This window comes from Manacus candei, unplaced genomic scaffold, assembly GCF_025592945.1.
Source record: "Manacus candei isolate 608988 ecotype Guabito, Panama unplaced genomic scaffold, ASM2559294v1 h1tg000057l, whole genome shotgun sequence".
Taxonomy (NCBI): domain Eukaryota; kingdom Metazoa; phylum Chordata; class Aves; order Passeriformes; family Pipridae; genus Manacus; species Manacus candei.
In genome coordinates, this window is record NW_026138105.1 from 8,807,501 (window position 1) to 8,949,703 (window position 142,203).

General features: G+C 41.3%; 8 protein-coding genes and 1 long non-coding RNA gene across 14 annotated transcripts; 5 read left to right on the plus strand and 4 right to left on the minus strand.

Moving 5' to 3' along the window:
- Nucleotides 1–6,533: 6,533 nt before the first annotated feature.
- NELFCD (negative elongation factor complex member C/D) lies at nt 6,534–15,469 on the plus strand. The gene is made up of 15 exons (XM_051803091.1): nt 6,534–6,654; nt 7,275–7,390; nt 7,574–7,683; nt 8,707–8,816; nt 9,094–9,201; nt 9,607–9,759; nt 10,554–10,684; nt 11,127–11,292; nt 11,907–12,041; nt 12,251–12,390; nt 12,739–12,853; nt 13,172–13,267; nt 13,478–13,618; nt 13,983–14,112; nt 14,505–15,469. Exons 1-15 carry the CDS (start codon nt 6,589–6,591, stop codon nt 14,537–14,539), a joined length of 1,752 nt encoding a protein of 583 aa, XP_051659051.1. The 5' UTR covers nt 6,534–6,588; the 3' UTR covers nt 14,540–15,469.
- A 267-nt stretch (nt 15,470–15,736) lies between these two features.
- Nucleotides 15,737–20,899, minus strand: CTSZ (cathepsin Z). 2 transcript variants are annotated; one of them, XM_051803109.1, is made up of 7 exons: nt 20,709–20,899; nt 20,055–20,218; nt 18,199–18,378; nt 17,466–17,616; nt 17,072–17,234; nt 16,484–16,606; nt 15,737–15,890 (listed from the first exon to the last, which is right to left on the minus strand). In XM_051803109.1, the coding sequence occupies exons 1-6, from the start codon at nt 20,849–20,851 to the stop codon at nt 16,493–16,495; spliced, it is 915 nt and encodes a 304-aa protein (XP_051659069.1). In that variant the 5' UTR covers nt 20,852–20,899; the 3' UTR covers nt 15,737–15,890; nt 16,484–16,492. The 2 variants fall into 2 exon arrangements, with proteins under 2 accessions (XP_051659069.1, XP_051659068.1); XM_051803108.1 differs by having other exon boundaries at nt 15,737–16,606; nt 20,709–20,898.
- Nucleotides 20,900–21,214: 315 nt separating this feature from the next.
- TUBB1 (tubulin beta 1 class VI) lies at nt 21,215–29,065 on the plus strand. The gene is made up of 5 exons (XM_051803099.1): nt 21,215–21,230; nt 24,701–24,979; nt 26,524–26,632; nt 26,797–26,907; nt 27,041–29,065. The coding sequence occupies exons 2-5, from the start codon at nt 24,923–24,925 to the stop codon at nt 28,111–28,113; spliced, it is 1,350 nt and encodes a 449-aa protein (XP_051659059.1). The 5' UTR covers nt 21,215–21,230; nt 24,701–24,922; the 3' UTR covers nt 28,114–29,065.
- Nucleotides 29,066–29,760: 695 nt separating this feature from the next.
- ATP5F1E (ATP synthase F1 subunit epsilon) lies at nt 29,761–30,974 on the minus strand. Its single transcript, XM_051803118.1, has 3 exons — nt 30,844–30,974; nt 30,527–30,653; nt 29,761–29,902 (listed from the first exon to the last, which is right to left on the minus strand). The coding sequence occupies exons 1-2, from the start codon at nt 30,873–30,875 to the stop codon at nt 30,530–30,532; spliced, it is 156 nt and encodes a 51-aa protein (XP_051659078.1). The 5' UTR covers nt 30,876–30,974; the 3' UTR covers nt 29,761–29,902; nt 30,527–30,529.
- A 1,936-nt stretch (nt 30,975–32,910) lies between these two features.
- LOC127478160 (uncharacterized) lies at nt 32,911–35,222 on the minus strand. Its single transcript, XM_051803421.1, has 3 exons — nt 35,156–35,222; nt 34,394–34,442; nt 32,911–34,179 (listed from the first exon to the last, which is right to left on the minus strand). The coding sequence occupies exons 1-3, from the start codon at nt 35,220–35,222 to the stop codon at nt 33,330–33,332; spliced, it is 966 nt and encodes a 321-aa protein (XP_051659381.1). The 3' UTR covers nt 32,911–33,329.
- Nucleotides 35,223–36,223: 1,001 nt separating this feature from the next.
- Nucleotides 36,224–43,079, plus strand: LOC127478003 (uncharacterized). Its single transcript, XR_007907096.1, has 3 exons — nt 36,224–36,454; nt 37,181–37,356; nt 42,984–43,079. It is a non-coding gene; the product is annotated as an uncharacterized LOC127478003 (long non-coding RNA).
- On the minus strand, nt 38,435–44,157 carry PRELID3B (PRELI domain containing 3B). Its single transcript, XM_051803117.1, has 6 exons — nt 43,994–44,157; nt 43,018–43,186; nt 42,571–42,660; nt 42,093–42,163; nt 41,201–41,303; nt 38,435–40,523 (listed from the first exon to the last, which is right to left on the minus strand). Exons 1-6 carry the CDS (start codon nt 44,023–44,025, stop codon nt 40,404–40,406), a joined length of 585 nt encoding a protein of 194 aa, XP_051659077.1. The 5' UTR covers nt 44,026–44,157; the 3' UTR covers nt 38,435–40,403.
- A 13,190-nt stretch (nt 44,158–57,347) lies between these two features.
- ZNF831 (zinc finger protein 831) lies at nt 57,348–74,105 on the plus strand. 2 transcript variants are annotated; one of them, XM_051803087.1, is made up of 6 exons: nt 57,348–57,427; nt 65,153–69,431; nt 69,885–70,027; nt 71,609–71,778; nt 71,907–72,046; nt 72,334–74,105. In XM_051803087.1, the coding sequence occupies exons 2-6, from the start codon at nt 65,184–65,186 to the stop codon at nt 73,186–73,188; spliced, it is 5,556 nt and encodes a 1,851-aa protein (XP_051659047.1). In that variant the 5' UTR covers nt 57,348–57,427; nt 65,153–65,183; the 3' UTR covers nt 73,189–74,105. The 2 variants fall into 2 exon arrangements, with proteins under 2 accessions (XP_051659047.1, XP_051659048.1); XM_051803088.1 differs by lacking the exon at nt 57,348–57,427 and adding an exon at nt 61,580–61,682.
- Nucleotides 74,106–93,454: 19,349 nt separating this feature from the next.
- Nucleotides 93,455–110,152, plus strand: EDN3 (endothelin 3). 4 transcript variants are annotated; one of them, XM_051803113.1, is made up of 6 exons: nt 93,455–93,845; nt 95,420–95,864; nt 96,033–96,252; nt 107,894–108,058; nt 108,563–108,667; nt 109,400–110,152. In XM_051803113.1, exons 2-5 carry the CDS (start codon nt 95,624–95,626, stop codon nt 108,633–108,635), a joined length of 699 nt encoding a protein of 232 aa, XP_051659073.1. In that variant the 5' UTR covers nt 93,455–93,845; nt 95,420–95,623; the 3' UTR covers nt 108,636–108,667; nt 109,400–110,152. The 4 variants fall into 4 exon arrangements, with proteins under 4 accessions (XP_051659073.1, XP_051659076.1, XP_051659074.1 ...); XM_051803116.1 differs by having other exon boundaries at nt 95,420–95,675; XM_051803114.1 differs by having other exon boundaries at nt 95,427–95,864.
- Nucleotides 110,153–142,203: the final 32,051 nt, after the last annotated feature.

Consider the following 142,203-nt stretch of genomic DNA (forward strand, 5'->3'; position numbering starts at 1 on the left):
GGTTATTGGTGCTATACAAATGTCTAAAAGAGTGATAAAGTTGTTATAAGTTATAAAATTCCAAAAATTACTCAGGAAGAGAGTAAGTTCTCTTCTTTCCCCAACTGTATGTAATATGCTGTGTGTGTTCCTGACAATGCTGGCACTCATGAGACCTCTTCCATGGAAGTAGATGATAAAATTCCTACTAACTGTGATAAGGATCAGGGCCATAGATTACCATCAATGGAAATCTCACACAGTAGCAGGTCCTCATCCCTAAAATACATGTTGAGTTTCTGTAACAGGAAAAATATTTACAAGCAAACATCTGTTTGCAGTCCAAACCCAAGAGTGTACCCTTCTTCCTCAGCTTGGTATCTCTGAAAACTCATCCATTGGGAAAAAATCTTGTTGTTCTCTGACAAACTTCAAAGCTTCTTTGTAAACAAAATAAGCTACAAAGGGGATTTCTGAAGCTCTGCTGATGAAAACCTTACACTGAAATATCTCTCTCCTGACTGACAAGACAAAATTCCAAGAGAGAACCAGTTTTAATCTTGGCCATAACCAGTTGGTTTCAATCCTGGGAGTGGATGGTATCAGTTATGGGTAAATTGCTTCAGAGTATTTTACTATAGTGCAGAGATTGCTAAAATTTCAGCCATGAGCACTGGCTTTGCAATTAATTGTTTTCAACCCTGATTCTCGTCTTATTAAAAGTTCAAACTGCTTTTTTTCCTGTCTGCTTTCAGTGTACTGAGCTGAGCAAAATGGGTGCAGTTTAAAGCACAAGTGTTACCTGGGAGGAGGTGGGGAGGCAAACTAATCCCTCACTGCATAAAACAAAAAGATAATAAGGTGGGGTTTTTTTTCTGACTTCTGTATCCTATAACCTTAGCCTGGTTGTGTGGAAAAAATAGGGAGTTCCTTAGGGTAACAATAGCAAATGCTCATTGATACCTCTGCAACAAGGAGAACTGACCAAATGTGTAATATGTAATTTTTTTAAAAAAACAACAAAACAAAACTAGAATTTACAGATTTTCCTGGTTTTTTCACTTAGGAAGTCTGCCTCAAAAATCTTTATTGACAGGACAAAATAAAACCTTTAAATATTGTCCCAAACAGAGAGAATGATAAGTTTTTGAGGGAGAAGAGTATGACATTAGGGGATTTTATGTAACAACATGCTTTCTAAGGCTGGGCTACTGGTAGACAAATGTAAGCAAATTCAAAATTAAAATATGAATGTATCTCTTCAATTTACCCAGTTGTTTTATTAAATGAGTTGGCTAATTTATTCTTTTAATATACTACTGCTCAAGTTTGGAGAAAGACAAGCTTAGGACAGAGTAAATTTGGGAATTCTCTCAATTCTGTTGTTCTGTTATGCAAACTAATGTTTTTTAGGCTGTGAATTTTATGTGAATTATTAATAGTGAAGTGTAGTGTTTCTATCTGTAGTTTCTTGGTATTTGATATGACTTTGGAATTGTATCATTCTTGCAACTAAAATGGCAGAGATCAGGCAGAGGAAGGAGCTGCTGTGTAAGGGGTAGGAATTGCCACATCAGGCTTTGGAGGGGTGCCCATTCCAGTTCTTTTTTGCTACATTATCAGTTTTCTGTTGGCAGGATCAGAAGAGCTTCCATAAGAAGACAAATTAAGGGTTGGGTGATAGAACCAACATGTCTGTGTGAGACCCCAAAGTATTAATGGAAGGTATTTCAAACTTGCTTTAGGGTAGAGCCCCCGGGCAGTGTCTGTCCTGAGGGGGGAGTGGGATGGGTGATATGGATGGAGCTCAGGATTTTTAATCTGTGTTCTCTTATGATTTGAAGGCACGACATCCAAAATGAAGTAGCATATTTCATGCCAGTTTTGGTGCTAACCTTGAGTTCTGTTTCTCACAGGGCAAAACTCTGCTGGGCTACAGAGGCTCGTCTGTGTAAGACAGTCTGGAAGCCCAGAGCTGCCACAAGCAACAGCTCTTGGGAACCTGTTTGGGATTTAAAACTGGGGAGTTTACAGCCAGTTGTTCTGTCCTACAGCATGGCCCAAAACCTGCTGCCTTTGAATTCAGCTGCTTTCTCCTGTCCTCACCCCCCTTCCTCTTACAGTGATGTGGTTAAGAAGAGAATAGAGCAGTTATGAAAGAAAGTTCTGAAACAACCTCAGCCAAAGTTTAAAGGAGATGGGGAAGGCTAAACAGTCCTCCTAAATCCATCCCATTGGACACTGAAAAATAGATTTAAGGGGGAAATCCTTCATTCCCCAGGTGAGTGATCCAGTTTGGGATCCTTACACAAATTTTGCAGGTCAGAGAATGTATCTCTCCGAAAGGCCAGGATATCTCCAATTAAGGAACTGCAAAAAAAGCACTTGGTGCATCCATTGTAGAGCTGGGACAGTTCACTGAAGGGTGAGTTTAATGATCAGTTTTCAAATCAGCTGGAACTTGCTTTGAGGCAAGAAAATGTTCCCGCTATAGGCTCATCTTGGAAAGTACTTGGGGTGTTGTGAGGCTCTGCTTTTTAAGCAATTCTCAGTTTATAAATATAATTCCAACTTTTAAGTTGATGTTTGAAGGAGACCAGAATTGACATCAAGTCAGCAACCTCAGACCCACCTTGTTTTGTCTCACAGTGCTGCTGTTACCTGGCCAAGTGTCACGTGTTCAATGTCTGGAACAACACTGTTCTCTAACTGTGAATCTCCAGGTACAAACAAAAATGCTTCATCTTGAGGTTCTGCTTGAGAAGGAAGAAGTCTTTAGCCAAAACTCATTAGCCTAATGATGCTGCTGTAATTTCCTACCCCATTTGAAAGTTATAACCTCACCTCTAGTTGAATGTATTGGCTGCTTTGTAAAGGGCTAATGATTACAAAATACAAATTTATGCTAAAAGAATTTGTAGAGGGCAAGGAGCAGAGGGAATGACAGAGAATGCCAGGGTGGATATTTTTAAAAAAAAAAACATGAATAAAAGGCATACAGTTTTTGTTGGAAATCGGCTCTTCTGTTTGGGATTTTTCTTTTATTCCAGGAAGGAACCAAATGAAGTTGGATGATCAGCTGTATTACATTCAGCCCTTTAGGTAGCAAATCTTGAGGTATAGTTGTTAAATAATCTGCTCAAAAATCAAGCAACAAATTTTGATGGTTGGGTGGAATTGAAACTTGAGCATTTGATACTTGGTTTATTCTTCTGGATTTTGTTGGGCGGGGTTGGGGTGTTTTGTTTGTTTGTTTGGGGAGGTTGTTTTTGTTTTGGGCTGGGTTTTGGTTGGTTGGTTGGTTGGTTTTTTGTGTTGTTTTTTTTTAAAGGTAAAAGAAAAAAAAAAGAAAAAATAAGGTAGTTTTCCATATTCCTCTAGATCTGGTTCTTCACACACATCCACTTTCCAGAATGCCTTTACTGCTTCCTCAAAGCATGCAGAGACACCAAGAGTGCCCTTCATGGGGTGTTTTTTGGACTCAAAATTTCATCTCTGTCTCAAAATTTATCTCAAGATTTGCTCTCTGCCTCATCACTGCTTAATCAAAGTCTCATTGGATGGGAATTGGGACTCAAGAATATTTTACACACAAAATCTACTCAAATAATGCATTTAGGGAAAAATTTGTTCCATTGATTTGCAGAATAATAAAATCTTGCAGGGACATTCAGGTAAATGTAAGTGCTTTTATTTATGAACATCTCACTGAAACTTTGTAAAACACAAATCCATATGGGAGAACACACTTAAACCCAAGAAGACAACCTTGTTTCCATTCAAAGTTGTAAAAGTTTAGTTTGCAAAATCAACTTCTGGTACATTTAATGTTTCATCACAGTGTAAGTGATACCTTGAAACTGTTGGGTTTGATCTGATTTTACCTCTTGTTTATGGACGTGAAGTGGGGCAAGCTTGGATATTGCAATGCTGCAAAGGGCTATTCAGCAAATGTCTGGCTGTTACAGATCCCTAGTTTTCTCCTCGAGGAAAGTTGAAAGTAAATGCTTTGAGTATTGTTTGTTCTTTATATATTAAAAAAAAAAATATCTTTTTCTGTTACTGCAATCAAAATAAAGAGAGATAAATATATAAAGACAAAAAACTTCCGGTTTTAAGATTCAGGGACTGAAATTACTGGTATAAATAACGTGTAATACCAGTGTGTCTCTTACAGGCAGTTGGTTCCCAACTAAGTGGGAAGTTTTGTAGCATTTTACCATCAAAGTCTTACAAGTCCAATTGTTGTCACTACACAAAAATTTTACCTGCTCTGACAATGCTTTTTCCTGAGGTTCAGACATACAATTTTAGGCCATGAGCTCTGGGCACAATGAAATTCCTCAGACTGCAGATCCAAATATCCTACCCAGGAGATGCACAGCAAATTCCAGTCATGGGAAGGAAGCCTCTCCTACCTGTAGAAAAATATCTGTCATAGAAACTGTATTTAGTTGAGCCTTCTGTAAAGAATTAACATCTCCTCCTAAGCCTCAGGAAGTATCAGCCTTGTGGTTTTCCCATCCATTTTCACTGGAATGTTAGTTAAGTTCTAGCCTTGCTTTTTCTCCAGTTTTAAGTTTTCTGAACCTTCTGTTAAGATACTATAACAATTACTCTGAAATCACCTTCAGAGAACGTCCTACACCTAATTACACATTTTATAACATCATTACCAGCCAAAAAAAAAAAAAAAAAAAGCTGATGAAGCCCAAGAGGTATATAGATGTTTCTTATGAGACTCCCAGAAAATAATTTTTCTTTCTTGTTTTAGGATAGATTAAACTGGGATTTTTCTTAGGAGCTCTGACTGGTTAATCACACTGTCTGTTCCGAGTCCGCTGTTATTTCCTCATGTCTACGGGATGGAAATTGCCCACTAACCAAATGGAGATGAGCCAACAACTTTTTCTCAAGGATATTTCCATTGGCTTTCTGCCTCAGCCTGTCACCTCACTCCCAGTTTGTTCCTCATAAAAAATGCCCAGTGATTCCACAGGCGTTGAAATGTCCCTCACTGTCTCCCTGACTGCAGTGTCTGGCACAGGTAGGGAATGTGTCTGTTGTGCCTCTGCTTCAATCCGTGCTTTTTATTCTGGAAAAGTCTCTTTTCCTTTCTGTTGGCAGAGCAAAAAGAACATTATCCCGGGCTCACACCAGTGTTGAAGCAGTGTTTCAGGAAGGGCTGGTTCACCACTGTAGGGCAGCACACGACAGCACAACTCGCTCTGTGCTGCAGTTCGGATGCTGCTGCACATTTTCTACACTGAAATTTGAAGGGCAGTAAATCCTTTGATCAGCACAGACACTTGAACAAGGACCATGGCTGGTGAAGATCCTACAACAACTTATTTCTGAGCAAGGTTTTTTTTGGCCTTTCCTACCGAGCAATCTCATGGACTGCATGGAAGACAGTGTAATTCCTTTTTACTAGTTTTCAGTTAGAAACTGAATGAGAATAAAGGACCATTTAAATGATTAATCAGCAATGCTCTTGGCTGCCCTCCAAATCCCAGAACACACCCTCACCCTCCCCTTTCTCCCAGTTAAGCTCTTATACAACTGAAGAACAGGAGTGGATCTGAAGAGAGACAAAGGGACTCTGTTTCTCTCACATGGTCTCAGTAATGCCCATCTCCTGCCTGAGGCCACATTCTGTGATCAGTCTTCATTTTAGACTTAGTCCATCTTCATCTGTCTGTAATTCCTAGTCCTAGTTTATTAACTCTTTTTTTTTCTTTTTTTTTTCTTTTTTTTTTTTTTTAGATCAAAGACTTCAGGATTTTGTCTCAGACTGAAAGTAATGCCCAAACACTTCAAATGCAATGAGAAAAGGCAGAAATGTTACTTAGTGTTATTCTCTGGCAAGTTTTGGATAATCAGAGCTACACCCATGCTGGGTCTCAAATTTTATCATTAAAACCTGGTCCTAAAGATCTTACCACTTTTGTTCCTCAAAGTTATCCTTCCTTTCCCCCCCCCCCCCACCTTACTTGTCAGTTTTACAATTCTACCATAAATTGCATTATTTCTATCAACTTGCTGTTGTTCACCATCCTTTTCAAAGTGTGAGGGAGGGAACTGCTGTTACCCAGCTGCAGCCAGGACAGCACATCCCATGGACAACACATCCCATGGAACAGCACATCCCGTGGAGAACACATCCCATGGAGCTGCACATCCCATGGTACTGCACATCCCATGGAGCTGCACATCCCGTGGTACTGCACATCCTATGGAGCTGCACATCCCACGGACAACACATCTCATGGAACAGCACATCCCATGGAGCTGCACATCCCATTTTTCCCTCTTCCCTTGCAATTTCCGTCCGACTGTCGCTGCGCTGGGAGGCTCTGGCAGGTCTGGCAGGGCAGGGCAGGGCAGGGCTCCTTTTCCCCCCCTGACGTTGCTCCCCCCCGACTGTACCATGTCCCGCCCGTCTCCCAGCAGGCCGTGCCCGGGACGAGCCCCTGTCCCGAGGGTGTCCGGGCTCCCCGCACCGCCCATCCCGGGCTCCCTCCGCCCATGGCGGCCGCCCCGTCCCCGCCCCGCCGCCATTCGGCGCCGCCCCGCCCGTTCCGGCTGCGGTAGGAGCCGGGAGGAGCCATGGAGGACGCCGATTACTTCGAGGGCAGCGCGGCCGAGTGGGGCGGCGAGGCGGACGGGGGCGCGGTGAGGGCCCGGGGGAGCCCCGGAGCGGGGCCGAGGGGCGGCCCCGGGCGGGTCCCAGAGCGGCCCCGAGCTGAGGCGAGGAGCGCCCGGTGCCGGTGCGGGCGGTGTGGCCTGGGGCTGGATGGGGCTACAGGGAGGGATCCAGCTGCGAAACCTGAAACTCGGTCACCTTATCCCTCTCTGCAGCCACCTGGAAGGAGGCTGTAGCCGGGCGGGGGTCGGGCTCTGCTCCCAGGCAACCAGCGACAGGACGAGAGGACACAGGCTTAAGCTGTGCCAGGGGAGGGTTAGGTTGGACATCAGGAAGAATTTCTTCGCGGAAGGGGGGATCAGACATTGGAGTGGGATGCCCAGGGAGGTTTGGAGTCTCCATCCCCGCAGGTGTCCAAGGAACAACTGGACGTGGCACTCAGTGCTCAGGGCTGGGTGACAAAGTGGGCATCGGGCACAGGGTGGTCTCAGAGGTCTTCTCCAACCTCAGTGATTCTGTGATTCTCCATTAAGAAGCTCTATTCGTGCGGGGAGCAGGTGGATGTGTTTCTGTGGGGAAAAGTGACCTAAATAGTATGGGGGGAGACAGGACAGGAGAGGGGGTGTGACTCGACTGTGCTTGTGAACAGCAAGATGATGAGGATGGGGAAGGAGAAGATGATGCTGAAGTCCAGCAAGAGTGCCTGAAGAAATTTTCAACCCCTGACTATATAATGGAGCCGTCTATCTTTAACACTTTGAAGAGGTGAGTGTGACATGAAGTGTGTTATGGAGCACATTATGTTTGTTAGAGGTGTGATGTTGTCACTTTGTGTGGAAGTGCGTGTGAAAATGTACAAATGGTGCTATTGTTTTCCCTTTATTTAGAGTTCAGTTGAGTTTTGTTTTTAATATGACTCAAATAGTTCTTTTGTAATCCTTTCATCAGATATTTCCAGGCAGGAGGTTCTCCAGAGAATGTAATCCAGCTCCTCTCTGAAAACTACACTGCAGTGGCACAGACTGTAAATTTGCTGGCAGAGTGGCTCATTCAAACAGGTACAATAAGTGATACAGTATAGTTTGGGTCTATAGTCTTTCTTTTGTCAGAAATATCTGAATCAATGGCAAATTTGATCATATATAGGAAATGGATTGTTATAAAGTTGTCATCTACCATGTGGCTAAACCCTTTATAATAATATGTTTATTCTGCTCAGAGAATAATGAAGTAAACTGTTGACAAACAGTTTGAAATGCTAACAGACTGTGTTATGAAGGGGTTTTATAGTTGAAACAACTGCATAAGATAGTTTCTTTTTGTTTTCACCCAAAGGGCAAGGGGGCTATTACACAGATAGTGTTAGAAATATTTGATGTTTTGTAATAGAATTAAATAATTTAAGTTTAAAAAGCAATTACCTTGTTGCTAGTTACTATTCCTTCTTAGTGCATCAATGGTTACACTAAGGGTTCTCATATGGAGAAGCTGTATTCTCTGAGACAAGAATTACATATTAAGCCTCTTGCAAGACATATTCAGCATTATCTTGTGGTATCTCTGTCCCTCATTTAGTGTAAACTTTTGTTTACAAATACCAGAATTACTATTCTCTGAGTTCAGAAACATAGAACTACTTGCTACTATTTGTATATTGTTTTATAGAAGACTATCAAAGCTACTGATGGCCAGTATATTAAAAGGATGAACTTTAGTCTGTAGTGGGGTGGGTTTGTTCCCCAGCCCTGCTGATCCCTTTTGTGGTTAAGGTACACTTGCATTTTGGTATCATGCCCAGTACTTTGGGATGGCTGACATTGCTGTTTGTGTGTCTGATGAGGAGGGTGAGAGAAAGGGACTAGTGTGACCTGCCTGTCATCCTAAACATTTAGGAAAAAAGGTGGAGAATCTGTAAATCTGTCTGTATCAGTATGGCTCAACAGTAGAACTGATGTCTCTCCTCTGATCCTCTCGGTGTTGGTAAATTTGGGAGTAGTTTCTGTTCTCACTGGAAAATGTAAGGTGTTGCTGCCATGTTTGATTGGATTGCATCTGCCAAGTTTTCTGTTCCTTCTCTACAGGTGTTGAGCCAATGCAAGTTCAGGAGACTGTAGAAAACCATTTAAAGAGCTTACTTATCAAGCATTTTGACCCTCGGAAAGCAGATTCCATCTTTACGGAGGAAGGAGAGGTGTGCATGGAATCCATGTTGCTGTCTCTGCTCGAGTGGGTCCTCCCTAAATGCCTTCATCTGATGGAGTAGCAGATGGTGGGGGAAGGGAAATGGTATCTTCAAAACTCTTTGGTAGTCCTCAGATGTTTAGAGAACTTGGAAACTTGATGTGCATCCTTTGTAATAAATTTTTGTAGAACAACTCACAGGACTCCTGAGAGATGAAAGCCTTACTTTTAATGATCTTGGGAACTATATATTGTTAAGTTTCTCTCTGTTGCTCTAATCTTTTCAGACTCCAGCCTGGCTTGAGCAAATGATAGCACATACAACGTGGAGAGATCTCTTTTACAAATTGGCTGAAGCCCATCCTGACTGTTTAATGCTTAATTTTACTGTGAAGGTACTACACTCAAGTCTAATAAATATGAATATTCATAAAGGGCTAGTTGTTTTGGCTTCAAATATTAGCTGTGGAATTGTGGAATTTTTTTGTTGGTTTGTTTGGGTTTTTCCCTTTGATCTGTATTTGAAAATCCTGGGTTTCTGGTGCAGTGGAACATTTCAATCACTTTTATATGTTTCTGGGACAAAAAGTGTTGTATCTTGCTGTACTCTGAAGTAGTTTATATTATTATGGTTTACTTTATTTTTGCTACATCTTTATTGGTTTCCTTTTCTGTAAACTATGATATGAACGTAATTCCAATAAATGTATGCAAGGTGAATCTTGCATTTTGTATGTTCTTCTAGACTTGTTAGGATATCTGAAATATAAATAACAAGTTCTTTTATGATGTTTTTGTAGCTAATATCTGATGCTGGATATCAAGGGGAAATAACCAGTGTTTCAACAGCATGTCAGCAACTAGAAGTATTTTCCAGAGTCCTGCGTACATCTCTGGCAACAATTTTGGATGGAGGAGAAGAAAACCTTGAAAAAAACCTCCCTGAGTTTGCTGTAAGTTGTTTTGGGGGGTTTTGTTTGTTTGTTTGTTTTTGTTGGGTTGGTTTTTTTTTTTAAGTTTTGGGTTTTTTCCTTTTTATGTGGAAAAAGAAGTGTTTTCCTTTCTGGTTAGGAGATACAGATCAGTGTGAGATCGTAGACAATCTTGATTTCCTTCAAAATCTTGAGAAGGTGTATCTGAGTTAAAACCCAGAAATATATGCTTTTTGGTTGTTCTGTGACCAGGAATTCCTTGGGTTGACTCTATGACGCTTCTTATATTTATTAAATGGATTGTAAAAAGGTGAAGGTAGAAATGTCGTCTTTCACGTTTAATGTGAAATGCTCAGTCTTGTCAGACCCTTGGCAAATTACAATAATTATTTTATCATCCACATCAATGTGAAAGCTGCCACCTGAATCAACCCAGCATATATTCATATGTTGTGAAATAACCTCATGATTTTTGAGTGACTTTGTACTTCTCATACTGTTTAAATACTGCAGAGAAAGTACCGAGTGTAAGTAAAAGAGATTTCCCTCTCAATTTTGGCATTTAAGAAATGAAGTTCTCAATTTAGCCATTTCTTCGTGCTTGGTATCAATGCTTTATTCTATCAGTACCTTCTTCTTGGCTGTTGGGTTTTTGGTTTTGTTGCTTAGTTTTTTGTGTGTGTGTGTTTTTGTGTTTTTTTCCTTTGCAATTTTGCCGCTTGTTTTTGCCCTTCGCTCTCACGACAATGTAACCACAGCAGCACGCTGGGAAGTTCCTTGTTGACTGGTAAGCTTTGTGCTGTGTGCTTTCACAGAAGATGGTGTGCCATGGGGAACACACTTACCTTTTTGCCCAGTCCATGATGTCCATCCTGGCTCAGGAGGAGCAGGGAGGGTCGGCTGTCAGGAGGATCGCTCAGGAGGTGCAGCGATACGCCCATGAGAAGTAAGTGGGAAGTACACTATTAGTTAAAATATAAGTCAACAGAATCTGCAAACTGCTGTCTTTTGCTCATCTTAGTTACCTTTTACTGGCAAAAGGAGAATCCTTAGCTGCAACACAGCAGCTCTTGTAGCAGGCTTTCATCTGTAGAACAGCAGAGGAGTTCAGTGCCCTGTACCCAGGCGACCTGAAATTGGAAAAGCAAAGAAGTGAAGTTTCTGTCTACTAAGAAATATGTATTTTTACTATTCTATGAACATCTTAAAAACAAACATACAGGCCTATTTCTGTACTTACCCAGAACAAGGGGTTCAGCCCTAAGGCATTGCATTCCAAAGGATGTGGCCTGTTGACACAGTGAGGCTTAAACTAAAATGTCTGAATTAAGAGAATAAGTCACTGAATTAAGAAAATAAGTCACTGTGTGTGTCTGCTCTTCATGCAGAGGCCATGATGCCAGTCAGATCACTCTAGCACTGGGTACTGCAGCCTCCTATCCCCGAGCATGTCAGGCTCTTGGTGCAATGCTGTCCAAAGGAGCTCTGAATCCAGCAGATATCACTGTCCTGTTCAAAATGTTTACAAGCATGGACCCACCTCCAGTAGAACTGGTTAGTAGTTACCTGTTTATAACCTCTGATACTTACTTCTATTGCAGTAGCACTCAGAAACGTGATGTCTTGTTGTGCTAAGTGTTGTATGGACACAAAAATTAAATTATCACTCGTCCCTCTATAATTGTAAGTAATGTCTAAATGTGAAACTGCTACTTGTGTTCTGTTTTGCATTACCTTCTTGGTATTTTTTGTTGGTTTTTTTAATTATTCCAAGCTGTCCTTTTACATATAGTTAAATTAAAGAAATTTGCAAGAGGAGATAAAGATGGCAAGGAATTAAATCTTTTGATCAAAAACCTGCCCACTTCTGCAGTTTCTTATAAGCAGACCTAAATGACACATTTTATATTTCTCACTGCCTCATTCTAACATGGATTCTGGTAACAAATATGATGGCATTTAGATTCTTCAGCAATATAGTCTGTAATTCTGTTTTCCTTTTTTTTAACTTTTATTTTTTTTCCGTAAAACTTTGAGTCTCTTCAGAAAACTGTCTAACCTACTCTCAAGGGGAAGTGTGTGTTATCTCTATGTTAGATATATCATATGTATTTTTAATCACCTCTCCTAATTCTCAGGCTCTGACAGACAATTCATTTTCTTCACAGATTCGAGTACCTGCCTTTCTGGACCTCTTCATGCAGTCCTTGTTTAAGCCAGGTGCTAAGATCAACCAGGACCACAAACATAAATATATTCACATACTGGCTTATGCAGCCAGTGTGGTAGAGATGTGGAAAAAGGTAATGCTCAGCTCTGTGAATAACATTATTTTTACCTACAGCAGCCTGACTGTGCTGCAGGAAACGTGTGGTCATGAAGTTACTTATTTGAATATAAACTGTTTCTGGCTTCAACTGCCATGACTAAAGAATGTAGAACCTGATGATCAAATACTACCATACAAGTACATTCACAACTCTTGCATTCAAACTTTGCAATAATTTTTCAGAACAAGAGAGTCAGCATAAACAAGGACGAACTCAAGTCCACTTCAAAAGCCATCGAAACTGTTCACAATCTGTGTTGCAATGAGAACAAAGGAGCATCAGAGTTGGTTGCAGAGCTGAGCACCCTCTATCAGTGCATCAGGTGAGCAGAGAGGCTGGTCCCAAGCTTCAGTTGTTGGAAGAAAAGTATTATTTAGGAGAGGCAGTGCTGCTAAAGGGAGATGTCTTTATGAGCTACTCTGTGAGGGCATCCTCGCTGTAGAATATGTGAAGATGGGGTCTGAAAGCAGCTTTCAGAATTGTCCATCTGACTCTTTGGAATCTCTCATGAAGACATAAATCCTGCCTTTCACACACAACTTGTCATCTTTGGGTCGTAGAACATGCTTTTCTGTGCCACTGGGAAAAGGTGACAGATTACTTTGTCTTCCTAGTAAAGCTTTCATTTATTTTTCATGCTCCTGTGCTGAAGTGATCTCTCTTTCTGTAGGTTCCCAGTGGTGGCTATGGGTGTGCTGAAGTGGGTGGATTGGACAGTGTCAGAACCACGATACTTCCAGCTGCAGACTGATCACACTCCAGTTCACCTGGCACTATTAGATGAGGTAAGAGTGTATCTAAAGCTTTTCTGGAGAGCAAGAACAATTTTGATGCTTGTAACAACCAGTCCACTGAATGCCTGTTGTTTGCAGTAAGACACTAAAGACAGAGATGAATCTATTCAGAGTTAATTATTTGGTTTTTTCAGCCCAGTATTATTTATACTAGGAAAACTTGGGCAGCAAAGAAAGAAATGGTAGAATAGTTCTCTAAATGAATTTCCATTTGGCATTGAACATCAGTGTAAACTTGTCTAATTAAGACTACTGCATTGGTTTTTAAATTGCAGTTCTGAGCATCTGACTTTGTTGCCTTGTTTGCAGATCAGTACATGCCATCAGCTGCTTCATCCCCAAGTCCTACAACTTCTTGTCAAGCTCTTTGAAACAGAACATTCCCAGCTGGATGTGATGGAGCAGGTGACTCTCAAAAGATGAAGTATTTGTGTTCCTTCATATTAGTTACACTTATTGAAGTTAATTGCTTTTGCTCTCAGAGCAGTTTAGAGAGCTTAGTTTAGGACTGTGATCATGGTTAAAATGTAACATATCAGCCACTGAAGCAATAAAAATCAAAGGCTTCTGAGAGGAAGTTCTGATCTGATGGTTCTTCCCTCCCTGCACCCCCAGCTGGAATTGAAGAAGACCCTCTTGGACAGGATGGTGCACTTGCTGAGCCGAGGGTACGTCCTGCCTGTTGTCAGCTACATCCGCAAATGCCTGGAGAAGCTGGACACGGACATCTCGCTCATCAGATACTTTGTGACAGAGGTCAGCAGCCAAAACTGCACTTACTGACATCTGGAGATAAAGTTTAATATTGGTTGTATGTGTTTGGATATTAAATCAGCTTGCCTTGGATTCAGAAATGTTTCAGGTTCTGAGATCAAATTCTGAGCAATGTGTGTGTATCAGTATTCACAAGGATGTGATATAGTCCTACTAATTCCTGACTTCTGGAATTAATAAGGTACTGGACAGAGTACTTCAAGAATACATAGCTAATTATTTGTATGGAGAACAAGAGGTCCTAAGTACAACTACCTGTATGCTTTCAAGACTAGTATGTGAATTAAATATTGTCCCTGCTACCCCTGTAAGGGGAAGAGTAATCTGGTTTTGTCTGCTGTTTCAGGTGCTTGATGTGATTGCTCCTCCATATACCTCAGACTTCGTACAGCTTTTTCTTCCAATCTTGGAGAACGAAAGTATTGCAGGTACTATAAAAACAGAAGGTGAACATGATCCTGTCACTGAGTTCATAGGTAAGTCCATTTATTCCTTGCACACCTGCTTCCATTTGTGTGTGTTACAACTGCAAATAATGTTCAGGTGGAGGATTGCTTAAAATTACTGCCAGATATTTTGACAGACAACTTCCCTTTTAGGGGCCTATGTTTAGCAGTTTTCCTGAAATCAAGAATCTGGGGGTAGTAGTGAGGAACTGGAGATAAATACTGGTTTTTGAGAACTAGCATTGCAGTAAGGAAAGGAGAGGAAGGGAAGTAGTCTGTCATAATACTCTCCTATCCTAAAACATTTTCCAGACCCTAAAATCCTAATTATTTACATAATGCAGAAATCTACATGGAAGCAGATAAATTACTGACTCAGAGTAATGTACTGAACACTGTCTTCTTTTTTTTTTCTTTTTAAGCTCATTGCAAATCTAACTTTATTATGATGAACTAAGCAGTGGAAAGTATCAAGACTGCAGAGCACATGATCACTACTTTGCCATGCTCTCCACCAGTAGGGTTCTATAACTGGGCAATGCAGCAGCAGAAAGAAAACAACAACAAAGCCAACAAAACTAACAAACATAAAACAAGGAGGAAAGGGCCGAAGGGCATTTGATTGACTTGTGTGGTGACCTTGAAGTTCCTGCCAGAGGACTGTTTGTATTTCCTATCAGAGAACTGTTAATGTAACTTAGCAAATGGAGTAATACTGAAGGATTTTCTGTTGTTCCACAAATCAGTATAAATCTGAATGTTCTGAAGGGGAGAGCAAGAGAGAAACAGATTTGTTTAAAAGAATGTTATTTTTGTTACTTAGTGAATTTGGCAGTCGTTCTTTGTGTAATGCCCAGAACCTGAACAGTGGGGAAGGTAGTTCCTACTAAAAACACTTTGCAGATAATTCTCTGAATACATCTTGAATACTTTAGGCTTTGATATTGCAAGCTGTAAAAAAAGGGATTTGTGTGATTAGCTCTGTGCAGCAGAGAAGCCCCAATGCCTCTTTCTCCCCTTTGCGTTCTATTAGAATTCTAAATATCCTACATATTTACTGCTATGAAAAAACCCATTTTGTGCAACACAAGTGGAGTTGTAACAATCAAGGATAGTTTTCTAGTGGGATGTGAACTCTATGTGTGTGTTACCTTTCAGAATCTATTTTTTGGTAAATAGATGCATCAGATGTTACTGGTAAGTTTAATTACCGTGTCAGAATTCCACTGCTGTCCAAGAAGATGAATGTGTGCAGAAGTTTCATTACTGCTTCTTGTGGCTTTGTTTTTATAATTATCTCTGCTCTGTCCTGGTTGATGCCAAACAGTGGGGGATACAGCCGAGAATATGAATTACCTTTAAATAAAGGTGTTTTTTCTTTTCCAGAGATATCTTTCAAAGTTTCATTATTCATTTATGGAATTCTGAGCTACCCTGATAATTCTTGAGACAGCAGCCAGTGGTTTAATTTCTGAACTCTGCTGCTGTACAGACTGTTGTCAATCAGGCCTTTCACAAGTAAAAATCCAGTAAAAGCAGCACCATCCTGGATAAGCTTTGGGCAGCTGGTCTAGACCTAAGACAGCTTAAGTAGAACAGGGGGAGACAACCAAGCACAGGAATTAATAAGCTCTTATAATAAATATCCAGTCAGTTATGAGAAAAAGTGTTTATTAAATGCAATTAACAATGCCAGTTAGTAACATTTGATATGGCACTGATTTGTCACTTAAAAGACTAAGGAAGGGAATTTGCCTCATTTCTTCAAATTAGTGAGGAGTTCTGAGTTATGGCAATTTATCCTTTGCCTCTAGGAGAAAAATGGCAGAGTCAATCACAGATTAAAGCAAGGAATTTGAGCAAAGACTAATTAAGAAATGTTTAGACCATCTTTTGATCAAAGTAATTCCCATTATATCATTTTGATGGATAAAAGCAACTACATGCATTTCCACCACCTCGTTTCACCAGGAGGCCAAGGAAAAAGGGGATTTAGTTTTTTAATTTATCATGTCCAGAATTAGTTTTGTTTTTTGCATCATCACAGTACTGTCAGAGAATTTAAAATAAGCTCTAGACCCAAATATTGAGTATACTTTTTCCTTTCCAGTACGCCTACATAATTTGTATTTAAAAAAAATAGATATTTACACATACAGGTTCTGTGATTAAGTCAGAATGATTTCAATACTGTGCATCAAGACAGACAACTCTTTCATGGGCAAATTAATTGTAAATAACTATCTCAAGGCAGCTCTGTATTTTTTGAAGCACTCGTGTGGTGCTATCTGGGCTAATTTTGCAGAACTGCCTGATGGTGTGGAACTGTGAGAGAGTCTTAGACAAAAAAAGGCTGTGCTGGGAAGCTTCCAAACAAAGTAATTCCTAAACAAATATGTACAGTGTAGAATCAAGGAAGTATAGGATCTCCATATGTACAGTCCTCTTCAATAGCAAGATTGTAGTCTGATCCTCTCCCACCTTTGTAGGCACTTGTCACAATTCTCAGCCACCCTCTTTCGCCCTGTAAAGGATTGAATTTGCATTGTAAATTAGAAAACATAACTACAGAAAATGTAGATTGTTGAGTCTGTTCTGTCTTCCAAATATGAATTATTTATAAGTGAATGTAGGCATTCACTCAAGAGGAAGTGTAACACCACATTCATGGGGCAGCCTGCCTTGGTGGATTTATATCTCACTCATCCATTCCAGGTGTGGGACTTGATTCTTGCCTACAACTAAAGTAATTTTACATTTGCCCACAACAGGAGCTGCACAGAAGGGCAGAATTTGGGATTGAGTTGACATCAAGTAGCTTTGGATGAATATCCTTGTCTCCAGTTTAGTTAAGTTTCATTTTTAAACTGTTAGTCTGGTTCAGTTTTGTATCCACAGGCCAGCTCTGCAGCTTCTACTCCGGAAGTGAAAAGCCCCACCTCCCCTCCAGAGTGATCCTGCAGCTGTGTTTGTTCCCCTGCTTCCTTACCCAGGGTTCACCCCACGAGTTCCGGACAATCCAATACTCTGTCCCATTTTCCACGCCCCAGCCGGCCACGGACACGATGTGATTCACTGCGGGAGAGGGGTTGTACTCTGTGTAGAGGCCTCCTGTGTAGGCATCCAGCTTCTCAGTAGCCATGATACCACAGCTGTAATAAAGCAGAGAAAGGAGTTTTTATACCAGGGGATCAGGGCAGGGGCCTGGCTACAAAACAGTTTTGAATTCTGAGCTCAGCTGATGTACAAACAAGCTGAAGTCTGCAAAGCAGTGCAGAGCTGCTCACATATGCTAGAGTGGAAAACTACACTGCAGTCACTAGACTGAGCTTCAGGTATTTTTACCCCAATATTACTTGTAGATAAACATGTTTCTTTTTTACCTAATTGGCCCATTAGTGTAGATTTCTGCCATCATTTTTTCTCGTCCACTGACAGACCCATAGTCAGCAACTTTCCAGAGAGTGTAGTTCTTGATCACGTGACATTCTCCAAAAGTGACACAAGTCCCACACTGGTTGAACTTCTTACACTCTGTAAAACAGAATTGAGATTATCACTGCAGGAGGGTGCTTTCCTTCAAGTGAATTAATGATAGGACAGTAAGTTGTTTTTTTTAACTTATGTAAGGCAAATATTAATAATATGTCTTCTCTCTGGTGAACTAAATACCTTTCTGAAAACCACAATTTAAGTCCCTACTATCTCTAGTTACTATTTTTCAGTCCATACACACAAATGCTTTGATGAGGACATGCCTCTCCATAGATAGAGAAATCATCCCAGTCATACATGACCAGACAAAGGTTAAATTTCTCCTTTGTTTAGTTTAAGGTGACACTTGTAAATATTTCAGTACATTAGATATTGTGTGTCACAGATTTAAGAGATTAAATTAAAACAATTTAGCTGTCCAAACTTGCCTGGGCATGTTTTAGTGCTACACTGTCTGTCTGGAGTAAGGAGAGACACACACAGGCCTGTAAAGAAAACCTGTTCTGTCAGTCAAACAGCAGCAACCAGTATTCTGAAAACCCAATAAACTCTTTTTTTTTTAATACACTAAGATCTATTAAACCTGGAGAGGTGTCCTACAGCAAAGCAAAGGCACCATACTTTGGTCCTTGGCTTGGTAGTTGTTGCAGGTCTCGTCGGGAATGCCGTGGTCGTGGGCGTACACCCAGACCCCGGAGTGGTCTCCCCCTTCACAGGACCCGGCGTCAGCACAGTCGATGACGTTCTGAACAGACAGGTAGGCAGAGGGCCATGCTCCTTTCCTCTTTATGTTGATTCTGTCTGTAAAGAGAAGAAATTGGGGTTTGTGAGTGGAATATGTGGGTGGCTACACTTCGCAAGTAGTGTTCAAACTGTCTCCTTTTCTTTGAACTTGTAGCTGTTTGCAGACAACAGCACTTGTGGTTGCAAAACCCTCCACTATCAGCACTGAGGCACAGCATGACCTAATTCAAACCAGAGGCTGAGTTATAAGTGGGGGTTTCCATTAGAAGGGGGGTTTTTTTCCGCTAAAAACTCAGCAAAAATATGCAGATGAGTAAGATCTGCCTAAAGCCTTGAAGAGCCCTAGATCTCTTTTACTTCAAGCTTCTGAAAACTTCAGATCTGTTTCGTGGCTTTGACAGCAAAGAGTTTTCAAATACACATCATAAAACCAGCTCTCACCAGCATCTCTCACAGAGTAGAGATTTATGCATAAGCCCACACAAGTCACTGGCTCTGAGACAATTCTGAAAGCTTTTCCTTGCTTTAAGACTAACTCCTTGCTGTTACACCAACATCTCACTGTCATCCTGCCATCTCAGACAGGCATTGCCACCCTGCTGCCTTATTTTGTCAGAAATCAGCTTACTTGGCAGAAAAGCTTCCTGATGGGTATTTATAAACTGCTTCTCACCCTGCATTAACAGTCTTAACTGTGCCACCCTGGTACTTGTAATCCTATTAGTACTAACAACATTCAAATATACTTGACAGAACTGGGAACTACTATGCCAGACTAGTCTTAATGAAGAAAAAAAAAAAAGGAATGAATGCTTTAAACTACTAACAACAATTAAGAAAAAAAATAGCCTGATTTTTAAAACTACACGTTGGCATACCTACATATTAAGTTTTAACCAAAGTTATATAATTAACAAGTTGCTGTATTTTACCTATGCTAGTACTTCACTACATTCTGACAGGTATCACACAAGTGAATTCTTGTACCTCTTAAGAATGTATCCCTCATGATTCCTGCTGTCTGCTCACACTTGCATTGTCTTCCCCTTTCTGCACAGTTTCCTCTATTTGTCCTTCACAGTCCATCTTCTTACAGCCTCCCTATGCAAACAGGATTTCTGCAGCATGTAAATCATGTGTTCTCTCTAGAGAATTTACTTCACTTGTAGCAAACCACTACTTCCCTTTTCCTAAGCAGAAGTTTGATACGAAGATTGCTGCTGAAACCAGATTGTCTCTGTGCTGTGATAGTTTGTTTGAATAATCGGGCTCCTGAAGCAAATACTCCTCGGGCCCTCCCCACAAGAGGCAACTTCTTTCGTTTCCTCATTCCCAGGCACGGCTGGAGCACTTCTTGTTCTGCAGCTGCAGCACAGGCTGAGGTACCACAAAAGGGAGGGAGACACAAGAACTGCTTGTGCATCTGCTGCTGCCATGGAGGAGAGGGCAGAACCCCCAGTTCTTACCCGCAGGAGCTGTGAACACATTCCTTCTGCAAACAGGTTTCTAACCATGCCAGTGCTCCCCCTAGCACCTCCTTGCCTTCAGCCTGGGCATTCCTACTGTTCCCGGTGTATTCACAGACATCTCGGCCCCGTTTTTGCTGCAGTGATTTAGCACCTCGTCCTTACACCAGCTGCCAGTAAGGTGAAGATAAGCTGCCCTGGCCTCCGAAAACCAGGGATTCCGGGGCGCGGGCAGCCCGCCGGGTGGGTAGGGGGTGCAGGACGTACCTGCCAGGGCGCTGGTGCTGCCGTGGGCCCAGCAGGAGCCGCAGTACTGCGGGATGTGCTGGTTCCGAGTGGTGCTCGCGTAGTTCACTCCATCCACGTTCCTCCAGTCCCAGCTCCGCGGCAGCGCCGACACCTCCAGGTACTCGTGCGGGCGGGGGTAGGTCCTGCGGCGGGGAGGGAGGAGGAACTACAGCGCCGGCATCCCCGGCCAGGTGAGGGGGTTGGGGTTTTTTTAAAAAAATCGCGGATTCCGCGGAGTTTCGTAACGAGTGCCCGGCGGGAGCGCGTGACCGGGCCCTGCCCGTGGTCTCGTGACCGGCACTGTCCCCGTGTGTCCCCCCCCGGCCAACCCGGACAGAGCGGCCCCGGGACCCCCCGACCCGCCGGGACCCCCCGCACCGCCGGGACCCCCCGACCCGGGCAGTGCTGGGGCTCCCTCCGTGAGCTGCGGCTGCGCCCGCCAGCCCTTCCCCGGGCTGCTCTCCGAGGAGAGGCTGGATGGGGCGGCTCCAGAGGGGACGGGGACAGCCCCAGCTCCCGGGGGTGGCCGGGGAACAGCCCCAGCTCCCGGGGGTGGCCGGGGGACAGCCCCAGCTCCAGAGGGCAGCCGGAGGGCTGCCCCAGCCCCGGGGGGAACGGGGGAACGAAGCTCACCTGAGCCCGGGAGCCTTGCGCGGGGCTGGTTTGTAGCAGGGCTGCCCCTCCCTGAAGTAGAGCCCGGCGCGGGCGGGCGGGCACAGGCAGCCCCCCCAGAGCAGCAGCAGGACGGGCAGGAGCGGCTGGACCCGCGTGGCCATGCTGGGGCAGCGGCAGCTTCCTGGGACAGGCACTGGCACCGGGATTCAGGGGAGGGGCCGGAGCACAGGGCGGGGCCGGGGCGGGGCCGGGGCGGGGCCGGGCGCGCTCACCTGCGGGGGGCGAGGGCCCTGGACCCTCCCTCGGGGTCCTCGGTCCGCGGGTATCGCCCCCTCCCAGGGAGAAGGTGCGCTCCAGGATGCCCGGGGCAGCCTCCCTGAGCCCTTCCCAAGGGCGGCTGATTGATCTGTCGGGATGAGGAACAAACCCGAGACCCCGCGTTCTCAGCCCCCCCAGGGAAGTCTCCAGCTCACGCGCTCAAAAGTGAAGCAATTTGGTCACAGGGGTTGTGACAAGAGGATTCCTATCTGGGACAGGCTTGTAGGTTCCTTTACCTTTGGTCTAACACCTCAGCATTGTGCCAGACTGTGACCAGCAACTGTGACACTGCAGAGAGCAAGCTGGGTTTTTTGTTTGGTTGTGGTTTTTTTCTTAGTCATGAGTTCTGAATTCTTCAAGCCCTTTAATGCTACAGTTTACTAAGGCTGCAATTTTTAGGCTGTTCTTTAGGACTCAGGACATCTGAAGATTCTTTGTTGTCTATTACAAGATTTAGTCAACTGTAAAAGCAGTTTTCTGATTTTCCTGCAAAAGGTTCCAATGTCTGTGTGAGTGGGCTGCCAGTCTCTTTTCCATACATTAGCTGGAGCTTTAATGTTTGGTGAACAGGTTTAGTAAACCACGGACAGTTCTCCCCTCATAGCTTTTCTTCCATAGTTCTCAGCATTTTTTGTAAAAGGCCTGGAGCAGAGCAGGAATGGAGCCTGACTGCTGGGCAGTTAATTTATTTGGCAACTCACCAAGTGCTCCAAACTCAACAGTGACAGTGGTTGTGGCAGTAGTGCCCAGGTAAGGGCACTGTGCAGCAGGTGAATTCACATGCTGAAGCCCCACGTTTTTGCCAGGTCATAGATCTGCAGTGTGAGGAAGGTAATGAACTGCTCAGTCTTCCACTGTGGTTGTACCAAAAGCTATTTGTTTAATCACACGGGCTCATTACACTGATGATGATTTACAGTGGGCAGTCCTGCCTTATTTCCTTGGACCACCTGCCAGAGCAAGGCAGGTTAAATAGTTTTACTTACTAACTGAAATGCAAATGTGAAGTGCTTTTTATTCCTGTTGAATGCCATGTTTTTTTGGTATCATTCCTAAGGTTGATGCAGCCAGCCCAGGTTAGTTGAGACTTGCATCAGCTCATCTGCTAGCCAGTCACAGATCTCTTTAAAATTATCTGGTGTCCTGTAGCCAGACCTATCTCAAATTGAATAGGTTTTCTTCTCAACAATCTTCTTGGTTACTGTGAAAAGCCAGTTCCTCCCAAGCAAACCATATTTAAAACACAAAAGGTATCCCAGAATGCCTCCCTGCACAGGCATATTTGTTGCTAGTGGGCAGCCTTAAAAAAAAAAAACAACAAACAACAAAACAATCAAAAAAATCAGAAACAACAACAAAAAAGCCCAGCAACCACAAAAACCTGGTTTGTTTGTGGTCTCAGCTTAAGGCCACGGCCAGGGCTGTGGTATCTGGGGCCTGCTCTGAAGGCAATGGAAGCAGTTGGCAGCCTGATAATAGACACTGTGGGCCAGGCTGTGCCCAGTGCCAGGCTGCTCCTAATCTCCACAGTGCCAAAAGTCCCTGGAGCCAGCCCATCCACGTTCCCTCCGGCCCTGCGGACGCTCCCCCGCTAATCTGCAGCAGCACATGTGTGGTGGCTGGGCCTGGGAAGTGCACTGGGAGTTAACAGGCTTGGGGTTACCCAGGGCTGAGGAGTGACAGGCCTGCAACAAGAACTACAGAGAAACAGGCTCCTCACAGACCACATCTGGGTAAAGCCAGGCTTGGAGGTTCACAGAAAAGCAGTTGGGGAGAAGGGGCAAAAAAGCCCCAAACCCACATCCACTTCACAAACCATCCCAGGTACTTGGTGTTGTGTGCCATAATTTTTTAGACTCTATATCGAAGTGCTTCAGAGGAGGCACATGATTTCAGGGAGCTATTTCTAGGAAGAGAAAAACCCATATCAAGTGACTGCAAATTTCTTCCACTTCCCTTTTTTCCCTTTCCTTGTAGATGTGCTCAGCCAGTGTATTTATTGCAGAAATTATTTTGCCAAACTTTTTGGACAGTGAATTAGCATCTTCAGCCTCTCCATAAGCTGTGTCTATTGTAGATGAATACATTGCATATTTTGAGTAGTATTTATTTAGTGTGAGCAGGTCTCTGATGCGTGGTGTCAATGCAGCTCCCATCCAGAATGCAGCAACTGAATACACAGCTCAGAGTTGCACAACTACTTTTAGCTAAAGATCATTGGAGAAAACAAATATGTGCATGAATAAAATGAGATTTGCTTTCAAAGTAAATGTCCAAATAACCTTTCGAGAATTTTCTTAGGAAATTTTAGAAGATACCCACTGCCATTGTGGGATATATTGACAATGTGGAGATAGAACAGAATGGTTTGGTTATCTTGCTGAGTAAACTAAATGGCTTAGAGAATATTTATCTTCTGGAATATGATAAAATAATTGTGTTCTAAGGAAACAAAACTAATCTACCTGAACTGAGTCCTGCTTTTGTTGCTTCCCACTGTGGATACTCATAGCTTGGCAGAGGATGACAAATGTTTGCTCACTACTCTTTTGCAATGGACTTTAGGTGCTAAACTCTGTCTTAGGAGCCCTTGTCTGTTCCTTCATTGGCTGGTGGGAGAAGTGGAAGTCATATAGGGTGGGGGGGAAGTCTGGAATAAGCTGATTTTTCTTTTGAAACAATATGGAAGCGCAGAGGTTCCTTATCTCTAGCAACCCCCAGAGTGGTAAAGTAGTAACTTTCAATGAGTCAAGTCCTTCCACTGTCACCATTTTATATAAAATAATTTGAGGGGCTTTCCTAATTATAGTTCCTTTTGCCATCCTTAAAAGGAACATTTGCAAAGCAGTGACAGTCATTTGACATGTAATGAAACTGCTCCAATTTCCAGCAGGCAGTCCATTCTGGGGTTTCTGCTGCTCAGTGATACTGGTCCTGGTTATCAGCAGGCAACATGACTGGGTCGTGTTCTGCTCCCCCTCGCATTGTTTCCTTTTGAACATTATAGTTCACTTCAGTGAACTTCAGTGGAACTGGGGGTTCACCTCTAGCATTTTCCTGGCAAGTTTTGAAGCACATCTCAGACATGAGAAAATAAGAAATATTAGAAATGCTTAATGACAGAAAATTAAGAGAGAGAGCACCTATGCAAGTTAGTCACAAGTTAATTCAGATTTTGGCTGAAATTGGGGGATACTCATAATTGTTTAAGGAACAAGCATCACTGAGAGTGCAGTCTTACATTTATGTGTTGCAAAGTATTTTTTGGTCCTGATCCTGTCCCCTTCCTTCATGCAGTCAGACACTGGGAATGATGACTATTAGTGAACTCGATTTTGCCTGGCAATGTGCTGAATGTTGTAGTTAGAGGAAGCTACTGCTCACAGGTCGTTACTGGTTTAAATATGGGTGGTGTCCTGTATGACTCATATGACGTTAAAATTTAAATTATGTGGCAGAAGCGCATGTGCTTAATAAATGAAGATCACTCATTTTTGGCTGTAATCTCTATATATGCACATATATTTGTATATATATTGTGTGTAACATCAAATAATGAAACACAAATAGAATGTGCACATAAATGCATGCATCACACTGCTGCAGAGATCTGGAATTAATTGTGAGGGGGTGCATGTGACAATATTCCTTTCCAAGGCACTCAGGAAAGCACCTGTGCTTTTTGTCCCCAGGCAGTAAACAGGCATTTTGCCTCCTTGTGAAATGCTGAGCAGCCTGAGGAGCTGGCTACTCCCCTTCTGGCTGAGTGACAGTCCCCCTGATATAAAAAGGCCCCTTGGGATGGGCTGTGCTGGGTGTAGCTGATAGTGCAGCAGAAGGAGGGCTTGTTCTGGGGACTGCAACTGGAGAACCCGTGAGAGGTTGTGGCCACCAGCAGGTCCGAGCTCCACAAAATGCGTGAAATTGTGCATCTTCAGATTGGGCAATGCGGGAACCAAATTGGAGCCAAGGTAAGGTCTCCTTTCAACACTGCTCCTCAGTCAGTGGTAATGGGTCAAACATCATCAAACATCATCCCCGACCATGGGGACTTTTGGGAATTCAGTGGCATGCTAACAGGGAAGATGAGTATTTGGTGTGAAAGGCAAAAGATGGGCTTGCTCCTCATGCAAAGCTTAATGTTCATCTGCAATAACCATGGCACAGTGATTACAGGTGCTCCAGAGCATTCCTTCTGGGACTTATATTCCCAAGGGAACTAATCTACTCTGCAAAATACTGAGACAGGTGGTGGAGCCAGTAATTCAAGGGCTGCAAAGTTGTGATTCCAGTACTTTAGCTCAGCCATGCAGCAGTAACTGCCACATTATATTTATTAATATCATAGAATGCTTTGGGTTGGAAGGGTCCTTACGGAGCATATGGGATCTTATTAATCAACAGGATGACCTGTGCTATCAGTGACCAGTTAGTTTTTTCTGAGAGTGACACAAAGTGGCCTCCTGTGACAGGTAGAAGTAATTTGGAGCATTTTTGTGTAGTTCAAACACTCCAATGCTGTTACTTAGAGAGAAGTCACTATTGCTGACTTTCTATGCTAGGAGAAAAAAAAAATCACCATTGCTTCTGCTCTGTGATGTTCTTTTTTTAATTTATTTATGAGTAGGAAGTAGTAAAAAAAATTATCAGGGATTGCTCTGTTGTGTTCTTCCTCCATTTCTTGCTCCCACAAATCTCACCTTGATTTCTTTTAATGGAACATGAAGCTGTGGATGGCCAAGGAATGTCATGTTAGACCCAGCTAGTTTGAATGCAGCCAGTGTGAGAGGTGAAAGGTGGTTTTTTTGTTGGCTTTGACCTGCAAACTGCTTAGGTCTATTAAGACCTGTAGAAAAGAACACACCCCCCGTGCACATTTTGGAAATGATGTATCTGGACACTCAAAACGAGACTGGATGCTGACCCAGCAGACCTTTAATATTAAAGTAGCCTGGTCATTACAGTGGGTGGGTGTGTCTACATGAACACTGCTGTGGCTGCTCTCCAGATAAGAGCCCCAGCACAAGACATATGAGCGTCAAGATAGGACATTTAGGACCAGCAGCTGTTCGTGGAAAGCCTTGCTCACGTACAAGTTTGCCTGTGCAGCTTTGCCATGCCGCAGTCACACTTGTGCATGACAGGACTCAAAGCAACCCTCCACAACCCACCTCCATGACTCTCCTTATTAAGCTCATACCAACTACTATCTGTGTTATTTACACTATTTTATGGTTGGTTTTTTTTACTATAAAGGGAACAAATTGAGGGCCTCCACCTATTAGTGCATGGGTGATAGCTAAGCAGTATAAATAGCCTACAGAACTTTTCTCTTGAATTTATTTGGGGAGGAGGAGAGGAGGATCCCTGCTCTGATCTAATAAATAAATGGCAAAACATCCCCTGCTTCAGGCACAGTTCCCATCAGGGATGAGAGCAGCACGAGAGCAGCAGGAGAGTGTGCTGAAAATAAATCAATCTTTGTTAATTGTGTTGTACATCATTCCTTTTCCAGTTCTGGGAGGTGCTTGGTGATGAACATGGGATTGACATCACTGGAAACTACCGTGGGGATTCACCCCTGCAGCTGGAGCGGATTAACGTGTACTTCAATGAGGCTTTCTGTGAGTGCTCAGCACTGTCAGGTGTTGGCAGAGCAATTTTTAATTAAAAACCCCTCAAAAAAACCTAAACCACTATAGGTGGATTGGACTTTTCAGAGCAGATCATAAGGCTGTCTCTTTGACCTCTAACAGCAATCATTTGCATTCACTTTGTTTTGTTCCAGCCCATAAATTCGTGCCCCGTTCCATCCTGGTGGACCTGGAGCCTGGTACGATGGACAGTGTACGGTCCAGCAAAATAGGCCCCCTCTTCCGACCGGACAACTTCATTCATGGTATGTACATCATGCTGCCAGCAAACTAACTGGAGTCAACTGGCCCAAAATGGGCTTTGATCTACTTTTGATGTAGCCTTTAAAAAGTCTCTTGTTAACTTTGTGGCTGTTCTTTCTGTAATTTTGTTTACAGGTAATTCAGGTGCTGGAAACAACTGGGCCAAAGGTCATTACACAGAAGGTGCTGAACTGATTGAGAACGTCATGGATGTGGTCAGGAACGAGTGTGAGAGCTGTGACTGCCTTCAGGGGTTCCAGCTGATCCATTCTCTTGGTGGTGGTACAGGCTCAGGTATGGGTACGCTTCTCATCAACAAAATCAGGGAGGAATACCCTGACAGGATTATGAACACCTTCAGTGTTGTGCCTTCACCCAAAGTATCCGACACGGTCGTGGAGCCGTACAACGCCATCCTCTCCATCCACCAGCTCATAGAGAACACAGATGAAACCTTTTGCATTGATAATGAAGCTCTATATGACATATGCTTCAGAACTTTAAAGCTCACCAATCCCACCTACGGTGACCTCAACCACTTGGTGTCCCTAACGATGAGCGGTGTCACCACCTCGCTCCGCTTCCCCGGCCAGCTGAACGCGGACCTGCGGAAGCTGGCTGTTAACATGGTGCCCTTCCCTCGCCTGCACTTCTTCATGCCAGGCTTTGCCCCACTGACAGCTCGGGGGAGCCAGATGTACAGAGCCCTCACCGTGCCAGAGCTCACGCAGCAGATGTTTGACGCGCGCAACATGATGGCAGCGTGCGACCCTCGCCGCGGGCGCTACCTGACCGTGGCCTGCATCTTCAGGGGCAGGATGTCCACCAGGGAGGTGGATGAGCAGTTGCTGTCCGTGCAGACCAAGAACAGCTCCTACTTCGTGGAGTGGATCCCCAATAATGTCAAGGTGGCCGTGTGTGACATCCCCCCGCGAGGCCTGAAGATGGCGGCGACCTTCATCGGCAACAACACGGCCATCCAGGAGCTCTTCATCCGCGTCTCCGAACAGTTCTCAGCCATGTTCAGGAGGAAAGCTTTTCTCCATTGGTACACTGGGGAAGGGATGGATGAAATGGAGTTTTCTGAAGCAGAAGGCAACACCAATGACCTCGTGTCTGAGTACCAGCAGTACCAGGATGCCACTGCAGATGTGGAGGAATTCGAAGAGGTGGAAGTGGAAGCGAGCCCAGAAAAGGAAGCAGCGTAAAAACAATATCAAAACACTCTGAATAAGCCTGTTGACATTCACTAAAGACAAAGCAGTAGCCAAAAATTAGACATTTCTTCAGAACTTTTCTCTGCATCTGCCAAATAGCTCCAATTTTACAACACAGTGCTTTTGAAATTAATGGCAGCTCTGCTTTACTCTCCTAAACAACTGTTGACACTGAATCGCTCCCAAAAAGGAGACAGGTTGTCTCATAACAGCCTGTCTTGTAAATGTATTCACTTTTAGTATATAATCACCAGATACTGGATGTACTATACAGCCACTGTGCCTGTGTACATATATATCAGGATTATAAGCAACAGTAAAATAGGCTGTCAACTCACCACGTTTATTTATTCTCAGGTAAACACAGTGCCTGTTCTGATTGTGAACTTGTAACTGTTTTAGGAACACGTGCATATCTCTAAGGTCTGGAAAGGCAGCGTCTGTTTTATTATCACTCCACAGACTGATGTAGACCTGCAGACAAGTTCAGCAACTTGAGTTGCAGGGGGAGGGCAGAAGAAACAAGATGGGGCAAAAAGACTGAATATGTACATTCTTTCTTTTTTTTTTAAGTACTTTTAATAGTTCTTTCACATTGCTGGCTTATATTATTGCAGAGCTTGTATTCATTATCATGGTGTGGTTTATTTCTGTTTTAAACTATAGGTTGAGTTACATTAGCACACAGAGTTGTGACACTGTGTAAAAGTTTTGGTGTGGTATTTTTTTAATCCTGTGTACTAACTACTGTAAATTTTTCCCTAACATTCAGAACAACAAAAAGGATAGAATGGTTTGTAGCTTGTTAGATGTAAGTTCCAGGGCAATCACTAAATCAAAACTATATTTTGCCTTCAGGAAAAAAAGTTTCTTGCCACAGCCTTCTACTTAACGTTGTATTTATAATATTCTCTTAATAAAAAATATATACCATTCTGTAAAATACTTTTTATACTTGAAACATTTGACAGAAAAAAAAAATTTATTCTTGCAAGGACTAACTTTGAATTACAGGAAAAAATGGGAGCTTGTTTTATTATACTCTTGGAAGTGAAAGTTTATTGTACTCTGAAGAGTAATGCTTCATGTTTGAGCTCAGTGTAAGGGAATGACCCTGAATCCCATTCTAAGCTGCAGTTCCTCCTCTGCAGCGGGACAGTGTGAAGACACACAGCAGGAACATGCCAACACTTCCCCCAAACCACATGAAAGGATAACTTTGTCCCATAGCCAAGAGCAGGTGGAGTGTCACCCTCCATCCCTACTGGGACTGGGTTGTCCCTCCCTTAAAGCCAACAGTGTGCCTCTTCCATCAGATACAGCCATCAGAGGTCCTTTTAATCACTGAAATTATATCCCTATATTCTCTGTTGACAGAGATTTTAGGGAAGAAAACTTTTTTCCAAACCAATAATTAAAATGTAGCAGGCAGAGAAGTTTTAAACAATTAAATCTCTCAGTCATTTACGTACCTGAAATATCGGCATGAAACCCAACAAGAGATGTGCCTTAAGAATAAAGAGTTGTTGCTACTGAATGTTAGACTGTGATAAAAACAGTCTTTTATTTTAACATAAGTGAAAAATAAATGTCTCTGCAAAATGGAGAACTTTGTTTCAAGAGGAATGACACATTGCACACATTCAGCCATTACATTTATTAGCATACTGATTTACATACAGAGGCAAGTTTTACAGTTGATGTGATGACATCAGGCTGCGGAGTCTTGAGCTTTCCCCTACAGCTCTGCAGTTTGCTGTTATTCACCGCAGATCAGTTCCTACAAGAGTATATATAAAGTCATTCAAGTTATTTGAATCAAGAATATGTATAAGGTACACTAGAAACAAAAGATAATAATATTTAATTTCAGATCAGGAACAGAAGCTGTTGTATTCAGAACAGAAGACACTTCAGCTGCTTGTGATTTATGCAATGCCATGAATAAAGGTACAAGTACCATCTGTCTTTCACCAACAACAGACAACTTAAAAGACAGCTCATCAGGGGAAGGGGAAACAGCAGTTCAGAAAGGTTGTCTGCTGGCTTAGGAAATATGAAAGTTGAACATCACTACAGACCAGCGCACATCACTATGGAAACCTGCGGGCATCACTACAGAGCCCCAGCTGTTCTGTGTGAGCCCATAAAAAGCCTGACCAAACCCCCAAAAGCAGGGCTTGCTGGACAGAACTCCTCACTGCACTGCACTAATGCGATTAAGCCGTTTCTCACCCCACACGTAATCAGGACACTGACAGCCCCAACCCCCTCAGTTCCGTGCCTGAAGGTCGGAGCTGATTCTCCCCAAACAGCGGGGACTAATGTACTCAGCAGTGACAGACCATCACTCTCCCGCACGACAAAGCTCCAACCACGCACCCGGCCCGCCTCACCCACTCACATTTCACTCCTTTTTGGGCTTCACCGTTTTCACCGTGGCCACCGCCGCCTTCTCCGCCTCCGCTTTGTACTGCGGCTTCATGGCGGCCCGCACGGCCTGGGCGCAGATCTGCGAGTACCGGATGTAACTGGGGATGAGGGGACAGAGCGGGGTCAGACCCGAGCCCTCCTTTCCCCTGTCCCCAAACCCGCTTTTCCCCGCGCAGCGGCACCGCTGTGACCGCGCCAGCCCTCCCTGCCCGGCGCTGACAGCTCTCCCGGGCAGCCCCTCGCCCCCACAGCCGCGGCGCTGTCGCGGTGCTGTCGCGACAGCGGTACCTGAGCCCGGCCTGTCGCCAATACGCCACCATGGCTGCGGCTCCTCTGGGCAAGGTCAGCGCGCGCCGCCGGGACGGGCCCGCCGGCCAATCAGCGCGAAGGGACCGCCCCCGCGCCCCTCAATTGGCCAATCAGAGGGCCCGTCCGCGGCGCTCGACTCCCGCCCTTTCCGCCCGGGGCGCCCCGCCCCTTCTCCTCGGGCCGGGCGGACCCGTGGCCCTGAGGGGGATGTGGGTGGGGCCATGGCGATGTCGCCCGCAGGTCTCGCAGCTCAGCCCGGTAAAGCTGCCTGGGAAAGGCGTGTGGGCATCCCGGCTTGGGAAGGTCCCGGCTTCCCCTCCAGGTGTGGCCTCGCTGTCCAAAATCACGGGAGTGAATATGTGGGGTTCCGTGGTTCAGGGACGGTAATTCGCCAGTAACACAGCACACGTCAATTAACTAAAGGACAGAAATTAAAGCCCAAGTCTTCTGTGAGGCAAATGGCTAGTTATCCAGCGCTTATGTTAGTTACACATTAACTCGTTCCTCGACAGTCCCGTTGAAATCTAAGAATCCAAGCAAGTGGTTAAAGGGATGTTCTGTGCAGCTTAAATCAGTTGTCATTACTTACCCCTCTGTGCTATTTCTAGATGAAACGCTAAAAGAAAACGATTTACAGGCATGTGGAGCCAATGTTGATTTTTTTTTTTTTTTTTTTTTTTTTTTTTTTTAAGCAGACTAGCTTCAATTTGGAGGTTTTTTTTTACCCCTTTGGACACGGTGCCTTGCTGTGGGGTTCCTCTGGATGTGAGACTCTGCAAACAGCTGAAATCGTATCCAGTCATTTGCTCTAAACAAATCCATAAAAGATGACATAGCAAACTAGAAGCTATTGTCAGCTGTTGACACAATGGAAAAGTAGACAATTTTCCATATATAATAAGCAAAAAGTTATTACAAGACTCTAATGATGTTTGATAAGGATCAATTTGGTCCTAACCTAATGCTCATTTAAATAATTAAGGACTTAAGGACTTGGGTTTTTAATAAATCCTTGCACTTTTGCATACCTCTTCTCTTACTTCCTTCGGTCCAGAGTCAAACCATTTTTAAAGCGCAGGGTAACTTTCAACTTTATTAAGAGATCTCATTTAGTCCAGAACCATTGCAATAAACAAACCACACATGGTCAGGACAGAGTTACCAGAACAAAAAGAACAACTCTTCACCAAATATCTTCCAGTCTTTCTGCAGGACAGCATATGACAGTAAGATCTGGTCCAATAACCTGTGATTTTTGTTTTTTTTTTTTTTTAAACTGCTAAACATATCTGCTCCTACTGAATTTGGGGTTAATTTCTTAAATTCATGTCTTGCAAGCGTTCATACTTAATTTTAAAGAAGCAACTAGTGTAAAGGAGGCAGAAAATAATTTTTATTTCATGCACTTATTTCCTTATTTATTTTTGTATGAGTCATAATTATCCTAATTTTGAGACAGACATGGCGTATTGGAACAAAGTCTTCCAACTTGCAAAAATTAAATCATTGAAAAAATACTTGCTATGACAAATATGTTTCTGCCTTTTTAGCCCAGAAAGGTGCCAGCGTTATGATATTGAAAGGGAACATATTTTGGTTTCTAAACCCCAACTACAGCAGTGACAACAAAAAGATACAAGACAGCACCAAAGGGAAGCCGCTCTCTGCTACCTAAGCAGCACACTGGATGCAAGACAGGTAACTGCAGTACTTACATATGTTGATAAAGGGGATGTTACATATAAATGCTGCTTTAATGGCAACATCTGATGATTTGATAGGTAAAATAATTAGCAGTAAGATTATTTTAAGCCTCATGGGCACCCCGGGCCAAAATAGCAGTGGTGGACATTTTTCTTCCAGCTCTGTGTCCCTCTGTTCCTGCCCCACACCTTCTCTGAGTCCTCTCCCTACCTCCTGTCTCTCACCTGCTTTTTTCTCCACAATTATCTTTTCTCTCTGTACCTCCCTGTGAAATGCCTCCACCTGCAATTCTGTGAAATTAAGTCAGATTTAAATCCATAATGGAGATATATGACTAATCCATAATGGAGATGTATGACTAATCCATAATGGAGATATGCAATTATTTGCCCATTCATCTCTATTTACTGTTTGTTGGTTCTGACAGATAAAAATTCGGCATGAATTGAAAAAGTTTAACCTTTGGGAGTGGTACCAGCCATGCTGAGGCAGACTGGAAATCAGATCAGGGACAGAAACTGTGGTCTACAAAAAATCCAGACTATATATTGGTGTTTCTGCAGCTGTTACAAGGCACCAGTATAGATCTGTACGACCTGTTTCCATGCCCAGTTCTGTTCAGATGCCAGGAGATGTTTGGAAAGCCCTAAAATTTCCTCAGATAGGAATTTTCAGAGAGAGAATTTAGGAGAGAGCACATAAAGGAGGAGAGTTCAGAAAGACAGAGAGAGGTTACAGGGAGAGGGGCTGTGTTAGGGGGGTTAGATGCAGAGGTCAAGGGAAGCTGAAGCGTTGCGATTAGCAACATCCAGGAATGTGAGCGTGGAGAGGTCGGGGGGAACTAAGGGTGTGAGATTAGACATGTCCATAGAAACTGGGGAAGTGAGGGAAGAAGCATCCTGAAAGGTGAGATTGGAGACATCCAGAAAGGGTGTGGAGATGAGATTGGAAACATCCTGAGAGGTCGATGAGGACAATTCAGAGGAGCGCTGAAACAGGAAATAGTTAAAATCAGTGAGGTCTAGTGACTCTGAAGAGGTCGAGGAGCTGTTCTCTGAGATGCCTGGTGAGGATGGAGGGATTGTACAGGAAAAGTTCAAGGAAGCTGAGGAGGTGTGACTGGAAACATCCGTGGAGGACGAAGACGTATGAGTGGAGAGGTCTAGAGAGAGTGAAGTAGTAGGACTGGAGAAATCTGTGGAGGATATAGAGGTGACACTTGAGAGATCTAAGGAGATGGAAGAACTGTCACCAGATTGATCCAGAGAGCCTGATGAAGTGAGACTTGATAGGTCCAGTGAAATGGAAGAGGAGAAACTGGAGCGCTCCCAGGAATCTGAAGAGGTGAGACTGGAGAGCTCTAACGAGATTGAAGAGGAGATACTGGAGAAATCTGAGGAGGCTGAAGATGGGAGACTTGAAAGGTCCAGAGACGATGAAGTGAGACTGGAGAACTCAACAGAGGGTGAAGAGCTCAGACTGGATAAATCCAAAGAATCTGAAAAGGGGATTTTAAAGAGTTCCCAGGAGGCTGAAGTCTTGACACTGAAGGGGTCCAGGGAGGCCAAAAAAGTGAGACCAAGTAGGTCCAGGTATGTTGAAGAGATGATACTGAAAAGCCAAGGAACATGACTGCTGTTAAATCAGGAGTATTTTAAACTAAAGGTCTCTCTTAACACACCAAAACAAAACAAAGAGACAGCATGACCCCAAATGATTTTATTTTAAAAATAAAGATTTAAACTGTGTGCTTAGTTAGGTCTCTTAGTGGTTTCTCTTTTGGTGCAGAAAAGCTCCATCCAGCAATAAGAGCTCACAGACTTACTGAGAGCATTGCTCCTTCCCAGGGAACCAGGGCAGGAGCAAATGTTCTTCTTCAACCAGATTTTAGCATCTTTGAGAGCCTGACAAAGAATACCTTCCTGTCAAATGCCATCTCCCTGTCCTGAAGGTCTGGAATAAAATAACAGTTATGTAAGAGAATGGAAATTAAAACACTTTAGCTTTTCTTTTCCAAATACCACAGGATACTCAGATCTGAGACTGCTTACTGGCTGTGGAGAGAGATTTTAAACAAATACACAGTTATAAAGGGCAGCAAGTCAAACTGGGCCTCTGACTATAAAGATGTGAGGGATTATTTCCTTTTGATTCATAACATCAACTAAAAAATATGGATATTCCTGATGATTGTAACGAAACTGGCAAAGAAAACAGTATTTTTCTGCACAGCATGTGCAGGATTGTTTTTGGAAGCCAGCAGTATGCTAAACTGATTCTGTGTCCAAGAGACACACATTTCTAGGTCTACTTATTTTTCAGATAAAAAGAGGTCTTAATTTTGTTACTTTGATTTTATGAAAATAAATCTGGACATAAAACCGGTGCAATAACAGTAATTTTTGATTTGTTTAATAAAAATATCCGAAAGAGAAACTGTGATGGAAGACAGAGATACGATTAAAAAGGGAACAGCTTATATTTCAGTTCATAAAGGTGCATCTAATTATAGTATGAGTAGGTCAAGAGGCTGATCCACAGCTGCTTTCTCTCGTCTCCAGACTGTGCTGCAAAGCGGAGCTGAAACCCGCTGGTGTCTCTGTGTCTCTGTGGGCACAGGAAAGCAGAGGAAGTTTCTCAGTCATCACAGCCATATTTTATGGCCCAACAAAGTGCTCCCTCAGAAAGCTGCAGCCTCTCAGGTGAACACAGCCCAGCTCTGCCCCTGTTATTACACAAGCAGTGTCCAGATGCGTGGGTAATGGATTTAACATAATCACCACGGCTGCACTCCCACCGAGGTCACCTCTTAACTGGAGCAGGTGTCTGCTGAACAGGGGCTGAAGCTGAACCCTGTCTTACTATGCAAACATTAAAATTACCAAACTTAAAAAAAAAAATATGCAGCTTAGGTACCAAAGATGAGACCCCAAAAAGTTCTTGAGTACATTTAATATTTATTGTTAATGCTTCTGTAATTTTGCAGCTCCTGCAAAAACGTTGCAATTCTTTCAAGAGTACAATGTTTATAGATCAACAGGCAAACCAAATGAATTTTTCTAAACATGCACAGTTTATGATGACATTACTGTTTGCTTGCTGCCCTGTATTCTCAATAAAACATAAAAATGATTAAGCCCTTAAAAATCCCTTGCTATCTAAAACCACTATAATTTTGTGACTATCTTTAATCTCAGAGGTTTCTCAAGTGCATTTTATAGGGGAGAACAAATATTTAAACAAAAGGCAAATTACAATACAACAAAAAGCCGGTGTCCAACAGACTATAAATTCCATAATCTCTTCACTGTGTTCCCTCTGTCTTCATTGAAAAAGACACAGCTATTGCACTTTTTCCTATGAAACAACACTGTGAAGAAACATGGAATTATGGTCACCATTGTATAAAATGTACAGGTCAATAATAACATTTCCTACCTTGGGTAGCTGTGGGTTTATCTTCTTTCTCTGCCTGGGTAAGCCATACTGGGCTGTGCTGGTAAAGCTCTGCTGTTCTCTCTGCTGATGACCCTAATCTGTTCCCCAGCCACTGGAATTCATGCCATGCTGATGACAATGCGGGTCATCTCCTGGTAAATCTCCTGGCCAAGCACAGCACTCTGCACAGAGCAGCAGCAGAAAACATACCCTAAAGTCAGCTCTAATCTTAAGGTAAAGTTGCAGTTCTGTGCTGTTTCCTACAACAGGACAATATTTTGGAGGTTAGTTGATGAAGCAGATGAAGATATTATTTTTTAAATTTTGGGCACCTGGATTCAAAGCAAAAGTAATTTTGCAGTGTCATCCAAGTTCTCAGCTGTCCATTCTACAAAATCTGGCATAAATAGCCTGTGGAGGGACCCAGGATCTGCAGAGCAGAATTCAGGTACACTCAAGTTTTAAGAATCTTGTCCATTACTTCCTCTTTTAATGTGTTTATTGACTTGTGTTGGCTATGCTACTTTTTAAATGTGGTTATGACAGAATAGCATGGTAATGTAAGACATTTCATCCACAGTTGATGCTACCATTGAAAAAAAAGTTTAAAAACCACCCAGGTGACATTAATGGTCCCCCAAAAAACTGTTGACAAGAACTCACTCAAATGTTGCTACTTGCCATATTAGAAAACAAACTTCTTAGCAAGGCATCGACAAGTTGAACAGGCTCTAGGCACATCAAAGTTCACAGCAAGGGCAATTGTTTCATTTAATTTGGTGTTAAAAGGATGGAGTATATGATTAGGAAAATACCACATATATTGGTCATTTCATTCTATTCTAGCTGATATATTCAGCTGGACTATATGCATATTATCTAGCTGATACTATTTTTTCGTTCATTGTTTTTAAACTTTTTGATTAAAGGACTGTCAGACTGTTCTGGAGAAAATGTGTAAAAGCCATTGTGTGCTGAACTTTTTGTAATATACACGTCTGAGAAGGAAGACTTTTACTTAACAATGGTACTGTTACAGAGCTATAATTTTTACTGTTCAAATAACATCAAATACTCTCTCTAGTAGATGCAATATGAAATTATTGTAATACACATTGCAGAGGCAATATAATTTCAGCCCACCCAATAGCTTCCTACATTTCTCCTCTTTCAGCATCTCACCGTGCTTGCTGGTGGCTGCACAAAGACTGTAGCACTTCTCATGGTCACGTTTTTTTGGCTCAACAAGCTGACTTGGGTCAACAAAGGCTGTGAAGACCAAGGGAAGAAGTAGGACAGCACAGCCAGGCAAGAGGGATGGCAAACACAGCATTGTCTCCTTTTATGAAGGTAAGCAATTAGCTCAGCTCAGTTGTAACACGTAAACTTACCTTTAGAATAATTTAGTTCTAGAGCAAAAAATAAAGCAAAGCTGTCCAATTATTGAAGAAAGAAAATAACAGGTCCTGTGCAAGTAAAAGAAAAACCTTCACGTTCAGAAAGGGAAGGATTCTGAAGTGACTCAGTGCTTCCACACAAGGGCTCTTTATCAGCACTCTTCAATTCTTCCATAAACGTGACCCTGCACAGACTGCTGACCTTCCCTTTGAACCAACCATCTGTCAGGGTCAGTGGCTTGAAAAGGTTGCAGTTACTAGAAAATGGGTGCTTAGGTTTACTTAGTATTTATTGACATTTATTGGAAATGTGCTAGACTGCACAGTTTAACTGCAAGTAGAGACCACAACAGACACATCAGCAACATTGTAGGAAATGGTGGTTCAAGTTTTTTCTGCTTTTTTCCAAAGCAAACAACTTTACATTTACAGTTAACTGCTGTGTGACTGAACAGGTGCTGACACCCATTGGTTGGGAGGGATCAGTCAGAGACCACACCACTGATTTATTCACCCCACATTCTTCCACCTCTGCCCTTTCTGCTCCTCGTGTTCCTTCCCCTTTCCCCCCCCCACACTTCTTTCCTCCTGATCCTTCAGTTTTGTCCCTCCAGCTGTAGATCCTTTCTTACCCACAACCTCCTCCATTCCTTCCAACCCCAGAACCCCCAGGTTCTCTGCCCTGCCTTAGGTCACTCCCACTGGTGCACTCATCCATGGCATCCCCCATTCCTCACAGGGATTTTGAACACAGATCTCAGTCCAAGGAGACTGAAAATCTTTCCACAAGATGGAAAGATTTTCCACAGCAAACTGTGAAATGTGGTCACCAGTTAATGTGTCAGATTTGCAGAAAAGCAGAGTTATTAAGAAGTAAAAAATGTGCAGCTGTGAATGTCCACTTCAGGATATGCATTTCAACAAAAGAAGCCACTCACTCCAGAATATTTCTTCACCTTCACCCTACTTATTTCAGATTACTCACCTCGTAATTATAAAACCCAAATAGACCAGAAAGTTTCAGGAACTAGTCACAATTCAAATAAAATTTTATTTAAAAAGCGCCACATACAGAAAGCCATACTCTGACAGAATGAGAACGCAGGCACGTAAATAAAATAGAAGAAAGAAAATTATTATCTTTCAAGAAGTTGTTGAATGCCTGCAAAAAATTAAACATTCAGTGCAGGGCCAAACTGAGTTCATACTATGCAGCCCTTAAGTGCAGAAAAATTTGGAAAAGAAAAAACTTTTAAAAAATCAGCTGATGGTAATGGCTAACCAAACATGTAAAATGAGTTTCAAGCAAAGCATTTTTATCAGAAATGATGGTACAGTTTTGCAGAAGTTTCACATACTTTAAAAATTGAAATGCTATTTCACTTGTAATAATCTGTAAAAGCATGGCAAACCTCAATGACTTTAATTTAGTATGGTAGTCTCAAATAATTTCATTTTAGAAAAATATTTAGAAGAGTTAAATTTTTAAAAGTTATTTATCTATATACCTGTTTTCTTCCCCCAACACAAACCTTACAGAAGAATGTGTTCTTGTGTGATTACCACTGAAAATAACCTCTGGTTCTCTACACAGCAGACACTACTCAATAGGCAATCTGATATAACAGAAATGGCATGCAAAATAAAATATGCTGGGACAGGTGACATTACACTTCTTAAAGGCTAAGAGGGAGTCTTGAAATCACTTGTAAGATTAGAATCAAATTTCCAGGAAAAGCCTCTGGCACCAAAATACCACCATCAGCTAATTCAGGGCTGTGCCTTTGCATTTTTCTGTCCCACTGAAGGAGCCTCACGGGACAGAGCCCCTGCTGAGGTCCCCAGCACTGCCAGCACACTGGCACACGATGTAAGGAAGGATGGCAAGGTCTGACCTTTAAGTTCCTGCAGCAAATGACTGGTGACAGTACCAAGAACATACAACGAGTACCAAGAACTGCAGAAGATTAAATGAAACCCTTGAGAACACAAAGAGCCTTGTGCTGTGAGCAAATTAATCTGGAACTCAGAACACTGTTTAAATTAAAGGACAACACAATATTCAGTTGATGTAGCACGTTATCTTTGGAGTGTGATCAGATTAACATGTATATTGTTAAATATTACTTCCTTTTATGTTTAGGTACTCTTTAGCTAAATTCACAAGGGGTTTTTTGTCTTTAATTGGTTCTTTGAAGTGAACACCTACTATTGTAGCAGCTTGCAAGATTTTAAGGCTCTATGCTTATTGTACCCCTTTATTTAATAAGCTTTTAAAAATGGAGATACTTATAGAAGTTAAAGGTAAATTTTATTTTAAGGTACTGCATGCCCAGCTCATTAATGTTGCATTTAGGAACAGAAGGTAGGTCTTGGTAGGTAAGAGACAATTTGATGTTTTACCTACACTGACTGAAAAATAATTTGAGTACCATATTAGTTCACCCCATTAAACAAGTTAAAAAGCTTATCAAAAATATTTTGTACATTCTTTTGTATTTCAAGCATCAAGTAATAAGCTCTCTGTTAAACCGAGTTGTGTCACACAACTGTCAAAAATCAACAAACAGAACAATGCTGGAACAACCATTCTGCTTAATTTTGGGCTTGGTCCCAAAAGAGGTAGTCCAGAAGTCACATACAAAATAAAAGTTCCACAGAAATCAGCCTAACATGCCAGTGTCCTCCACCATGTGCAGCCTCATCACTAAGTGAGGCTATTTCGTATCTGCAAACATTCTAAGTTAGTGTTCATGTAAATACAGGAACTAAACTTGAAAATGATTTCTTCATCTGTAACCGAAATTCGGTCCAGCTGACCCAATATATTAAATAGCCTTTGAACCTCAGCCTTAGTAAGAATTCAGCTTTTCTCCAAATTAAATTTGTGTTGTGCCTAATACACAGGTATGCCTTTAAATAACAAAGGATACATGTATTTAGGCTTGGAGAGAAGCTGCAGATCGTTAAGCCTCATTAGTGATACAGGTATAAGTACTATCATTTCTCTACAAACGCTGCTGCTGCCATGGAGTTCCTCATGGTTCCTCTTGCTGAAGCTGCAAACTCTTCGATTTCAGCATTCAGCCTTTTAATTACCCATTCCAGTGCTTCCCGGCCCTGCAGTTAAAGAAAAGGTTAGCATAAATCTTAGTAAAGAAGTAAATTGGTTAGGTCCTGTCTTACTGGAAATGACAAAAGAAAAGGCACAGAAATACGTGCCTCTGGTATTTTTTATTTCAATAACTGGAGTACTGCAGGAACATGTTCTGCCTTACATTTCATGAAAACAATCCATTAGGTCAGCAGTGCTCACATTATGATCCACAAAAGCCCTTTTAGCCAGGTTGTTTTATTGTTCTTGAGGCTGAACTCAAGACACCTTTGGATTCCTAGAGGACAGACTCTCAATTAAAACAACATGTCATTACTCCCACAGAACTACTTCAGATCTGCCTGGATGTACATCCTTTTTCAACAGCAAAAACTAACAGATGGCATCAAGAGGGCAGCATAAGAATGACAGTGCCAGACTGTCAAGTGAGTGCAGATGTTTTCTCTGGTGAGGATTCAGAGACCTTTGGCAAAAATAATTTATTATCTTCAATCACAAGAGGAAAAAGAGGAAGAAGTTCACCACACTGAGCATTCAGTCAGCATTTACTCTGCAGTAAAGGCAGTAGAACTATGTGGCCCTTTCCTAAGACTGCTGACAAAGCCAAAAAGTAAAACAGAGGCTTTTATTCCCTTTGACATTCAGCCAGTGTTAACATATTTTGCACAAAAATCATACTTACTTTTTTAGCATTAGAAGAAATTGTGTTTGCCATTAGCCCTTCTAAGTAACTGCTGAGACTGACACCTTTGACAGATATTATTGCTTCTTGTGTCAGAATGGTTCTGAAACAGAGAGCAGGAAGCTGAATTATTCCGAGTAGTTTAAAAAAGAATGCACTGCTGAAAGCAATTCACTCCTCTCCAAAAAATGCATTTCCTCACCAGCCTGGTTGTGTAACACAGAACTGGTTTATGCTTCTACTCATAAAATAAAAGCCAAGAGTGCCCACCAAGTCCAAGTGGCACTCAGCCATTTCCATCTTTAGCAGCAGGACATTAAGAGTGGAAACACAAGATCTGGAATACTAGGAAAACAGTATTAAAAAACATTCCCTTCAACAACAGGGATTTAACAGTTCTGACAGTCATGAGAGAAAAAAATTCCTATGTCAGAATCCCTGGAATGATCCTTCAGAGTTATCACTGCTTCCAGCAGTACAGACTCAGTAAGCTCTAAATTTGCCTTAAAAAAACCCAACCAACCACCAAAACACAAACCTCCAAAATTAATGACTAAAGGCAGATAAATGTGCATTCTAGTGCAGAGTCTCTGCTCAGGCTGACGGAGAGATCAGAAACAGGGGCTGGAAACTGCAGATGTACAAACTCAGTTACAGACAGGACACCCCTGAACAGCTGAACTGGGCTCCTTTACAGCATGACCCGAAGTGCCCCAGAGGTGCTCTGCAGAAGCAGTGCCACTGGAGGAAATGACAGTCCATTTAATCCTTTTTTAAAGTTACCATAACAGAGGCCATGTAAACCTCATCTTCTGTTCAAGGGAAACCATGGAAATTTTCAAAGCAAAGTCTGTACTACTTCAGAGCAATCTTAGAGCAGAGAGGTACTTACTTGTGTGGCTCATGAGGGTGTGGTTTGTAAACAAGCCTCTCATCTACTGACACGAGGTTTGTAAATGAAATCTGTAGAGCAATAGACAGGATCACCCCTTGATACAAATATTAAAGGGATTAAGCAAATAAAACTGCAGTTTCAAAACTAATGCTTATATTGTATTTAAACATTACACTTTTCCTCCAAGTATAGGGTTGTAGAACAAGACAGAGAAATCTCCAAGTTCAGCATTTGCTGATCTATTTCTCTTATTTTTTTTGCATCATTTACTAGCTACCACATTTATAAGAACATTTCCACAGTGGGATCAGACAGATGGAGTAGTACAGAGGGCAAAGAGTTACACGATTATTGTAACACTTGTATTGTTCTAATGCAATTTTCAAGTTATTTTTAAGATGACTTTCCTTTTCAAATGCACAAGGCGCTGTTATACCCTGTAATCCACTGCAGTTGCACAAACACAGCTACTTACATTACAGGATTTAAGCTCCATTGTTTTTTTCACAGGGTCAACAACTGAGTGCTCCTGAACATATGTCCTTGTTCTGCAGGTGCCAATGAGCTGGAGGACAGGCAAACATAGATGGGATTAATTATGCAATTTTTCCTGCCTTTAAATGTGTAAGTAGTGATAATTGCATTGAACAGACACCAAGACAACAGAATTAGGGTTTAACTTAAAAGAAAACTCTTGAGTTGAGGTCGATTAATCCTCCCAGTGGAAGCAATCTTAGATCCAGACAATCTCTGGCTATTGGGAAGTCACTATGTGTACTGCTGTTGAGCCTTCCTGATACATTAATGCTTGTGTTTTTAAACCATTAAAGTTACGAAATGATACAAGTCTATTACAACACCTGGCTCACGAGCTTCCCTTCCCTGCAGGGATCCCTTTCTGGCTCTGTGACGAAATACTCACCGATTTCACAATGGAGGGAATTCCCCACTCTGTGCTCAGGAGCCTGTGGCTGTGCAGCTTCCCACTGGGATCCACGTGTCTGTCCAGGACATCGACTCCAACCACGCTGGGGTTCATGGGATTTGGATATTTCCTCATGGCAGCTGTGGTCACAGTTTCCCAGGGGTGGCTGAGGAAACAGAGGCAGGACACAAAGTTGTACACCTTCGGTTTTAACAGGATTTCTATTAAAACTGAGTGACACATGTCACTTGATTTATGTCTTTAAAGCAGTTCCATTTCCGCTTCTCAACCCTACACATATCCTTCCTAGAGAAACACCTCTATTTCATGGACTGGACAGTGCCACATGTAAGTCAAACATACAACACACCTCATTCATCTGGTGTCATATTATATCATAACTTGATAAGAACGTTTCCATGTGACATAATGTTAACGTTAAACACTGTGCTTCATCCAGATTTCAGTAAAACTGGATTGATTTATTAAGTTGTTACTCTCCTCTAACGAGTATTTCCCTCGGATTATTTTTAACATAGGTCCTTTGGAGCACTTGAGCCCCAACATGAAGGGCCTCAGTGTGCTTCGCTCAGCGCTGCCCCTTGAAGGCGAGGGCAGCACTATAGCCCTGAGCAGCGCCGACACAGCGGGTGGGTCCGTGCACACGTCCGCAGCACACAGGGACAGCCCCGCACAGGGACAGCTCCTGCCGAGGTCCCGGAGCCTTCCCCGCAGGCCGTGACCCCGGGCCCGCAAGGACGCGCAAGGAAGGTCACGGGAGGCCGCGGCCGCGGAGCGGGGCAGGGCGGGGGCGCGGAGCACCCGCGGGGCGGGCGGGCGGCCCCGGGGAGGCGCAGCCACCGCAGCCCCGGCCCGGAGGAGCTCCGCCGTGCTCGGGTCCGGCCCCGCCGCCCCCCACCCTGCCCGGCCCTGCCCTGCCCAGCCCGGCCCAGCCCGGCCCGGCCCCGCTCACTCGAACACGTGCTCCGAGGTCCAGATCTTCATGTCGGCGGCGGGGCCGGGCCGGGCCGCTCCCCCGCAGCCGCCGCTGGCACCGCGGGCCGGCACTGCCGGCACTGCCGCCACGGGTCTGCCGCCGCCACCGCGCGCCTGCGCGGGGCACGCCGGCCGCGCCCGCCAATCGCCGCGCCGCGCCGCCGTGACGTCACGGGGCCGGCCCGGCGTGTCCGGGCAGGGCGGGGCGCGGGCAGCGCAGCCCGCGGGCGGGGCGAGAAGGGACCGGCGCCGTGTCGGAAACTCGAGTGTCCGTGTGGGTGTCTGTGGGCCCGGCTCGGTTCGGGCCGGCGCTCACACGAGGCTCACACGGCCCAGCCTGCCCGGGCCGTCCCGCCGGGTGCGGCGGAGCCTCAGCTGACCGATGACGTCAGCGCGGCCGCAGGTGACAGATGACGTCACGCCGCAGTTCCCGCGGCCGGCCAGCAGGGGGCGCAGGGAGCCCGGTGACGTAACCGGCGGCGGTGTGACATCACCGCGGGCGGCGTGAGGGTGACACCGCCCGGGCGGGCCCGCGGGGTTTGAGGGTGGTTTTGTAAGTGCTTTTGTAACGGGTTTTGTAAGGCCTTTCATAACCGGCGGCCGCGCTGTCCCAGCGTGGAAGGGTTTCCACGAACTGTCCCGGACCGTGTCAAACCCGAATGATTTACGATGTTGATAACGCTTTGTCGGCTGCAGCAGCAAACAAACCCACATGTCCGCTGGCGCGGCATCACGCGTCTTCTAAAATTCTCGGCCCTATTGAACGTCCCTTGAGTTTTGTGGAATTTTTGCTTTTCTTCAAGCTGCCGGAGATCATTTCAGGGACGCAGCACAGGGGGAGCGACTGCTGTGCGCTCATGAGGGCACGGAAATTGCCTCGCTGGAAAAAGGGGAGAGGGAAACTTCCCAGAGACCAGTTACTGCACCCAGTGCCAGAAATCCCGGCCTCACATTCAGGGGCTGTCCCCTGTGCATCTTCTTGTTCACACTGAACATCAAATCCACCAGCTGTGTTACAGACAAACTACTATTTAATGATACAATACCAGATTCAGTCAGTAGCAGATGGTTAAATGAGAGCTGCTAAGAGAATAAATTATTGTCGGCGATACCAACTGATGTCACTTTTCCCAACTCTCTCACCTCACAGGAACCATCCTAAACATTAACATGCTGGTGATATACCATAATGTACAGAGTTATTTCTGGAAGATCAGTTCTAAATACACGTAGTTTTAATAGCCACCCAGCTGTTTTTGCAACTGGAGAATTTTCCAAAGGATGTTAAAAATGCAAAGCCTTTTGAGAAGTCTCAGTGTGACAAGCAGTTGGGGAAGATGGTGACCCTTAAATAGACCCATCCCTGATCCATCAGTCTGCCTTTAGCCTCTCATCAGGGTATTTTTCTGTAAAAGAAATGTTATCTACTGGAAGCAAAGCAAAATGTCATCTCCAAGAAAGAAGCATGCCAACATATGGTGCAGATTAGGAGCTAGATTTCAGCAGTTCTTGCTCACAGAAACTTCAGGTTATTTAAACAGGAGTTTTGTTAAGTTTCTGTATCTGAGTGATATCAAGGGCAGAAAGACTTATAAACCTGACTTGTAAGAGGCATAACAAAGTCATAAATAATAAAGCCAGATTTTAGGAAAATTTGTAACTGCAGAGGAAAAAGTGGCACATCCTAAACATTACAATTCTTTACATTGGTGATGTTGCATCTTGAGAATATTTTGTACATCTTTATGACCAAGAATTTAATACTGTGACATTCAATATCTTCCCCCCTATATGTTGACATTATATGTCTAATAATTGAAATCAAAGAAAATATTATTTCAATTAATTCTGTCCAGTCCCAGGCACTACCAAGATGAACACTGAGGACCGTGATGGACATCTACAAAAGAATATAAAACTCTCTGGAAACCCAGGGTGAGATTCCTTAGTCCATATATGGCTTTCAGGAGCTGTTTGCTCACAACTTCTGAAGGCAACTAATGCACAAAATGGGCCTTGTGATCAGATGTTTCATATGGATTTTGGCAGAGCAATCTCCTTGGCATGACTAAGAAATACTTGAGATGGCTCTAGGAATTGTGTCTGAATGTGCTCTGAGGTCCCAAAGAATTTATTTGCAGAACAAGGGCTTATGTTTTTATGTTTCTTCCAGACCTGTGTTTGCCAGCTGGATCACATGTGTTTTCTGTGTATTCCACTCCCCGTCCATGGGGCTTCACATGCTCAAGAACAGTCTTTTAGACTTCAATTTCCACAAGTCCTCATCTGTGCTGAAGTAGCTTTTCCTTCCTTTGCAGATACTTGTCACCACAGGCACAATTACACCACATAACTCTCAGGGATGTGACTTAAATAAAGGAGATCCAATGTCTCAGGTAATGGCAAACTGAGATTTCCAGACAGAAAAACCTGAGAACAATTCAGAGTGCAAGTGTCCTGTTGTAAACCTGTGCACTCAATATGAGGGAAGAGTGTTTGGTACTTTAATTATGGAAGCAGTGAGGAAAGCCTAGGGTAGCATTCACAGAATGTAATTAGGAAGCTCTTAACAGGAGCTAATGCATATTCCAAAAGGATTTAAAGTAGTTTTTGGCTGAAGAGAGAATGGCCTCTTCATCTTGACCATGGAATTGCTTTTTCTTGGAGAAGCTCTGAAAGGCAGAGTTGCAGTCAGAAACTAGATATGAAAGAGGTGTATAGAAGATGATAAATCTTCCATCAGATTCTACCCTGGATCTCATAATACCCACAGAGGGAATGACACACCCCAACGAACCCTCTGTAAACTTACAGGATATTCTGACCAAATGGCACAGGATCTATAAGCAAATGAATTTACTATTCCACTCACACTTGAAGTCATTCTTAACAAGTAAAAAATTAAAACCTTGGGATAAGATCTTCAGAAACCTGTGGCCACCTGATGTGAAACGATAGCATGGGATATGAACTGCTAATTGGTCACACTGCTACAGCTCAGTTGGTTTTAGCTAATTAGAGCTAAGAACATCAAGGGGAGACTGAGATTTTGTTACCTAGAATTTAATATCTCTCCCTTCCTTGAATAACACCCTCCACCTTGAAAAAAAACCCAAATCCCATCAATATCCTGCCCCCCCCCCCAATAAATTCAAACCCAGACATTATCTTTGGTTCAGAACACAGAGTTTAAGTTAGGGCATATTAAAAATGTGCATTTTTAATAGAATGATCTGGCACTAGCCCTGGGACAAACATTTGGTTGTCAGATGCCTTTTATTTTATTCATCTGCCATAAATGTGCTAAGAGTCTTAGAGCTGCACACCTTCAGAGGGCTGTTGCCTCACATACCTCCCTTATGGAGCATGTGATAGGAGTACTGCAGTTGGGAACCACACTGTCTAACACTGCCTACACTAACCAGGCTCTGGTGCTGTTTATATAATTTGAATGCAAATAATTATTTTTCTTATCAGCTTTCCCTCCCACCTGACAGCACACAAAATGCAAACCCAGTGCACACAGGATCCCACCCAGCTGCCCAACTCACCTCCTCGCCCTGAGCGCTCCAGCTGCTTCCAGTGTTGGCCCTTCCACCTGCTCCCTGGGCTGTTTTGAGGTGCTCAAATTGCCACAGGGAAATGATTTACCACATTATACAGCTGCCCTGGGATTAATGCCTGGCAGCAGAGGTCTTAAACATGGCCCTTAAATGCCTTTTGGCTAGTGAATGATCTGATTTCAATTTAAAAACTGATGCAGGATTTGTGCTGTTTGACTTGTTAGACATAAAATTTTTGACTTTTTTTTTTTTTATTGTTTAGATTGCGCAGTTTCCTTGACTTCCATAGTTCAGGCAGGTTGATTTTGGTTGTACAAACAGTTCCATCTCATCTGTGTCATTAGTGGGAGCAGCAGCTGCCACCAGGTGTTTGACTGGAGTGCAGGTACCCGGCGGGGCACAGCTCACGGATGCAATCTGACTATTCTGTTGTCTGGGAAACAGTCTCTTAAACTCTGCAGAATATGACAGTTACCAGCCAGATAATGTTTTCTCTTGCAAGCATCACAAATGTGCATGTGATCAAGTAGGCAGATGATAATCACATGTTATCACCCACAACTCATGAGCAAGCACAGTAACAGCACAATTAAAGACAAAACCACAAATTTTAAAGTACTTTGAAAATGCTGATGATTTTACGTTGTTTGGAAATAATCGTGTTTCTCCCCTTATCTGATCCTTGTGTAATTCTAAAGACAACAGTTCTTATAAAAACACACTGTGCTCTCAAACATTTGTTGAATGCAACTTCCAGTGCTAAGCCTTGAAGAACCAGCGACGACAGGTCGTGGTCAGAATTCCGTGTTAAATCACAAACACAACTCATGGTCTTCAAACTTTGCTCCAGTGTCCAAAATTTGTATCAAGCTCTTTGTTTCAGAAATCTTGTGCTTGATCAGCTATCTTTGGACATGGTTTAAAGAAACCACAACGTGGAAATAAAAGTTGAGAATTCCTCATACACAAACTACTGCATGGAAGTGGCCACTTACCCAGGCAGTTGTCACCAAGACAATTATCAGATCAATTATAAACCAAACAGTCTTGTTAACAGCCACAAACTTAAATTTAAAATATTTCATAAAGGAATAAATATTTGTAAATGTAGTTTTAACAACGAGTAGTCTTCTCACAAAGCAACCATTTAAAATGCAATTTGCCATACCTAGGTCTTGCACATTGGACATTAAAGCACTTTCTTACCAGATGCCTCAATTTATTTTTTCTCTAAATTGAGTTATTTAAGAACCACTTCCAAGTTTCTGCACTAGCAAGTAATATTTGTATCAGTTCCACCACACTGAATCAATAGGATATCCATCAGGTTCATGATTAATAAGATGGTAAAATTGGAGCTTGAGCTTCTTAGTGTCAATGTATGGTTTTCCTGCTCAGAAATGAGGAGGTTTTATACACATCTTCTACTGCTGACAAATTCTGAGCATTCAGCAACTCTCTGCAATACATAAAATACTGTAAAGCAGTAATTATTAAACCCCAAGGTCTATAAAAAGGTAAGATGAAGAGCACAGAATCTACAGCAGCTCTTCTTTTTAATCAAGATCCGCATTCTAAGTCCGGGGCTCCCAAATCTCCAGTGGTATGAGTAGCATAGGAACAGAAAAAACAAATAGTGTGTGACCAGCTGAGCACTCCCTGAGCAGATGGACTCACACAGCCTCTGCTCTGCCAGAGCATGAGCAAGGAGAGCTCTGAGTGAAACTCTGATATTAATAAAAAGCCTCCACAAAGCTTCACCAAACACAGAACTTGGAGACAGCCCAGTATCAGAAGCAACTAAAACTTATTTACTTTGGTTACCCCACAATTAATGTTTGTTCCTTTTGTAAATGTGTGTTTCAGAGTGTCATATATATATATATGTATATCTATCTATCTATCTATATATCTTAATCCCTGCTGATAAAATTAGGAGTACTTTCAAAACCATCTGAACACTCCTACAAGGAATCTGCACAGATTTAAACAAAAGTTAACTACAACTACCTGTAAGAAAGACCCTTATTTAGAAAAGTGATGGTGAATATTCTTTTTGGTTCAATAATTATCCATCTGATAGTGAGGATCAAAACCATGAAAAAAAGTCTGCAGAATTAGGGTTTAGGCCAACCTCAGGTGTTGAATCTCTTCTATGCTAACTTAGAAAAGATTCTTTTCCAAAAAGTAATTCCTACCTCATCTGCTTGTAGGCTTTTTTTAAATGCCTATATTAAGAGTATGGTTTGTCATCTGTTTTTTAATTAGTGTATTTTTTTGTTGCCTCTTAGAGAATCTATTCAGCACAGGCATGCATTCCAAGAACTGAAATACTAAACCAAAAGAAAAAAAAAAAGATATTCTGTTTTCTGAAAATCATGGCTATAAATGAAGAGAAGGAGAACAACTGCTAACCTTGCTAAAACACTTGGAATTTCTGGAAGATGAACAAAATGGGATTATACCTGTCAGCTTTGTTAGTTAAAATGAGCACTTCAATTTAATCTGTCTTCAGAAATAATATGAGAAAGCACCGAGAGCTGTGACAGTTCACAGAGACTTAAGGGAATACCAGCCCTGGGAAGATGGAATCTTTACATGTAACAATCTGGAGAACAAACTCCTTGGCAATCATGACACATGTCTCAAACAACAAAGCTTATAGACTCTAAACTATTAAAGGAAATGTTAGGAAAAATGTTATCTCTAGTCAGAGATATTCAGATATTCACTGCTAGGAAATGTTTCCTTCACAAGCCACAATAACTAGTATTTTGTGTAGAAATAAAGAATAGGATATAACCTTCTTAGAATGGTTTGGGTTGGAAAGGATCTTCTTGGTGTGGATGAATTTGATTTTTAAAAAGCCAAGATAAAGATAAAAAATGTGAATTTACAGTCTAAAGGTGCAGTAACTAAATAGCAGAATCTATATAATTAGGCAGGAAGCTATTTACATCTGACACATTAAGTGATGAATGACCACTAACTCAAATAACACCTTATAATTGTGTCTCAGATTCTTTGATGGCTTTATTCAAGGAAATAAAAATTCCTCATGCCCACAGTAGTCTAGTGAAATAAGGAAGTATGAAATACGTAAGTAGTAGTGTCTCAGACGTTACAAACATGAAAATGTTGAGGAGATTTTCTCAAAGCTCTAGGATCAGCTAAGGACTCAATTCCCAGGAAAAAATTAGTGGGAGTTGAGCTTCCAACTCACATGTTATCTTTTTCAAAATCTGACTTAGATGGCTTTTCTGAGACAAGGGAATGGTTTCACCTTGATTTAAGAATTCACAGTTCCCAGTTCAGTCAACTGAGCCACATTTTCTCACTGCACTTTCTTACATTTTGAATTTCATTCCCATGCAAGCACATAAGGATGGGTGTGTGAAGGGATCCTTGCACAGAACACAACTTGAAAATTTGCTTTCCTGAAGTAGTTTTACTAATGACTGTTGGGGAGGACAGACCATCTTGTCCCTCAAATCTTTGCTAATAACAGAGATTTGGAAAGGTTGGTAATTTTTGAAAGGGCCCTGTAATTTTGTTATACATTTTGTTCCATTGCTGTATTTTTAATTTGGAGCAGCCTTGAGGAGTTTATTAAATTGCTCAATACTTCAGAGACCTAGTTTTTATTAAAATGAACCCTGAAAGGATAGTTTAGCAATGGATCTTTACAAACACAATCACTGAAATCTATACTATGAGGAGAGCTGTTGAGATGACTGTTTCCATAACAGCATCTACAGGATGGTCCTCAGAGACACAGGATACTGTTTCTATGGCAATGGAATGTCTGAGCCTCAAGGATGCATAGAAATCCAGTATGAAAAATAGGAACTAATATTATAGATTTAAGAGGCTTCCTTTTCACACTTATCTGTGTTTAGCCACTTGTCACCCTTTTCTTATACCTACATTGTAAACATTTTGGGTTGGTGACTCTCTTTAGCTTTTTTTTTTCCTAAAAAAAAATAAAATAGGTGGTATCCAGTCATTCTGTCTGTCCTCCTCTTACAACTTCTTAAACTGTTGGTTAATTTTAATCAAGTTACACTGTGGGACTGGTGTGTGTCTCCTGGCTGGGGCTCAGAGTGGTGGCACTGGTGGGATGTTCATACAGTGAGTTCAGTTCTGTCCTCTACTGAGGCTGAGGGCAGGAGGGACTGGAGAGGATGGAAAGAAAGGGTGAGGGTATAGAACATGCACTTATGGAGCTTTGTAAGCACTTCAAATAGGCAAGTAAATGGTAACAAGTAAATCAGGAATGTTAAAAGATGGCATAGGAACAATTTCAGTGTGGTAGGAGTGTCCACACAGCCACAGACAGACATGCAGATCAACCACTTTTTGTCTTAAGAAAACATGAATTATGTCCCTGTTAAGTAACACCAGTTTTAGCAACACTGGTGCTCTCAATTCTTTGTGCTTTTCCATATTCCTGTATCCTGACTTGGCCAGATATTTGGCTGTAAAAATTCTCCCAGATTATCCTACTGGGGTCAAATTTACAAAGGATCTGTAATATGTTAGATATTGGGCTTGACACTGAGCAGATTCACAACAGAACTTGTGCACTTCTTTGCAGGGGACCATCAGAAATTAAACCCAATGCAACTAAAAAGCAGAGTATTTTCAGTAATTTCAGAGCACCACGTCTGGAGCCTGAGTCTGGGTGCAGTGAGTGTCTGGATGCTGGAGACTTTTCTTAGCATGTACCCAGAATTTCAGGACAAGGAGATAACACATGTTAATAGCTGAAAAACTGCTGATATAATTTCGGTGTCTGCTTTTGAAAATCAGAGCCATTAATGGTGTCAATAAATTACAAAAACTCATGGTAATCCAATTACTGCTATTTTAAAACACTAAGGTTCCTTTGTAGCTATGGAAACAAAAATGCAGACATTAATGAGCAAGGGGGAAAAAACCCTGGTGTTTCCTTGACGACAGATAAAAGCAAAGCTCCATGAAACCCGAAGGGGAGAGGGACAGAAATACCTCTTACCATGACACACACAACTGAAATACAAGTCCAGTGCAATGACAGCCTTCACTCTGCCAGGAAGCTATAAGTGCTCCTTCCCATTTCCCACCTTTATCCATGCACGAGGCATTCTGTGTGTCCCACTGATTGTCTCTGTGAGGGTAACAATTGAAATGGCATTTTAAAGCCTGTGATAAGAAGCAGAACCCTTCTGGGCCGTGCCTGGAGCAGGTGAGTGTTGTACAGAACACTCAGACATCAGGCAAGAGGTAAATGATTGGTCCCAAATCTGAGACTGGTGCTTTGCAGTGTGAGTTTGACTCATGTGCTGCACAGGAAGCTCAGCATGGGCAGGGCAGACACCACCACTGCACACCCAGAGGTTGAAGGGCAGCATCATAAATTCTGGAGTGCATCATAAATTCTGTGTACATGTACAGATTTATACATAGTACCCCTTCTCCCAGTGAAAACCTGCCTAAGTGTCAGGTAAAATTATGACACAGATACAAGGAGTGTGCAACTGCAACTTAATTAGTAGCACCTGAAATTTAGCTGGCAGCTCTCACAAAATCCCAAAATATGGTTTGTCAGAGGAACTCAACACTGTTCAAAGATAATAAAACAAGAGAGGAATTGTAGGTAAACGAGAAGACACCAGTCAGATTACAGGGTTGCTTTCCAGTGGATAGCATATAGCCTAACAGAATATTGACATGTAAAATCATTAATAAAATTAATAAATAGGAGAATTAATTGGCAAATTTCCCATAGGCATTTCGGAAGAACTGAACTTTAAAAAAAGGTCTCCCTTTAACTCTATCCAGTTTACAGTACAAGTGAAGATCCCTTCATAGTGGGAAGGCAAGTGTATCAATTGGTTCAAACCCCTAAATTATTTTGTGTCTACAGCAATAAAGAGCTGGATTCTAAGCTACAGGAATGCAGGGTTTCCTTGACAACATGTTGAGAAAAGACACAACTACATGAAAACTTACAGGGAAAATTAAAAATCAAAATAGCTGAGTTGGCTGAATGGAGCAGACTGTGGACTGGGACAGTCTACCTGTGACTCTGTTGGCCTGGGTCATGGTGAGGGGAATGCTCTGTTTCTATATTTATAGTTACTGATGCTTCCTTTTACTAGTTTTGACACTGATCTGAAAGTTGGTTCAAATGATCAATGACTGTCAAATTCTATTCTCTTTTCTGTAAAACACATTTAAGTTAGTGTAGTTGGGGGTTTTCAGAACATTTCTGACTACTGTCAGTAGTTCTGGTTATGTGTTTTTCTATGACAAGTCAGAAACAGATGGAAAAATTAATATGTCTATAGTTTGTGCACGTACAAACCAGCAAACCTTCCTGCCTTTTTGAGTTGAAGCAACTGTTTCTCTGACAGCTACATTGCTTCTAAGTGTGTCATAATTGTAATTACTCATATTTAAGATGTGATATGCCTGAAAATTAATCATTAATCCAAGAGAAATTACTGCTAATTAATCCAGCAATCTATAAGACCTGGAAAGACACTTCGTATTTCTCCTGCAAAACATCTGTTTTGTAGAAGAGGCACCGTAACATCCTCCACTTTTTAACCTTTCAACTGCCAGGAAAAGGATGATTTGAGCAAAGAGGAGTAATTGGAGATCTTCATTCCCACCCAATCATCTGATGCTTTAGAAACAAAGCTGGACTCACACATCTGCCTTTTCTCTCTGATGTCCAAGTTTTTTCTTGGATTGTAGACTGTCCTCATAAATTAATTCATGAAACAGTCCTTCACTATACCTTTTTATGGTGAACTAATACTAAAAATCTAAACCAAATAACCCCCACATCAAACTGTATGAGGATTCAGCATTTAGAGCCTCACCTAAAACACATTAAATCTAAACCTGGAAAAAAAGATTTGTGGGTTTTTAGTGGAAGGTGGTTTGAGGCTGGATTTTTTGTTTTCTTTTTTCTTTTCTCCTCTGGGTGTGTGTCCAGCTCTGCTGCTGGGCTGTGAAAGGAACCCAAGCACTTTAAAGGAGACATTCCATTCTCAGTGAAACACTGAGTTGTGTGTGCACCCAGCTGAACCTTTTCAGTGCTGTGACTGCCTTTGCATTTTCTCAGCAGCCCTGGGGTCTTTTCCCTCTGGGATCCATTACTTTGTCTTCTGTTTTAGTTTTCCTTGAACTGGCTTTTCTTTGGCAAGTAGACTCGTGTTTGCTTCTAATGAAGCTACATCTCTCCCTTTTGCTGTTCAAGCACATTTTTAAGTTTTTTTCTCTTGGACTTCTTTTTCCTGTATGGCCTGACCAGTTTGTGAGGGTTACTGTCCTCTCTGGGTGGTGGTTTTTACTGGCTCAACAAGACAGAAGTGCCAGATGAATCCTACTAGGTGTTCTGCATTATTGATATGAGAGTAGTAGTTGGCTGTCCTGTTTCCTGGAATGCTTTGAATTTTTTTATACTTACTTTTTTCCCCAGACTTTTAATAATTGCTTTAAGAGATTCTGTGAATTTACAAAGCTGTGATCTTTGTGAAAAAAAAAAAGTCATGTTAATGGTGGAAATGTGCCTTTGGTCAAGTGAAAGTTGTGAAGGTAACCATGATTTCTCTACATTCAGAGTTCATGTCTATAAGGGAAATATTGCCATTTATGATAACCAATAGCAATATTTCATAATGGTTCTTCATGGAGAGCAGTCCTCAGGGGAGGATTAGGTGCATTTAGACATTCAGAAATGGTGACTTGGAAATACACCATCTACAGGGTCAGGATACATAGTTGTTCATGTCACATTAACCTTTCAGAGTTACTGCTTCAGGGTGTGTATTTTGTTACTAAACTTCACTGAATTGATTTAAGCAATTCCAGTTTGCAGTCCTCATCAGGCTGCACAATGGCACTCGGTCTGCATGAATGGAGCCCTGCTGGGAGCCACATTTCTTGTCTCTCCAAACATTCACTTTTCTGTATCAGCTGAGGCCACAGACATTTCGCCAGTAAAATATTCCTGGAGCTGACCCCAGCTGTTAGTGTGTACATGAAAGAAGAATTCAAGCTTCTACTGTGGCCAGTAGCCAGACCTCCTTGGTACCAAGGCTTAGTGCTGTGTGTTAGTGGCAATATCTCTGAGAGTTTTACCAGGTACAGAACTGAAGGTCGTTTTTCATTCACTGTTGGGTGATTCACTGCTCAAGTCCCTTTATCAGAGTCTTAGTTAAAGTTCAGGATTAGTAGTCTGAAGTCCTCAAGTCCAATCTTGCTGTTTTCACTCACACACTAAATTGTGCTGGTTTGGCATCCACTTCTGGGTCCTCAGCCCTGGGAACTCTCCCTGCTTCACCCTGTGGGCAGGAGATGAGCTGAGAACTGCCAGGGATACCCTGCACTAAACAGCAATGTGGGCATCACAAAGTGTCTCCTCTTTCCCATCTCTTTGCCTGTGTTTCCCTGCTTTTAATTGTCAGCACAACATCAAAGGCAATAGAAATCCTGAGTGATTTGGGGATCCTTTGAATATTTGAAAAAATAGATAGCTAAACCTTTCCACTCCAGAATGCACAAGCCTTCTGTCCAAGCACATGATTTTCAAGCTGGCTGTCTTCTCTCAAGGTACATGAAGATATATATTTAACAAGTGTTAGTCCCTGACTACCATGGAGCAGCCAAGGCATAAAGGCTCCTTGGAGTTTTCAAGCTCCTTTCTAAAACTGTTTTTTCTCTCTTTCACTCTTTGTGGTAAAAAATCCACTTGAGAAGTGTTCTTGTTTGTCTGACAAAAACCTTCCACCTGTCCCTCCCAACAACAGTGTGCCTGTAACTGTTTATATTCAGTCTCTTGTGTCAGCAATTTCGTATCAGCTTAAACAGCACTTTCCTCTCCTTCCCCTCGATGTTACAGAGAACATCCCCTTTGTCTCACTCCTGTTGGTCTCCAGTACTTACAACAAACATTCAAGTCTGTTTTCTGCCCAGTTTGGGTGAGTAAACCTGAGGCATTGCTGGACTACTGAACAAAAGTGGGTGCCAGCATGTTTTCTTTTCTGTGTTTTGTGGAATATTCAAGGAAATAGTCCTGGCCTCATTTTTCCTACCTGGCCAGTTGTGGAGTGGCTGCTCTGTCTATCCTATAGTGCTACTTGGTGCTCCCAAGATCTGGGTACCTATTTAGCACGTCCAAAGGCAGAAATACAGGTGTGCTCTGAAGACTTTTACCATGGAAATCTGGACAGCCTTCTGGAATACAAGCTCTTGTAGGTTAATTAAAAAACAGCAGCAAAACCCATAACAAAATGTTCACACTACGTAAAATCTAAAAACCTTCCTAAACAATTTACCTATTATTATTTTTTTTTTAATTTAGAGGATGAAGAAGAAACTTGCCTGTCTAAGTTAAAAAAAAAAAAAAAGCAACAAACAAACCTTAGGAAAAAAATAAAAGGCAAAAAGCGATAATTTTTCATTTGTGCCTGATGGGGTTGTGTGTGTGTGTTTTTTTTTTTTTTTAACTGTTTGCAAATCTTCAGTGTAATGGTTTGAAACCCAGTCGTGTCATTTCTTTACGCCCACACACAGAGCTGCAGTAGTGCAGACACTGTAGCAGGCAAACCATATTACCAGCATCGGCCATTAAAACTCTTCCTACACCAGCGTGGGCTGACTTCACCCCCTCCTCTCTTTGCACACACCCCACCACCCACCTTTCAGTTTTCAAACGCTCCAAAAAAAAAAAAAAAAAAAAAAAAAAGAGAAGAGAGAGACACTGAAAAAAGAAAAACAGGATGCTTCTTTTGTTTCAACGCTATTCCAGGGACCTGAACCTCTCCACCTGCCTGTGAATTGGCCACCTAAAGGTTAGCAAGTGTTTCGTTCTCGTTTTATGTGGGCAGATAATTAAATTCGAGATGGTAAGGCAGAAATTTTAAAGTTCTAATTTTTTTAATGTGATGGTTCTTTCACTTAGCAACGAGAAAGATTTTTTCCTAAAACACAAAGCATTTCAGTTCTGGCCCCACTTCAGCTTTTAAGAGGGCTTTAATTGGTATTTTTTCATCATTTAGTCCAACCTCCTAAACTTTAAAAGATGTATTAGGGTTATTATTTTTCTGTTAGAACAACCTGTTGATTGCAGTCTGCTGGCTGGAGGTTGTTAACTCTTTCCTAACGTGGGAAATGCACAGGAGCAAATTTGATGAAAGGATGAAACAATCAAAATCCTTGGAGGTTTTTAAACACTAAAAATCTTACTTTTTTCCTCATTGTGAAGCCACCGACAGTGTTACAAAACCAACAGATGTTTTAGATATGTTTCTTTTTAGAAATAAGTGGTGTAAATGTAAAATAAAGACATATAATAAACTAGAAAGATTTTCTTATGACTAGAGCTGAGAAAAGTAGTTGGATAAGAAGTAGAATAGGAAATATTCTCTGATATAAATTGCATGAAGAGATCAAAAAAGCCAATGCAATGTTTACTTCCACACTAAAATATATTTTAGGTTACAATGTTCTTACTGATTTAAGCCTTTTGAATGTTTTCATTTATGGACATTCAAGAAAAGGAGAATAAAAAAGTATAGAAAACTGTATAATAATGTTCAAACCAGTTGTTATTTTAGGATGAAGAGAAGTTACTACAGATCCTATTCTTCTTAAAAGGTTTTAATATTGTATTCTGGTACAGTGTTTACAAAAATAATAGTTAAAAAAACCCTGCCAGTTTTGCTGATATTACACAACTGTGGAAGTTTGGTGTCAAAAATATTTGTCCTCAGGTTATGGTACAAGAATTTCAAAGTTCAGGCAGCAGGTTTTGTAGTTGCTTTATACTTTTATAACACACGAGGCAAAACTTCAGAACAACGAACTTCTTACTAACCAGTAAGATTTCCCAAAGTCAGAATCTGAAATGTGACCACTGAAAGACTACAAAGGTTTGAGAAGATGAGGGAACTACACATTTCCAGCCCAATTCTGCAGGGAACTGAGGCTCCCAACTTTGTTCAAAGGTCCCAGCAGGCTGCAGGTGGAACTGGCAGTGTTGTGAGATCAGACACATCCCATAAGAACAAGTGAAAAGGTGAAGTCAGTACTTCTGTTATGAGACATTTCAAGATATGAAGTCAAACTGAGAAAAGAGCAAGGGCAGAAACAGGTTTTAAATAAACCAAGATGAACGGTGATTTCTGGGCTAATCAGGAAAGGTATCGGTTCCATTTGGCTTGTTTGAACTGAGAACTAGAAAGTGCCAGAATTTGGATACACTCACAAACACTCTGTTTCCATCAGAGAAGGGGTGCTTAAAGTACCTGCACAACATTTATTTCAGACCCTGTGGTTCACTATTACGTTATGACACTAATATTTAAGTAGAAGTTTTGTCTAGTCAGTCAAGGGAGTTCACAAACACCGGCACGTTGTGCCAGCCGGCAGTGGGGGGAATGCAAATCCCAGTTCTGTGTCTTCTGCTGACAGAAAGATACTGTGTGCTGGTCTCAGCATCACTGTCCTCAGAAGAAAAACGAGTAATTAACAATCCTAAAAGATGCTTTAGTTTCAGTTTGAAAAGTTCTTTAAAACACGTAGGATCTTCGAAATCTTATCCTCTCATTAGCACAGGAAGCTGCTTATTGCTGCTTTCACTTGAGCACCCCTCTGACAGAACTCTGTACCTTTGCAGGGATTGGAACACCTGGGACGGTGCCTTTTCCACAGATACCTGGGACCCAGAAATGCATAGCAATAGGATGGGGGTTTATCTCCCCAGGTCCTGCTTAGACATGAAATGAGAGCAAAGTGTAGCCCCACATACTCCCTCCTGGGCAGTACCTGGCCATGGCTGATCTTTATACACAGTCAAAATAGATGTTTTGCTGTACACTGAGACAACTGAGAAGTTTCTCTGAGCAGGACAGTGTTTTGAACTTAAATGACTATAAGTAATCTTGCACAGAGATTCCATCTTAGGAAGTGACACACAAAAATAGATAGATTAAGAATTTAACTTCATTCCAAACATAGTTAATGCAGTGTAATACTGGTCCTCTGTATTATGTGCACAGGTCAAATTCCTTCTAGCCATTAGAGCAACCTGTTCATCCATATAAATGGGAAGAATCACAGAATGCTGTGGAGCCAGCCTGATTCCAGAGTCACTTGATTCAAGATTTAGAGATTTTAGATCAAGCTTCAAAAGGTTCTGCTAAGCCCTGAAACCTGTGTGATAGTGGCAAATATCCACACAGGCACTTGCTTCAGTTGTAACTTGCTTTAATTGATTATTGCCTCTTCAAGCATCTCAGGATAAGAAGTTTGCAGCTTTAGCATGCAGAATGTTACTGAGTGGCCTAAATAATGAATTTTGAAAGCTTACACATTTTCAATTTGTTCCTAGTTCCAGCATACTTCTGGAATAATTAGTACTGTTTAAAACAAGTCTCCCTTTTAAGTAAATTCATCTTAACTTAATAATAGTCAGTCTCAAAGTGTATTAAAATATAATGGGCTGCAGATATGTGACCAAACTGAAGAGAAACTAATTTTGACTGGTTATGTAAAATGCCCAGAATCATCTGTTTGTCTGATTTGATTCATGCCAGTGTTCTATTATAAGATGTGCATCTTTTTCCCCGTTGGTTTGTTGACTGTAGCATGCAGTAATCCTCCAGAAGATCTCACTCAGAGGTGAGAACACATTCCTTTAGGAAAGTATCTCCCAGCAGAGCTGAAACTAGTTGCTGCATGTAGTTCTCTCCATCTGGACAGACAGTCTGTAGAGCAGAAGCATGAGTCATTGTAAAACAGTTCAGAATGTCAAGTATTTTCTAGATTCACTGAGTTTAAGCATTTGCAGTGCCATTACCAATTACTGGGAGCATTTCAGGCTATGGTAGAAAGAAGAAGGATTTTGAGCAACAATACCAGGCCTTGTTAAGAGCTTTTCTGCCCCCTGAATAACTAGATGATAGGCAAGAAAGATAGGAAGAATAAGACAGAAATATTTCTCCACCTCCAAAACTAGAGGCCTACTAAATCAGGGCTCCAGAAACAAATGGAAAGCAATCCAAACAACAGGAAAAACTCTCCAGGATCAATAAAGCTGTGTGGAATGAAGATCCACTGGGGCCTCCAGCATTAGTCTCTCACCAGAATTAATAAAAGAAAGAGCTTGCACTGAAGTGGATATTGGACAATCAGAACTTCACAGTTTCATCACTATCCAGTTTACAAGGGACAGGCTGCAGTGTCTGAACTGGGCAGATGCTCATTGCAGGAAGATTAAAAGCTACGTCTTCCAAAATATGATGTTCTTAAGGAAATTTTACAGGCTGGATATACCAATTTGGTAACATTATTGAGAATTTATATTCCACTTGGGGATTCACTCAGTCTCACAGCAGTGGAGGGCATAGCCATCCCAGTCCATAATTTAAACGAGTGTTTGGATGAAGAAGAGCTGCCCCTTCCCAGGACCCCTCAGTGCTGCTGAACTGTGTTACCTGAGGACTCTTCATGAACTCAACCCTCAAACAAAATCTAACCTTTTAAAATGATCTTTTCACTGCTGTTGACTGTCCCCTATCCTGTTTTCCCTGCAGTTTCCACAAATTTAGGGAGGTTTGTTGAGCATGACCTAAACACTTCTAACATTCCTGAGGCACTTTCCCACATCGTTACAAGCAAATTACCTTTAGGGGTATAAAGAAAAAAGCCTACCATTGTGTCAGGGTATTTCATGGAATGGTACAACTGAATGCAGTGCACAAAATCTCCATTCTGTGAAGATTCTGTGTAGAGGTTCCTACATAGAGAGTGATAAAGGATACAGAGAGATTGAAATGTCACTTCATTTTCTCCTGTTTCAGCTCTTCCTGTTTTCTGAAGGTTGTCACTGTGACACCAATGTAGAAAAAAAAAAAAGAAAACCACCCAACTTCCTACTTCTAATCTGTTTCAAGTCTTTGTCCTCGTTTCTCTCTGCTTGCATCAAGTATTGACAGAAATGAGGCTTTTTTGCTGACATGCCTGGCTCAGTCAAAGGTACGTGAGCTAAAATTATTTCCAGACTAAAGAGGATTCCACTTCTGTTTGCTCTCTGGTTTATTTAAGGTAAGGATCACCTAAAGCTTTTTAGAAAGGCAAAGACTTGTAGTATAACTGAGTATATTGTGTATGTTCAGAATGTTGAAAACCTGCTTCTGTGGGGTTACAAAAATAACCTCTGTCATGTCTCCAGGTTATACCTGTGGACAAAGGTGGGGACTGAGCAACTGAGCTTTGCATCTGCTTAGGGACTGATGCTCTTCTCAATGTTGTGTAAAAAAAAAAATTATATGGAAGTGCTGGAAATGAGTAATTACATGTTTATTTATTGATTTAATTAATTATGAAGGGCAGCTGACAGAGCACTTACATGCGACGTGCAGAAGACAAAAATCTTTCACTTGTGTAGTCCAAGATTATTATAACAGTGCTGACAAAATGAAACAAGTTTTATAAAATGTATTTGGAACTCAAGAAAGATTCTATAAAAAAGGAACAGACTGGATTTAAAATGAGTTTTTTATACCACCCTTTCCTATTAAAATACTTTATACTTATAAAGTGAGTAAGACATTTTCTGATACAATGAATTTTTATCTGAAACTCTTCCACTTCTTGACTTTTCAGTGTTCCACAGGACTATCTATGCTGTGTACCTGAAGCTAGAATTCAAACTAGGAACAAAATAATTGTATTTAAATGGAATTTTAGTGACCAGTTTTGATAGCTTAGGAAATCAATTTAGATAATTTTGGACTGGCCAAATCCTGCATTTAGTTCTGTTTATTTTTCCTTATCTAGTTCGGATCAAGTTCTTATGCTGGTAGTTCAATGCCACAAGCTGCAAACAGCTGGGAACACGAGGTGGATGCTCAGTAACAGAGCTCAGGGGATAATCAACAAAGGAAGTTTTTCTGCTTTAGGCAAGGACTACCCAGCATCAGCCTTGGGGCAGAATTAGTTTGAGATGAGCTATTTTTGTCAATGTACAGAGAAATACAGTGGCTTTTTTTTGGTATATAAACAACAGATGTGAAAAGTCTGATCGTATTTGCCCCAGTAGAATACAAGTCAGGGCAGTTTCACTTAGGAAGAAAGTCTGTTTGTTTGCTGTGAAAAGCAGGAAACTACCACAGCTGGTAGAAATGTGTTATTACATTCTTAACAGTAATGACCTTGTGTGTCACCATTGCTTTACTTGTTTAGCATTGTTTAAAACTTTCCTTTAAATTTTCTGCCACCACTTAGGTATTTTCTTTGTGGACCATTGCAGAGCACTGAAATGATTCTCAGAATTACACTGAATTTTGGGCCCCAGAAACTTAATAAGTGAAATTACAGAGAGTCTCTGGTATTTGGGAACCACAGGATTCATATGAAAAACATCTGGCCATGGTGAGTCCTGCTGACTCAGGCTGGCCTTGAAGGGCCCATCAGCTCTGTGTGCCCATGGGGATATTCAGGGAGAGAAGTAGTTTGTGACACTGGAGCTGACTGGGAGGAAATGTAAAATATGTAGAAATGTATTTCCACACTTCTCTCCAGGGGAAGGAGGGGAGCACAACCACTGTGACTTGTTTCATCTGGTGTGGTACTTGTTGGATGTTCTGGCTGCAGGGTATTTAGGCTTCACTTCTTGGAGTCTGGACTCTGCAGTGTATTTTTTTCCCTCAACTTCTTTTTTCCCCACATCTTTGGAAAAACTACTGCATGCTTAGTTTGTGAGTATCATGGGCTCATGTCTTATTGTTTGCTCCTGTTTTCATTGTATGCTGTGTTAAAATTTAAAAGTGCCTGTATAACTTAAGAACAACCTTAAATGGACTTGAAATGTTGATAACATCACTTTGCAAATCAGAGAAATCCACTTTTTTCCTGCAGTGTTCACCACACTACACAATATGGATAATAACTTAATTTCTTTAACAAGCCATATTCTTTTAACATTCTTCCATCAATATAATCATTACCTATAGCAAAAAGCCACTTAAGTGATTATTCCATGTAGAAATCTCTGAAAGTGGACAAGAAAATTCCATGTGTGATAAGTGAACTTGGTTTATAACATTCGTGGGAAAGGAGAAAGGGAAAAATCTAACAATGCTGTGCACACATCAGTTCATTTTACAGGTTGCTTTCTGGGATGGAACCAGTACAAATTTCAAACAGTGTTTTTAAGTAATCCTTTTACTGTTTCTCAGCAATGATTACCTATTAAAATGATCCTAGGAAGTTACAGAAACGTCACTACAGCTTGTGCAGTAAAGCAACAAATTGCAGATTTCAAATTTAGCCACCAATTATGTTATTCCAAATTTTTTTTTTTAATGACTATTTGCACAAGAACAGCCCATTATTCATAGCAGTAAATTGATACAGAGCTGTGAGTAAAGCTGAGTAAGAAATAAACATTCACAGATCACCTGATTTTCACCTTGACTATAATTACAAGGGGTTATGCTCATGCCCCTATTAGCTCCTCCAAAGATAATTTTCAACTTGATTATTTTGATAGTTTACTCCTTTGTTGCTAATGAAAGAAAAAAGACAATACAAATTTTTGTTGAAATAAGAACTAGTCTGGACCAGCACCAACCCTGCACATATTTGGACAGATTTCATAAGAATAGGCTCACTTTTTTCAAAAACTGTGTCTAGAAGATGTTTTCATCTGGCATTAAAAGCATCTAAAAATAAGCAGCATACCATAATATCTCCATTTATTAGATAAAATGAATTTGGGCTACACAAAAGCCAGCTTTAATTTATCCCACTATTTTCCTATGATACCATCTTTTCTACTTTGCACATATTTATGTAAATCTCACTTGTAAAACAAGACATCAGTTTACTTTTGTTCACATATTTCCATTTTACACCACTTGCTGCAGTATGTTTGGCTTTAGCCCCCTTAAATTTGGGTAAACACAGATTAATATGAAGCCATGTTTACTGTCCTGTGTTTGGAACAGTTGCCCAAAGAACCTGTGCAGTTTTTATCCTCAGAGGATCTCAAAAGCAGACAGGGTAACACCCTGACAATCTCATCTGACCTCAGTGCTGACTCTGCTCTGAGCAGGTCTTTGGACTAGAGACCTCCTGAGGTCCCCTCTAACCTCCATTGTCCCGTGTTTCTATATTAACAATTATTAATGTTAATTAAATATAAAACCATGATACACATATATAATGAGAATATGGTTCCAGAAAATTAAAATTGTATTATTTCTGGTGTGCTGAGAGACTCCATTTGCAAATCTGAAACTCAGGTTTATTTCTAATGCTTTGGGTATCTATCATAGATCGTAAGAGTGGTTTTAAATGCAGTGTTAAATGTTCTTTACACTTTAATTCCTAGATAAGAAATTAAAAATGAATCAATTTAATTGGAAAATGAAGTAATTGTTGTCTGTATAATGCTTGTGTGTAAGATTTGTGATATTCTTAACTGCTGACTTTCCTAGTCCAGCAGTTGAATGTTTGTATTTTATTTGCTACCTGAAGATTCCTACTTGCTCTGTTTCCCCTCCTCACAGGTACCTGAGCACGTGGCAGAGAGCCCTTGACATGGAGGCACAGAAGGCACAGAAGGCACCTGGTTTCACAGCTGCACCCCCAGATTGCCCCGTTCCAGCCTCCTCTGTGCAGCCCTCGCAGGGCCCCTCAGATCCCGGCCAGGGCACTGCTCTTCCCCGGGAACCGGCGCTGTCCCAGCCCGTGTACCTCAAAGCCCTCACCATCCCGCTGTACCAGCCTGTCCAGGCAGGATGCTTCCAGCCACACGGGCAGTTAGTGACTGCCAGGAGCTGTGTCCATCTCGACAGCACCAGCATTCCCCTCATCCTCAACCCACTCGTCCCTCCGGAAAGCCCAGATCGGCCTCAGTCAGTTTTTCAGAAACAACTTGGGCAAACTCTAACATTGAGCATAGTCAGCACTTTACCAGTTTTATCACCACCGAGTTCTTGTGTAAATGCATCTATTGGAAGCCCAGGAAAATCCAAAAAAGCTGGGAAATATATCTGCAAACACTGTGGACGAGATTGTCTGAAGCCAAGTGTCCTTGAGAAGCACATTCGCTCCCACACAGGAGAGAGGCCCTTCCCGTGCACCACCTGTGGCATCGCATTTAAAACTCAGAGCAACTTGTATAAACACAGGAGAACTCAAACACACGTCAACAACACCAGGCTGCCCTCAGACTCTGACACCAGTGGGGCATCAGAGCAAAATGGGAGATCAGCAGAGAGCACCACCTCAGCCCAAGGCAGCAAACCACTGAGCAGCACCGGTGAGGACAAGGGGATACAGATGAAACAACCAAGTTCAGAGACCAGTGCTGGACCAGACACTAAAAAACTTCACGAGCTTTCACTGCCAGCAACAAGCACTTCACCAGTTTTTCCAGAAAATCAAGAAACAACGAATCAATCCTTCAGTTCAAAGGCTAATCAAGGGGTTCCTGAAAGAGAACCTCGCAGTTTATCATCTCCAGGAGCTTTGCCAAACGGTCCGTGTCAGAGGAAGAAGATGCAGGAACAAAGAACTCCAACTGCCAACAAGCATATTCAGCTGCAAAGGCAGCAAGCAACCTCTTCGGAGAAGCAGTGGGATTACAAGCCATTGGACTGCAAGCTGAAGAAGTGTGAGAGCACTGACTCGGGGTATCTGTCCCGCTCTGACAGCACAGAACAACAGATGGCATCACCCAGCCCCTTGCACAGCCTCTGTGAGCACAGCACGGAGCTGGAAAGCGAAACCGCCTTCAGCAGCCCCAGGTGTGCCTCCGGAAGCAGTGCAAAGCCAGAGGCAGCCGAGAAAGCTGCAGCCTCCATGCTAGAGAAAAAGAGGCTGGAAGAACACATTTCAAAACTTATTTCTCATAACAAAAGTGTGGTGGATGATACCCAGTTAGACAATGTCAGGCCCAGGAAAACTGTCCTTTCCAAACAGGGAAGCATTGACCTGCCAATGCCTTACACATACAAAGACTCTTTCCACTTTGATATCAGAACTTGTGATGTAAATAGGAAAAAGAATCTTGCCCTTTGTTCAGCAAAGTCTACCTTTGCACCCCTGGAGAAATGCAAGCCAATGTTTTTCCATTCAGTTCCCACCCAGTTCTCCACGACCATTGACACTGTGCCTGTCACTCGGAGCAACTCCTTGCCGTTCGTGGAGGGAGCAAGGATGGCACAGGACAAACCAGGTTGCTCAAAACCACTTTCTCTTACTAAGCAGTCTGTAAACACAGGCACTGCTGGTTTGCTGCCTAGCAACAATCTTGCTGCAAATTCAGTGGATTTCCCTAATAGCCATCCCCGAGCTCTAGTCAGACAAACAGCCGTGGATGATTTGCCGCTAAGTAATGTGGTTGATCATCCTCCTCCTTCAGAGGAGTTGCAAGGCAGTAAAAAGCTTGGGGCTGGAGAAGTAATCAGTGCTAAAAATAAGAAACACAATCAAAGGAAGTTAAAGATGTTCTCTCAAGAAAAATGGCAAATGTATGGAGATGAAACATTTAAGAAAATCTACCAAAAAATGAAAAGCAGTCAAAACGCCAAGAAAATGAAACAAAGGGGGGATAAGATTACAGGTATTACAAGCTTCACTCCTGACTCAAAGGAATCAGCCAGCAGCACTGAAATTATTGAGGAAAGAGATGGCAGGAGCTCTGTAAGTGACAGTCATTCCTCCCTTGTGACAGCAGCTTCAAACACGGGTAAATCAGGAACCTGTACTGATGGTAATCGTGTTCTGCAGAATGTGTCCTCTGAGGAAACTGCAGACAGTGTGTCCTACCTAATGGAGACATCACATTCCACAAATGCCTGTGCACGGACTGTAAGGAGCAAAACTTCCCAAGACCCCAGTGGCAGGGACAGAGAGAAGTGCACAGCTCTCAGCAGCACAGGGCGAGCTCCAAGCAGTTGTGAGCTCAGGCTTCAAAATCTTGAGTGTCAGCCCAGCTGTCACAGAAGAAATGATGACTCCTTGCCAGTACAGAGTAGCAACTGGGAAAACCCAAGCCCTGGGAAAGAATCCAGTGCATTTGAATTAGATTCTAAAAGCACCACACACAATTATGGAGGCCATCGCAGGACTAAGGAGACTGGCCAACAAGGCCTGTGGGTCCATTGCAACAGCAGAGAGACTGCAGGGAAATCCCAGAATTTACCATCAGAAAGAAAAAAGTTGAAATTTGAAGTGGAGAAGACAACACAAAATATGATTTCAATGTCCTGCCCTAGTCCTGGTAGCGAAAGCAGTGCAGTAAGTGAAGCAGAGAGAGCCCATTGCTCTGGCACTCCCTGCCTTTCCACAGCTCCAGTGACATTCTCCAGTAAAGCACAAGAGCAAAAATTGGGCACAGGAATTAATGAATCCACTGGAGGTACTGGGAATGTGGAATATATGAAAACAATCAAACTCCCCACAAAAGCCCTCAATTACAGTGATGTTGACCTCCTTTCAAATTCAACTGGTATCTCAAAAGCTTCACTGGTGGGATTTTTAGGCCCTGAATTAAGGGGAAGTGATTGCAACTCTTTTGCCTTGCACAATGCAACACATAAAGACGACAAAACATGTCTTGTGAAAATAGAAGCAAAAGTACCACTTTTCAATGACAATGCTGTGGATGTATCTTCTAAAATTCATCATCTGCAATCTGGTCATTCAACTCCAGCCCCACAACAAAATGCCTTTTCTCCAAAATATATCCTTAAATTGCCACAGGCCAAGAGAGCCTCAAATTTGTCACTTTTGCCTAGATCTGAACAGGTTACACCTTGCACATCTGAGACAGACACCCTAACCACCCCTTCCTGCTCTTCCAGCAGTGGATCCCTCCATTCTCATCCCAGTGACGTGGTTTGGTCCCCTTTACAATTTGAAGTGAGACAAAAGGCTGGCACAGGAGAGCTTCGATGGAATGTACACACAAACTGGAAAACTCCAGGATTTTGTTCACCAGTCAACTCAGAAACAACAAATATCTTAACCACAGCAGATAACACCTTTTATAACCCAAACTTCAGGCAGCAGGATACGGCGAGAGATGATTGGAAAAACAAGCAGAAGAAAAAAAAATTGAATTATCAAAGGCAAACAGAAGAGAAGTGGATGAGCATAACTACTTGCTCTACACAGACTCCAAAGAAGAAAATATGCTTTACTTCTGTGTATACAAGTGGCTTTTTCATATCAGCTGACATCAAAGATGAGAGAAAGGTTTTACAGCATCTTTGCTCAGGAAGTGACTCTTTGATAAAGACATCAGCTTCTAGCAAGGGAGCAGAGTCAACAGTCGTGGGATGGGACAGAGGGGGAAGTCTGTGCACCCTCAAGGATGCTTCACCAACAGTGCAGGACACGCTGCAGCATCCTCAGAGCTCGACAGACAGCCCCACTTATCTTTGCCATTCTTTTGGCACTTTTTATTGCCACACTCTCACCACTCACTGTAAAGAATTCCCAGTGCTCCCCCACAATAACAGGACCTGCTCCTCTGGCAGTTTAACAGTGTCAGGCACAAAGGGCACCTTCCCCTCCCTCAGTGCTGAGCCCCGACTAACCTGGTGCTGCTTAAGCAGGAGCCTCCCCCTGCCCACGGAGCAGAAGGGGAATGCAGACTCTGCCTACTCCTCCCTGCACTCCTATGACAGGGGATCCAGCAGGGAATGCAGCCTGTCCAAATACGACATCTCTATCTTCAAAATGAAAAATATTAACAAGACTGTGGCATATGGCTTAACAAACACAAGTTTAAAAACGCTGGTTTCATCTTTTTCTAAAGGACAACAGATGCAGGAGGTAATATTAATAATCCTATTTGCCTTCTCCAGAGGGTGTTATTGGCTGACAGCCCATCCTCACCCTCTTATTAGAAAAATTAAATAATTATCAGAAGTGTATTTATGGTCATTTACAGGATTTTGTTGATACAGAATTTAAAATTTACATTTTTAGAAGATAAATCTTATATTCATTTGATGCATGAGAAAGGTATACTTTTGTGTGAATATTTAAGTTTCTTTCACTTGACCATTTTGGTAAGAATGCTGGCTAGTGAGAAGAATGAACTGCTATTTTCCCTTTTGGGTATATTTTATATAATGATCAGAAAAAAATGGGAAAAATTCAGAGTTGTGCTACTAAACTACTATGTTGTTCACTGCTATTTAAAAAGAGCACAGATTTCCAATCTCTTGGTCAATGTAACTCACAGTTTTCATTTACTTAATTTTTTCCCAATATTCTCAACAGTTAAGCTCAGTAGCTCCTGGTGGTGCTTTCAAAAATATTTCAGAACAAAAGAAGAAAACTGTAGTTTGCAGAAAGGAAAAACCCTCAACAAATAAACTCAAGAGGAGCCACAAACAGAAAAAGATTAAAGTCACCCCCAAATGGTAAGAAATATGGTTTGCAGCTTCGCTAGATATAGACATGATTTTGCTGAAATGGGTGTAAAAAGTCCACAGAAAATAAAAAGTCATCCCCAAAATTCAACCACGTTAAAATTGGGGGAAAAAAAATAAATCTCTTAAAAAGAGCTATTCTCACACCGCAGCAGTTCCCCAAAGGAACCATATGTTGTTTATTACCAGGAACAGACTTTTCTAAGTCAAACAGACATATCCCAAAGAAAGAGGATGATTGGTCAGTTGAGTCTCACTATGCTTTAGAAATTATTCTTATCTGTCAAACTTGCCAGCATTTACTTTTGCTCGAAGGGAACCAAAATCCTTTCGTTTTTAATCTGGTTACAGCTCAGAGCAGAGCACGAAGTGCTCCTGAACTGCTATTCACAGGAGAGTGCAGAAGAATAAATATCAAGTTTAACACAAACTAACAAAACCATCTGTAGTTCAAAGGATCATTCGGTTTAAATGAAAAGCAGGAAGAATTTGAGCATAAAACTGTCAAAGGCACATTGTCTCAATCAGCAAAGCTCCCCTGTATCTAATGGGAGCTCAGACCAGTGGATTTAGCCTCTAATCTTTCAGGAGCGTGGGGCAGCAGAATGTCTGATGAATTGCTTCAATAAGAAACACATATTGTGTGCATACATCCCTCTGATTCCATTTCACGACCAAAATCAGACAGAGTGACTCCCTTGAGGACAAATCAGTGCCAGTAACTTAATCACCGTGTCTAGTTCAGCAAGCAGCACTGAGGAGCATGAGAACAAAAATAGAAGACTCAGGGCTATGTCATCCAGCCTAGTCATACTCCACTAGGACTTTTTTTCTGATTTGTTTTTTGGGTGGTGTTTGTTTTTTTTTTTTTTTTCTTTTTTCCTGCTGACCTCAGAATTTATTTATTTGGCTCTATCAAATAATTACAGGGATTCAGGTAAGTACAGCATCCTGAAAGCTCAGATCATTCATACTAGTAGCTAACTGGCCCAATTGGTAACCAATGAATTCAGTGTAATTGTCTAATACACCAAATACCAGAATTACCACGTCCTTTTAGGTTTATATCTTGCTCTGTGTGTGGTGACATTCTACTGATTTAGTCACTCAGAGTTACTGAAAGATCTATCCAGAGTAGAAAACAAGGCAGAGCTGGAATATTCAGTGTGAGTTTTCTAAATAACTGAAACACTTATGCTGTTCTTTAGTGATGATGAATAGGTGGCACATACGAAGTGAAAAGTAAAAAAGCCAACAACCACACAACATCAGGTGATTCCTGTATGATTCAAGCCTTTATGAAGTATATTGTTTTAAAATTCCAGATACAGGAAAAAGGATCTGTTATTTCTTAATCCTTTTCTCTTAGAAAACCAACAGAGGGGGGAAAAAAAGTAATAAAATAATTGTGGGTCTCTTCCCTAAAATCCTGATTATTTTTTTTTTTTGAGTTGGCATAAACATCTCTTTCACAGTGGTAAACTGCTGTTAGACTTTAGTGTCTGTGATGAGGTGGTGTTATTACTCTGGCAGGTTTTACATCTCCCACATTTGTTGACCCTTTCACTGCAGGTACAGAGGGAGGCACATCCATGGATATTCCCAGTTGAAAGTGAACCGGCTGAGCAAGAGGCCCTGTTTTCCCAACAGAGCACTGGATGCTTTGAGAAAGGGCTGTTCATCACAGCCCCCCAAATTCAATAAGCATAAGAAGTGCCATTCTCCTCCACTGAAGGTGCAAGGTAAGTATTTTGAATATTTTTTTAAAAAAACTGATATTACTTCAGTGCTACGATGAGAAATGTAGTAAGTTCTAGCATGTGGGGCAATAAAAATCAAAGTAAAAGTTTCTTCGACCTCTTTTCAATAGAGAGTTACCTACACCAGCAAAATTCCACCTCAGATAAACCACTTTGCAGAAGGAAAAAAGAAGGAAAGAATAACTCAGGAATATCTTCCCATACTGAAAACCTAAACCATGTTAAACAAAGAGACAAAACGGATAAAAAAGTAGGTATTGTACCTTAATTCCTGTATTAATATCTATTAAAATAAAAAAAAAAAGGTAATTAAAACGTGAATTATATTCAGCTGGTTTAAAGTTCAAGTTGAGACTACTTTGTAGCACAGATTTTGTTTAAAATGTTTAAAAATATGTTAAAGGTATTACTGGGGGTTAAAATACAATGAAAACTTACTAATGTTAGCTTTTCAAAAAGAACAACTAAACTTGCATCAATTGCTCTGGATTGAAAATTTTAAACCTCAATTTTTTCCCCCCCTCCTAATTTCTACAGGACATTTCTGGGCAAATCAGGGAACACACGGGAACAAACGTCTGTGTCCAGAACATCCCGGCTCCCCTGGGAATAGCTGTGACAGCTCATTCCCTTCCCTCCCCAGCTCCCACCTCCATGCAGCAGGTCAGCAGGGATGTGGCCATTTGCTGCTGGGTGACACAGCCCCTCGTGCTCCAGCCATCCGGGCCGGGGCATTCCCGGCCAAGCCTCCAGAGCGACTCAACGGCAGCTTCCTTTGGGTCTCACCCTTCTGATTTTACAAACACAGCCACAGGTGACCAACCCAGCAGCACAGACCCAGAGGCTCCTGGTCCTCTTTCCTTACATCTGGAGACAAGCCAGGAAAACACACTGAGTGCAGAGTCAGAGAGGCAAATATCTGGTACATTAGACCCGGTGATCCGGGCCTCGGGAAGGGAGAAAACTCCAGCTGAAGAACACACAAATTCACCTCCCAAAGAACACCCAACTCCCAGTTCCCAGCCTGGATGTTCACGTTTATTTGGATCAAAAGCAGAGTCTCTTCCTGACTCGGTCACAAGGGCTCAGTTACCCAGCAGAGGATACACAGAGAGGGCAAACGTGTCTCAAAATCTCCTGGACCTCCACGGAAGCAGAGACAGGAACGGATCCCACCTGCAGCCCAATCCCTATGGAAGGCCACATGGAACAGCTACTACTACCTTTAAAAAGCCCCCAGTTTCTCTCAGATCCCCTGAGTTCAAGAGTTACTCTGCAGCACTTTCCAAGACATACAAAAAGAGAGGTTTAGAGATGATGAGGAAGCAAACGCGAGTGGAGTACGATGACATGAGCAGTGATGATGAGGACAGGCTGGTTATAGAGATATAGCAGACAGGCTGCTCACACAGGGACAGGAGGAAATGCCAGGGATGTCTGATCCATATTTCTGAAACAACTAAACATCAGCAAAGCCATTCCTCTGTGCAAGAGGCAGAATTCTCTTTGGAAAAGCCCTTTCTTTCAAGGACTAGAACTTTTTTTAAAGAAGCTTATTTGAGGCATCACACATTTAAATGCAAGAGGTAAACCTGTGTTTCTGACAGGTTTCCAGCATTGTTATGTTCTTGTCACCCTCACAGATTTCCCACAAGTGCTGGCTGCCAGTGGGTGTGTTACTCAAAGCCTGCAGTGTATTTGGTTACTTTTAACAATACAACAGCAGCAGCTTCCTCCGTGTACGAGCTGGGATTTCCTGGAAGGCTATAGATGTGTTCTCTTCCATACACTCCTCTTTTCTTGTAGTCACTGCCACCTGCACTGGGAGTGACACACTGGCATTAAGGGGAAGATCTGCTCCCTAAGTATCTGTGATATTGGAAGAGTGTGGAAAAATGCTGACCTTTTTCCATGTTGCACAAATGTCAATGCTTCTGTGTGAGAAATGACACAAGCATGCTTTGCTTTGTGTTTCGTGCCTTTTATGCCAAGATCTACTCAAATATTCTTGATTTCTAGGTGGAGAATATGGGTGTTTGCTGTTGATATTTCCTTGTGGTAAAATTTCTGACAAGGATTTTCTCATTATATTTGTCACATTGTGCTCCAACCGATGTCATCTGGAATGTTTTGTTTTTATTGTAACTTTAACTGCTCTTTTATTGAGGGTAAAGAAGCTATATGGCATAGCTGGTTTTCTTTTTTTAACAAAAAGTTTTGTGCTACAAAGCCTAAAATTTACTGGTTTCCATGTGAATAAATAATTAGATATTTCAACTTGACCAGGTGTATTCACTTGCTTCATTAAGCTGATAAACACTAAAACCATTCCACTTCTACATTACAGCCAAATTCTACACTTAAACTTCTACTGTTCTTGTATTGTGACACACACACAGGGTTTAATGCATTAACCTACATAAGATATTTGGAGTTGCTTTTACTTTAGTCATGCACAGGTAAAAGCTTATACAAATCATCATCACAAAGAAATCTAGAATGTACTGGCTGAGAAAAATGAATGTATATGTGCAGAAAGATGCCAAAACATTCAGTTGCTTCAGATATGTTCCATCTTCATCTTCAAACTCCTTGTGTATCATTGTTAATAGTACTATGGATGGCAAGAAAGTGTTTGGTTTTCACCAGCAGCCTCCACAGCAACTATATTCACCTCTTGCTTGTGCAAGAGCTAATTATTATATGGACATATAATGAATCTGCTGTATAAAGTTTTTTTTGCATAATGTTTGTGGCTAAATGCTGTGTTTTAAAGTGGAATTTCTAGAGCAGTAATTTAGAAATATAGCAATTAGAAATTTAGACTCACAAATGCTGTGCAAAGAAACATTTATACTGCATATATTTTACAACATGAAATATAGACATTTCTTTGTCATACTGAAGCTGTAGCTGGAAGAAAAATGGAACAAGGTAGCTGAGAAAGCAAATTTTAAACTACATTTCCTGACAGAAGTAATCCTTGAAATTTTAGCTCACTACACTGTATGAAAATTTGACCTTACATTAGTTTTTTAGAAGAACCAGTAGATCTATGGGGGCATTTTAACAGGATTACTGAAGAAGGCAGTGACTGCAGCACAAAGATTCTGAGCCACAACAACCCCTGGAGGAGTCAGGTCTGAGTCATGTACACTGTGAGAAACGGTCTTGGTTTAAGTTAGGGAATTCAGGGAGTTTGCACATCCAAATCCAACTGACCACAGCGTATTCCAGCTTTCCAGAAGGCTCTGTATGCCCAGAACACACCAGGACAAACAGGCAAACTGTTCCCTACCTTCTACACAGCAGAAGTCTCAGCCACGCAGTGATGTGTTGAATTCCCTCGCAAGTAGCTGAACATCAAAACCACATGAGGGCACCAGGCACAGAGGGAAAAAGCCGTGCTGCTTCATCCAGCAGCAGTTCTGAAGGATCCTTGCTTTCCTATAAGCAAATCTGAAATTCCTTTGCACATGAATGCATCTCATCTTTTCCCTCCTTCTAGCGAAGGAAGAAAATTAATAAGGAGTGTTGATCACAGGCTGCAAATAAGTGGATGTTTCAAATTTAGCCATCTGAGTTGTGAACCCATTAATTCTTATTGTTTCAGACTTTTATATTAGATCTTATTAATTACTGATACTTCACTGATCTGCCTGGCAAACCCCAACTCAGGGGTGCAAACCAACCAGAGGAAGCCCAGAGATCATCAACAAACATGAAGATATACCTTGAATACAAGTCTGTCTTGGAGCCACTGGAATTTGCTCCTCAGGGGAAGTTTCCAGCAGCTTCTCACAGAAGCCACCCCTGCAGCCTCACCCCACTACCAAAACCTTACCATGCAAACCCAATACAGTATCATTTCATTTTGGGATGGAACAGACTTTCTTTCCAGCCCTATTTTTTATTCATGAAATCTTGTTTGTCCACAGCTTCCCCAAAACACAATGCCTAAAATATTTAGTGCTTCTGTAGAAGCACTCCTGACACACACAGGGGGTGGTACTAAACACAGGGATATCTGGGTTTGTGTGCTGCCTAGGTTTTATTTGCACAACCAAATTTGTTCCCATTCACCAGTGTTTATATTATAATAATTTTCATGTAGTTAAGTAGCTTTGTTAAACCAGTAATTTTACCTTAAGGATTTATGTGGAATTATAGCCACAGATTCAGACTTCTGGTCTGTATTTTTCATTTAGCATCAGCATTCCATGGGAGTCACATGGATGAAAAGGTCAATAGTATTTTTTTTTTTTGACTTTACAATACTGTGAGGTTTTAACTGTTCATTTAGTGTGGCCTGGTGGAACTGGATGAATGTCACGTAGAAGTACATAACTGTGTCTTCCAGGGAGCTGTAATGTTACCACAGTTTGGTTATAAGCCATCCTCTTAAATACTTAAATATAAAAAAGTGGTTTTCTTTCTCACAGTCAAAGTACCTACTGGCTACTCACGACAATTGCCTAAATATGTCCTGTATTTATGTCATGCTTGAGTTTAGAGGAGCTACAAGAGCCAGTTAAACAAGAGATGAACTCACTTGACAAATTTGTGAGTGCTTTCCAAAGTAGTCAAAAGGGATTCTTGTGCTATGGGCATATAAACTGTTTTAGCTTTAAAACCCCCATTATATAAGTTTCATTATCAGTCCCTTAATTATTGTTAGGGTTTAAAAACTAAAACAAACCAAGATGATTCTAATACAGTCAATTAATTAATCCACAATCCATTTCTTTAAGCATCACAAGTTGTGTGCACGTGCATTTGTAGCACGTTTTTGGTTCACTGGATGACAAAACAAGCACTGCTGGTACAGCACTGGGTGTAACATCAGGAGCATGTTATTAATCCAGCAAGGATTGGAAGTGTTTCAGAGTGAGCTAGTTCAGATATATTAAACTGATTCTTTTCAGACTCCTGTGCCATTGACCAAAGGAGTGATTGGATGGGAGCCGTGGGAGCTGTTTCATAACCTACTGTGGGCTTGTTTTCAGCTGCCTTTGACGGCCCCTCAGGTCCAGCATTGCTGCTGCTGAGCTCAGTCCTGGACAGCACAGACTGTTAAGCCTTGACAGAGTCAGGCTTCAATTACAGTGAGTTACACTTACCCTCTCCAAAGCAAAGCCTCTTACACATTGCAGAGGTATTCACAGGGTAAAATTTAGGTCACATCAACAGCCCTCCTCACTCTTTTTACACTGATAGAACCATAATCAGGGTTGATATCTAAAAATGTTTTTATGATTTATCATTCTGTATTATACAGACCATATTCAGATTTTTCTTGAAAACATCCTTCTCATTTCATTGCACGTACCCAAATAAAACATTTTGCCTCAAACACACAGTTGGGAGTATGGCAAGATCATTTAGATGAGCTGCTGTTGTCCTTTCTCCTCTACAGAAAGAAGCCATTACAGAAATTTTCCCCTCTCCAGCAAATGGTTAATGCACAAAAAAAAAAAAAAAAAAAAGAACAAAATTGATTTCCGTAACATGCTTTGGCAGCAACTGAGGTGAGCAACTAAATGGGGGAAAGGGAGCCACAGGGTTGTTCCCACCTGTGTTAGGAAACCACAGTCTGAGAAGAGGAATACTTTGCTGGGAAGCTGAGCCAGGACTATAATAGTTACCTCAAATCTCCCAACTTGTATGTGCAAATGCAATTATGAGATTGGCACAACCAGCACTTCAGAGACCTCTGTGCACATACACGTTTCTGTGTGTTGGCTGCAAGGAGGAACAGGGAAAATTACACTCCTTAAAAAGTAATTTGACCATTAGCCCCTACCATGCCTGTTAATGTTCCCATTGCTCACAAGGAATCATTTGCACTGAGCTCCTCAAATGGAAGGCACAAAACACCATCACAGCCTCTGCAGCCCACGAGTGGTTTGTATTCCAGCTCATCCCTCTCATGAAGAAGTTTTGTATAACTTCGTTGATTCTAGTTATGGGTTATGTTAGCTCCAAACGGAGCAAATATTCAAAAGGGAAATGATACAAAGGTCTCAGACCTCAAATCACTACTTGTCCAGAAGCAAGAAAGTAAATATAGCAAAGTAAAGCATAAAAAACTGCCTCATCCTGCACAATATTATAAGGTTTAAGGGATTATATAAAAAGGATTTACCAACTTTGATTTAAAAATAAGAACAAAAGCAAAATGGTCATTATTACATGTTTGATATGAAAAACACCAAACCTTTTTTTATTTGCACCAGATGTGGATAGGCAGATGTGAACTGTTGGATAATATTTAGAGAAGTGGAATTAGGGAAATATCCATAATTAATAACATGCCTGTGGAAACATGTTCTGTGCTTCAAAAAGAATTCAGGTGGTATTAGAACTGGAAGAACCTCCTTACCCTGAAGATGTTGACAAATTTGAAGAAATTCCAAGCAGTGAAAAAAAAAAAACAAACAGCCTGATTGGGGAAACAGATTACTGGTGCAGAAAGATGAAAAGACCCAGTTTTCTGCTCTCAATTACACCAATGTGGTCCAGTTAAATTCAGTGACAATGTACCAACAGAACAAGGAGAAAAGCTTGACTGAAATATATGATATGAAGAATTTGCTTAGAAACGCTCAGAGGAAGAATTCCCTTTAGGAAGGAACGGAACTGGTAAAATATGTGAGAGAAACAATAGGTCCTGTAGGATTTAAACTGAGAAGAAGGAAAATACAGACAATGTTCCACTGCAGTTGCATCTTCCAAATACCTCCTCTGGGATATTTAACATGGAGCTAAAACAGACCCACTCACTGTACAAAAGAATTATACACAGGAGGTGACCAGAGAATGCAATCAGGCAGTTCTGCTCCTGGATATCCCTGTCATTCATGGAATCAAACACACTGCCTACGGTCATTGTTTCTATGCCTACATCCATTATTTCTCTCCACCTTAATTCACACAGTAGTGACTAATGCACTATGAAAATTTATCCAGGCTGGATCAGTTACCAAAATATAATTGCATTGCCTTTGTGTGCTGTCTACCAGATGTTTCATTTTGTATTCATCAAGAATATGTTGTGTAAGAAGAGCTCCTCAAACAACAACAAAAAAAATCAGCATTCTTGGTTTAATTACAATGACACTGCCAAAAAAAAAAAAAATAGGGTCAGAAGAGCAATCTTATCACTTATCCTTGTCTCCTGGACAATATGATCAGAGAGTTCCTAAGACAGATCTGAAAATACACATATAGAATCATAGACTCACAGAACCACTACGGTTAGAAAAGACTTCTAGGATCGTGTCCAACCATCAACAGCACCACGACCTTGTTCACCACCAAACCATGTCCTCAAGTGCCATATCCACACATCTTTTGAGCTTTTCCAGGGATGGTGACTCCACCACTTCCCTGGGTAGTCTGTTCCAATGCTTGACAACCCTTTCAGTGAAGAAATTTTTCCTGCTTTCCAATCCAAACTTCCCCTGGTGCAATTTGCTTTTGTCTTGTCACTTGTTACCCGGGAGAAGAGACTGACCCCCATCTCACTACATCATCCTGTCAGGGAGTTGTAGAGAGCGAGAAGGTCCCCCTGAGCCTCCTTTTTTCCAGGCTCAGCCCTCCCAGCTCCCTCAGCTGCTCCTCATCAGCCTCGGGCTCCAGGCTCTTCTCCACCTCCATTCCCTTCTCTGGACACTCTCCAGCACCTCAGTGTCAAACCAGGACAGTAGTTTCTGGTGCCCAACTTGAGGCATGACAGGTTGGGATAACGACAGATCTGACTAGAAGACATTAGAACAAATATGTTATAAGCATTTATTAGATTAGTGAAATAGTTGCTGGTCACACTGTGTACTTATTTGCTCCCAGAGCTGGCGTGCTTGTCCTTAAAGTTGCATCATGCCATACTTTACTTGCAGTGTGTGTTCCCTCTTGTGCTGTTTATCCCGTGGGAAGTGGGCTAAGGTATCATGGTGATGTACTTTCTAATGCTGGGATATGATATGATATATGATATGATATGATATATGATATGATATATGGTCTGGTATGATATATGACATGACATGATATGACATGATAGAAGTGCCAGTCGTGAGACTGACCTGGTGTCTGCACCCAGCTGTGAATGGTGGGAGCCATCTATGGGAAACATCCACAATTACACCTTTAACCTGCCCTTGCAGAGCCACCTATGGAGGGGACACCTTCCCACACCTTCCCTGTGGAGGGGATGTCTTCCCACACCTTCCCTCCCCCACCAGGCTAATTACAGCAGCGCTTGAGAATTTTGAAAATTTTGAATATCCTTGGGATATGCTGAAACCAGCACAGTCCTATGGCTGGGAACCAGAATGTTGCTAAATGTGTTTAAGGTTAAACTGTTTAGGAACAGTACCCAGAGACCTGCCCTGAGGCTGGATAGCTCTGAGTTGTGGGTGTGTGGGGTAGTGTGGGCAAGTACCCAGGACAGGGGGAACCTCCAATGTTTTGGAACTTCACCTCTGAAAAAGCACGGAAAAATAATGAAATGTTTGGAAAAAGTAAGTTGTCACTCTGGCAATTCCAGAGAGATAATGGGCCTAGTAGCCTGGAATTAGATGGTAAGGAAGCCAGCTGGGATCACTCCCTAGGGCAGGAGGCATTGACAAGGCATTTGGAAAAGGGACACAAGCCCTCAGTCCTGTTAGGTGTGAAGGAAAGATATTCCTTCCAGGAAGATGCTGGGTGGCAAGTGGGCCACCATGGAGAGAGGTATCCAGCACCTGAGGGAATTAGTCCTGCCAGAGATGTTTTATTGTGACCTGAACAAGACACAAGTACCCTCAGATCCAGACAAAGTCCAACACCCAGAACACACCTGGCACCACTGCTGCATGGCACTCACTGCCAGTAAGGACCTGGAGACACAAAGAATCACCAGGGGATGATCCTGATCTCCACCAAGGCACACATCCCATGCCAGGTTACCTGAGCCATTCAGATGCCTGTGCTACCCACTCCTGCAATTCCACAATGTTTCTGGCTTCAGAAATCAACAGAAATCCCAAGCCAAACCAAAACCAAATCTGGTCTTGAGCAGAGCAAAGGATCAATCTAAATTTAAATGGGATTTACTTTGCCTCCCAAGCTCTAGATGTGACAAATTTCAGAACAATGAGCTGTGAACCATTTAGAAGTCAGTGATCAAAATAGCATTTCTGATGGAAAGATTCCACATTGGACTGTAGCAACAGTAACTATGTTGCAGTAAGGCCAAGCCTAAAAAAGCCACTAAGATATACAAAGAGGGAGAGCCATTTCTTCACACGTCCTCACACGCAGAGTTCCCCCCCTTGGTCCCATGCTGCGTGACAATAAGAAAAGAGTGCTTGAGTCAACAGAAAACTATTTAGTTGACTATCCCTAAGCTCTTCACATAGCTTGTATTGCTTTAAATATCTTTGCCCCCTGAAAAGTTAAATTCATCCTACATTCTTCTGGGAAGGCTCAGGGCTAGGGTTCCAGCAGCGTTCCTAAGAGGAGCCTGACAGAACTGGAATGTGTTTGCAGGTACTCTCCCTTTCTCCAGCAAGTGAGAAATCCCAATTATGCAAGGCAGGGAAAGTTAACATCATTTGGGAGACAAAGGCTTCATAGTACAGCACAACTTAAAACAAACCACAAGTCTGGATTAAGCACCCTCAGCTCTGAAATAAAAAATAATACAGAAAGCACCAAATGGCTCCAAGGGATCCCAAGCCTAGGAGTTGGTTTGTTGTTTTTTTTTTCTTTTTTCTTTTTCTGTGGGAGAACACTAGCTATTCTGCAAAAAAGCAGAAATATAACAAAGTCTTAAAATCAATGAAAGTCTAATAGTCTTTATCAGACTAAAAGGATTTAAATTCTCCTACGAAATCAATCAGTCATAAGATTAATCCAGAAAAATTTACACTTTACCAGTGATGGTCTGTGGAATTATACGACCCTGGCAAACACAAGTGTTGTGGTCAACGAAAATAAGACTTTCTCTTCCACTCAAAGCTACAGAATCCATCCTGGATCCCATCCATATAGTGTTGATCTGTGCTGGGATGTTTTAGATGAATGTAGAGCACAGGTTTCCAAAACTGATACTTCTAAATCCTGAACTAAACTGCTGTTTTCAACTTTTCTAATTATGTGAATTTAGCATTTTATTTTCCTCTAAGCACTGTCTGAAGGGGTATGAGGTGCAAACAAATGAAAGATTTTCAGACAGAAAGTAGGTAACGAGTCTCATCTCCTTGGGACTGCACAGAAGTCCTGCCTCCCTGCAGAGGTGTCGGTGTGTTGGTGAGGAGTAACTGCCAAATATCTTCACCCCACCAGTGTAACTCAAACTTCCCCAGTTTAGGGGGCACATTTACACTAACTTTTATGTACTCTGGCTAATTTCTATTACATTCACATTGTACAAAAATGGGATGCTTTTCTACCCTTCTTTCCCCTAAAAGGGGATGAAATGGAACTGGCAACAGCACATTTTGAGAGAAAGTGTGAACTCCACCATTGGTGAATATTAGTAGTTCATTTGGTTACTGTTGGAACAGAAATACTCATTAGTCACTACACCTAAACCACTTTATAACTGGCCTAGTCAAAACTGATAAGAAATCAATTCCTTGTGCCAGCTGCATAATTTCATTCACAGTTACACTTCATCTTTTAAGTAATCTCAAAAGCCCTCAGGCCCTTCCCAGATGCAGAAAGAAGGAAGCCTGTGCTATTCTGTTTTGAGAATACTCTCAACTGCTGGTTCAATTTAACACATGATGGATTTCTATCCATCCTAATTTTTTATGCTGCCCTTGCAAAGCAGGTACTTTTACTCATAGAACAAAATTAGCTGTTACAATGCAGAATGTCTGACTTGCACAGCAGATTGCAGAGAAATTTTAAAATTTAACATAAATATTTCTTTATTGCATAATATTTTTTTTCAGATAGTGCTGTGTCCAGAATATAGCCAGTAGTATTTACAGGATTTTTATCTATTCAATGAGAATTTCCAGTAATCTTGTAATGCAGGATTTTCCTTTCATGAATAGTTCATGTCACACATACCAGCTCATAAATTTGATCTTTATCTTTGTCATACAGCCCTTGGCATCTTCCCTGGCTTTTTAGAACAGGGGAAAAATATGTTCCCTTCTGAAGAATATAAATTGATTACTTAATACTTAATTTCAGAGCTATCAATATGCTAAGAGGGAATGTTCCTTCAATTGGAGGCAAAGGTTTTAAGCTTCTTTGGAGCATAAAATATAAAACCCCAGCATGACATGACTATAATACTGTCCAACAACACACACACAAACCACGAGTTTCCAGTTTTCTGTTGACAGAGAACAGCCATCCACAGTGCTAAAAAAGCAGTTTCCCCATTAGGTGCCCTAACAAACTTTTCAAACTATTCAAACACAAAGGCATAAATCAAGAAAACAAAGCTTTTGCAAGATGTTACATGTAAGTTATACTAAGATGTTAAAGAAAACCATCTGGGCATAAAATGTAAATACAGCCAGCATACAAAAATTAAGAGGAAAATAAAACCAACCACACATTTCAAATGCCCCAAATACGGAGCTTTTATTCTGTAAGACCACTGAGTTTTAACTCCAAACATCCATCTCAAACAAAACATTCATTTTTCAAAGTATCACTGAAGCAGAGCACTAAGCTTATGCAAGATGCAGCTTTTTCCAACTTTTTTGGATTACTTAAGTTCCTCAAGACTTTAATTATCAGCATCTCTCCAGTGGCAGTTATGAATCAGAGCTGGAAAGAGATGGAGACTTCCTACATCACCATGAAAAATATCAGGATCAAACCTAAAGGGTTTGGTTCAGCTTCCTATATTGCTGTATCTGCAGTTTTTAATGGTAAAGCAACCTGGACATGCTTTATGGACCCAAGAGATTAAGAATAACCCCAAGAGAAAGAAAGAGAAGAAAGCAAATGCCTGGATACATCCCCAAATACAGGGGCCTGCAGTATTGGAGGAAGATCAGAAAATACCTCAAAAGGTACTCTAGCTGTACAGCAACTGTTTTTCAGAGGTGTCTGAACCAACAAACCAAAAAAAAGCCCTTTTTAAAACCAAGACCCAGAACTTCAGGGGATAAAATCCTCAAACTCTGGATTTTTCATGCTGACTTAGTTCAGATCGCTTACATAAGCAACATACTTGAGATTTGATTACATAGCTAGATTTTTTGTTTATTTATTTACTTTTAAACAGGATGCTTGCTTGGGTTTAAGTTAGTTTGGGGAAAGGGAAGCAGGAAGATTTTGAAAACAAACAAATTACTTACAAACAGACAAGTTAAAAAAATAAACCTGTAATCCCAAAGCTCTCCCTGTGTCTAGAGGCTGGTACCTTTGGATTCTCAGTAAATTCCTATTCTTCCTGAGCTAATGTAGTGACTGGGAATGACCACCAGCCTGGAAGCCTTGGCAGAGCCCAGCTCACAGATGATGAGACTCAGTTTGTCACTGATTTTGGAGATAATTATCAAGATAGGGAATTCTGGCTTAATTTCCTGATTCGAGAAGGGAGTACGTGATCCTGCTCATAAACCATCCCGTGAGCAGCAAATGATCTCTGAGCAGCATTTACAGCTGAAGCTTAAAATACTCATGTAGTTTGTATACAGCAGATGTGAATTTTCAAACTAAACAACAGATTTTTCCTAAGAGGAAAGAAGTTGAAACAACAGAGGAAAGCTCTGTGTCCTCCTCTGCTTCTGAGGAATCTACAAGTGAATGATGGTTCTCCCACAGCTGATGTACTAAGTTTCTTTTTTCCTGATGATCTGTTTTATTCTCTTTTTCCAAATAATTTTTCCTATTCTGCCTTTCATATTTCTAGGAAATTACAGCTACATGAGACTTTGCTGATAGGTCTCATGTGGTTTTTTCCCCCCAGATATGATTTTTTTAATTAGTCTTATGTGTTGAAGTTATTGTCCCAGATATTGTATTTACTTGGGCCTTTAGCCTGAAATCTGCATCCATTCTTAATCCATCCTTGGGAGCCCTAATGTATCTTCAGTAGGATCTGAAACCACCAATGTGTTGGGGTTTTTTCTCCCTCCTCTCCTAGGCCACATAACATGGAACAGCCTGGGCCATATCCTGAATGGGCTGTATTTTTTAGAGGATAGATTAGTTTCTGGATTTAATTGCACTTGGTTTCAGCATGTTTTGTGTAATAAAGAGGGGCTGCTAGAGACTGCTCATATTGAACATGTGCTGTATAAAAAGAAGCTACTGTCAGGTATTTATTTTATCTGATGTCAGGCAAAAGTGTTTCACAGTATTTTCCTGGTTTAGCCAGTCTTTTCTAATCATCTGACCTATCACTGCCTTCAGCTTTCCAACTGTGTAAAACTGTCTTGACCAGAAACAACTAGAATGGAGGGAGTAGGAACTCCTTATGCACATGGATCAAACAATCACATCCTTCTGTTTTGGCCCTTTAAGTTTATGCTACAAACCTAACATTAAAATAAAATTAAAAAAAAAAAATAGCTTAATCTCATTTTTTCAGGAAGGTCTATGTATCCACATGCTCTTACAGTCTGTCCTTTAATTCCAAAGAGCATATACTGAAAAAGTTATCATAGAATCATGATGTGAAGTCATGGTGACTGCCAGGATGGCAAGAGCAACAAAATAAAACAGTGAATAAAAGTTTTCACTGAAAACTGGCAACTAAGTCTGAACCTTATATAGAAAACCTCCAACTTAGAGCAGACTCTTCTTCATAGAAATAAACCATGCCATTTTAATTAAATCTTAACATGTTCCTGCCAAGGCATTGCTGTGAACACAAGTAAAAAGCACAGTGGAGGCTCCCAGTGCCTGTTGTGGCATTGCCTTGAGTGGGGCTGGACTGGAAAGAAGCAGTTCTTTAGAAACAGTTTGACCTGTGACCCAAGCTTTTCATGAATGACAGTCTTAATGGGTTGAGACAGTCTGAAATTACAGGAACTGTTTCCCTGAAAAGAAAAAAAAACCCTTGCCAGAATATCAGGAAAACAATTTTTGGAAAACCAGACAAGAAGCAACAGTGGCCCTGTGCTATGGAGCCAGAACTGTGTAGAGCCAGAGTAGGAGAAATGCATTAATTAACTCAGCATTCAAACCCCTCCCCCCAAACCCATGAAAAATGGCTTTGCCAGTAAATAATTATGGAGGATTTTCTCCATATGAGAAGCACACTGAGCTTAAACAATGTTAGGCCCTTTATCCCACTGTGAACTGCACTATCTGAATGCTTGGCACAGCTGCTGTCCTTGTGTACACTCACAGTCTGGTAACAGGAACCACAAACATAGTACCCCTGAGAACTGTAAATTTGCTGTATTATTTGTGTTGCTGCCTCATAAACTTCTCCTCCTTGATCTTCCTTTCCCTACTTATTTTACTGGCAGTAAAACTCAGATTAATAATGCTATTAATACTTTACTTTCTCTGCCAGAACTTCTTGGGTGGCCGGTTTCCAGCAGTAGAACAATCTTTACTTGCTCACATCTCCTTGTTCTCAGTGCCACCCTTTTTAGCATTTTTTATTATATTCTGCAAATTTTAGGCCCCAGTGCATTTTCAGAGCCTGACATACAAATCATTTGAAGCAAATACATTAAAGCAACAGTTGGCTACAGTTATTAGCAATTCATGCAACTTTTTACCAAGCAAATAAAGGTATCTGAATGACACTCCAGCTGGTCAAACACCTCTTGGATTTAGTGAAAAACTATTCAGTCAAAATGGATAATCAATACTTGATTGATATTAATGAGCCTATAATAACTCTCATCATCATTTTTGCAGCTACCCTCTAGTAAGACAGTGATTTTCTGACCATCCCTGTTATGGCAGTGCTGGACATATAAAATCCTTGCCCTTAGATTTTGACCCATCACAAAATGAACACGAGTCCTCTTCATATATATATCACTGTGACAGATAGTCACTACCAGTCTGACTTTAACTAGTTTACAGATTAGGCTAAACTTTACTGGCAAAATTGCAAATATCAAAAGCAGAAAGTCTGACCCCTTGCTCTCCATTCCTAGACCGAGAAAAGATAAAACAGTAAAAGGAAAAAATGTCAAAACAACAATAAATTACTTCAGAGCCAGGGATAATAAATTACACGAGGGCCCTTCTATGTGTGAAATGCTGTTACTCCAAACTGGAAAGGCATGGAAACAATTGCACTCCAGAGTGAGAGAAGTATGACCACAACTCTTTTGTTCCAGTACAAACACGAACACACACACATGACCCTTGCTAACAGCTGTGGTGCCTTCTGTCTGTCTGGTTAGGTCAGCAAGGTATATCCAAGGCTTCAGAGAACAGCTTGGAGCACCATTGTTTCTTTGGAAGTGAAAGTCAATAAAAACACTGACAAAGGAATGCAGCCAGACTGTCAGAGCTGTACAAATTCCACTCCTTCAAGCAATGAAATAGCTCTTTGAACTTGCCTTATTTTATTAGTTTGCCTCACTTTTCTTTTCAATGCTTGCCACAATGTGTCTTCCAAAACATATGAAAAGTAACACTGTAGTAAGAATATATCCCAGATTGTCTCTTTATCCATGCCCGGAACAGCACAATCATGGACTGAAAATGTTTGCAGCTGAAGCACAACACCTAGGAAGCTCAAATGACAGTCAACTCCACCAAGCAGCCTGCTGCCTTTAAAGAAGCACTCAAGAGGCAAAAAACAGAAGCCAAATCCCAGCCATGCTGTTAGAGGGATATACTTGATCCTTGGCAAGAGATTAACATCTCTTTTTCTTCCTTTACCCTGTTTCTTTATTCCTTTTCCCTACTTCCCCCATTAAGTCTCCTATCGTATCTATTTTTTTATTTTTATTTTTTTTATTCCTCCTCCTTTTTCCTTTTATTGTCTTTATAACAGAAAAGATACTTCTGTGAAAAGTGAGCTAATTGACTTTCTCTTTTCCCCTTCCTTTGCCTATTGTTTTTCCTCATTACCTTTCCTATTTGCCCATCAAGCACTGTTACCTTCCCTGTCCTATTTTGGCTAATGCTCCAGTATTCCCCCCTAGCAGCCAGGGGAGAACATTCTTTTGGCACCCACTCTTTCCTTATAATCTGATTTACTAATTTGCTTTACCAACCCTGATAAGGAAGGCTGAGATGCAGTTGTGGAAAATGTGAGAAAGGAAAAGCTCCATCAGCTGCATTCAGAACTTCCATGCAGGTTTTATAGTGACTTATTCTTCCCCTACCTCTCTTCCTATCCTGATTCCTATTCCTATTCAGCCACACAGAATGTACATGTATGTACTTAAATGTACTAAATGTACAGAACTCCTGCCATGTCTAAAGTACAGCACTAATATTATTCCCAGGCTTATGTTATTAAACTGAATGGGAGGTCAAGACCCTCCAGAATAAGTGCAGCCATGTCAATGAGAACAGATAAATAGATCCAGAATTCCCACGTTAGATTAGGTTCGTGTTCATCTTGCAACTCCCTCTGTTTACTTTGCAGACCTCTGCCTCTTCTGGAAAGAGCTGTTCCTTTTGAGCCACCAAGGAGGATGCTGTCAACCCTTCTGCTTCCACCAAAACAGACTAAACACAACATTGCCACGGACACGAATTTCATAACTACGATTGCTTTGGATATCTGTGCCATCTGTTACTGACCAACAGCATCTCAAGCTGAAAACAACTTGGTAGCCTGGATCTGAATGGCATTTATGTCCTTGCCATAAGACAAGCTAGGGCTGGCATGCACACCTAACTGGATATTTAGAATGCACAAAAGTAGCTGTGCACCATCTATGCACTGCAGAAAGGGCTCAGACACAGCACTTCCACCTCAGCAATGCATGACCTCCCTTAACCTCTTTTAGTTAAACCTGCACTAGTTAAACCCCAGACCATGCAGCCTGCACAGATTTTGTGCAGCTGTCACCCCAGATTTTGTGCTGCAGTCCCCTGATCCCCACAGACAGAGTCTTTCTAGGGGCTAGAATGATTTAACCTACTCAGCCTCTGCACCACACCTCAACACTCCCAGGGGACTCACAGATCACTCACAACTCTGATGCCCAACTTGGCCTTGTCTTTGTGTTCAGGCATTTGTGTGACTTCATCCCAAAAAGGGGCCTGAAGAAAATCTGAAGGATTATAATCTCATGCCATCGCAAAATGTAATACGTTCACAAAACTAGGTTCAGTTAATAAAGGTTCAGGTTCAACCAAAGCTTAGGAACAAAGCAGGCTGCTCTCAGAGGGCTGGGTGTGAGCAGCACTCGCAGTTTATCATGTCACACTGTTTAAATAATACAAGTTCATTTTTCATTTTATTTTCCCTTTACTAGTTCATACAGGCAGACACTTGTTTATTTCTCTCTGAAAGTCTTTTCTTAGGAAGAGATAAGTTACGTGGAGAGAGGAAAGGTTATATATTCAAACATGGTGTCAAGGTTGTTGCTGGACTGATGAGTCTCAGCTGTAGATCCTCCCAAAAAAAAAGAAATGGTACCACCTGTATTTGTCTTTAAAATTGGATTTACCAAGAAGTTGCAATAGGGAGACATGAACTTCATTAGTAGCTGGTAACTTCAGCAGAACTTTTCTTTATACTATCCTACAAGGCAGCACCAGAAACATTAATCCCTTACTAATGTTAAGGACAAATTTGAACAGGAGATTTGTCACAGAATTCAGGTAGTTATGACCAGTCTCTTTGGTTGTTATATAGTTGAATAAATTATTACCACACAGAATTCTCACTGCTGCATGTCCATTAACAGTGTTGTCCACCTGGGCACATCACACACAACAAATTAGGGTTTTGTTATCAACGTGCACATTTTTGCTACTGCACATTTTATTAAGCTTTGTTCCAGGCTGCCCTTGCTGTGTAACAAGACTGTTGGAAGACACCTATCTCACCTATGGATTTATAAATAGATGTTCCTGTCTATGAGTGGTCCAACACAAGGTATTTTAAACTTCTGCAGTCACCTGCATGTCACATCACAAAACCACAAGGAGAAAAAAAATCCCTGAAACTGCTTAACCAGGCAAACAGGAACTGCCACTGCACAAAGAGGCCAACGATCTCTGCAAAAGCCATGCTCTTAATTAAAACCCAGCAGATGTTGTAGAGCTCCCTTCACAGCCAGCAGGGCTATGAACCACATGATTTGCAGCACAAGCTTCAGGCTTTTATTCCACACAAGCTGCTGCATCTCTGCACAAAGGGAGCTGTGAAAAACGGCACCGTGTCAGTGCCCCAGGACACTTCAGGCTGCTGCCCCATCCAGCTGCTGGAGCACAGCAGTGGCACTGGCAGACACTCACCTCTCCAGCAGCCCAGTGTGCCCCTCCCTGCAGGTTCTGCTCCAGACAGGACAGTCCATTCAGGGTTTCTGGTCTTCTGGTTTCCCAACAAATGCAAAAAATGTCTCTTCAAAAGCATCCAGGCAGGCTTGAGCTCAGTGCTCTCCAAGAAGGGGAGCTGCCAAGGAAGTGCTGTCAGAGAAGCACATGAATTCCACCTTTTATATAATAGCCTAAGGGTCAGCCTTAGTCTTCAGGCCATACCTTGTCTCCAGCCTCCTTCCTCCAGCTTATCTTTACACCTCCCTTTCCTCCCAGCACTACAGACTTCCCCAGCCAGTCACACTTCGACCAAGTGACCACAAGTTTCCTACCAGTCTGCTGAGGGAGGAAAACCAGGCCAGCACCCAGATCCCTACACATGCACACCACTCCCTCCCTCTTCACATCACCCTCCAGACTGGCTTCTGCCCAAATTGACTTGTTTTAGTATTCGTGTCTTCCTCCTCCTGCCAGTGCACCTCCAGAAACCAGCTGTCCCTCCCAGGGCTCTGCCTCTCTGCCTTGTTTAAAGTTCTGGCAACACAGTCACCTGAGTTTTTTGCCTCCAGCTTATTTGCTGGCAGATCTCTGTCCATTCTTTACAAACACAAGAAGTGTTCAGATTGATCATATTTTGTTATGGAATTCTCTTTGTTCAGTAGCGTGCCCAAACCTGAATAAATGTCAAGGAAAAGAACTGTTTCAAGTAATAGTTATAGACAATTCTCTTTCTGTAAAATTCTGTTATTTTTACAAAGACAGAGATTGTTTGGATCAAGGAAGGGAGGTCAGGTTCAGATCCTGGGGAGAGTGGTGTGTAGTGATAATAACACTTAGAATTTTTGCAGCATTCCTTATCCAGAGATCTGAGCTCTGTCTCCAGTATATTACAACAGCAGGATATGTTATCTTATGCAAACTCCTTCCTAAATTTCACAATAGCTGTAACAAGCAGGAATCATTAAATTACTGCGGCTGAAAAACAGCCACAGAGCTCCTTTATTTTGCTTTTATCTAAATAAAGTAGAATATGGTCAGAACAGAGGCATTTGTTCTCTTCACTGTTTACCAAGTATCTATATTACTCTTAGCAGTATATAAATATTAAAGGAAATAAAAAGAATGAGAAAACAGAAATGGGTATCAGAATTCTTCTCCTTCAAGCAAGTTACCCAATTGCAACCACTACAAATGCTCAGTTGCCCTTTTACTACATCTGGTTCAAAGGCCACTAAAAATGGGATTCTTTGCACTAACATCAAAGGGCTCTGAAAAGGGCTTGTCTGTAACAGGAGAGTAGACAAGATTAACTTCAGCTTTCTGGCTATAGAACTCTAGCAAAAAGTAACAAATAATAATTAGAAGATAAGGTTTTCTGGAGAACCTCCTGATCTCAGCACATTTTTCAAACATCAGCCACCACTATGAAGTTGCTTTGTGAGAGTGATGCAGTGTGTTACTAAACACAGTGTTTGCAGCTTAAGATGATCTTTTCTTTCAATAACACTAAAGAACACCGTGATTAAGAAGGAAGTAAGAGGGTGAGAAAAGAGATATGAATAGTTTATAAACCAATAGATTGGTGTTCTTTATTTACTACCCCATCTGTATTGATCAGGCTTTCCTCTCGGCCTGCTTGAGGCTGTAAGAATAGATATCAGTGCCAAAAAGTTCTCCACTGCTGCTGAAACCCTACACTGCCTTTTAAATACAGGCTTTATTACTAGTGTAAATACATCCTAGAAAGCTGGCTTTTAAAGTGGTTTCTCTCAGTAACCAACCTTATTTAAACACATCTGGAACTTCTTTATAACTCCTGACTGCTTTGTGTAGTCACCTGTACCATGAAGGTTAAATGCTGTGGAATTACTGCTGGGGTCTCTGATTACTCCACAGTCAAATGAGGGTATGTATAAAGTAGGGATACAAGGGGCAGAGAAGCACTAAACAAAACCAAGATTATGTTCCTAATTGAAATGGCAGTCTGGAGTTTTCGCATATAAAATCCGGAATCCGAGCTTACTTTCCTTAACATCATCTATTTCAGCTGCTCCACATTCCAGGACTCCTTCAGCCTTGACCTCATCCCTAAGATATATTCTCCCTCCAGTCAATTAGAACTTCTCAAATGTACAATATTTACACCCGGCAACAGGGCAGATCTGCTGATTGTCTTCCTTCAGCTGCCTGGGTGGCCCTAAGAATGAGGAAGTGTCCCAGGAGTGGGGAATTCCCATTGTCTGTGGAGAGTAGAGCTGGATCTCACAGCACTGCCAGGCTGCTCCTGCACAAGGACAAGGAGTAGGTCAGAGCTGGGAAGATTAGAAGGCAAAAGGAGAAGGATTAACTCCACCCATTTGTCCAGGGCTCTCAAGATTTATGCAAAGTACCCATCCACAGTAAAGACCTTGAAACTGAAATAGAAAAAGGAACCTGTGAAGTTAAAACAATTTTAAAGGAAAAGCTGAAAAATACTATGAATTAGGTCTCTTGGCTTCCAATCTCTGCCTGCTACTTCAATGGCTGCTACTCTTTAACTAAATGAAAACATAATCCTTAGATTTACAAAACCATTCTGCATCACATGCGAGTATCACTGACACTGATACCCAGACATATTTTATTACTACCCAAACAAATAAATTTTAAAATTTATTTGTTGCTATTTGCTTGACCAGCGTTCTTGTTTTGAGACTGCTGCATTTATGAAACAAAAAGTTCTCAAGTCATTAGGTAATGTGTGACACAAATAACTTGCTAATCAATGCAAACGTGAATCAGACCTACAGTATCCAGGAGAATTAATTCCTTTGATGACAGTCTTTCTTTCTGTACAATCTATGTCTTATCCTCATCTAAAGCTTATATAAGGTCATTTGATCAAACCCTTGCCCTTAATTTCTGAACCCTGATAGATAATTTCAGAATGTATTTTATTACTTCTTTTGTTTGCACAGCACTCGGTATCAGTGCTGATATGGTCTCCCCTGGCTCTTCAGAGATTAAACAGCATATGGAAGAAAAAGTAGAGCAATGTAGAAGTGGCCTTCACAATCTTGTTTAAAAAACAGAACAGTAATTTTTAGGAAAATGTGGTTAAATCAATTCACACACAAGAGTGTTTTTTTGCTATAACGCACCTATATGTATGATATAGTTATATATGACTAACTTCTATGATAATTTTGCATCAGTGTTAAAAAAGACACCCTGTTGCAATGAAGAAAATCAAATCCATGAATCAGAATTTACTCATGTCATTATTACTTGTCACACCCACAACATGTAATCAGTACTTCCTACTCACTGCAGAGAGTTCTGTTACACAGTAACAGCACAATAAATCTCTTTTTTTTTTCCAGATAAGTTAAAATGCAATCATTTGTCAAAATCAATCCAACAGCACAAGAGTACGATATCTAGAACTTCCTGATCTGGAGAAATTAATTTTTCTAGTCGTATAAGAAATGCAAACAACTTCAAATCAATTTTTTCTCTCAGGGATGTTTTGTCACAATATTTTTTAAAGTAGAGCACCTATACAACTGTGAAGCCAAACTGTAACTCTGCTGATGCTTGGAGAGCATGACTTGAACTTTCACAAACCCACAAACCAGCAAAGCAAACGGTACAAACATTCAGGTCACTGCAGCTACTCTTCCTCAAAGGTAAGTAAGCACTTACTTTCCGAGCTCCAGCATGAACTTCACTATAATGCTGACTTCACAAATTTACATGGGCTCTATTTTCCCTTAAATTAGCAACTGCAGTGAAACTATTTAAAATTAGCAGAACTAAAATCTCCTAAGGTGCTTTCACAGTTCCTTTTCAGTGCTTCAATGCTGTCAGTACCTGAGCAAACTCGTGTGTCCTCATGAGCTGCACTCACTGCAGAGGGTACAAACCTTAAATCTTGTGTTTTCTACCTGGGTTGTAGAGACAGGGCACAATTAATGCTTCTGGCATTTCAATTTTGTATTCCAAAATCTTGTAATTTGCACAAATTGTGTGAAACAAAAGCAATTTAAGTTTCCACAGAGAACTGTGGTCTCAGCAAAACTTGAGAAAATGGAACTTGCTAGCTATTACCCTGTCTGATGATCATCGTGCTCTTGTTCTTAGCTGGGTAACTACAGCTCTCACACAAAACTCTCAATCTTCAGAGACTGACAGAAGGCAAGGTTTGATAACTGACAAAACATGGCATCTTAATGAGGTTTTTTTTTTTGCAAGTGTTACTGGATAGTCCACACCAGAAGCTGGAATTGGGGGCAGGGCTGGAGAAGAATGTGAGGCAGCAGAGAACAGGGATAACGTAACCTGGGTGATCCTGCAACTACTTTTCTCCACACAAACCACATTTTAGTGAATATGTCAAATTGGTGTGATACATAAAAGAAATTTTGGCTGAGTTCTTTCTCTTAGGACTGAAATATTCTTAAATGAAACATTGTGTTTTGATTTAAAATATCCACAATTAAATTTGTGACATTTTTCCATGTGCTGTCTATAACATATGTTTCCTATAACAGAATATACGACACATACTACTGTAAGAAAAGATAGAGCCAATTCCCTTAAACCCTTACCTATTATCACCTAAGAGCTGATATTACAATAGAAAACGAGGCCACATGCAGGAGTGTTTTCCTAGGCCCAACTATCAGGTATTTCACACAATATGAAATCCCCTTTTGCCTTTAGTGTTACACTCTAGGTAGGTTTGTCCACAAACAGGTGCTCATAAGTAACTGGAGAAATGAAAGTATTAATTAATTGCTGACTTAATTTCGCCTGGGGAATCACTGGCAGAGTCTTGGGGAGAAAACAAGCCCCGAACAATTCCAAAAGCCGTAGCCCAGCTTTGAGTCAAAACGCTGCGTTTTCATCGCACAAGCGATTCCTCCTGGAATTAGACATGGAGCAAGAGGATCAGATCATTGACAAGCGAGGAACCAGGAGCAGCATTAGCGACTCGGCCGGGCTGTGCCGGGAGGATGTGCTGCTCTACCCCTGCTCGTACCTGGCGGGTGGGGAGCGGGGGGCGGCGGGGGCGGGAGCGGGGCCCGTGCCCGCCCCCCGGCCCCGGGGGAGGCCGGCAGCTGTCCGGGTGGGAGGCGTCTGCAGCTGGAAAACAGCAGCTCCGCTTTCTGATCGGATTTGGGGGTGGGGTGGGAGGTGTGTGTGGGAAAAGCCAAGCGATGGATCTTCCCTTCTTTTGACAACGCTCTCCCCCCTTCAGGACTAAGCCTGCGCTGGAGGAAAATAACTGCAAGGGAGAACTGCTAATCACACCTCCGTGTGGGAACTAACTCCGGGGAGCAGCGTGTGCCGCCAGCCCCAGGATATTCCCTGCCTCCAACCTGAAGTGATTCCTCCTGGAACGGTTCAGTCGCCCCTGCAGTTCACCTTTGCCTGCAGTTAACCAGCGTGCAATTTGGGTTTAATGGAGCTGGGTTTATTGTTCCTCTTTGGACTTACGATTACGTCGACTGCAGGTAACTCGAATTTCTTTCTTTCTTTGCCACTTCCACGCATGCACACAAAGAAAGGCTGGGTGGGTTTGTATTTTTTTGGTTGTTGTGTTTTTTTTTTTTCTTTTTCCTCCTTCCAAAAGGCTGTGAAGCAACAGCCCACTCCGGGAGTGCGTGGTAAAGAACCAGACTCCAAAAAGGCATCATTTGGCCGTACGTAGGTTTGAAACAAAAGCGCTGCCTTAGCGATGCATCCCTGTGGGGCAGCGAAAACATAACGGTGCTTTAAGCGCCCCGAAACTCCTGGGGCAGCCGGGGGGGGTCGGGTGCTGTTACAAAGGGGGTCTCCGGGAGCTGAGCGCTGCTGTTGTCTCCCCGCAGGGTCCGCGCTGCCCCGGCCCCGCTCGGCGCTCCCCGCGGGCGGGGACCCGGCACACCGGGAGCGGGACGCGAGCGGGGCGGCGGCGGCGGGCGGCGGGCGCGCCAGGGCGGACGGCGGGGGGCTGCGGCCGCGGGCCCGGCGCTGCACTTGCTACACCTACAAGGACAAGGAGTGCGTGTACTACTGCCACCTCGACATCATCTGGATCAACACCCCCGAGTGAGTGCGGCGGGACGGCGGGAGGGAGCGGGCGGGGGATCCCTGCCCGGTCCCCGGGGGACGCCGCGGGGACGGCCCGGGCGGGGGGAGCCGGAGGCGGAGCCGCCCCCGGCGGGGTCAGGGCGGGACGAGGGAGCCCGGGCAGCCCCCCCGAGCCCCCGGGAGCGCGGTGACCTCGGCACCTGCCGGGAGGGGGCACAGGGGGTGCCGCCAGCGCCCGGCGCGGTGACCTCCCGCTGCCGCGGTCCAGGTACCATCCCTGTGCTGGGCACAGCCTGAGTGAAAGAAGGGAACAGCGGGTATTTTCCAGAAGTCTGTTCCTAATAACCCACTCATTAGGAAGGGAAGAACAGTGTGTGATTGTCTGTGCAACTGTACTGGTTTGGATAAAAATTAAAATGGAAAAATACCGGTACGTTAAAATAATTATTTTTTTTTTTTTTAAAATTCAATATACTAGATTTTAAGACGTCACAAAAGAAAGCCTTTTGCAATTATGCTTTGTGGAATGGCAAACATAAGTCATCATTATGCTTCAAGTCATAATAAAAACAGTTTTTGAAGACATTTCTCATGGATTGGAAGTTGGGAGCCCCACACAGGGCACTGGGGGTGGAGCACACGTGCAGAAAAGCAGGGTCTGGTACTGACAGTGTTTAATGGAAAGAAATCATCAGGAAGGGTGACACTTTGCCTACATCCCAAAGGTTTGAGGCCTCCTTTCTCTACACCATTGTATATATCCTGTCTTGTTGAGTAACTAAGACTTAAGGATTTGTAGATTCTCACAGGCTATTAGGTTTCAGTCCTGTAGCAATCACAGTGATCAGTTCAGTAAAAAAATAATCAGGAGATCAGAGGAACCCCAAACCAAATTACTTTAGGAATTCAAGTTCTTCAGGCTGTATGACTGTGAACTTCTACACACGCCATCAAGTACCTCAGTGACTAAAGTTTGGGAACAGTTGTACTAATCCAGATCTGCCTTTGAATCAATTGCAAAGCTTTTAATCAGATTAAAATAACAAAAGGAGTAAAAAACACCAGAAAATAGCAGTAAAATAGGTTAAGTCAAATGGGGTTTAGGGCACTTAATTTGTAAATTCACATGTGTGTCCTGGCCAGAGGCCATGTCTGATGATGTCTTTTGAACTCCTACCAACCTGTAACTATCATGTATTCTCACAAGTCATTCAGTTCTTTGAGTTCCATACCTGCACTAATCCACCCCAGGATTACATAAAGTTATTTTAGCCAAATATTTATGACTCAGTAAATTTAAGTCAGAGCTCACCAGTGAAAATGGGGGAATGACATTCCTTTTCCCCTACGCACTGAATAAATAGACCACTGCTAATTTTAAACATACACTCCTCTTTTTCTTTCCTGTCTTTCTTTCTTTTTTTTTCTTTAGGGTATCCTATTTTTACTCTACAGGAATTACAATTTTCATTCCAGTGGGAAAAGTATTTAGTGTGCATTAATTCAGTGATGTGGAGAATTTTTTCCTACCTGAAAGTTTTGTGCAAACATCACAAACAAAGAACAAAAAAAAAAAAAGAAAAAAACCCAGAGGTATCTAATGTTTTAGTGATACCTATAGCATTAGCAATGAAATATGTATAATAATCCAAATATTAAACACTTGGGGCTCTAAGCCTCTGCTTGCTTAACTGAAGTCAGTTGTACTTAAATAGCAGCAAATCTCAGCTCTGTCGAGTCCACCCCCACTGGGTATAGAGTAGCCTGTAATATTTTGATGTGAGTACTAGGAAATTCTCTTTTTATAACCTTTATATGACTGGACATTTCTATGCAAACTATGGAATGAATACATTCAATGTCAATACTAAATATTCACATAGAATATACATGTTAACTACTGTGCTCCAAAGACATGAACTTGTATAACCTAATAACACTGTTGGAACTGGGTGAATCAGGATGCTGGGAGCCCTCTGGGGTTGGTAAAGAGTGGGTGGATGATGATGGAAAGTAGGGAATTAGGCCAGTAGGGACAGGGTTTCCTGGAGTGTGTCAGTGTCTGAAGTGGGCAGCTTTGCTGTCCTGCTCCCTGTGCTGTTTCTGGCCTGAGCCAGGAAGGTGAGCAGTGAAAGGAGCAGCTCTGTGTGCAGGCCATGTACTTGTCCAAATCTCCCTTTAGGCTGAAACAGGAATGCTTTTATGTATGAGGGCAGAGGAGGTCACTGAAATAAGTGTGTTAGACATTTTGGAGCATTTCAGTGCAACAGAAGCAGCATTAAGATTTCATATCACATGTCTGAATGAACAGGCACTAATTCTGCCCTGGAGTCCTACCTGGAGTAATGTCTCAGCAAGTCAAAAGGTACTTCTGGATGTCAATGTGTGAAACCAGGCCTGCTTGTGCAATTTAATACCCCAAGCAGGTTACACCACTGCCTTTAACTGGAAGTAACCCCTGGATCTGAACAGACTGGTAACATGTTTGTAAACGGAGCTTTTATGTTGCTCTTGTGCACACATTGTTGGAAGTTTTTATATTTACTAAAAGCTTGGCTCCAGTGCAACTTTGAGGATCAAACACACAGTGAGACACCAGAAAGACGGTGTTAAGGTTTGGAGAAGTTTTCCTGACATCCGTTGATTCTGCTATTTTTCTTGCTTATATACTTGCCTTTTTGTTTTGTTTTATTTCCTATGTAAAGTACTATAATTGCTTATTATTTTTTCCTTTTTTTCCCTGCCGATTTATTTCTTTCACTTTATCATTTCTTATTCCCCGCAAAAATTCCTTAATATTTTCTCAACATTACTCTTGCCTCCATACTTCAAGGACAAACTTTACTTCCTCCTCTGGTTTCTTCTGCTTTTCCTGACAGGAGATGCTGTTAAGCATTGTTGTAATACATTCAAAACAAATCTTAGTCATGGCCACTCCTCCTTTCCTGGAAAAGCAGTTTAAGTTTTTAGTGAAACTGTTGGAGGCAAAGTGATGATAGACAGTCTATTCTATCCCTGCTGAGAAACCACTTAGATCAAGCAGGGGCACAGTTGTAGAAAAGCACAAAACTGCAGAGTTTGGAGCCTCTGACTCCCTGCAGCTTGTGACAATTAAGAGAGAAATTATCTCTGTGCACATGTTTTGAGTATTGCTTTATACTTGTGCATGAACTGCTGCTGTTAGGCCAGACCACTAAGAGCATCAGCCTGTTATATTGACATAGTGAGTCTTTTATGCTGGGAACAGTGGGAGCCTTAAGTGGAAAAGAAGATGTCCTAAAGAAAGGCAGGTAAGTCAGAACAGAATCATGCAATTATGTGGTGTAGACAAAGCTTGCATAACAAAGATAATTAAATAATTAAAAGCTGGTAAACTGTTCTCACTGATAAGATTGATTAGTCAGGAATTAGTTTGCAATGTATTTTTTTTGTCAAGTGCTTATCTTGATCTATAGCTACAGACACGTTCTAAAGAAGAATTGTTTTTTTAAACAGTACCCACTGATGTAATACAGACACAACTTGATGCTTGATTCTGTAAGTTAAAGAAGAAAATGTAGACAAGACTACATTTAGATCTGCACTTCTTCAAAGGGCTTCTGTATTTCAGTATGAACTGAATTTGTGTATGTGACAGCGACATGTGGTTCAATTAACATTAATGTTGCTGTGTGAAGCATCAGGGATGCTCACAGTGATTAGTAAAAGATTAAAAGGTGACAACTCCTAAGAAAGCGGTGCTATCATGAGGGCACAGTATCAGATCCTCAAGTGGTCTTCAATTCTAAAATAAAACTACAATGAGAATTTATGGCAATAATCCAGACAATTTTCAAAGGACAATTCCTCACTCAAACTAAGCACCAAAAATAAGAACAGTTCTTTCGAAGGGTTTAAATCAAAGCAAAAGTGAGGTTTTTTTCTAGATGTCTTTTTTCTGTATTTGCTATTATGTTCAAGAGAGGGGTAACTGAATGAAATCCTGTGACCACGTTGTAAAGACCAGCTTACATGCTGATCTAAGAGTTCTCTCTGCCAATTACATGAATTTCTGCATCAGGAAAATTGGATGGATGGACAAAGTGAAAGGAAGAGTTTGATCTAACACTCTGTTTGCTGCTCTGATCCTCTGTACTTAAACACATGTTCTATTTCCTTTGGAAGGACAAGGGCAGGGGCTGACTTGTATCTGTTGCTTTTCTGTGTGGGATAAATTGGAGAGGATCTGGTGAGTGTTCCATGGTGTGTGAGTACATGGTGACCTGAAAGGACCTGATGTTTCATCACTTAATAAATTTGTTTCTGTAACATATGAAGGTCAGATACCCTTTAGTACTAGGTTGGCTCCAGACAGCTCCCAATAGAAATGTGTTTTCCTGACCTAAGGAGACCATTGGTTGGGTTGAGAAAGGCTTTTCATATACTTGAATTGTTTTGGTCTCTCCTGGAGGTGATGACGGATGGGTTTGTTAGCAACTTGTCAGAAGCTGAACAGACACCAGCTGATTGCACAGGCAGTCAGCTCTGCAACAGCTAAAAGTCAACGATCTCTGCTCATTACTGACTTAGGCTGCCATCAGAAAGTCATCTTAGAATGGGAACAATTTGTGCCCTATCATGGCTTCACTCACAGTTTTACTCACATGTAGAGATGAAGTGATTTCTTGGGATGCTGTTACAAAAAAAAAGACTTCAGGCAGCCCATTGGTTGCTCCTGCTCTAACTGCTGCTCTGCTGGCTGACTTTTCCTTCACAACAGCTTTTTGTTACCTGCACCTCACTGGTGACTGCACTTCATTCTCATGGGCATTAAGTGATATTCCAGAGTATTATAATTACCTCAATTCTGGATAATCATCGTTAAATATGTATAGATGATGCCCTGTATTCTACTGGAAATAAAAGTACACGGCTAAAGATTTCTTGTTCAGTAAAACAATTAAGCAGGTGGATATAAACTTTAGATCAGATTGGAAATACCTGGTAGCCAAAGGCATGATGATAAAACAGTGGCTGCAAGCCAGGCAGCTGAAACAAGGAAGCTAAACAGTGCACATGGTTAACCATCAGAACCAAGTGCCAAAAGTGATAAATCTTCTGTTGAGTTGATTTTATTTTTCTGAATGAAATTTGCCCTGATTTTGCAATCTTGACTACCCACATATTCACTGAAACCTATTTGTCTTGCACAAAATAAACTTCAAATAGATATACTGAACATAGTAACAGGCTTCTGCTGTAATTGCTATATTTTAACATGGACAAACTGATCTGACTTTTAGGCCAGTTTATTCAAAGAGTTATTCTTGTTTAGACTGTGTACTGACTTCCCACTTTCAGTGTCTTACTGTCTGAAATGCGCACAGCTTGTGTGCCCTCCTCGGTCTAGAAGAAGAATCTATCCTCTTAGTCTTCCTGTAAAGCTTATTTACACAGTATGGACCTTTTACAGCAGTATCCAGAAAGACTTGAAATGATTTGGCTCTGCAGTTAAAAATCCCACATCCCTGTAGGAGGTGGCCCTGCAGAACACAGGGTGAGGGATGAAACACTGATGGCCACTGCCTTGAGATTTCCCCACTGCTGCTCGTGTTGGTCTAATTCTAAGGATAAACAGTCTCGAGGGCTGTCAAACCACACTCACTTTCATCAGCCTTACATTTTAACACCACGTGTTTATTTTTCCCCAGGTTTTTGTTTTATTTGTTTTTAAACCTGTGGTGGATTTTGAACTAAACAGGCTGTAGAGAGTGGTAGAAACATAAATCAGTGTGTGTTGTTTGTGTGAACTGCTGGAGTGGCTTCAGCAGTAAGTACTCTGAATTTTAGGTTGAAAAGCTACCATTTGACATTTCATTTGATTCCTTTAATCCCTATTTCCCTGCAGTTCTGCCTTTTGGCATTTACCTCAGTGGTTTTGTGTTAGAACCACTTACTAATGACATTCCCTGCCAGTCAGAGGGAGAAAAGGAATAAAGGGAGTTTGGGCCTGACAGACAGAAAATTATGCACCAAACTTTATTTAATTACTTAAACCAAAAATCATATATCCTGCCACAGAACTGGGATCAGATTAGGACTGGTATGAAGTACTGAAGGATATGCTGAGAGTTGTTTTGAGAGAGGTATTTCTGTGAAACAGTGGCTCAGTTTATTGAGCTCTACCCAGCCCCTCTGGAGGTTTGGGGTGTTAATGGACACCCCTCACCCCAATCTTTGCTTCATATTGCTTCCCTCAAGAAATGTACCCCAGCTTTTAGCTCAGCAACTCAGATATTGTTCTGATCATGTTTCGAAAAGAAAACATGTAACATCATTTTGACAGCTACAGGAGGAGGATGGATAGTGATAAAAAGCCTCCAGATTCTCACAGCACTTGACTTGGGTACCATGAAATCCCCAGTGGGAGGGAAATCAAAGAACTCACGGGGTCAGTGAAACTGGACAATGAAGCAGATGTGTGTAATCCTTGGCTTATTAATTAATTTAGATGTAACTAATGAACTAAAGTTAATTTGCATCCAGCAGCCTGTTCAGTATCAAGGAACACTGGCTACTACTACATTGAGGATGTGGAAAAGAAAGGTGTGGCTATAAAGGATAAAGGTTTGTTTCCTCTGAAAATGACTTGAGGTGCAAAAAGCTACTCAGAAAAAGTCCAGCTTCTGAGAATGGAGCATGTGGTTAGGCTGACAAAACCAACAAGGCAGGCACTTCTTTGAAGAAGGTGTTTTACTGCTTAAATAATGATGCTAAGAAAGGGTTAATAGGGGAGGCACATTAATATGTCTGTTACAGAAAGAGTTGGAGCCAACTTTCAGAGCAGCCAATGATCTCTTCATCTATAGAGCTACACAGTATTACTGCAGTGGCTTTATATGAAAGCATACACAGAAATATCTGTTATTTCCCCCAAGCATCTTTCATTCCGTAGACATTTTGTTTCACTTGGAGGATGGTAAATTTTGCTTCCTTTCTGTGTTCTTTGTTCTCAGTGGTCCTTACAGGGATCTCATACATTTTAGGATTGTCTGGAAACACTGGAGACTGTTGGGAGCCTCGCTGGCCTGGATGCAGGCCAGAAAATATATTGCTGAATACTGAAATCACAGCATCTAAGATGATTGCTGCAACCCCCTCATCCCTTTATTTTGGCTGAAACTCTCCAGTGCCCTGGAGGTATCTACTGTGTTTAAGTGGCTGGGAAAGTAGAAAATAATAGCAGCTCATAGGTCAATTATAACATAGCATGAGAAACTCAGCCACATGTTATAAAAATTAAAATAAACCAATTAGACTTGTCTGCCTGAATTCACTATAAGTGAGGGACAGCAGGACTTAGGCAAATCATGCTTCCCAATTCGACCTGAAGGCAGTAATCATTCAATGGGCAGTTTGCTTCTGTGGGAAATTTTCCCTGATATCCCTGGTTCAGAATGGCTGTTCCACTATTAGTCAGTAATTTTGCCTTTTTCAACAAAAAAAAAATCCCTACTTCTGCTAATTTAATGGCCAAATCTTGCTTCAAGAGCTAGCTGGCTTTCAGAGGACAGCTTTTATGATTGTGTTTTGTGGGCACAAAGCACAGAAATAATCTAGGTTATTTCAGCATCTGTTATCCAATCTTCAGATCTATACTTTTTTTTCCTTTTAAAATTCTAGAAGGAACATTTACTGTGTATTCCCTTCCACTGCAGAAATCCAAAATGTTTCAGGTGACAAGAGCACACTGTGCTTTGATTAGTTTTGTGCTGCTCTGTTATACATGGAATTATCTTCAGTTAACAGATCTGTTGCACTGACTAATCATAATTACATCTCATGGAATAATTACAAGTACTGGAGAGTTGTGTTAGCATTTTTTACAGAATAAAGAACAAATAGCTTATATTCAAGAAGAAATTACTTCCTTGAACTCAGACCTTCTCTAATCTAGAAAGTGCTTTAAAACTGAGTGTGCAGACTTTTATGCACCCCCTCACTTGCTGCAGTAATGATCCTTAACTCCACAAAAGAGAGTAATTCCACAGAAATCACAAATCTGTGTGTTGCCAATCAGATACCAGTTCAAAGCATGACAGAAAGGCTGATCCAGAATTGCACAGGTTTGCTTGTTCTCCACTTTGTAGAGAAGAAAGGGATAAAGGACACACAGCCCTTAAATAGTGCAAACCCACTTCACTGCTTCAGGAGAAGCTTGTTCTCCTAAAGGAAGAAATGTTGCCTACTTAGTTAAAGGTCAGAAATACAAATTTTATCTTTTTTTTTCTTTCCAAAAAGTTTGGAAATGGCTCTTAGCTGGTGCTTTGGCCAGGGACTGGGTCATAAGCATGAAGAACACAGTGTAAGGGAACTGGTTGTTCAGGATCTCCAGAAGCCTGGAGCAGGTAGCCAGCCAACAAATCTGCCTCTGCCCTACTCCAACTGATCCTCATCTTCTCCTTCACTGAGAAGACACAAACTGCTCTGGGTATAATTAAGTCCTCAAGCTTTGACTAAAGAAAACAGATGCCTCACCTCAAACAGAAAGCAAAGAGACTTTTTTTGCCACACAAGTGCTTGGTGACAATCACATGCTGACAATAATTCCCATTCAATGTGCAGAAATTGTGATTCTACTTCATTTTGCACCTGAGCCTTGCAACACCACAAAAATAATAAAAAAGAGCAGCATCTGTTAATCACATGTAACAATCTAAGCTTAAGAAGCTGCCAGGCAAATGCTTCTGATACCTGTTCAACTGAATCTCTTCAGCATCTCCTCTCACCTCTGAAGTGCTGAGAAAGAGGCATGAACTAACTTGAAACACGAACATTTTCAGCTGCTGGAATGATAACCATACACACACTAATATTTGCTTAAACGTTGTGATTTATGAGTTGTATCAGAGTAACTGACAGGCAAGAAAACATCTCTATTTTTTGGTTCTTTTTGAACACTGTTGCAAAGACTGGGTTGCTGTAGAAGTATCTCTGGTTTGGGTTTGAATTTTTGGGTTAGAAATGAAAACCAGGCATATTGGGAGAATTATTACATTTCTATCTCTGATGGGCAAATCTGCACATTAACTTACATATAAACTTCACTTGGATGTTCCAGGTAATTCTTACACTTGTCAGAGCACTAGCAGGTATTTCTGGGCCACTGAAAATAAAGGGGGCTTGAATACATTTCCTAAGCTATGAACCACACTCCTATAAGCATTCTGTGTTTCACAGAGCATGAAGTACCTCATTAGAAAGATCAGAAGCAGCATCTAAAATACCAATTTCCTCCTTTGCTTAGGGCTGTGGTTCATGGCTCTTATCACTTGTAATTAATTTATATTCTCTACCCCTCCCTGTTTGCTGGAATTTACTGTTTCTTAGAAAAGACAGCAGACTGGTAATGGGCCTGTTCCTCAGTCACTGTAATTCACACACTGATGTATTAAAGTGAAATTGAAAGTTGATGGCAATTCTAGTTGGTCCATTAATTTGCAAACTGCAGCAATTAAGAATAAAACACATTCCCTTCTTCCTCTCCAGCTATTCAGGCAGAACCTCTGACACAGGGCAAACTGCAGCTCAGTCCCACAGAAATTCTGGGTTAGAGAATTAGAGTGAAAAAAACCAGTATTGTATTTTGGAAGAGTGGTCTTTTTAACAAGGAACCACTTTAAATAATAACATAGTGCAATATTTTATGTCTTGTAGCATAATATGGGATGACATCTGCAAAAGCTGCAAGTAGCTTCTTTATCCCTTGGCAAACTATCTGTCATGAAACAGGGCTTTCATATTTGGCTACCACACACCAAATTAATCTTTCTATTTCAGTCTCAATTTGAGCAGGAAGTTGAATAATAGAATTTTACCAGACAGTTTTCATAGAGGATTTGTTAAAAATAAAGTAACTTCCTCCTGTTCCTGTCTCTAAATACTAGCTATTACTTAATTAAAAAGAAAAAAAAAGTATTTGTATAAAAAATACAACCATACAGCAATTATTTATACCAGAAGTTACCTACATTAGCCATTCAACATTCATCATTCTAAAGCAGATGGCAGTATGGAACCATTAATACTCTTCAGTTATAAAACGGGACTCGCTCCTAATCCTAAAGACAACAAAAAGCTTTTTAAATGGCTGTTAGAGAAGGGAGGCCAAAATCAAGTCCTAAAGTGTTTTGAGACAAATATGGATATTCTTGACTCCCCCAGTGTCTGGGCATAGGAGTAAAGGGAAAATATGCAACAGTTTCTGCATGTAGGTGAGGCAGAGCAGCATCTGCTGGAGAAAGACCATTTCCTGGGCTCTTAACACAGAAATATTGCTTGTGATTTTCTATCTTTCAGTATGATTTTATCATAAATCTAACTGACAGGTGTGCTCTGGCTCAGGCTGTGAAAGACAAGATGCACAAGCTCATACGTATTGTAAGTGCAGAGGCTTGAATAAATGATTTGCATCAACTGTACTGATGTTACACCAAAATAATGTTTCTGAACCCTTCAGCCCACCATGTGTGTGGGAAAATGGAAAATTTGCAGCTTTCCCATTAATAGCCTAATGATGTTTTTATGAAAGCAAATGTAAGAAGAACTACGTGAAGGTAGTGGTTGCAAACTGATTATTCAGGTTTTGTTCTGTAACCTTTCTGTAACCCTTCTAGATTTATTCTTCCTCTTCCCTGCCTTTTTTTTTTTTTTCCACTCCCTCCACTCCTCTTGCTTGCTTGTGAACATGAGATTCCCTTCATATTTTTAGTGTTTGTGGAGTTGTGGGTTGCTTAGCCCATCCCTCAAGTCCACAGGAGCTTTTATGGGTCTCCAGAAGTTTCATGTGGTGGACAGCTGCTGTCACTTGAGATTCTTTAACAACTTGAAGGAGAATAATTTATGACATCACTCCAAACCATCCAACTCCTTTTGGGGATGTCAGCAGGAATTGATTGACTATAACCCATTAAAGAGCAAAGCATGCCAGACTGCAGGGAAATACAGAGAGCTGCCTCATCCTATTTCTTGGTGTGCTGGAGTACAGAATACCATCTCTTGTAGAAAGGTATTGATAGATACATACAGGGAAGATTATCCAGCAGTTTCTCACCTCTGTAACTCCAGGGATCATGTTCCAAACATGATGTAGTGAACTAATCATGCTGACAGTTGTCTCCATTTCTCAATGATTAAATTAATGGCAAATCAGGCTCAGAATCATGAAGATGACACAACTACATGATGTTACTCGTCTGGTGAACTCAGCACAGCTCATTTGTCACTTCACACCAGCCATGGCATGGGACATAGCAAATATTGTACGCTGGGGGAGGGTGAGCAACACAACACAGGAATTAGGAGCAAAATAAGCAATAACCTTGCTTGTAATTGTATCAGCTGTTAGGTATTCCAATCTTTTTTTAGATTGTGTAGTTGCCAATTAATTCTCCCAGTAGAGCTGATTGTCTGCTACTTTATAACTTCCCAAAAGCCAGAGCTAATTGGGTAGAAGTTACAATCTTTCATAGGCAGAACTGCTTATTTATATGAGTATGTTTTGATTTTTGTGCCAGTATTTATTGCTTTGCATCAATAGATCTCTTTACTAAAACAGAAAAGAGATGGAATATCATTTTAATTGGCTTCTAAAATACACGATATGTGTGACTCACAACAGGAGGACTGTGCCATATGGACTGTCTAACTACAGAGGCAGCTTTAGAGGCAAAAGGTCTACAGGCCAGAGTCAAAGTACTTCCCAGTCTTCATTTCGATGTTCCTGTTTGGATGCTCAGGATGAACAGTGTTTGCAGTTTTGCAGAAGAGTGCAAGACAGAAGAAGGTGAGTGCTTGAATGCTGCCACCTGTCTACATGATTTGACTATTTTGCAGAGATAAATTAATCAAGTTGCACTTATCAAATGGAACTGAGTAAAAAACACATTGATTTTAACTAAAATTCCCCTCTCCAGTGTGGTGGGTTAGCCCTGGCCAGCAGCCAAGCACTTACAGAGGTGCTTGTTCACTTCTCCCCCAGTGGGACGGGGGAGAGAACAGAAAGAACAAAAGTGAGAGAACTTGTATGTCACCTCAGAGTTTAGTAGGTGAAGGAAAGAGGCCAGAGGCAGCCAGTACTGCTTGGAATTTTCATTTTGCTGTTCCTTTCTATGATGTGGTGTTTTTGAGAACACCAGATCTGCCCAGTTAGGAGCATGCTGAATATTGCACTATTCTAGAATGTTTTATCTAGTCTGACAAAGAGCATCACATTGTCTTTTTATGAATGGTTCCATAAGGGGACTTGATTAGAGCACATTTACAAACTTGGAAAATCTCTCTTCTCCAGAAATCATGGATCAGTGAAAAAGACAGAGGAGAAAGACCAATGCAGGGAAGAGGAACACAACTTCATTCAGTAGCACAGAGAGTCTGGAGGATTCTGAACAATCAGGTATGGTACAGATGTTTAATATTTAAAAAAAAATAGTGATTTTCCATAAACGTTCTTTGTATTTGCAGCACCTTAACTCTTTTAATTGAATGTTATAAATAAGGGCAGAACTTGGCCCATGAGTTCTTTGTTTGGTTTTTTCCATATGTAATTTTTAAAATAACCTTTACCATGCACAGAACTACTACAACCTCCCTTGTGCTAACTAACTCCTTCAAAAGTTGGATTCTTTGGCTATAAGCCAATACATATTTTTGCCTTTTTTTTTTTTTTAGGGCAAGGGCTGTTCCTGTCTATCATGTTTTTGCTCATTTAGCACTGCAGCAACTTAAGCTACACGTCCCAGTGCAGTGCTTCAGTAAAACTAGAACTGTCAAGGTAAAGAAACAGAAAAGAACCTTGAGGAAAAAGCATCTGAGGGGAAAAATAAATCTGCTTTCGATAACAGATACAAAGAGATTACTGGGACCTAGCAGCCAGTTTCAAATATTTCCACTTCGAAATAAGTCGCACTATGACCCAAAGTTTTTTGCTATGAAGGAAAGCACTTGGATTAGGAGTCCTCAAGCTGGATTTATTGCTATGATTATCTGAGCAGAGCTAATCAGACAACTGTGCAGTGTTCACTCTGGGTACACGTAATCAAGGAGATAAATCCTTTTCTATCAAGTAACAGGCAGTTAGTGCTGAATATTAAGCAGTTTGGTTGTTGTGTTTGTTTTTTTTTTAAAGCTTTAACATTTATTTGCTGGAGCTCAGAAACAAGAACTTAAACTACAACTCTCCCTTGAGATGGACAAACTTGATGCTTCAGTGTGATGCCAGTGGAGAATTGAGCGATGCACCACTTCCATTTCAGCAGTGCCACTCTGAGGGCACGTGAACCTGCATGAGGAAGCTTTGTCCCGTGTTCCCCCCGTGAGAGTCTCAGTAAAGGATAATCTTTATCATGGAACTGGCAGGGAATGTATCACTAGTGAAGAAAACTTCAAAGGCAGATCCAAACTTCAGCAATGCAAAGTTTCAGGGAGCATTGTTTTCCTCTGTGATTTCAAAGAGTACAATAGAAACATACTGTTCCACTTTGTGTCTGAGGAATCCATCCACAGCTTTATGCAGGCAACTGTAATTGGAGAATGTGGTGAGCTAGAGAGAGATTGCCTCTACACGAGTTCTCATTCAGAATAAACAGATGCAAAATATTTCTCTTGTTAATGTATGCAAGCCTGAATCATCATATTGTAACTTCGTGGCAGATGTTTAAATGACAGTATCTATGCAGAATAAATATGAATGGCTAATATAAATATTATTATAAACTATAGCAAGTTAAGAGTATGCATTGAGTATTCAATAGATTACCTAATTTAGGCACAAATTATTCCTGCACTTCAAAGTTCCATTCAAAAACACAGTGATTATTTAAGGATGCACTGTAGTTGGTGAACAGAACTTTAATTATTCAGCCCCAAGAATTTTCCTAAAGCTGCAAAGGTAGGACTGTGGAACTTCAAATGAAGCTTCATACAATCAGAGTAACTCAGATTTGCTGTTCTAAGCCCCTGCCCACGTTACCATCCACGGCACATACATTTGTCTCTGTTAGTACTACAAATCACATGTTTATCTTCATTGAAACATCATCAGTGAATAACTTGAAAACTTGGCAATAAGGATTAAATCCAACCCTGGACATTTTTCAATGTAAATGATGCCTTCAGAAATTATGGACTTCTTTTTGCTACGAGGATGCAAGAGTAAGCAAGGAAAAAAGAGTAACTTTTGCAAACCCTGTTCTATATTATTTAAGAAGAGAGGAAATCCCTTACTTGTGACAAATTTTTTTTGGGTTGACTGACTTTCATGCAGACTTTCCCCAGGGCACATAGGTTAAACTATAACCCCATGACAATAAATTATATTTTATAAGAAGAAAGATGGAGACCAAAAGAAAAGTGAAAAGAAATCAACAGTACAAATGTTTATATAGGGCTTAAACCAGTGGTAATAGATTTTCTTTGAAACAAGAAAGGGAGCTCTTTGCCAAAACATATGATATATTTTATATATATGTGGATATATTTCATAAATAAATTATTACAGTTATAAAATTAAATATATCTTTCAGTTATTGCATTTGTATCAGTTTCTTACTTGCTGTATAACTGATTTTGTACGTTTATAGAAAATAGATTATTTATTTTATAAAACCACTTCACATACTATTTTCCCGTATTTTTTTTAAAGACACTGTATAGTTTTGGGGATTTTTAAAAAAAATAATCAAGCTCTGTTGTGAAGAATACATAATGCTCCTGATGTTGCTTTATGACCACAAACTGGAAACTTTTTCCCCTCAGAATTCATACATCCAGGTCACACAACAACTTGCCTTCTTCAAGACACTGAGAGTTCTCCTATAGCAGTCTGAGAATTATGAAAATATAATAACATTCCATGATAATAACTGTGTATAAAAAGTGACACTACAATTTTGTGTCCCTTTTTCTATAAAGGTAACCATCAACTGGCCTAATCCTGGGATAAACCCCACAAACAAACTGGGCTCTTCCTTTGACATGCAGGTAGATTTAGCCCTCGAGCAGTGGGCTACAGGTGCTACTGTTGCTTTTTCCTCAAGAAAGAAAAATCCAATCTTTTTCTACAGGAAAGCCACTTTCAAGTGGTTTGGTTTGGGGACTCTGCACAGCAGCTGAAAATATCGCGTCAATGTACAACTAACAGTTAATGTAAAAATCAGTCCAATGTGAATACACCAAAAGAATGAAAATGAGAAATAGTGTTATATCAAACTATATAACTCAAAAGAGGGAAAACTTAAAGTTTACTGTAGATAATTCCAAATAAATCCATAAGCCACAGCATATACCTGAAAGTTCTATGTGCTGGATTCTGACATTGAACTACCATTATTCCATCTGGGAACAGTTAACAACCATGAGATACTTTTTACCTAATTTCATATGTTTATAGACAATGTCAGCATTAATATTCCTCAGCTCTCAGTGATTCAGTTTACCGATTTTTAATTTTTAACTAGAAGGTGTTAATTTGAAATACAGTTCTTAAAAATTATCCACAGAATTAATTTCATATACAACCAATAAGTGTTTTGAACTAAGAACTCTTAAAATGTGATAAATCATAAAAGGATTATTTGCAGAAGTTAGAATTAAATGCTTTTTCAACATGTAACATTAGCACAGTGAGGTGTACTGCAGAATTATTCTTGGTCTGGGATATTATTTTGAGGGCATTTATATTTACTTTTGTAAGAGAACAAATTAGTTCCAGCTCTTACTCTATTCAATGTAAAACCATATATGTCCAAATGTGCTCTAATTCTGTCAGGGTTCCATAGCTCTCATTCTATTTCCCAGTAACAAAAGTTCATTTTTAAATTGTTAATAGCAATAAGAACAATAAATGACCAAAGGCCTAGAAAACAATGCGGAAGGGAGCCTTGGAAGAATTTAAGACATTTAGCCTCAAAGGAGAGGAGATGTGAACACAGTTGTCAGATGCAAAGGGGAGAGAGAGAGAGGAGAGCCCTGGGTTTTTTTCCCTGTGTTCCCAGAAGGAAGTACAGGATTTCTGTTACAGCAAAGCCCTTCAGGCAAACTTATCAGCACGAGTGGGTGAGTGCCATGGAGACAAAGGTCTCCACCACCACCTCCACCTCTTAGGCTGTGCCTCATGAAAGCCCCAGGCTTTGACACGAGTGTGGAAGGGGCCCTGTCCTCCTCCAGAGCTCATCTTGTTTCCTGGGCATTAAAATAACTAGCTCCTTGTTCCTGTGCCTGCTTTTGGGGACACCACTCTGTCGCTTCTGCTGCTCCTCACACAGAAAATGCTTGCAAAACCTGGGAGCTGAGTTCCTCTGTAGATCCTTATCCTGTTATGTCATCCCTATATTGATCCCCCATTGGCAGCATCCAGCATCTCACACGTACTCAGATGCTGTTTTTAGGAGCTGGCTTCCAGAAGAGCTGGACAAAAATAACTCTGCTGTGACAGATTGGTGAGGACAATCATGGCAATTTGATGTATGGTGATTTAAGAAGACAAAATCGTGTGTCTTGATAAAAGCAAAATGCAGGCTAACACAAGTAAGGCTGAATAATGCAGCTAAAACTAATCATTAGAAAAGGAACAAATTCTGTCCATATGAACATTAAACCTTTCAATCCTCAGCTTGAAATCTATTGGAAGAGTAATCAAGCAAAATTGCAAACAGATGATTCTGGAAACAATGTTTGTTTTCACTACTGGAGTTTTACATTGCATAAATTATAACCTGATCTGGAGAGCTTTATGCTACAAAGAAATGTCAGGATTGAGAGATTTCAAATGCTAAGCAAGTTAAACAGAGCATATTGCACTCTTTGTTTGCCTTGCAGTAGTACCTTTCCAAACTTTGCTTAAAAGCACATTTTAAAGAGTAGTTTGACTTCCAAGATTTTCAGCAGTGCTTTAGAAGGCAGATGTGCCTTGATGTGCACTTCAAAGGTATCTCTGCAGATCCATGCTGATAGTTGGTAGCACAACTGAGCTTCAGCAGGGGTTTGGGCTGAGGTTCAAGTCTTGGCTCCAGTTCTGCCACAGGAAACACCTCCCTGAAGCCTTTGTGCTCTTAGTGGGTTTTAGCCCAGAATGGCCCCAGTGTCCACATGGAACACCCCTCCCCAGATCTAGATTAGTTCCCTTGTTTTATTTCAGTATGATCCTTGTCCATTTTAGAACAGACCAGGGTGCTGGTCATTTCCTGAATGTGCCACTTTCAGAAGTTAGGGAGATGTGTAGGTCTGCAAACTCCTGCTGCACCTCTGTTACTTTAGGTATCTAAACACCTTTACTGTGAGCTATCATCAGGCACTGGTAAATGGATACCTCGGCTCACACTTCCCGCAAATGTCTCCAGCAACATAAATGGAATTGGTTGAAGTTCAAGTCCCTTAACAACAACTTCATTACAAGTCTTTGACATTCAGACTCCATTTTTCCTTTAAATATTTTTGTAAAAACCCTATATGGACAAGGTAATTTAGACACTAAAGGGCCAGTATGTTAAACAATGAAATACTCTTACAGAATGTGAGTTTCCTTTTTACTGTTTATAATGGGAATTCCATTAGACAACAAGTCCCATTTATTAACCAATCATTTCTGCTAAAGCTGTTTCACAGAGTGTCAACCAGCTCTCCCTTGAGTTAGTGACTATTTATGTGTTTCATTAATTGTACTTTTGCCATACCTGTCCAGGAATTATTTGTTCTACTGCAATCAGTTAAATAATGGTAATTTTTATTTTCATAGTTCATTTTGATTTAGCTGTCTTGTTTTTATAATTATTCCTCTCACCCTCCCCCCTCAAAGAATTGACTAAATGTGGCAATGCTTCAGTGTCCCAGTGCTCCCCTTTGGTGTTCCAGGCCTGGCAATCTATATGGCTCTGGAGGTGAGCTGCCTTTGGGGTGAGTCCTTGGCTATGCAAATACTTTCCATGCAGATGTGAAGAGGGTTGGAGCCTTTTGTCATTAAAAAATAAATGTGCAAACTATTGTAGCAATATAAAAGATATATTGAATGGCTAGTGCATGAGGTGAACCACATAACCAGAGAAAAGCAAATGCAAAATCAAAGCCCAGAGGCTCCATTAGATTCCTGGAACTATGCATATGCTTATGCAACTGTGATACCATTAAGATGCAGTTCCCAAAGGGATGTTTTTTTAAATCTGTACCTTGTTTCCCTGTATCTATCACAGAAGAGGAATCCATTGGTTTCACAATGAAGTCAGTTTACATCCCCTTCTGGTGTCAATTTGGATAGTCACGGGTCAGCTCAGGGGCACGTTTTCAGTGTTTTATTTAAGACACTGCAACTAAGATCCAGATTGAACCTAAGCATTTGAATTCTTCAGTGTAAAACCTTTCTTTACACAAATCTGAGCATGAATTAATACATTCAAAACACCTGTGCCAGATCCTGAGGTTTGTCTTTGATTAACATCCTTTCTTTAAGCAAAGTTCCAAAGAGATTGAACACTCTGTATTTGGAGAAGCACAGAAGAAAAAAAAGAAGACTTAAGGGGAGGAAATCCTGCATTAGAGTTCAATAACCCCTGAATCAGAATTCTGCTACCTCATTATGGGATCTTGGGCAAATTGCTCTTATTGCAAACACTAACACAAGAGCAAGACCAAAGCCAATGTCCATGTTAAGATCCCTATGGACCCAGGTCTAAGCAATTTTTCTCTCTAAGTAACATTTTTACATATAAGTGCTTCTGGTCATCCTAGAGAACATGTGAAGGATCAATGCCTTGGGGTGGAACTGCCACTGTACCTCTTTGAACATTTGGAAAGAATTGGTCAGCTATTGCCTAAGTGAAACAAGAAGTCTACACAACACTACATAGAGGAGCAGGCACACATGGAACTGAGTGGTTCTGGTGATGATTCAGGACAGAACTGGGGCATACAAAAGGTCTGAAAAGCTGTTTTCTTTGGTTATGGCTGCCTGTGCATTCAGGCACACATTGGTTGTCCTGAAACAAGGTAAGTGTTGCTTTGGCTGGTTGGTTCCAGTCCCCCCACATGCTTTCAACCAGAAGGGTTAGAAGAACACTGACATGTTATTACATTAGTCTAAACTGAGGAACTGCAGTCTTAGGGGAAAACCCAGAGAAAACTAAGCAAGGGGCATGAAGCAACTCACTGGCAATGTACATTCCCTGCAAGAATCCCAGAAAGCAAACTAATGTACATAGAGTTCACTGTGCTGAGCTGCTCAGAAATGCCTCAGGATTGCACCCGCTGCCAGTACCAGTAATATTGACATGCACATCCCAGTTGCTTGTGTCCAAATCCTGAGGTACCAATTTGTGTGGGATCTTATACGTGTCCTTAAGAGCAGCACACCCCGAAGCCCCAGCCAAGCTGTTCCACCATGTGCCTTCCAGAGAAGACAGTGTGGGCACTGGGCCCTCTGTCCCAGTACATCAAATACCAGGAGCAAAGGGTTCCTGAGAAGGGCATTTTACTGTGAGGCTCATTTATTTCATGATGTTCCAAATGTCTTCTCCCAAACACCATGGAGCAAACCCAGTACACGCATTTTCCCAGTCACATGCACTGTCTTCATAAACAGGTCTCAAAGCCTTTATTTCCACACATGCTGCACTATCATTTATTTCAAAAGGCAATGCCTGTTGCCAAACTCCTTCTACTGTGCCTGTCTCACTGTGTGAAAAACACCAGTTTCAAAACAAACACTGCTTGTTGGAAGAAACATGAGCTTCACACTCCCTGTTCCTAATATTCAAGAAATGCTGGTGAAGAAAGGACATGGCACAGCTACAGTGTCTGAACTGAGATGCCTCCAGCATCTGCCACCTCTGCTGCAGCAAAAGGAACTGCACTACAATCTTGCAACAACTTTTTTTTTGCACAGCTGCCAACATTCTTTATAGGAGTGTCTCTCCTCAGCTGGCCTGAATAAGGTATGGGTTTTTTTTTCTTTTTTAAAATCTTTAATATCACTTTTATAAAGGGGTTGTCTAACAGTATGAATTGGGACATCAGCCATCCAGAAAGTTCCTTAGTTAGTCAGCTTTTATTTTTCAAGTGTTCTTCTGTTTGTAAATAGTAAAGAGTTTGCACACCACTTTTTGTGCTTCATCTGTCTCTCCTACTGCAGATTCCATTGGTTGCAGATTTCATCTCTGGAAAGCAGCCTTCAGATGTTTATCAAGTGTGTTTTTTTCACTTAAGAGCCACAGGGACATTTCATGTTGTACAAAACATAAATTTCTTGAAAAATTCCTCTGGAAATTTTCAGTTTCTCTGTCAAATGTGCATATTAGCCCAGTCTCTCATGATTAAACAATTACCAACCTTACCTGGAGTGTTGTTTGCACTTGAAGTGTGCTTTTAAATCATCAGCTGTTGTAGATGTAAACCCATTAGAAAGACATTATTCCTACTATTTATTCATGTTTTCTGTTACCAGCATCATATGAATGGTATTGCAATTGTCCAGTCTTTGTTCCAGTTTCTCAAATACAAAACCTTGTTTTTGGAACTGTACAGACAAACCCAATTCTGCTGCCCATTGCTGTATCTCTTCTATAGAGACAAAGAGAGACCTTGCTCAAATACAGGCTAAACATCACTAAAAAAGTGCCTTATATATGATATAGGAGAGGAAATACTATGTGACATCTCTCAAAGTTTATGTATTACAGCAATAGGAACACTAAAACATTAATTCTATGAAAACAGATCAAAAGAAGTCTGACTATATATTTTAATTCTTTTAAATAAACTTTTAAATCAAACTGTACCCATTTTTTTCTGTTAATTCCTCCCATATTTATACAATTCTTTCCTTTCCTACCCTAGAAAACCCCAATCTTTCAGAGGATTTTGGCAGAAAGAGGCAAGCTGCCTTGAATGATTACAAACATTGCTGTATGGGTCATTAGGACAAACTTGTAAATGAACTTTCTGTTGCCCGATGACCTGCTTACACTGAACGAGGCATTTAAGGATATCTAAGATTATTAACTCATCCAGCAATCTGTCAAAAGTGGTCATAAGCAGAAGAAAGCGTGAAAGGTTCAAACACTCACAGCATTTGCCTAAAAGGCAGAAGTTTGCTTTCTACAGGAAGCCAAAAATCCTTGGAATTTCAGAAATGTGCCAAACTAAAAGTATAACATATTACCTAATTAAACAGCTCTTCATGCAGTCCTTGCCTCCTAAAAATAGTAAGTCCATCTCAAAACTGTAATCAAATACATCTATTCCAGTTAGGATTTCACAGAAAATAGCAGCTCTGTTGACATAAAGGAGGAATTTATGGTGGAGACACACAGTAAAAAATAGCCAAGCCAGGTTTTTTTCTGTAACTCTGTTGAAGCAGCAGTTTTCCAGACCTCACTCTTTTAATTGCCCATAAATACAACATGCCACTGTCACTGTTTGACCATCAGTGTCTTGGCATTTTCACTCTATACCTTCCTACAGGTAAAGCACCTACACTAGGGTATTTTCATTATTGCAAGACAAAGTCCCCTCGCAGGGTTAAATGAAGTTTCTGTGTGACAACAAAAATCCCTCTATGCGGCAGCAACAGCAGAAATACTGCAGGCTGTCTTTGCTGTTCCAAAGTGTTTCATCTGAAAGAACATTTCATGTGAATATAATTGAATTTCTCCCCTCCATTGTCCCTTCCTTCTGTCACCACCACTGCAGGCAAGTGGCAGTCCCGGTTTGGATTATGGAGATTTATTTATCGGACTCACGGAAAAGTTCTCATATGGAAATGATTCGTGATTCATGAATGATCTGATCTGGACTTTAATTGATTTAGAGGTTGGCCCGAAGCACAGCTATCCAAATGTTTGTGCAACTTACTTTCACAAATCGTTACATACCACTTCACACCTTCTGTTACATTTTTTTGCATGTAAAGAAACCTCAAAGAGCACTGAAGACCATAAAAAATGAGTTAGATTTAAGCTATAATACCTGCTAGGCAGGTCACGGTCTGTAGCTGTCTAGTAATAACAGCTTCTCAGGAATTTTACATCTTGATTTTATATCATAAAGTTTTGGTATGCTGAAATTCCTGGTTGCGTTGCCTTCCACAACTGTATCTTTTTCACCTAAGGAAACGAATATAAAATGTGTGACTTTTTTTTTTTTTTTTTAAATCCAGTTTTTGCAGTAATTCTTGAAGTTTTAAGCACAAATTTGGAAAGCTGGAAGGGGATGTTAAATACCAAAATCACCCTTATCATCGGTATTTAATTAAAATGTTTTTGTCAACTTATAGTTTTTTGTCCATTTGAGACTGGTCTATAGAACAGGACAAAAATGATGACTGTATTTAATTTTTCCATCCAGGGCAATTATCTATCAGTTATTCATAGCCAACCTTTAAGTCTTCACTCAGTAGTTTTTCTAGCACACCTTCCCCTCCAAATACTCCAAGCTAATCACAACATCTATTGGAAACAATGGCACTACTCCAGTACCTGATGTTAAATATCTTTTCTAGCAGACAAGGATATACAGAGGGAAGCAGAAACGGCTGTTTACTTTTGAAATGCTGCCAGGAGTGAACCTGGTCAGCTCCCTTGGGAACTGCAAAGAGTCTACTGCACAGGCTGGGAGAACAGTATTATCTCACTCCTACATCCCACAGTTTATCCACAGCTCTCAAAGCAATTCACAGCAGTCAATAATCATCATTTCTGCTTCACCAACAACAAACCAAGGCTGTAAACAGGCAATGCCTCCCCCAAGTTCAACTGGAAACCAAACCCTTCCCCCATACACTGTTCACCTCTATCTGTGAGGCTCTCGCTGCCTTCTGGGGATCAGACCCATCTTGCTACCAGATTTTTATTTGGTAATATCTTGCAGAATTCAAGTTCAGCTTGCAATATTTGTGTGTTTATAGAGCCTCTCTTGGATGCAGTTAGGAAAGGCCACACTCCACAAATACTACACGGCCTGGGAAAAACGCTGCTCTCAAGAAGTGCATGTTCAGAAGGATAAACAAGAGCGTGTAATTACTCATCTGCAAAAGCAGTGCACAAAGACAAAGGGAAGTAGCTGCTCTGAACAGCTTCTTTAGCTTCCAGAGCAGAACCTTCTGCCTGCAAATGTTCCTCAGGAACACAGCGAGTGTGGCACTGTACTGGCAGCACTTCCTCAGGGACTGGGGTTACACAGAGGAGCTCAGCAGAGAGAACTTGAGCATAACAGTAATTTGTCTTGTCAGTGTTAGTGCCATCAATAACTTCTATTCCTGCTGTTTAGGCAATTATTGGTGATTTCCATTAAATAATCTTTCCCACTACAGGAAATACCAGCCTGTACCTACCATAAGTAGTTCCCTAAATCTTAAATAACGATTTCTAAGGCCAGACACAGACCCTTCCAGTGTTTTCACTGAATGTAGTAAGATTTAGACATCACTAATTAACTAATTTCCTGAGTAACCCTAACTGGAAGGGAGGGCCTGTGTTTATAAGCACTCTTGATAAAACAAATACGTATCTGTCATTCAGGAGGAGTGAGATGACCCTTCTGAAAGAATTCCTCTGAAATGAAGTAGTTGAAATCGCTTACACCCCTTACACATTGAGTACCAAAATCTGTGTTCAGGTTCAGTGCAGACTTGGAAATTACCAAGCAAAACAGATGAAGATAAAGGAGAAAAAAAAAAAATCCATGCCCTGGCAAGATCTGTAAATCATGCATTTCCCAAAAAGTACATCACCAAAGCCTAAATCCTTCAGTTTTCTCCTCTTTCTCTATCTAAGAAGGTGGGAGACTACAAAAATTGGTTTTTATATAGTATGGTTATCCACAAGTTTTACTTTTTAAGGAATGGCAAAGGAAGTCAGCATTTCTATTCCCGTTTTATATCCAAAAAAAGAGAGCGATGGCTTAGCTACTAACACAGGACTGGGAAAGGGGAAGAAAGCACATCATCCCACATGGAATGATGCTTACAAGAGCATCCAGGCTGCTCCCAACTCACACACACACACGTACTCTGAGAAAATCTTTGGTGTTTACTATCCAATAAACAAGATGTGAGCAGGAAAGACTCGCGGACGCACGTGGAGGGCTGGGCCTGACCACGAGAGCACGGCCTGAATTACCGGAAACGAAACCACCACGGCCAAGAGCAAACTGTGTTTGGATCCCGTGACTTACTACGGACATCTCCTCCTCCCTCAGCCACCCAACCCTGGCTGTGCTCTCTTAAAGCACCAGGGACTTCAGTGGCTGTGTTGTGCAGGGGTGACAGACTGTAAGTGGGAACAGAGGAGAATATGCACTTCTCATCCTCTGCCTTTCTGTCAGTCCTGTTTCTACCAACTCATTTTCTTCCCGTCTGGTTTGAGGGAGGAAGAAGAAATTATCAACTTTTGACAGCACGTGGATATAAATAATCATTTAGTTGCATTTTTCAGCTGTAATTCTGCTAAGCATCATCCTTGGTATTGCTAATTTTAGGGGCAACGTCAAACCCCAAAAGCACAGATGATAAGAAGAGCTATCAATCCACAGCAGTTCTGTCCCAGTGCAATAATGTAGCTGCTCCACCCCAAAGGGTAATGCTCCCAGGCCTGACACTGCCAGTATTCCAAAAAACCCTCAGGAAACAGCTACTTCATCTGCTCTTCTAAAGCACTTTTTGGCCTTTCTTTAACTGTGAAGATGGGAGGGATGAGAAAAATGGGGAAAAGGAAGAAAAAAAGTGTCCATCATGCACTTAAAAATTATTATAAACTGTTTCAATTAAGGAAAAAGTATTTATTTTTTTTTTTATAGCAAGGCTAGGAGCAATCCTGCTCTTCTCTCTGAGATACACCAGTGGAGCAAGCTTTGTCCAGATGCAAACATTTGTTCCCATAACAGACAAAAGCACAGGCAGGCAAAAATCCCAGCACTGGTATGCTCATGGGCATACCAGTAAAGACATCTGGAACAGAATAGTTCAGAAACTATGATTTTCAGTCACTGTGGAGGCTTTTTAATGAGTCCTATTATTACTTACAAGAAGACTCCACATGTCCTGCATTGAACCTTATTAAAGTTCAAGAACGACCTGAAGACTGAACACACCCCCTTGATTTATTACCTTTTAAAAAAATAATTAAGATTCATATTGGGAATTGATAGCTTTTAGTATTTACAACAGTTTTTTCAGTTATTTCCTTATTTCTGCACGAATCTCAAGATGCCTCCCCAAATAGTTACCTACATGTGCATTCCATATGTGCTTTCTTCCCTTCCCAAATGTGATTACTGCAATACTTTTTCTGTCTGTCTTTCAAATACAGAGCTATAGGATTACACACTGCTGTGCTTTAATTAAGATTCAAGTACTGGTGTGAATGATAGAACCGTGACAAGGAAACATTTATTAGAAGTCAGGATTAAGATTTTGATTTTTTTGGACCAAAGCTCAGAGTTTTGATGCTGATCACCCTGATCTCTGTACATGGCCCTGATCTGTTACACCATTCTTGACTTCCCATACAGAGCTCTCAGTCCCTTGCTGCTTAAGCAGATTTAAGCAATTAGTACTGCACGGGATGATCTTAGTTTGACCTTCCATTTCCACATGGTGTCTATTAAAAGTGATCCCCAAACTGTTAGTGGTGTAGTGGTGCTCTTGGCACAAAGAAAAGTCAAGGACAAATGCCAGCAGTGCCTGGTATCACTCTCCCACTTTTGATGTGTCCAGCATCACAGCCTATCTGGGAGGCTTCCTTTGATCACTACTTTTCCCTCTTTTCATCCTGACTAGTGTTTTTCACGCCACAGTTACTGTACCAATATCTGTGCTTATACAGCTATTTGTGGGTCCACATGGTGACCTGGATCAGCAGAAGGAAAAAGCTTTTCTAAAGATGCTTTACCATTAATTGTTCGCTGCAGAACGATAAAATAAGAAATATTTTAGAGGAAACTTCTGAAAATCATCTGGTCCAATTTCACAGCTAACTTGAAAGTTAGAGAAAATTTCAAGTTGAGATCAGGTTGTTCAGGACCTTGTCCAGCTGAATTTTGAGAATTAAGTGAAAATCAAAATGTCCACAGCTTCTCTCAGGCTCTAGTCCAGTGACTGAACACTGGAAGAATTTTCTCCTTGTACCTACTCAGAATTTTCCCTGCTGTAACCTGTGTCTGTTGCTGGTGCCCCCAAGAGCCACCATTGCCTGCACAACCCCTCCTGAGGTCACTGGGACAGTGACACAGCACTGGACAAACCCAGGGCTCCCAGGCTCTGGCTTGGGAATGTTCAGGATCTCAGGGCTCCAAGCAGCAGCTGACACTCTGTAGGAGTTCATCAGTATCTTTCTGGAGCTTGGCTCCCCCCCAAGCCCCAAAACGTGATCTCACAAGTGAATACAGGCTACAACCACTTCCTTGGCCCCCTGGCAGCTTTCTCCATGCAGGCAGCCTTCAGCTCCCCTGACAGAAACGAAGGAGCAGTGAAATCCAGTGTAGGGATGCCTAGGATATATAAATTTCCACTGAGATTTAATTCAAAACTTACTGAAAAAGAACAGAATCTTTCCTGCCTTTACCCAGTGTTCACTTGGATCCTCTCTAGGTCCAGGTCCTGCACACCCTGGGGCTTATCTGCACAAATGCCTTTAACTCAGAACAAGATGCATCAAAGCAAAAGAAGTACTTCTTAACTGCTTTGATCAAAATGTGTCAAAATGAACCATCACTCTTCGCTTTACCACAAATCCTACTTCCCCAAAAGGGGGTGGGTTTTTCCCTAGGGATACAAAGGCACTAGAGAAGGGATAGAATGGATTTCTGCAGTTCTTTAAGTTACTGCCACCTCACAGGGTGGGAAATAAGCGGGCACGTTGGCACGTTACAATGTAGAGTCTGGGAGTGGACCTGGTCACAAAGTGAACCTGGCACAGACACCACCACACTTGCACCACAACAGGAGCCATAGCATGGATAGTTTGGCTAACAGCATTGCTTGAAAGATGCATGAAGTAATCCTTCCTTTTCTGCAGTACTGTGTCTAAAAAGAATGCTCAGCAAATAAAGGAAGAGCCCAGAAGAACAATGAAGACGGTCAAACATCAAAATTTGAAGGTGTTCTGCCCATGCTTTTCCACATTTTCCAGTTCTTATGCAGAGTTTCTTGGACTTATTGTGCAATGTTCCCGTACTAGTCTCCACTTTCAATCAAATAAACATTAGACTATCCTTTAATTAATTTAAGTGTAATTAATACTTCTTGTTCCTCTCTGCTTTGCTTGTATGAATATGTGCATGCACAGTTTAAAAAACTACTGTCTGCACAATTATTTCACAAACCGTCTGCAGGGAGAGAAAAGCTGGGTTAGTGCAAAGAACAAGTTTTCAGCTATATCTAAAAGAAAGGCAGTAACTGTTTTTTCTGTTGGCTACTAGAATAGTCTTAAATTACAACAAATATTATTCATGTCAAATATTGTTTCAAGGCTTCTTTCTTCTCATAAACCTCCATGCCAATAACAAGTGAGCAAGAAAGATGAGTCTTGGGATGATGAAGGCAAGAGAATCACAAGCAGGCTTTAATAAATGCTCTTTTGGTACAGCTTCAATCTGCACTGTGCTGCTTCTGAGCCTGAAAAACTAATGTGGCCACCACATGTTAGAATGCTTCTCACACCCCAAGAGTTTACAGACAGTTTTTTTTTATTCACAGGATTTCTGAAATGTTTTGGGGAAACTGAATAAATCTGTATTGTTGTGCTTTCCTCTGGCATGAAGCCTTTCAGTTCATAAATGGGAAAGGAACAAAGATTTCAGACTTGGGCTAATCACAGCAGGTTTGTTAATCACAGAGCATCCCCATCTAGGAGCATTTAAAATACTAAGCTTTTAAAGGCATCTCAATAGCCTTCCATAACAAGAAAGTAAGATGGTTTAGGAACGAGCCAGCAGTGCTCAATCTACCTGTGGGGGACAGACAAGGACACCCCGAGTGCCTGAAGGGACACCTGGAATAACGGGGTGGTGTTTGCTGTGCACCACAATGACGTGTTTGCAGGACACATTTCAGAATTGCAGTTTGTTCAAACAAAAATCCTTTCTCTCCCCCCCTCCACGCCAAGATAAAACTGAATTTCACAGATTTTTGTAAGCTTCATGAAAAGCTGCTGTTCTCAGCAAAATTCAGTATTGCACAGGTAAAACCCATAAACCCATTACTTCCTTGGCAAACAGTTCAAAGGCAAGATGGGGTTTATTTCTTTGTGTCAAGTCAGACTGTTTCATCTTTCATCTTGAAAAGAGATTGAAAACTGATAAATGCAATCTGTTAAAGGAGATATTCTTAATTTCCCCCCCCCCCCAACCCACTGGAAGGTTGCTTATTTTCAGAAGCATCACCATGTACTTTTTCAGGAAAAAAGAAGGGGTACCATAAAGATCATAAAGTGGCAAGCACTTAAAAAGTTGTTTAAAGAAAACCACAGGTTACAGATATAGTATTTTGTTCTTATACCATGTAATCTTTTTTTTAAATCCAGAGAAATTGTCAAATATATTAACTCACATTAGTGTTCATATCAATTTTTAAACACATAACAAAGGACAGTCAAGCACAGCCCTGTAACATGTCTTGCTGCAAACGAATGAACCACTTAAAAAATAAATGCAAGATTTTGAAAAGGGGTAGCAGAAGGGACAGTGGTCAGAATAAGCTTTCAGTTAAACAGGAAATATTTATGAGACTGCAATTTGTCAAGACACTTTTAGAACCAATCAACAGGTCATATTGTCTGCCGATTCCTAAATGTTGGAAGACATTCATTCAAAATTTATGCTAGAGAGGGATAAACCTCATAAAACTCCAAAGAAATTAGTGATGCAGAGTCTATTGATTTTTTGCTATTATATTTTCTCTCTCTTTTAAATTGTTTTAAACATATGAACGGATTAGCATCTTGAATAAAGAGGTATCTTCTTGATATCTGCATAAAATAAATTAAATTGGAGAGCACAGGAAGACCTTAGAGCCACATCCCACCCCTCAGGGACAAGAAGTTTCTAAGAACGTTACAGGAACATGTATTGTATTTGTATTTGTTTCCCAAACAGTTAAAGACAGACTTCTTCAGGAAACCAAGACATTTGAGATATGTAAAGCATGGTGATACCAACAAAAGAGGAGATAAGTATTTCAGAATTTCAGTCCCAATCAGGAGAGTTGAAGGAGGGATTTAACTTTGTTCAGAACACCTGACACTGCACAGGACTTTAAATTTACCCAGGGTAAATTTGTGACTTGAGTGACTTGAGAAAGGTGGATGTGGAGACACGTCAGAGTGAGGGCTCTTTTCAATATTGCTTTCTCTGAAGTGTTTCATTTTAAACAATACATTGTTTTACAAAGCAAGATGTGCACTCTAATGCTGCAGGTGTTGACCTGACCTGGTGAAGGAGATGGCAATGAGCAGAGGGTCAGTGCCTAAGGCCTCGGGTGGGAATGGGTGTGCTGTGGAACGCTACACCGGGAAAGGGGATGGCTGGAGGCTGAAATAGGGCACCCTGAGGATGACCATGAGCAGGGTCAATGAGCCAATTCGTTTAGGAATTGTCACACTGTTCATCAGTGTTTGTCAGGGGGTAGAGCAGACTCCCCACCAGTTTGGCAATTCAAAGTCTCTCAAGTATAACACTTGTAAACACTCCTCTGCCACGGCACCGGGACTGCCCTGCACGGCCACGAGGAGCAGTTTTATGGAAAACCTACAAAGCATTATAACCAAATCCATAAGAACTTACAGACTGGTCACAGGTATTGGCATTGGATCAATTCCAAGCCATCATTCTAACAGGACACAGGAGAACCCCTCAACAGCTTTGTCCTCATCAGAATGTGGAATGAGAATTCCAGGACTTGATTTCCACTGAACTCTGAAAGGCTGATTAGGTTACAAGGTATAGATGCACTTCCCACCCTTATATCTAGACAAACAACTCTCACCAGAAAATGTATTTAATTTATGTATTTATATACATAAAATGGTAGATGCAGCTGCCAACACTTATGAACCAAAACGACCTGTGTTTGTAACAATCCCTGCCCCTCCTAAAATCCGAAGATTAACCCTGGCTTGAACTGTGAAGTGCATTCATTAAAAAAGCAATCAGCAAGAACACTTACAATAGATTAGATGCAATACAGTGTAATGATGGAAAAGTATCAATTTATATAACAATTTTACAAGTCTCTTGAAAAGAGTTTTGTTACTTTTCCAACGCCTGATGTTGCAGAATATGCAAAATGCAAGGTCTTGCTCTTTCATACTTGGGTACTGACTTCAAATTAGTCTACTGAGAATCACCGACAAACCCATGCACTGAGAAAAGCACTCATGTGTGGATGAATGCAAAATAAAACTTATTTTCCAGTATTTGGTTCTGAAGTGTTTTGACTGGCTGCGACTAATTTTGCAGAAACAGATGTTTTAGAAAATTCCCTCCAGAAGATTATATCCAAGCATACGCTTCATTAACCACAAAGATACAATTATTATTTTATTTACAGAATGGGTGAGGTTGGTCCCATCTCCCTGCTCAAGCAGGGTCAATCCCAGAGCACGTGGCACAGGATTGTGTCCAGACAGCTCTGGAATATCCCCAGTGATGGAGACTCCACACCCTCTCTGGGCAATCTCTTCCAGGGCACAGTAAAGAAGTTGTTCCTCATATCCAGGTGGAACTTCCTGGGCATCAATATCTGCCCGTTGCTTTTTGTCTTATTATTTGGCATCACGGAGAAGAACATTTAGTTTACTTTGTCAGGATGTTTTTCATTACTGTAGCCCTAGAGGCACTAAATGACTAATTTTACAGACCTCATTGAGACTACCTATGTTACTCAAAGGAAGGTACTCAGAAACTACCCCAAGCATTAGACCCTGCTGAGTCCAAATTCCTTTTGTTTCAATGGGCTTCAGATCAGAATCTGAAAACTAAATTCTCTTCGAGAAAATTCATAGTTCAATAACAATTTTTACTGAGCAATCTTTACTCAGGTCCAAAAATCTTTTCCATTTGAGATATCCATCTATATTAGCAGATCTTAGTAAATGTTTTTAATATAATTCAATTCCAGAAATTGTCTGCATTTTTTGTCTTCTTCTGCACTAAGATGTCCATTTAACCCAAATGATGGCTCAAGCAAGTATCTATGCTTCACACATGTGATGGGATATTCAAAAGCAGCTAAAGAACCTGGGAGCACAAATTCCTTGTGCTGTTAAGCAGCTGGAAGCTGTGAAAAGTCCCTACCATGAAGCCAATGTTACTACAACATTAACATCATAAATAAGGCAGTGCATTGAGGTTCCCCAGCAGAGCCTCTGAAGGGAGCCTTAAAAACCTACTGTGTCCCAAAAGCAGCTGCAGGTAGAACTGTTTTTTTTTTTTTTTTAATATATACAATATCTGATCATTCAAAAAACACAGTTTATGTAACTGGGAGCGTCAAGAAGTGAGGACATCTGTGAAGAACAGGACGTTCTACAGCTCACTGATTCAAGACCAAGAATCATCCGTGCTGTGATCTCTAAATACATTTATGAAACATGTCAAAAACATTCATGGCGTGCTGTAAAACCATTCATTTAGAGCTTCAATTAAAGTCCACACATGCCAGTAACATGAGTCCATGGTGGGTGTGTGCACTTGGTGGGCAAGACAGTTTTTACATTTTGCCAAAGGAAAAAGAGCAGACAGATGAGCTGAAATTGCACTGTGGGATTAACTGAAAAATGGACAATAACGAAAGAAAAGTTTCAAACTTGCAGCCACTGGACAAAGTAGCTTTCAAATCCATAGGAGACTTATTATTCCAATTCACAGAACAAATATCTACAAAGAATTCTCCCACACACAGAATTCATGCCTTATGGGGAAGGCTTTTCTCATTAACTGGTCCAATTCAAACCAAATGAGCAAGCAGGAAATTAGGGTCAGAAAATTATTATAGAACAATAAAAGGAACACTGTCCTGTAGGCTCCATCTCAATTATTTTTACCGATGGACCTCAACAAACACTCAAGGAGTTCATCACCAAATTTATTGGGAGATCAAACCCAAAAAGCTCTTTTATCAGGCTGCCACATTTAAACAGCCCTTCCATCCTTACAAAAACCCTGAGTCATGTTGCTGTTGGAAAGTGCTCTGTAACTGCTTTCAGAATCCTCATTTTGCCAAAGGTTTGGGAGCAGTTTCTCTGTGAGAGCTGCTATTCCCACTGCTACGGGAAAATAATTTCCTTGGCTAACTGCAGAATTCCTATTTTCTTAATTCTGATACTTTTGGCTCCATCTCGAGTTGCTGCCTCTCTCTGACTACTGAAGGTAACATTATCCATTTCAGCTTAATGGCAGTGAAAGGAAAGGAAGAGAATCTGCCTAACAACATAGTGAAGCCTTTTGTTCAAAAGTTATTTATTCTGTGGAAAAAATAGGGCTCAGTCCCATAACCTTTGTAGACTTGGATATTCTGGAGGCTTATGTTAGAGTACAGATAATCTCTCCCACTTCAGACAAACAAAAAAGAGTATAATAATAAAAAGAAACATTACACAGGAATGTTAAAAGCTTGGAATATGTTACAGTCACTTTCAAAGACTACACATAACCTAAGGCAACATTTGTTACATAATGAAATCCAGGGCCTTTTTTGCATTTAGAGAAAATAGGTTTATTTTATGAATTATGGACACAATGACATACAGATTCAAGGAGAAACATCTTAGCAGGGAAATTTGATTAAAACTGTAAAAAGTTAGAATCGGTGCTAGATAATTCAAGCAGTTCAATGTCTCTGAGAAGCCCTGAACAGACTCACCTCACCTCAACCAAAAATGTAGTACTGTCTATACTGCATCCATCAGAATTTTCTCTACCTTCTGGACTATCATCCAAGAACTGGAGAAGCCACAAAAGTATTTTGAGAATATGAAATCAGATTGTGCTTCTATAGATTCTTCAGTAGAGTTTAGTGGTAGAGAGGAAGCGGAAAATTAGTTGGCTTTAATTGTGTTTAGCTTAAATCAATTTTTTTTTTTTAATCTGTGCCTCAACCTTTTGTAAGGATAGCAATTATAAACATAAAAAAAAATCAGCTATAATTCCAACCAAGTCCTAACAGTTGCTTCTCCATTCTTGGGTCTCATATCTGGCTTTTAGAAAAGATTCTCTTTTTTTGTGGTGGGGCAGGTCTGGAATAGGAATTTTCTACAAGCTTATTATCTTTAATTCAGCCTTCTTTTGTCCAAGCCTGTTAACTGCATTATCTTTATATTCTGATTTTTCCTCACTTTTTTCTTTAAAAAGTCCTCTTTCAAGAGAAGTTCTTCACTAATGAAATATTCACAGTTTATTTGCCTGAACTTTTTTTTCCCGCCTTTTTTTTTTTTTTCATTCTGCTCAGGTCATGAGATTTCTGACAACTGAATAAAATATTTTCTTTGAAGGTAAATGCTCTCATGATGCCAGTGCTGGGAATATTCCTACTGTTTTCCCTTTGGCAATCCATACCTGTAACAAGTACCGAGAGAAGCCTGGCTATGCATCCCAGAAACAGTAGCTGGGGGCAGGGCCTTGAGGAAGTTGTTGCTCTGGGAAATGTGTTTCCAGAGCATTCTGATATTATTTTTAAATCCCCCTCCCTTCATTTTCGTAACAAACCCTCTTGCTTACTTTTTTCAGGTCTAGTTTTTCCCTGGAATATTCTTCTCTCTCTGATGGATTTCTACAGCAAATGACCGTGGCCATGTCACAGGGTCTGGATGTGCAGAGCACCAAGCAGCCTCTGTGGCAAACAAAACTTGCAAGTGGCCACTGCCAAATCCTCCTCAAATGCAGTCCTTTTAACACACACAAAATCCAATATTCACTAAAGGAGTTCCCGCCTTCCAGAATAGCTGGCTGCCAGGTGTCCAGGAAAGCAGCCAGTTGGTTTTTTCCCATATTTTCACGATGTTACCTAGAGTTTTTGCAATATGTGTGTGCCCTCTGGCTATCCCCGTTGGATGTGTGCCTTCCTGATTTTGTCCTTTTGTACCAAACAGGAATTCCCAGGCTGCATCCTTGCACACCCATCCTCGACAGGTCACGCAGCCTCTCTGCAATGTAGGCTTGGGGCCAGGCCCTGTTTGCTTATTGAGTTTTGGGACTTTTGCAGTTCTTTAGAGTCAGCTCATCCCTTCAGGCAGTTTGAACATGTTAAACTCTGCCTGTCACCGAGCAACTCCCTCCAGTGCTCTGGAACAGAGCAGTTTTCAGCTCCATGGCTGTGGGAAGGACTCCCAGGTAAACCATCAGTGTCTCCTGAAAATGACCCCCTGCTTGCCAGGAAGGTGCACCGAGGCAGAAGTCAAGTGTGTTTAAAAACAGAAGCGCACTTGCAGCAACAGTTCCCTCAGTTTTAACATCACCATCAACATTGATCAAAGTTGACAAACTCAAAGAAAAGAAAAACAAAACTTAATGCAAAACAGAACTAGAGCTTTCTGGGAGAACACACTGTGACAACTCTCTTATTTTAGCAGGCAAAAATGTATGGGAGGCAAGCCCTGGAAATATCCAGGGCTGGTAAAGCGATACAAAGCCAAGGTTTTGGAGATTTTTTGCCTTTTGTAAGCACACACCCCAATAGCTGCCACACGATCAAGGAACTACCCAAACTCAGTTAAATCAACGCGTGACTTCACAAGAGTTTAGACCAGGATTTACATGACAGCTCAGCACAGCTTTTTATAGTCTGGGTTTAGCTTTCACAGAGGTTCCACCCTTTTCAACATCTAGGGTGACCTTGCCGTCTAAGGTGACATGACCTCAAACAAAGAGGCAGCTCTGCTGGACCCGAGCGACCAGAACACGCGCGGTAAACCAGCAGATCCGATAAAAGAAAGATGTCCCCCAGGACGGGGTGCAATTGCCAGTACTGGAACGGCAGAAAAGAAATCTATTTATGAAAGAGAACCTGCAGGCAAGCAAGACAACAGTTCGTTGTTTAGTCCATCCCCGCTCTCCGATCCCGACCCATTCCCGCGCCTAATCCTGGGATAACGCGACCCCGCAGCGCCACCTCGCGGCCTCCCCCGAGCGGCACCCGCAACCCCCCGAGGGGACAATTCCAGAGGGGTCAGGAAAGGGACAGCGGCCACTCCCATGGGGTGAGTGCACCGAAGAAAGAAAACCTCGTTTTCCATTCAGATAAGAGCGTGCAATTCCCACAGAAGCCGTTTGGAGCTGTATGGACAAGTCTGTATCTGCTGCTGAGCAAAAAAACCTCTACTGATTGAAACCAGGAGATCAGGAATCGTTCCCTCCTCATTGTGCAACCTTCATAACACCACATGAACACTCCTCGCCACGCTGTGTGTTGCTTTTAAGGACAGGATACAAGAACTTTTCATTTCTTTAGAACTGGCTCCAGTGCAGAAGCTAAAAAGAATTTATTTCTGTTCTTGAGTCTTTTGCTTGAAGGGTCATAACAGAATCAGATAGCAAAGTATAATTACCAGATGAGAAAAAATAAACAACAAATAATTTCATTATGACTGGATTCATACCATTGACTTCAGAGAGATTACTCATGAGCACAAGTTAACGTAAATAAGATCACAAAGCCAGATTTGAAACACGCAGTTTTCTGCCTAGGCTGTATTTTTGGCATAGTAAATTTCTAATACAAAATGACAAATTTATCATGTAGTCTAACACAAAAAGCACAGCACTGCATATCAGCAGCTCTGCAAGGTCACTTATTCTTTCTTTCCCCAAGAAAAAAACCCAAACTACTTTGAGTCACATTTTTATCATGATACTGTGGGGAAAGTCAAACAGACAGTAATTATAGAGACCACTATACCCAGTAACTTGTTTGTAATGACTTGGTTCCTGCACCTTATTCACACATCCCTTTACTTTCTGAGCCACTGTGCTGTACTAATGCCACACAGGTTTGACATTTGACTTGTACTATTTCACAACCCCAAACTCCCTTTCTGAAGGATGCAATGATATCTGTAGTGTCCATGGCTGGTTAAGAGAGAGAAAAGAAGTAAATGCCATTTCTCAGCTTTTACTTTCACTGGCCTGCCTATCCTTGTTTTCCTAGGTTAATTAAATCTAGCAAGCAGTTGTTCCAATTAGGCAGCATTAGCAGCTGGCCAAGCACAGCAGTAGGGAAGGGAAAGGCAGCTGTTTGTCTCCCTGGGAAGTCACAGGAAGGTCAGGGAATTCCAGACCTAACACACCTCTATGCTCCAGGCCCACACTGAGCCCCTCTGTGGGGACACGGACAAGAAGAAATATTAAATTCTGCATCAGATGTTGAAAGCCCATAATTTTTGCCCTGCAAATCCATGATATGTGAGCCAGCAAACCCAACCATTTACATGGTTATTACCTTATGCCATCATTGCTCAGCTATCACAGAGGGGACTGAAGCTGCATTCCAAGGAGTATTATAAATTCATAAAAGACCTGTCTTGCCTTTGTTGCCATTGCCTGTCTCTAGACTGCAATTACTCCTTATACACATACAGAAGTGATCTACTTACTTGGAGCCCAAACTGGAAACCAAACTGAGGGCTCTTGAGACACATTGCATTGCTTTAGCACCAAGGACACGTCCAGTCCTGCTGTGTTCTCCTACTGAATGCAGGAAGAGATTTTAAATTGTATCATTTGGCCCCTGGGTAGTTTTTCATCCCTTCAGCCAGCCAGAATGGACAGAGACAAGGGAGCTTTCTGGGCTTCTTGAAATGAAGGTGATATAAAATGAATGGAAGAAGAAAATTATAAAATCTGGCAGCAGTATAATGTGTATATTTATATTTTGGAGCTCTAAACCCCTTTCCTGAATTCTCAGCTCTCCCTCAACACTCCATTTTCAACCCAAACCTCAAAAAACAGCAGAACACCTTGCTTGATACTGATAGGTTTTCAGCTCTTTAAGTAAATTCCATATGAAATATTCAGATTGTAAAAAGAAGAGGGAGGGGGAAAAAAGGGGGGGGAGAAACACCTGTAATAAATCCTTTCCCTAGCCATTACATTGATTACCAAGGTTTGGATTAATTTGGAAACATACTGAACCAAGAAGTATTTTGAGCACTCTCAGTTAAGCCTTAAACAATTTAATGCCAATAATAACAGCTGATAGACCTCCTTTGGCTTAGACTTGCTTTCTCCTCTGTCTGCTTTACAGACTGTAATTGCTGATCTCTTCACCAAAAGGCCACCACTGATCCTTATTTTTCAGCATTCCTGGAACTGTGTATTAACACACTAAAGACTTCTGCAAGCTTGAGGAGAAGCTGAATGTTCCAGACAAGAATGTTAGCTAACCAATTTCCTTTTATTCACAGTCTTCAAGACCAAAAGGTACTTAAAATATCTAATCAAACAAATCTTAGACTTTTTTTCTCCACTTTTCTGAATGCAACCCTTCATTCTCTATATGTAGACTTTTTAAATCACTCCTAGATACCTGTTTAATAGGGAACCTACTAGACTTGTATAACTGTCCTGTCCTTCCTAATTCCTCACCATTCCACCGTTTTACCACTGTAAGGCAGGAAAGTTGTTGACACAAATTCTGAAGTTGCTCATGACTGACACAGTGCACTGAAAAAACAACATCCCAGGTCTAAATCATCCTGTATGTAACAGTCAGTCATCAGTTTGTCTATAATGAAGCCTGAAAACAGAACTGAACAGTTCACACTCTGTACACCTATAAGCTGGAAAAGCAGAGCTGCTGCTCACAATTTAAACCAAAAAATGGCCATAGACCTTTCAGAATGCTTCAAAATGCAGCCATAATGTGCAGGATGGATGTGGAATGATTACAAATTAATGTGTAGGATTTCAAGTGTTTAACCTCCTTAAAAGCTAAGCCAAAATGTAACACCACTCCCTTGCTCTAAATGGATTTCTACTTCACTAAGTGTAGTGACTGAATGGCTTATGTGCTGAGCCGTGTAGAAATTGTGCAATACAACATTCTTGGCACCTATATATAGTAATTCACATATAAAAACAGTGACTATTCACTATCTCTCATTGATTCTAAAGGATTTCACCATGAATATTGCATAAAATGCACCCGTAGTTTACCAAAATTATTCTGCTGAAAGAATTTCATGTTGGCTAACGAATACACAAAGTCATCTCCCCTTTTAGGCAGGAAGCCCATAGTAGTCAAATCCCCTGAATAACTCAATGTACTCATTTCACTTATACACATCTTTATGGCCTCAGAATGGAGGGTTCAACATTAAAGATGATAAATGCATTAAAATCATGAGGGCTTTGGCCAAACGTGTACTGGGACGCTTAAAATCACATGTGAGCAGCTCCTTCTCTCCCTGGCTTTGCTTTGTCCAGTTATGAAATGCATTTTGTTCCACAAAGTCTGGAATTCTCATCCCTCATGGGCCCACCCCAAGGATAAACATGTATAAAACAAACATAAATAAACTCGGTCCAAAACCAGCAAAGGATTTTTGCTGAAAACTGAACTTCCTACCAGACAGAGAACTGCATTTTAGGAGTAAATGGAAAAATCAGAGGGGCTTTGCTTTGTAGGGTTTCGTGTTTGGTGCTTGGGTTTTATTTGGTTTTAAATAATGACAAATATGGTCAGAGGATTTCACCCACTCTTCAGTTTCTTCAAATATTCTGCTGGCTTATATTTAAAAATCAGTATTTTTTTCATGATATTTTGAGGTTCTTACATTAGGATACTAATTGCTCCAGAGGGATTAGTTTATGTTAATTTCCAAAGAGATGAAGAGTGAATGCAATCAACACTTGGCAATTTTATGCCTTTAACATCAACTACATCACAACACTCAGGACTGTACATTGCATAATCATTATTTAATTGTACAGCAGAAGCTCAAGCTCTACATTGTCCCATCCTGTGGCAACAAACTTCTACCACTGGGCTGCTGGAAAACCTTGGGAAGGTTATTTCACACTGCTGGACCAGAGTTATTCCAGCCAAAATGGGAATGCTGATATGACAAATGACAGAACACTGAGACCTATGTAGGGTATAACTCCTAATTGGTGGGTACTTTTATTTGTTAATTAGCTAAGGATGGATTGAAGATACACTAGCTGTGTATCAGGCTGAAAAGCTCTTTATCACATAAGTCATTCCTGAAGCCCTCATTTCTTGTGTGTATTTTTTGCAGTGATCTGCTTGCTGTTGAAGTGTCAAACTGCTTTTAAAATACTTAATGCACAGAGTCTGGCCCCCGTTTGTTAAAAAGACTATATTTTCATTTGTAAAATGTAATAGGGTATTAATAACATTTGCTTCTATTTTACTATTATTACTGGTGCTTTTATACTCATAGTACAGCACATAAAATTAAGAAAAACTAAACTCATGCTAATCTATGTGCCCTTGGCACTAAACCCCCCACAAACCCCATCTCAACTATAAAAAGCCTCTTTGCCCATGTTTGAGGAAAAGACATAACTGTAAAGATGACTTAGATTAATCAGAGACTTGAAAGTAAAACAATTGTTCCAAGAAAACATGCAAGCACTGAGACAGACCAGAACATAAACCCAAATCCACAAGCTGAGCAGGGAATGTACAGATTAAATCTCCACATGACATCTGTTGATTTGGCTACTTTGCCACCAATGACACCACGTGTTTATTGAGTATTTGGCCCTAATTAACACACAGGCAATATCTCTTTCAAGCAGCCTTTCCCAAAAAGCTGACCTGCACTACTACAAAACTGGTTTCAGTAAGATGCAACGGTGCTGAAAAGGAACTGAGAGGGGATTTTGGAACAAGGTCTCAACTACAAGAACTTAAAGACAGGCTGGGAACCGAACTGAGTAGCAGCTCTGAGGAGGATTTTTGGATGCCAGAGGAGCAGGAGGCAGCAGGGAACCCTGGCACCGTGGCAAAGGATAACTGCAGCGGGACACACAGAGTAGCAACTCTTGGGAGTAGCTTTGCTTGGCACAAGTGAGGCTGCATCTGGTCCTGGAATAGCGTGTCCAGTCTTGGAACACTCATTACAAGACAAAGATGAACAAACCAGTGTAGCAGAGGCCACTAAGACAATGAGGGCACTGGAGCACACGGTGTAAAAAGGCCAAAGAAGTGACTCTGGTCAGCCTGGGAAACAAGGCTGAGGAGAAACCACCAGCCTTCAGTGCCTAAAGTGGGTGGATACAGGGAAGCTGGAGCTGAACTCTTCTTTAGAGGTCCATGGGGAAAGGATATGATAAAGGTTGCATTAAGGGAAATTTTGATTGGCTAAACGAAAAAAAATATCAGAATTAAACCAATTAAAGTTGCTCGGAGGGACTGGAATCTCCACCCTCAGAGATTTCTGAAACACGACTGGACACGGTCCCAAGTAACCCGATTTAACTTGCAAGATGGCCCTGCTTTGAGCAGGAAGATCAAGGCCTGGATAACCTCCACAAATCCCTTCCAGCCTAAATGTTTTTAGGGTTCTGTGATTTCTAAAGAGGGATTAGATTTAAATAAAAAAAATATATACAAGAGATCCTTGAAACGCAATCATAACATTGCTGCTTTTGCATTTCAGAGAACCAATGAGAGCCAACTAAAACATGGAGCCCTTCACTGCATGAGACCTTAGACTGCCCAAGCATAGTTCTTTATAGGTAAATAATCACCAAAATTCTTTCAAAACACAGGGTATTCAACTATTTTAAGAATAAGAAATGACAGATCACCTCTTAACCTTTCCTTTACATAACAGATGCTATTTTTTTAAAAGCGGTGGCTTATTGTCCTTTTAGAGATGGAGGATGTTCCTGCAGTTCCATGTACAGGTAAGAACATTGTTTTAGCAGAAGGGTCTGCCAGGATGGACAAACACAGATGTCCTTGGCCATATGCAAGTAGTGATTTATAATCTGGGCATAGAGAGAATGGTATATTCCATTTCTTATAATGAGGATAGGGTTATGGCACACACCAGGGATGAAAATTGTATTGTGGATTCACTCTCCCTCTTTTCTTTTGCACTAACAATGGAAAAATTTGATTGCAATCACACACAGAAAACCTGTAGAGCATTTTTTTTCTTTTCTTGACCCTTTTATCTGAGTTTCCAGGGTAAAAGGGCACAATGTATAAGTAGAGAAAGGTGCTACATGAAAGCAGAAACCATAGGTGTGTTAGATTACTTTATAAAAAAAAAATTACTCAGGTTCACTTTCTGATAGTAAATTTAGAGGATTTCTTTACTAACATGCTAACGTGCTGCTGTTTCCAAAATCTTAATTTGTCTAAAAGCCAAACTCTTTACTCATCAGTCCATTTAAAATGTTTATATTCATCAGGTCAGTGACTTGCTGAGACCAATCTACAGAAAAGTCATTAGTTTAACAGGTTTGTTTTTATTACACTTCGGTTCCTAAACTAACAGTGTTTGCTCTGCATGAAGTAAGTAGCTGTGGTTAGGTAATCAGAACTTAAAGGGTTAGTGCTGGTATGTAACACAGGAAATTAGTAAGATTTGGATGGTTACTGTGCCAAAAAACACTGCTAAAAGCACTGCTAATACAAATGTTTCTTCATTCTGGGACATGACAGTACCAGGGTAATTTAGCACTATGGTGTTGCACACACATATTAATGGAAACTTTCTGTATGGCTCATCGGCACCAAAACACTAAAGCAAAACAAAAACTTCTATAAAAAGAATCTTTTAGCTTAGCTTGGCAGATAAACTACTCCAGATAACTTTTCTCCATGATATATAAACACAGTTAAGTGTCCCGTGCTTTGAGAGAGTCACTTATGCTAAACTTTACTATCAGTTTATTCCTGGGACTCCTTTCTTACTTCCCAGATGGAAACAATGAAGAGCACACAAAGCCACAGTGAAATGCACTTCACAAAGCCAGTGCCACCTCTCAGATGCCTCATCAGCTTGCACAACCCTCCTGGCAGGCATAACAAATTGGGGATATTCCTTTATGTGAGTAAAGAAGGGAATAAACACATAATGGTAGAGAACATAGCAGGGAATCTCAGAGCTGAAGATGGAACACAGGGAAGGCAAATGGTGAAACACCACACTGTGAACTCAAAACAACCACAACACTGATAACATTCTTTTTTAAAGGCAACTCATTCCCAGCCACTGTTGTAAAGTTTATATATAATAGAATGAAATAAACTTGAGGCTGCTCTTCAAAATGTACACCCAGTCCTGCTGTCCGTATGTACCACCCACAAACAACCTTGGATTTTTTGGCCATCTTCAAGATGCAGAAACCAATTTATGAGCAGAGGTGCCAGAAATGGGTGTGGGTTTTGTGTGAAGGAGAACACTTCAGTATGTGCAGGTCAGAGGGGAATGGAGCAGAGCAGCTAGTGCTTCTTGCCCACCTGCTGGTTTGGGAACTCAGAGGGATTTGTGGATTCAGTGGGGAAAATCTGTGGGTGAGCACAGAAAACAGGAGGGGTTTTGGTCAATGGAGTGAAAAGCATTGGATAATGAGAGGCCAGAGATCTGGGTAATGCCAATAATGCAGTCAGTGTGGAAATAGTGGGAGTAAAACTCAACAAGATGCTGGCCTGTGCTCATCCTGCTGGTTTGGGAGCAATTCGCTGCTGTGTTCACCCTGTTGGGATTGGGGCTGCAAACTGGGTAAGTGCCACCAGAACAAAGAAAATCAGTTCTACAGGCAGGAGGTCTAACACACAAAATTGGTGATCTGCTAGAGAAATGAGTCACTGACTGATAAGAGCTTCCAGATCTTAGAATGCAACTTTAGCAAATAAATTCTGAGTTTTACAAAGCCAGTTTATTGCCTTTAACTGTTCTCCCTTTAACACAGATTACCCTGTGCATATCCCAGTAAATTAAATTTTACCCTTTCAAAATTAGGTAAGACATTAGTATTTTCCTGCTTTTCATTACACAGTTCTGCGATTTGTGGGTTGGTTTTGTTTGTTTGGGTTTTTTGTGTTTGGTGTTTTGTTGTTTGGGTTTTTTTTAAACACACACCAAGGCCAGGCCTAAGCACTGTCAACAGGGATCCAGACAGTTCTGCATTTGTCAGTAAACAAAAAGAAATTGTGCTGGTTGGCCAATTTAGACAATAAAACACCCAACACTGAGAAATGAGCAGAGTAATTTGTATGCTGTCATATCATTAATCACAAATCCATTAACCTTTCAACTGTGGCTAAAGCAATTCCAACTTCATTACTCCCTGAAGGATTCACCTTAGCAATACCCTGTAAGCCCTCTGGGCTTTTCTGTGTACATGTAGGGGGTCTTCTTTGATCTTTGTCCTCAGTTCTAGAGGGAGAGCAATAGTCAACTCACATTGTATCACTGAGTCACAGCATTAAACCCAAGATAATTCTAGCCACATACTGCCCCTTGCTTTATTGTTTTTAGTCCTATTTCTCATCTCTACCTCCTCTGATTCACTTCTGTCATTCACCTTTGTCTTTCCAGAGGAAAGTGAATGGCATTTTACCAGTGAAGAAAATGAGCTTGGAAATTCTTACATTGATGGTAACGAGAACACTTGAATAAGACTCCACATGGATAAACTTCCTTTTTGAAGCTGGTGTGTTGCTTTATTTCTCTGTGCATATGGAAAAAAAAAAAATCACCTCACAAAGGAGATGTGAGAAAACAGGATAGTTGCCATCTTCACTTATTGCTAAGGGACAAGTGTAAAAGCTCTAAAAGGCAAAGCAATATTAAAGTAGAAACAAGAAGAGTTCCTTTGCCATGAGTGATAACAGCAGAAAATACACAGAGAAGTTGTATTTGCAAGGAATGGACAAATGGTCCCAGCAGCTTGAGTGGCTGAAAGGTGTGTGGGGGAAAAGCCACCAGGCCATCCCAATCCATGTCTCCAGTCGTGCTGCAGCTCGTTTGGCTGGAGGGTTGGTTGGCTGCCTTCAGCAATTTGGGGCCTTAATTTGTATTCATTATCAGATCCATCAAACATTCATCTAATTTCCCAGTGTGTGTATTTACTTAGGAACAACTTTTTCTAAATATTTTGTCAGCCTGTAATGCAACTGGCGTGGGGACAGTTTGGCCTTTGGTTTCTCCTGTCTTAGATACTTTTAAGAGGGAAGAGAAATTGGATGGGTCAGTGGATGTTGGCATTTCTTTCCTAACAGCATTTCTGTCTCAAATCACAATTATTTTACTGTACAATTATATTTTATCCTTAACAACTACCACAAGTGAAGCTTGGAGTGTGGAAAGATGCCATAGCACATAAAACCTTAATAAATACTGAATTACATATTATGTACAGTAAAGAAAGCATGAACCAACCACATATAAAGCCAGCAGCCTAGCTCAAAGTATAACACAGACTAACATTCATGGCAAGAACCAGGAAAAAAACCCCACAACATATTACACCTACATAATTACATTTGCAGAGCCAAAATACTGTTGTACTGTGATTTTTCCAGAAGTCATTGAACTAATTACCCATGACTCAGTTGTATACAGCACTACAAATGGAAAACAGTTGTTTAATTTCATGGTTTAAAGTTGACCCCCCTGCATTTCAGTTCTAAGGGACCTGAACCCAAAAAACCTGTCTGTTTGCTTCTTTAGATCCCGTGACTGTCACGTGAACCAATGCTACTTATGAAGATAATTCTCCCAACTGAAACATGTACTTACACAAGGAGAGGGTTTATGAGAAAGTGATGCAAGGAAAAGATGTTTATTGATGTATTCCAGGCTGAGGTCTTGGCCTGTCAGCTACACATGTAACATGGCTAAATTTCATCCAAAGAACAGCTCATAGGGTTTTGTTACTTTATAAAAAGGAGCAGTGTTGCAGATGATTAAAGAGATACTTTAAACAGGTCAAAAGCAGCAGCTGGAAAACATCATAATTAATAAAACAGGTAAGAGCACACACTGTTCTTGTGAAGCTTCAGTAGTCACAGCAAGTCATGCACCAGGTTGCTGCCATAACATAAAGCAAGTTCTACTGGGATCTATTTAGCAATATTTTTGCACTTGTGCCAGAATATCTATACTTCGTCTCTTTTATTTTGTCTTGAGAATAAGAAGCACTAGAAGGTGGCATTGGTTGGTTGGTGCCTTGAGGAAATCCCATTAGCTTTAGAAGCAAAATACTACCTTAGTAGCCAGGAATGCTGAGTAAATTTCATTATGAAAAAAAATCTACAGCAGCAACATCATCGACACACATTCAAGTAAAAAAATCCAGCTGAGAAATACAGCTTAAAAAAATGGAAGTATTTTAAATAGTACCTTTATTTCCAAAATAAAACTAGAAAGACAATTGGTCTGACTCAAAGGAACTGCGTGTGCTGGTCCCAATTCTGACAACAGCCTCAGCTGCTCCAGAAAAGATAAGGACATTCCATAAAATCCTCTTAAAGGCAGGGCAAGTGTTATCAGGGAGCACAAAATCCCAACATCCCCACTTCATCCTAAAGGTGCCAGGCCTAGCACCTTTATCAGCCCTTGAACTGCACGGCAGGGAACCAGCAGGTCCCGTGGGCCTTCACTTAACAGGGGTTATTGGCTCTTTCATTTCCATTTCAGAAACAGGATTATGGAATATTTACAGTATTCTGGCCAAGAAGTCACAAACACTGAAAAATCTATGATTTTTAGCACCTTATAAGACAATCAAATTTCTGACAGATACACAACTGATCATTAGTGAAAGTGAACTGGAATTGGTACAATTTTTCCTTTACCAAGCCAGTATTTTTCAAAAAAAAAAAAAAATCCAAGTATTTGATTTAAACATTTCCAAGCTACTTAAAATATCATAATCCAAACTGTGCTGTATCACAACTATCTTTGATTCCAGCTCTTCCACAGCAATATTTTTGCAGTTTCACATCAGATCTCCCTGAACTGCATCTCC

Coding starts and splice junctions, on each gene's coding strand:
- NELFCD (XM_051803091.1), top strand. CDS start 6,589: ATGGAGGACGCCGATTACTTCGAGGGCAGCGCGGCCGAGTGGGGCGGC. Junction 12,391..12,738: donor ACCCTCTATCAGTGCATCAG/GTGAGCAGAGAG, acceptor CTCTTTCTGTAG/GTTCCCAGTGGTGGCTATGG. Junction 13,619..13,982: donor TCAGATACTTTGTGACAGAG/GTCAGCAGCCAA, acceptor CTGCTGTTTCAG/GTGCTTGATGTGATTGCTCC.
- CTSZ (XM_051803109.1), bottom strand. CDS start 20,851: ATGGCCACGCGGGTCCAGCCGCTCCTGCCCGTCCTGCTGCTGCTCTGG. Junction 17,617..18,198: donor CTACCAAGCCAAGGACCAAA/GTATGGTGCCTT, acceptor TCTGTTTTACAG/AGTGTAAGAAGTTCAACCAG. Junction 17,235..17,465: donor TACACTAATGGGCCAATTAG/GTAAAAAAGAAA, acceptor GCTTTATTACAG/CTGTGGTATCATGGCTACTG.
- TUBB1 (XM_051803099.1), top strand. CDS start 24,923: ATGCGTGAAATTGTGCATCTTCAGATTGGGCAATGCGGGAACCAAATT. Junction 26,633..26,796: donor GTACTTCAATGAGGCTTTCT/GTGAGTGCTCAG, acceptor GTTTTGTTCCAG/CCCATAAATTCGTGCCCCGT. Junction 26,908..27,040: donor ACCGGACAACTTCATTCATG/GTATGTACATCA, acceptor TTTTGTTTACAG/GTAATTCAGGTGCTGGAAAC.
- ATP5F1E (XM_051803118.1), bottom strand. CDS start 30,875: ATGGTGGCGTATTGGCGACAGGCCGGGCTCAG. Junction 30,654..30,843: donor TGGCGACAGGCCGGGCTCAG/GTACCGCTGTCG, acceptor CCTCATCCCCAG/TTACATCCGGTACTCGCAGA.
- LOC127478160 (XM_051803421.1), bottom strand. CDS start 35,222: ATGGCTGTGATGACTGAGAAACTTCCTCTGCTTTCCTGTGCCCACAGA. Junction 34,443..35,155: donor AGACACAGAGACACCAGCGG/GTTTCAGCTCCG, acceptor ATCTGGTTGAAG/AAGAACATTTGCTCCTGCCC. Junction 34,180..34,393: donor GGGAAGGAGCAATGCTCTCA/GTAAGTCTGTGA, acceptor TTGGCTTTTCAG/TATCATCTCTTCAACATACC.
- PRELID3B (XM_051803117.1), bottom strand. CDS start 44,025: ATGAAGATCTGGACCTCGGAGCACGTGTTCGA. Junction 43,187..43,993: donor ACCTCGGAGCACGTGTTCGA/GTGAGCGGGGCC, acceptor CTGTTTCCTCAG/CCACCCCTGGGAAACTGTGA. Junction 41,304..42,092: donor CACCCTCATGAGCCACACAA/GTAAGTACCTCT, acceptor TCTCTGTTTCAG/AACCATTCTGACACAAGAAG.
- ZNF831 (XM_051803087.1), top strand. CDS start 65,184: ATGGAGGCACAGAAGGCACAGAAGGCACCTGGTTTCACAGCTGCACCC. Junction 70,028..71,608: donor ATTAAAGTCACCCCCAAATG/GTAAGAAATATG, acceptor CTTTCACTGCAG/GTACAGAGGGAGGCACATCC. Junction 72,047..72,333: donor GAGACAAAACGGATAAAAAA/GTAGGTATTGTA, acceptor TAATTTCTACAG/GACATTTCTGGGCAAATCAG.
- EDN3 (XM_051803113.1), top strand. CDS start 95,624: ATGGAGCTGGGTTTATTGTTCCTCTTTGGACTTACGATTACGTCGACT. Junction 95,865..96,032: donor CAAAAAGGCATCATTTGGCC/GTACGTAGGTTT, acceptor GTCTCCCCGCAG/GGTCCGCGCTGCCCCGGCCC. Junction 108,059..108,562: donor AGAGTGCAAGACAGAAGAAG/GTGAGTGCTTGA, acceptor TCTCTTCTCCAG/AAATCATGGATCAGTGAAAA.